Genomic DNA, 117,568 nt, shown 5'->3' on the forward strand with positions numbered 1-117,568 from the left:
CTCGATAGAGATATAAGCTACTCAATAGCATTACAGGCTGGCTCAGGCTGGGCCATTCACCAGACTGGAAAAATCCATGTTACCTACCATCAACATTCAGCATTCAATGTGTCCGGCACAATGTGCAGATAAAGCCAAAAGTCTGGCACAGCGTCCAGCATAGCTCTGTGCACTGCCAAAATAAATTTTGGTGCAAATAAACCGTTTAGGGAATTTCAGAAGACCTCACCCCTAGCTAACTATGCTTGCTACCTACACTACATTTAAATCATAATTCAGGGTCGACGAGCACAAAATGTTCATCCAAGCCCTGTGGTTTGACATTTGTGACAGCCCTCAGAGTTGGGATGATTGTAACTAAGGTTTAAACTGAACTGGTTGACCATGGGGCCCCTAACCGCTGAAGCTGTGTCTGGAGTGGACCGGTACCCAAGTGAGGCGACAGGCTGCCTTTCAGTGGGTCTGTCTCTTGAACTGTCTTTGAAGTGTGCTAGGCTTAGTGCATGCCCTGTAATGTAGCATGCAATTTATGTTTGAGAGGCAGGTTGTCCTCTGAGGTGTCTGAAGAGGAACATTGAAGTTTTGCATGCAGTGCAGCCCGGCTCATAAACCATCTAGCCGCTAGGACCACACCGGACCCGGCGGGCTTGCCGTCTGCTGGGGCCCGCCGACGAGGCGATGCGCGCCGTGACCCGCACGATGCTGCATGTAAATACTTGCGGGTGTTGTTTCTATACCTAACGCTTGTGAACAAGATACCTACAATCTACATGCCAAATATTGGTTTCGCTGCATGTTGATTCGCGGTGATATCATTCGCCGACATCTTTTGAACCTGCATAAAAGCATAAAAACTCCCAATATTCTGTCTAAAATAAGATAAGCAGTTTTTTACCAGTTTTGTTTCGCCGGACTGAAACGGCACTGATTATAGGCTGGCAAACGGCACTGATTATAGGCTGGCAAACGGCACTGATTATAGGCTGGCGGGCCCTCAAACACTTGAACTTAACAGCTTTTGTTATTTCAGGCTTCAAGCTGAAAGCTTCATCCAACTTCAAGATGGGCGAGGAAAATTTGGAGGGTCGTGTTTCTGCACTTGAGGACAAGATCTTTGGAGATCTAGATAAAAATGAGCAATATACGAAGGTAAGTGAAATTGTAACATGAATCTGCCTCTAGCCTCAAAGTAATGCCATGCCATCATTGGTTTGTTATGCTCTGCAAGTGACTTGTAATTGAATCTGGTGCATCACCCGGTTCTCATTTCTAAGAATCCCATCAATGAATTTTTCCACTGCAATATCAGTACCCCAGAATCCAGATGCGACATTGTTGCAGACATCTTCTAAAGCATGAAGCTGGTGAAGTTCATCAGGTGACGGGCATTGTTTTTATCGGTTGCATTGCTCGTTGTCCCTTATCTCAGAAAGTATCATTGCAATCGCCAATCATTTTATCTCAGAAGCATTCAAGTATCATCACATTTGAGTGATTCTCTCTTTTTTTAAGGCGACCGATGTTATCCTGGGCTTCAATAGTCGGATGGGCAACGTTCTCGGAGACTACGAACGCGCCGTGATGATAATGAAGAGACGTAAGTGTCATGGTGTAACAGTGGTGTAACGAATTAGAGCTGCAGTGCTCTGACATAATGAGAGCTATATTGCTGTGATGCAACGCGTGAGACAGTGTCGTCACTCATCCTGTAGTTGATGTCAGCTTTCCAATATCACTAAACAGAGGGAGTACATGCTCATATTCATGCATTTGCTAATCCCGCGATTGGCTCGGAACTTCTCAAGTGTCTGGAGTAAGTCACTGTTGGACGCACTTTGAATGCCATATGTGGTGGCTGGTGACACCTACTCACTCCACACTGCTGTGTGGTGTGCCCGTGTCTCACCGCCGCTCTCTGTTCAGTGGAGGAGCTGGAGTCGTACCTGGACCCGCTGTACGGTGAGCAGCTGACCGCCACTCCCGCCGCGCTGGCCTCCGAGCTGCTGGCCACCGAGGGGCAGCTGGCCCAGGTTTCCCAGCAGCTGGACAAAGTCCGCCAGCTGGCACCGCTGCTCGACAGCGAACACATCAAAGGTACGCGGCTACCGGTCCCAGGGGCACGCTAGGGTCTCTTTTGTGATCTAAGAAGCACATATATGAAGGCCATAGAAGCGTACACCGTGAATAACACTAGATTATGTTTCATAAATGCCTGTGTAACGTGTATGTATATTTGACCTGCTTGTGAGTTGACCGTTGCGCTTTGTGCAGGCGCTGGGGAGCTGCGCGGCCGTCTGGAGGCGGTCAGCGAGCGCCACCTGTCGCAGGCGCAGCGGCTCACCGAACTGCAGGCGGCCGGCCAGCGGCTGGCTCACGCCTACGCACAGGCGGTGGCCACACTCGGCGAGAGTTTGCTGCAGCTGGAGGAGCGTGTGGCGCGCGTGGAGGCCGCGAACTGAGCGCCCGGAGTCGGGACCACATGGAGGACTGGTGGGCTGATCGGACCGGGTTGGGTGCTGTATCGCGGGAGGACGCAGACAGCCTGAGGAAGGACAGCTGACAGACAGATGAAGTCTGGTGTGACCGAGTCGACTGTGACGGGTCGAGGGGCGTTACGGGCGCGCCCGGACCGGGGTGCGGGGGGATGGGGGGGAGGGGTCCGGTGGGTGAGGTGGAGCCGGGTTTGGATCCGTCAGTAGCGGTGTGGCCGGGTTCCCGTGTACCGTTTGGTGCCGCCTAAGAGCTGAGGAAGCTGTCGACCATACTGCGGAGGGGATGTGTTTGGTGTGTACTGTGTATCAAGCATTGCGAAGTTTGCTGCTTTTCTTGAGCTGGGTGAGAGTGATAGCACCAAAGTTAATTATTGCAGAATAATTTATTTTTGTCGTCCTTGATATATGCACATGGGGTTCTTTAATGCGTGAGCATTGTACGTTCCTGTTTCACCGTCTGCGTGGAGGCTAACTCGCTGGTTTTTTATCAGTAGGATGTTATCGGATAGATGGTAGTCGACACTAGATTATTACTCTCTAGTCTGCATAGCAAAAAGTTGAGCCAACTTTCGCAACAGTTGACATCGCGCGTATTTGACTTAGGTTTCATATATCAATGGCTCAAGTGCTTTCCGCTGCTTCAAAATGCGTATTTCAGTTATTATTTTTGTGCAAGGTTTGGTGGCGATCTAAGGAGGTGAATAAAACTTAAGTTTTTTTTTCTGTTTTTCTGAACCTTAACAGTGGATTATTTACCCAACCAGCAATTTGGTTTGGCTCTAGTCTAGTACGTTTTGCCACGGCAACTCCGACATGCCAGATTTGGGCGAGTGTAAACTGAACGCCGTCGGAACATGGGGTTTGGGTCGATAAGACTCTATTCCGGTTAGCCAGTCATTTCCGCAGCGCTCCGGAGTTGGTATGGTTTCCGGTTTCGGACCGCCAAGTGGGGCTCAAGACCGGCTCTGCCACGGCATGTTACGGCCAGGTCCGGCTGCCTCGTAGCTGCTCTGGCTTACTGTGGCTGAAGTGCGGTTGAGGTATGGCACGGCCGATCGGTTCAAGTCCGGCTGTGGTGCGGACGAGCTCCGGGATCGTGTGCCAGCTCCAGTAGAGCTCCAGAGCCCAGTCCTTGCCCGTACTTCGGCCGGAGTAGTTGCCGGAGCTAGCCGGAGGAAAACCATATACGGCCCAGGCCAATTTTGCTGGCTGTGGTTGATGGTGCATAGTTAAACCACAGCAACCTAGTCGGGAGACTAATCCTTGCCCAACATTGTCTGTCAGTCCGAGACCCGATTCCTGTCCTTTTTCTTACGTCGCAGCCGTCCCGAGAGGGGAGTGGGGGTGACTGTGGCTGGTTGGTTCAAGTCCTTCAGTGCGATGGGCATCTACCTATAGCACCAGAAACACCGAATTTACCAGGTAAGTAGTTAGTAGACCAACGGGAAATTTTGTTACTAGGCGAGTGTAAAAGAGTTGTCAGGTGTATGAATGAAAAAGTGCCAGATGTCTGTGCTCCAATGGATTTTAACCCTCGCCCGCACATGGGGGGGGGGGTTGCCACCCCCCCCCCAGGTAGTCTTTCTGCTCTGCACTCAACATTTTTAGAGCTAGGACGCTGATTTTTCGTATAGCTGCTCCTCTATCCTTTCTTGATGTCCACTGAAAATTTCAAGTTTCTGTGGTTTTTGGTTTCGGAGATATGACCTTGTTTTTGCAGGTCATGTCATGACCCAAATGGCCAATTCTCAACATTTTGCGTTGGCTATGGGCCTTGTGAGCTTTTGACACCCTGATTTCGGCCTTTTTTGCCAGTCTTACCTCCCACCTATCATGGAACATGTTGTTCGACGATGTACAGATGTCAAGGTCAGGGTCAAGGTCAACCTAGGTCATCTAAGATAATTGTGTTTTAGGCAAGCTGAATTTACTTTTTGTTAAGTTTTTTGACTGCATTTTTGGTAAAAGCTTCTCAGATCATGATTTCATGTAATATGGACACATAAACAACCGCTGCACACATCAGTATACACACACACACACACAGACATACAAACACATATCATTGACCTTGACCTAACTTGACCTGAAATGACCTCAGCAGCAAAAACCTGGTCGGGTAGTGTGACAAAGAGGCTCTAGCTGGCTTGGCACCAGAAAACGGCATCGTTATCGGTATATGATAAGCAGCGCAATTGATATCCAACGGTGACCCAAAACAGCAATACCTATTTTTTAGTTTGACCTGACCTGGAGGGTCAATGACTGACCTGAGAAGGTAAAACTGGGTACCATTGGATTCGTCTCTTCCCAAAGAATCTTTTTGGTCTTTACCGCTAAGCTCTATCTCCAACAGGAACGAAATGGCGCGGGGGGTGGCAACCACCCCCCCCCCCCCATGTGCGTTCTAGGATGGGAAAATGGCATGTGCGGGCGAGGGTTAATGCAGCTCCGGTAGGATTTATTTACTACGACTGCCGCTGGATGGCAGTAGAAGTTGGCGCCTGTGGGTGGACTGTGCCGCCGAGCACCAGTGAAAGCTGCTTACCACGGCTGTCGCTAGATGGCAGTAAAAGCTGACGCCTGCTGGTAGACTGTGCCGCCGAGCACTAGCGGAATGTGTTTGCTACAGCTGTCGCTAGATGGCAGTAGGAGTAGGCGCCTGTTGGACTGCGCCGCCCAGCACCAGCGAAAGTAGGTTACCACGGCTGTCCCTAGTTGGCAGTAGAAGTAGACACCCGTGGGTATAAATGCGAGAGACCAGGCTATACCTATCCCGCGCCCTACTGGGGTGTTTGGACATTCCCATGCGGTTTTTCGCGAATATCTCAAAACCGGTGGCGCACACCTCATCATACATCTTTTCCGCACATGCTGTGAAAATTTAAGACCAAGGTCACTCAAGGTCAGGTCACCAGGTCACGTCAAGTGACCTCACCTCCTAAAAAGTTTCAATGCCAGCCTTAGCTACGAGTGACCGATCGCTTTGAAAGTTTGAGCAATGAATGAGAGCAACAATATGTACACAATGTATATCTCGGAATTTCGATATGGGTGACCTAAGGTCAGGTCATTTTTTGCGACTGCTCCGTTATAAGTCAGGGAGAAATTGAAAAGCGCCCTTTTTGGACGAACGTCGTTCTAAACACTTTCAAACACCGAATTACAAGTCAATATGACACACTGAACCGGAAAATGCCACCCGTTACCCTTTGTTACATCCCCGAGGTCATCTGAGATATTGAATGGTATCTAACAGTTTTCATTTATAACCTCTAATAGAGGCGTGCTAGTGCGATTAAAGCGGTCGCAGCTCCTCGATTTTGGCATCATCGTGTTTGATTCGCTCAGGCAATTCTCGAGAAGTACCTAACGAGAAGTATACCTACGGCTACCACCCCCGCACCCTCAGCCGGCGAGGGCTAAAGCATGTGTGGACTGTCGCACATAGGTATCCTATTCTATAGCTCGTCTTTGGTAACCTGACCTGACATTGATCTTGATCTTTGCATGATTCTGTGACATGTGTGCAATGCATCATGTCTTGGTAGCAGAAGAACGCGTTTTGGGCAATCAATTTCAGTCCAAATTCTTCGCAACCTGCGCTCCAAAGCTGATAATGTAGAAACTTGTATTTTTTAACTATTGACCTGCCTTTCACCTGGCTTTTGCATTTTTTTACCCTTGACCTGGCCTTGACCTGACTTTTGACGTACTTAAAAAATGTTTCAAGGGTCCGTCTTGTTGGGAGCTTTCGATTGCCATTTTCTCCGTCTTTTTACGACAATCGTCGCAGAATCTGCCCCTCGCCCGGAGACAGAGCTGTTTAATTATCCTATGTCCTTTCCCATTTTAGAAACGAAATACCTAATGTGCATGCGTACGCACCTTTTCTAAAATATTTATTTCAGTTGAAAATAGCATCTGAACATAAGAGAGCGGCTAATAGTAGAATTATAACAGTTGATAAATCACTGCTCAATATCTTGGCTACATCATTCACATAGCAAAGGCACTTCAATTAATAAGAGTAGCGCATGTAGACCCCACCCAAGTTGCCCCAATCTCAGGCAAGAATGCAAAATACCCCAAATCTGATTGAATTCCCATAGAAAAACACAATTCTAACGAATAGTGTTTAGGGACAAATCTGAAGCATTGACACACATTCGATATTTCACTATTAACACGCGCAGTGGAAGGGGGGGGGGGGGGGGCGGATTTCGCCCACCCCTCCTGTTTTTCGCCAATAACTCGCGCCGCAAGCATAATATCAATGTGAAATTTCGGCTACCTGTCCAGAATTGAACTGCTGATCTTCTCGTGCAAGAAGTAAGAAAATCGGTTCACAACTTTTCTAGTAATAGCACTGGCGGTCGCAGGGGGGGGCCACGGGGGCCATGGCCCCCCTTCGGTGCTGAAAGGTGGGGCCATACTATCTTTTGGCCCCACCTTTCAGATCGAACAAAAGTCCTAGAAAAGCTTTTCGTATGTTTCATATTCTTTCTTGCGCCATCAAAGGACGTAAATTTCACTCATGAGTGGGCTCAGTTTCGCATTCTGTCAATTTGGCGGTCAGCGTCGCTGGCACCGGTTCACGAGTATGGCCGGATCTTATATGGAATATCAGCGTGGGTTTACTTGAGGCTCTCGTAGGCCCAGCATTCAGCAATGGCTGGCATGAGACCCTCTTCGGCAGTGGCGGGTGGGCCCTGCTAAAGGAGATTGGCTCCAAGACACTAAAGTAAGACCTCATGGGTTGGTGCTGTGCACCTCAGAAGCCCGGTGGTGACGCCGTATGCCGGCTTGGTTTCTTAAGGATTAGCGTGGGACCTCCGGGGCCTGCAGAGAGTTTGCATGAGCTAGTATGTAATCTCAGAGGCATGTGTGTAATGTGTACACAGTGGCGGTCGCGGGGGGCCGGGGGGGGGGCATCAGGGCCATGCCCCCAAAGGTCAATAAAGGGGGCCATCATATCATTTGTCCCCCCCCCCCTCAAACAACCAATGGGCCCCCATATAGGTGTATGGGGCCCTGGCAATTATTCGATCGTCACGAGGCTAAAAAAAACCACGCCCAGCTATTAATATAGCTCCCACACCGGTCTTTGAACGTCCTACACTGACCTATGAGGGAATTTCAGTGGCGGTCAAGCGCCCACGTTGACCGCTAAGAGCCTACATCAACCTCTGAGGCCCCACATCTGGCCTATGAGGGCCCCTAACCGGCCTCAGGGGTCCCAACCGGCGTCTGAGGGTCTCACACCGGACTCTGGTGGCCTTATTTCTGTCTCTGGTGTCCCAAGATGAACCTTTAGGTGCCAATAAGGGCCCCGCACTGGCTGCTGAAGACCCGATGCCGGCCTCTAAGGGTCTGCATTGGCCTCTGAGGAGGGCCCATCTTGGCCTTTGAGGGTCCTCTGCTGGCCTCTGGGGTCCAACGACGGCTCATGCCGGTCTTTTAGGGCCCCACGCTGACCTCTGAGGGCCCATGCTGGCCTGTAATGAGTAAGGACCCACATTAGCCTCTGAGAGCCCAACTCGGTCTCTGATGGTCTCAAACTACTGGCCTTTGTAGTTTGCAGGCCCTGTACTGGTTCTCTGAGGGCCCTAAACTAGTCTCTACATGAAAACATACATGGGTGGGTTTCCGAAGATCAGAGGGCTCACGCAGTCTCCGGCACAGCCTTACGTTGGTCCTGATCGAGATTGCTTTACGTCCTGATGGTCCCGCGCTGATTCCCTCATATTTCGAGGTCGGGACCCCATGAGCCGGTGTGGGTCCTGGGGCTGGCAGAGACTGATGAAGTCCTTAGGGCTCAGGGCCAGTCTTTTTAGCAGTAGGACTAGGCAGGTTGAGTGAGCCCCAACAGAGCCGTTGCGAAGCCCCGCACGAGTCGCGCGCGGCCCTCAGATGCCAATTCTGAAAGCTCGGAACCTGTGGGGGTCTCCAGAGGCCGGTGTACCTACTCTCTCCCGCCGCCACACAACTAGGTACCTATATGGGTAAATGTCATAGTCTAAAAATGCTCTCTGGGTTTCACATGCTTGTTCAAAGCAAGAGGTATCTGTACTTTTTAGCAAGATGTATCTGTACTTTTCCGAATTGTTTCATAGTGGTAAGGTCATGAATCCGCGTGCCTGACCTTCCAGTATACCTATGCTACACCGATCCGTCGTCATGGACGGTGCAGCGGCCCGACCGGTGGGCACACCGTGAGACGGTAAATGGAACTGGTGATTTTGCCTTAAATTGAGCTCAAAGATTTCACGCAAGAATGAGATGGATGAAGCATAAGTAATGCCAACTGTGCGGCGCCTCGTGGACGTAAAAAATTAGCCGATCACCCCCCCCCCTCCCGGTGATGGGTAAATGTTATGTCCCGCGAGTGTGACTTTGGCCCCCCCTTTTGCTAGCGGCTGCGACCGCCAGTGAGTAATAGCGGTGTAAAGTCAAACATCCTGCCGCCGCGGCGGCGCGGCGGCGCGGCGGCCGGCGCTAGCCGTTACGCACCGCCTGAATTGTAGACTGTGCCGGGGCGGGACGGTTCCGTCTTTACATCGCGCTCCTTACCGCTGATTATATTCGATTTGCGTCAAATTCGGTGAGAAGACTGAGAAATGTACAGGCAATCATATGGTCAAAGAATTTTGAAAATCGGCCGGTAACAACTTGAGTTATGAGTGTGTAAACACAAAATTGTGATTGCCGCGTTTCCCGCGTCGGCCGATGCCGCTTCAGCCGGCGACATCTTACCCTTCGCAGGCTTCTAACTGCCATATTTATTGTTGGATTATCTAGACATTCACCATACATACTCACAAATGTTCGCCCTTTCGTATAGTGAAAGATTTTAAAAAATCGGCCGGTAACTTTTTGAGTTATCGGCGTGTAAACGCAAAAAAGTCGCTAATATGGCAGATTTGACCACATTTGACCTCATTTGACCTTGAAGATATTAACCTAGGGTCATGAAATTCACACACAACAGAGTTCCCCATGGCCCCCACCTACCCTCCAAATTTCGTCTTTCTAGCTCCAGTGGGAGCTGAGATCTTAGGGGGGGCGACATCCGCCCCCCCCCCTTCCACTGGGCGTAGTACTCGCAACCCTTCCACTGCGCGTGTTAAAAGAGTATTATAATATGATGCAGGTATTCATATCAGGCCGTCAGCAAACTGCAAAAGCTGACTGCTAAAATAGATCAAACGGAAAGCTGAACACCAACAACAAAAAATCACATCCAGCTCAAAGAGATAGCGATTTCAGGGTCAGCCCAGCACCGAGTCACGGTTGCGACGGCAGCCGGTTTCCAAAGACGGCCAGCTCGGCGAAGTCGAGGAGCGGCATTGCACGGATCAGCCGGACGTAGCGGCCGGTCAGCGGAACGGTGCACCGGAACAGGCGGGCGTAGCCTTTGGCCACGAACGGCTGCTCCAGCCACACGCAGCGCGCCGAGTGAGTGCTGTTGAATGCCGTCGGGTGGCTGCCGACGCGAACCTCCGTTAGACGGTTGCGGTTCTTCGCCAGGGTTGAGCCGCAGCAGTCGACGCGGCCGGCGTACACAATGCTGGTGACCTGCACCGTCTGGCTAAGGTCGACCGTCCACGCCGCTGTGGGCACGTGTACGCCCTCGGTCGTGTGGGCGAATGTACGCTCATCGCCGTCGTTGCCGTGCCGTGCCGGGTATTTTTTGTCTTGCATGGTCAGCCAGCTTGTTCGGTTCAGTGCCAGGTTCTCGCCAACGTATTGACAAAGTGCATTGAACTGGTGCTTGAGGCAATGGCCGTCGTGGATAACCATGTTGCGGTTGATGATACCACAGTCATCTGGATCATGAGCGTTGGGCTGCCCCTGGTCCCAGGCGATGTCAGTCGCCTCCTTGCCGTCGCTGGTGACGTAGCGTCCCTCCTCCAACATGTCCTCCATGCCGATCCAGATGTACGTACTCGTACTCTGTCCCTCGATGTAGCTGCGGAGCGGCTCCAGGCCTTTGCGCGTCACCTCTGGTAGCAGTATGGCGCCGTCACGGAGACAGATGTTAGCCGCCCGTAGTCCATTACCGGCTGGGAGCATACGAAGCCATTTGTCACCCACCTCCTGGTAGGAGGCCGGCGGGGTGCCATCTGCTCGGGAAAAGCTCCACACAAACGACTTCACGTTCTCAGTGGAGTTGACTTCGTTGGTGATGCCTTCGGCGTACATCCGGCAGCGACTCTGCTTGGCGGAGAAATCGAACGCCACACAGCTCATCAGAGCGGCACAGGCCGACTCGCAGGCGGTGAGAGAGCCCACGCTCGTTTCGGAGATGAGGCCAGACGCCAGTTGGCGGCCGCTGACGTCGGTGAAGTTGCCCGCCTTCCGACAGCCGCCGGTGCCGTCCTCCCGGACTGTGCCGTGACAGCCGCAGACGCCGCCCGCACACGTGGCGCCGGCCACCAGCAGCGAGCAGTCGTCGTCGACGGCGCACCGCTCGCCGAGCCGGCGCACTCCGTGGCGCGCGTGCCAGAGCCAGTCACCGGAGCTGGCCTGCGTGCTGCCTGGAGCGGGCAGCAGCTCGGTGAGCCGGCAGGTGGCCGTGCCGGCGCTGCTGCCGTAGCCGCGACAGGTGTGGTTGGCGAGACACAGCCGGCGGCAGTCGCAGGCGCTCACCGGGCTCAGCGTCTGCCCGCCGTCATCGCTCGACGAGACATCGCCCCCCGGCGGCAGGTCCTCGAAGGAGAAGGCGCGCAGGTGAGTGCGCACCCGGGACTGGAGGTCGACCTCCGCGCCGGCGGTGTGCCGCCAGCCGGAGGCGGCCAGCAGCGAACACAGCAGAGGCCACATGGTGACGCGTCCGACGGCGAGCGACCGTCGCAGCCGACTGCCGGCTGAACTGAAGAGCTCGTCGATCCTGCGCTGCGCGACCGTGGGGCGCTCAACAACCAAAGTGCACCGCGAGTTAGAGGGCTGCTCTTTTATTTCTATTGGTGGAGAATGGTAAAGACCTCCGACCATTTTTTAATGTTATCAGAGAAAAGTCAAATCTAGAATTTTGGGGTATATCAATGAGATGGTCACTTTCAATCACTCTTACTGGCATTTGCTCCCGTCCAGTCGCGTGGGCGGGGATGAGCTCATCTCTTGGACTTAGACTGAGATGTGATACATATATTATATCATACGACATCAATACCGATTAGCATGCCAGCAGCTGTAGTCGACTGATATCAAAATAGGCCTTCCTTATGTAAGTTCAGCTTATTCCTTTCATTGTGTATTTAATTGCGTAATCAATTAATTGTGTAACCAAATTTGAAACGCAATTAAAATTACTAACACAATTAGTTGTTCGAATTCACAGGTAATAATTCGATTACATAATTTTTGATTCAATTACACAATCCATTAATTAATCAGGCAACCAACTGAGGATCTAAATAATTAATTGCGTAATCAGTAATTGTGTATCCAAATTTGAGCGCAATCGGCACCGCCGTTCTTCAGATCTGAAAGCGACCCCCGTACACACGTGCGCACGTGCAGCAGCACCCTAACCAAAAAACATTTGAATGTTTTGCCAGGTATTCAATGTAATCAATAATAAACTACTCCTAATGGAGTAAATTTCATTAGCAAAGGAGGCAAGCCCCCTTTCAGCTGTATTTTTTTTTTCTTCAAAAAGCAGGGATGGTCAAACTCCGGCTCGCGCGATCAAAACGAATTCGGGGTGCTGTTCGGTCCCCGTTTTTATCAGCAGACTGCCAGCCTGCAGGCGTTCCTAGGATTCGCATTGGTCAAATCCAAGTGATCTGCGAGGCTGCTCAATGATAGGCCAAGAACCGCCAGCAATGAAGCGCTAGATATATTGGAAAACCGAGAGCATATTGCCACTTATGATTTTTTTTTTGTCCGAATATCTAAATTACATAGGCTGGAGCGTGATCGATGAGAGGTTATCACCCGCTGCACAGAGAATAAATGTCTTATACTAGGGTCTAGGTCTACAATACGCAGAGTCCCTTTCCCCCGAAATGTCCAATGAAGTATGAAAACACAACTCACGTTATTGATCGCGCAATGATAACATCGAACGCAATTATCAGCCGTTAGCCGGCTTCACCAAGCTCGGTATGCATTAGCGATAAGACCCAGACAGAACTACATATCTTGTATCTTTCGTTCGTAGTGCAGGCCATATATATTGTATGCACATCAATTGTTTACTTACATATGCATTGCAGCAAAGTTAACACATGCTTCAAAACATAGTGCAGTCCGGAATGGGCTACAACTGACGATGTTTCGTCAGAAACGGTGTTTGACCTATGCATGACCATGGGGCACATTACATAACGAGAGTGACGGGGGGGGGGGGGCTAGCTCTACAGAGCCCCCATTGTCAACATTCAAACGGCGTTAAAAAAACAATGGGAACATTGCTTAGCAAAAGCTCATTTCACTGAACCCGAAATCACCGATCGCGTCACAGGTCAGGTCAAAATGAAAAGCATCAATATTAAGGCATGATCACACTTTGGGCTCTAGCCGCCATCATATGTCACATCAAGCTCGTTTTTAAAGCTCAGGGGCATTGAGAATGTACTCGGTACGTTTCAGGTCAAAGTTGGGTCAGTCTATAGACTGGTCACAAATGTTCAAGCCAATTCGGAGGCTCGTATAGGTCATGTGACATGTTTTATGATCCATTTCGGACACAAAATTCGAAAATGTTTGTGCCATCTGAAACCTCTTTAGCTGGATATAGCGAACAAAGGTCACGGTCAGCTAAAATGGGTTAAATTTCGATTTTTTTGACGAAATAGTCGACTTTCCGGTGTAGTGTGACCTCAGGAGCACGACGGTGTTATGTTTATGTATGTCAACTATGTCCAAAACGTGCTGAAAATTACACTTGAATTATTGATAATAGTGAATAATTGACAGTACCGTAAAATGGTGAAGCGAATAACATGGCCATTTTAAAGGATAGGTATGTGGCTTAAACTGTCTTAAGTAGGGGGGAGCGGGACACTTTCGTGCATGGAGCACATTCGTTTTCAGCAGTTTATGGGAACACGAGTAACTGCCCAAGTTCAAGGTAAATTATGAAAATATTTCCATCATTGCCGCCACTCGTTCACTGTAGAAAGCAACATTGTACGTTCCTGTTATCATGCTTGATAAAAACGCAAAGTTGTATTATTTGTGCGCTTTCCAAACTTTTCATTGTATCCATTTTCGTGATCCTGACTCTGAAATATGGTTCAGCTTTTCAAAATTCACGGCGAAGAAGCTCACTCTATGCTGCACGGAACCATCTGCAAACTTGTGTGTTGAAAAAGTTTTGAAATATATTGCAAATACACTGTGGGGCAGGCTCGTGTACCCACTGCCTAGGGGCACATTCGTGCCATTTTTTGTTTGTTTTTGAGATTTATGACTTGATCTGTACGGCATTAAGTCCTGTAGATACCTAATCTATGGTCGTGGGTGAAGAGCAGTGAGCAGTCAACTTTTCGGCCCTCTCCATCCCCTTCAGACGATGACATTCAGATCTGAACTCTGAAGGCTCAATCAAATGCAGGGCTAGTGCAAATTCCTACTGGGAGTAATTTCAATAAGGAGTGAAATAGATCAAGGAGTGATAAGGTCCAGACTCCGGGCGTGTGCCGGTTAAAGTTACCAGTGTATTTTTGCTCAATTTTCTTAAGTTTGCCATATAGGTAATAAAAATTGTCTCTTATAGAATCAATCATTTCAAATGTTAAGTTTAGTATATGGCCTATGACCTTTCCTCGAAAAAATAGCAATTGAACAAAAAGTACTAGTTGATAATACACTTTGCTTATATCAGTATATATTTGCATTAGTATTCATATCAATACAATTATATACTCAACACTATTTGTATTTGTATCAATACTAACATCAATATAATTATATACCTATTTTTTTTCGAGTAAGTCATATACAGGGTGTCCGGAAAAAGTTTACCCAAAAATTTTTAAATACAATTTGCAATTTACATTCAACTCATCTGAAATTTATACGATGCTTTCACAATGCAATGAGAAGTAAGTGGGCAAAGTTTCATGCGAATCGGTTGTGTTTAGCAGGAATAGTGGCACGTCAAAAATCGTATGATTTTAGCGCCAGGGAGCATCCCGAAAAAAATCCGCACATAAATTTCCATGCCACTTTTACCTCAGGATCAATCCATTTCATTTTCACACAGTGTTATTACAGACCATTAGAAGTATATAACGTAATTTAGAGCGTATTTGGCTCATAGGTGCACTTTAAAGAAATGACCATCTAAAACTGCGATTTTGCGCATGGAAGAATAATTCATGGAACACAACCAATAATTTTCCGTAGATAAACCTGCACCTTATGCATCAGTGCAACAGCGAAAGAAAAGGAAAAACGGTGCATCAGTAGTCATTTGCAGCAGTGCTTCACTGTTTTTCAGTACAGGGGGTACTTTAAATTCTGTCACACTTGTCCATGCGGTCGTCGATGCATTATTAGCACGTTTTGGCCAAAGGTTTCCAATCCATACAGTTTTCGTTCATTCAAAATGGGCATTGTTATTGACAAGCCTACATAACTGAAAATTCGATCTTCAATCATCATTGTAGTATTTGTGGTGCCTATTTTGCTTCCATATGCTTTTTATGCAGCCTACGAGTCGCCAAATGGGGCAAGTACATATAGACGCTGGCCACGGCGTGCTGAAAATCATTTGATTTGCCGCTAAAATCGTATGATTTTTTTTTTTTTTGACGTGCCACCACCAGTAGCGGCGGAACACCTTCAATTAAGGGGGGGGGGGGGCATTGCCGACTTTTGGTCCCATTCTTTCCATGAAACGCCCATAGGGCTAATGTTAAAATGCCAAAATCAAAGGGGGGCACGGTGCCCCGGTGCCCTCCCCGTTCCGCCGCCTATGTATGGCCACCACTCCTGCTAACAACAATCGATTCGCATCAAACTTTGCCCACTTACTTCTCATTGCTTTGTTAAAACATCGTATAAATTTCAGATGAGTTGAATAAAAATTGCAAATTTTATTAATGATTCATTGGGTAAGCTTTTTTCCGGAACCCTGTAGCTAATACTAAACTGCTTATACCTATGTTCCTCGCACCAGCGCTCAACAACATTAAACATCTAAGATCTTCATGTTAGGCCGTGGTCCAACTAAAATTGGCATCGAGTCGGGGCACGTGACACTGTGCGAGCCGTCGCGCCCATCGAGCCGCGGCTGGCAGCGGGCCCGCCTGCGGCCGGCTGCCAGCCGCGGCCCGGCGCGGCAGCGCCACCTCCCGCCGCCGGTCTCGGCGCAGCGCGGCCGTCGGTGCCGACGCCGGGCCGGCTGACACGCGCCGTCATTAATTTCGATCGACGGGTTCAGCTGGGCGGCTGGGCAGCGCCGCGCGCACGCGCCGCTCCGGCGGCGGCCTAGTTCGGTTTTCGGTCGCCAGGCGGCGGTGGGCCGAGCGGCGCCGCTGGCGACGATGTGTGGTGGTTGCTGGCCAAATGGCGGCCGCCGGCGGCGCGTTTAGTGCAGTGCGACACCCATGTTGGACGCCGCAGGCGACATGACCTAGCCGGCAGCAGCGGCGGGCCGAGCGGCAGTGCACCTGTGGGCCGCTGTGCCAGCCGGAAATATGGCGGCCGTGCCCAGCCCCGAGAGCCAGGGCCACTTCTTCGTGAAAAAGACCTTCCACCGGCCGACCTACTGCCACCACTGCACCGACCTTCTCTGGGGCTTCATCGGCCAGGGATACATCTGTGAAGGTGAGAGCCGAGTCTGCCCCGGCGCGGCCAGTATCGCCGGCAGACCATCGCGACCGTCTCACGCCCGCTGCTCGACCTGTTACGCATGCAAGCGGGGCCGCGGCGATCGATCGCAGCGTCCTGCATGCCCCGCACCGACTCTGACCTTGTACAATAGCGAAAAGCGACAAATGGCCAGTTTGGTGGCATCCGACGCAAATGGCAGAGCATCAGGCAGTTGGGTTTTAGCGTTCATCTACACAACGTCAAACAAAACCTTTTCTCAGTGGCCGTCTAGCTTTGGGTTTTCAAGGTCACCCACAGAAATACGATAACAATGGCATTCTGTTGTGATGCGCTGCGCATTATTTAGCAATAAAATCAATGACCGTTTTTTTCTAAGCTTCTATAATTAAAACGTGCTGCACTGTCTTTTCTAATTGTCCGTTTCTTTTCTCTCAGCCGTTAAGACGAAACTACTTCCAAGAGAGAGCGCTGAAGCGTCGGTTCCGCTTCTAGGGAGACTGGTAACGCGTCACCCTCAATTGGATTTCATTTGGAGGCTATAAGTTGCCCAAGCAAAATAGACTTAATGCGCTGATTGTCTCCGGACTCCCCACTGCCCATTCTGTATCTCTTCAGCTGTGTAAGTAAAAGTAATGCACTAAAACAAAAGATGGACTGTTATATAAATCGGCAGTGAAAGCAAATCGATAACCCTTTTCAACATTTTATTATAAGTTAACTCCAATAACATCGCTTTCATTCGCTTTCATTTGAGTTTATGTGTTTTATGTATGGTAATCGCAGCCGGTAATGAGAAAGAAAAAAAAAACGTTTGCTTTAGAATCAGGTCATGTATGTACAAAGCAAAGTAAGGAAGTAACAAAGTCAACACAAAATGTATTCCATGATTGCTGTGGATTTTTTTTTCAAAATAGAAATAAACATTTGTAACTGAAATAAAGTAGTATTAAGTCTATGACGTGTAAAATGCCTGAGCGGTATGAAACTCAAGATTCCCGAAGAACGGTGTTAGATCGGTAGACACTAAGTAACGGTCTCGCCAGAAAAAAATAACTTTACCGGATTATTAGGTAGGTACCTACTTATGCTCAGCTTTTAGCCCGAGGAGACAATTTTCCGTAATCACAGTAAGGGTGAATGCATTTTGCTACTTATATTGTTGCAGAAATAGCATTGATGGTTTAACAAGTATGTATGATGAATATAAAACATACAAACTACAACCTACCATTTACACCCCATTTTGATTTTGGAAATCCTGCTTGTTGTAAATTCTTATCAATTTTCCTTCTTTACTTTCTTAGTTATTGCTACGTAGCGACACGCGATAGGTGTCGTTAGTGACCGGCAAAAATCATGTCGACGATTACTGTAGTCATTTTTAGGTCAGGTCAAAGATTTGGTCACCAGAGGTCAGCAAAGGTCGCCTATTTTGATAATATTCGACAAACCGGTGCATACCTCGGGAACAAATAAAGCTCCAGCACCACGGAAAAGACCATTGGATAGTCTTTTTAACGTCCTTTCTGAGCGATGCTCTCAGATTTGACCAAGGTCAACGATGTCAGAGACAATAACAATCCAGCACACGTGCAGGGGGAGTAGAAAGGTACAAAGGCCGCCCTTCCTTGCTATAGATGCTCAGGCACGTTAAATGATATGCTTTTTGTTTGTGTGAGCTCAACTTTAGGTGTTGACCTTAGGTCACGGTTAGAGGTCACAAAGCTGGCTGAAGGAGGTCATATTGCATATCATTTGATGCAACAAGTCTTCCCGCGTTTATTGGTGACTTTCCCGACTCGCTAGCTCAATGCGATCAGGAGGTATTGACGAAAAACTACTATGCCCTTAGTAATGTCATAAATGACGTCACGCATGGTCAACGATGCAGAAGTGAAGCATTGGAACTTGCAATCAGTGTATGAAATCACGAGCCTATGTGCTTGAGCAAGTTTTAGATCTTTCCCGGTGTCAATGTAACAATTTCTATAGTTTCCCCGTTGACTTATAATGGCAAGGTCACGTGACTGACTTGACCTCAGGAGACTTTTTGGGGAAAAGTGAGCTATCAAGTTGTTATATCTCTGATGAAATACTAGATTCCGTAAGTTTCATATCCCTGTGAAAGCTCCTCTGTCAATGAGGGCGTTGCGAAGTTGCAACATTTCAGGACAGTGCAGATGTTCACTTATGACGTCACAGATCAGTGACCTAACCCGGCAGTACCTGGAGAATTCCGCCACCCGCCGTTTGCTGGTGGCGGTGGCGGGGGGGGGGGAGGGGGCGTTAAACGCCCCTCCCCCATTCAGCCGAGAAACGTTCAGCCGATATTTGAAAACCAATAGGTGCAGCGAAACGCACGAGGCGGCAAACGAAAGAATGCAGCAAGGCGCTTCAGATGAGCATTTGAACTTTAAATTTTGAGGTCGTAGGTCGGGTCAAGATCAGGTCAAACACCTGAAATTGGGCTTTCAGTAGCATGATAGTTTTAGAACCTCGCACTGGGCGTCTCTCGTCATAAACGCTGTCAAAACTGAGCGCAATCCTTCAGAGAAGTGCTATACAAATGTTAGAATTATGTAGGGGTCAGTCAAGCATAGGTCAGGGTCAAGGTCAGGTCAATCAGGTAAGCATATACCACCGAAAAGCAAAACTAGTATTCGCAGCACGTAACAAATGTTTTATGGGTAATTTTGGGCGTAGAATACGACAGCATTACTCATTTTATCATACGAGTACGTGTTGTGTCGAGAAAGATAAAAAATAGGTGCATCATGGTCGTGAAGTTGTCGCGAGAAATTGCCAAGATTCAGTTCAAGATTTTGGAAAATGGAGAACGTCAATGAAAAAATCGAAGAGAAGCATTTGATTGTTCATGGTATTGGCAGTATAATGGCGTTTACGGCATGTCACCACGTCTGTTCTGTGATTGTGTATGATTTTTCGCACACATCCCATTTTTGTCGAAAACTCAGAAATCATGACGTCACCAAAACTTCGATAGCTAAAAAAAAATCAAACCATTTTTTCAATTGGTCACAATAAACTTCAATCAATTCCATAAAGGTGCGCAAATATTGGCGCGCCCATTTTTTAGCTATAGCGTGACAAAAATGTGGGGGCTTTAACGTTCCCCTCTAAACAACTCGTGGACTTAAACGCAGTTGATGTCATAGGATACGGCTTGAATGAAAGGTCAGGCTGACAAATTTCAGCTCTCTACCTATTTTCAGCGTGTTCTACGCTGATGTGAAAACCAACCGCAAGGGAAAGCACCCCGACCCGCACACCCTACCGCCCCCCCCCCCCCCCCGGCTGGCGACGATTAACTTTGAATTGTACCTAAATGATGCATTGCAATTCATGTTTTACATTTTTCTGGATAAAACGCATCTCAGCTTTTTGAACGGTTTTACGCCTCACAGGCACACGTTGGGAAACAATTGTAATCGGATCATTGAAAGTAATTAAAACGGATCATTGTCGTGGGAATGATGCAGGAAAGTTGTGAACGTCCCGTCTCCGTATAGTGGAGAGCATCGGCAGAGCACGTGCTCCAGCGACAGCTCACACTTGTGCCGTCTATTCCACCGACAGGTGTGCACTTGTGCCGGATCCGACGGAGATGCCCGCTTTCTTCTGCTACCTTTAGGTCAAAATAGGATATCCCGCTGATATAGCTTCAGGATCTGTGATGTGGAATTCGGAGCACCTATAATTGGGATATCGATTCAAGCTGGTGCCGAATGATATTGCGCAAAATAAATACAACACAAAATCGTACTTCATCAGGGCCATGGATTAAAATTTTTAGCTACTTACAAACTAAACTGTCACTAAAGGACTGAGGATTCCCAAAGGTGGCTAAATACAGTGTAAAATACTGAGCTAGCGATGAGAGCAACGATACGAATTTATTCAAACTACCGATTCTGTACATCTACATATATGGAACTAATGAATAGATGGAGTGGCTCCAGCTGTACTGTCCGTCTGTCCGGCCGCCTGCTCGTGTTTCCGGGAGAGCGGACGGTGGTCACGGATCTCTAACCGGACGCGGCCACCGCGCCGGAACTACATGACTGGCCACCGGAACCTGTCGTATCACCGGGGATGGGTGACTCACGACACGACTGGACCCTGCCTCCCCCCCCCCCCCGATCACCCTCACTAGCGAGGATGTATGTACCAGGGTTGTATACGACTCAGAGTTGAATCATGAATCGACTCAAGAATCAGTCGATTTTCTTCGAGTCATGAGTTGAATCGAATCAAAAGCTTTGAAATCAGAATGAGTCGTGAGTCGATTCGATTCACATATCCATAAGCCGTTTGAGTCAAAGGTTGAATCGACTCAATGAAACTTGAGTCATATGTTGAATCAATTCGCTTTGCCACTGAGGCTTGAATCAGTCATGAGTCGAAGTGATTTACATGTGATTAATAAACTTTAGATAAATATTAAATCAACTTGAGGAAACTCAAGGCATATAAAGATCAACTATGTACATCCAACATTTGCAAGCAATCATTGTCTCAGCCTGTATTGCCAGTATTTAAATTATCACTACCTATACTTTAACTTCTAATAAATGATCACAATCACTGTCACGACAGCTTACACTGTTTATCAACATGATTTGAACAGATTAACAGGATATATGTCTGGAAAGCAAATATGATTGGAAAATAGGCAAAAATTCCTAGTAAATTGTAAGTATCAACTCACTGCGACAAATATAAGTCCAGAATCCCAGTTTTGACTACATATACATTACAACAAAGGTTACATATGCCATATTTAGTACATAGTACTTTAATAAATTTAGCGTAATCAATATTGAAAATAACAGTAACTAGTCTCGTCTCAATCCGAGCACTTCAACTTCAACCCCACTTTCAACTTCAACTTTCACTTCAACCTCCTTTACAAATAACAATGACAAATTTTAGGTCTTAACAGACATTTTGTAACAATGATTTTATTTATTACGTCATTAATATTTGACCGATGATGACCCTCAATTCGACTCTAGCATTGTTCACCTGCAATATGTATTTTGGGCTAGTGACGTAAGATGTTTTTGCTTTTGATAAAATAATTGACAACCTTTGAAAGTCTTGACTGGTTTACTAGTAGGTATCCCGACACATTTTCGTATGGCATTTCTTCGTCCACAAAACTTCGTCCGCGCATTTCTTCGTATCCTCTTTTCTTGGTGTTCGCATTGTTTCGTCGGTGCATTTCATCGTAATCTTGCGGACGAAGATTTACGGAGAGGGGGAGAACACAATGCGTGACGAAGTTTTTCGGAGGAAGAAATACGGACGAATAATCGCGCGACGAAGAAATGCCATACGAAGATTTGTCATGGAATCCCAATCCTTGGAAATTGTAGTCACGTTTACAGTCTGTGTTGAGTTTATGTTGCAGTGACAGTGAGTGAGTGCGTACTGTACGAAATAATCACAGAAACACATTCTATCTCTCACTTCCACATGTTTTATTATGTTTTGTTTTTAGATCTGGTCAGTGGTCAATAGTCATTACTGGGTAGGCATCATGGTTTTCTCATGTGGATTGTGATGTACCTACCTAACTACTAACTGGTGATATTGTAAAAGTTATTTTTAGTGCACGTTCATTTGTTGTAACTTCATCACAATTCACAATGCCCTATTTCTAGTGTTGACATGTTATATATTCACGTCAACAGTCAACACTCAATTTATATTTGCAAAGAAGTCCCTGCTTCTTATACCTACGTCTTGCCACATTTTGAACAGTTGGTATTGAATATTTCACTGCAATATTTACATAAGTTTATTGATTAATGCATTCACATTATTGCATTCCCATAATGCAAGTATGGGTTTTTTGCTTACAAATTCTTTTGAAAAATTTGCATAATATGTGATATTTTGATAGTGATAGCATGCATAATAACCATGCTTTGGTATATCTTTTTATACCAGTAAAGAAGTACAATCAGGATCTAATATAACATCCATGATCTGAGTGGATCTCTCGACAAAAGGTGGGATGTTGGATCTGTGATCTTGGTGGATCTTGTGATAAAATGTGGGGGCCGGATCTATGATCTCAGTGGAGCTCTCGACAAAATTAGGAGGGCGGATCTATGATCTCATTGAATCTCCGACAAAATCTAGGAGTCGGATCTATGATCTGAGTGGATCCCAGATCCAGATACATGGGATCAGATCTCGGATCCATTTTCCCGGATCCATGCACATGTCTGACTGAAAATATGGTTGAGTCATAATTTGAATTGAATCAACATTTGTTGTCATGTTGAGTCATGAGTCGAATCAAATGTTTTTCATGTTTGAGTCATGAGTCGAATCGAATCATATATTTTTTGTCATGCTTGAGTCATGAGTTGAATCGAATCATTTCGGTTAAGAAATTTTGAATCAGAGTCGAGTCGATTCAATTTTAGAAAAATCTCTTCTGAATCGACTCACCAAAAATTTGAGTCGTATACAACCCTGGTATGTACCAACAACGGCAACAGGTGTTCCATGCTGGGCAGAGTGGGCACGCACGCATGGATCCGTGCGACTGACGTGACCTCAGGCACTGTTCCGTTCGCACTGTGTCATGTATTTTAGTGCGGCCCGTTGCTTCAGCTCCGTTTGCAGACGTTGCTCACAGGATGTGAGCAGAATACAGCCGACTGTTGTTCATTCAACTTGCTCCCGGATACGAGGCCTCGTGTAGCAACGTCCCAAGTTGGATGCGACAGGGGTGCTATGGGTACTTTCTCACGATGACCCCTGGGGGTGGTAGGTACGTACTTCCATTGGGACTGCGCTGAACACTGAACAGTGTGCCTCACACCGGTCAGCCCAGCGGTGTTTCAACAGCACGCCGCCAGTCGCTGCCAGCATATGTGGCAATTTGGGTTTCCATGGAGACATCAACAAGCCCATTGCTCCAACACTACCATAAGTGCACGCCAGCTCGCGAAATGCGCTGGCAGCGGCTGGCAGCGTGCCGCAAAACAAGGCCCTAGAAGAGCAGTGCCGGGGAGGCCCGTAATGTATCGGCTCTATCCGATACTGTGCCGCCATACAGCGGTGCTGAGCGGCACAGTCTACCCACTCAGTGAAGGCTGAGCAGCACACGCCACGGCGCCACGAATGTAATGAGGATCTGCATGTCCTGTCCTGGTGAATGCTGTAACAACAAAAAGGTCCGAAATTTGTATTACTGGCACCAGTGCCCTTACCTGACTCACAATAAAAAATAATTGTTTTTCTGCTTGTCAACAACTGACGTGCGTGTCTGTCGTTTGTTTCAGTTTGTAACTTCGTCATCCATGACCGATGTCGGACCAACGTCGTATCACCTTGCTTTACTATCGCGGCAGCTTTTATAAAGGTAAGATATGTGTGGATGCGTAGTGTGATCCTTGGCGCAAGGAATGGAACTCAAAAGAGGAAGTCAAGTTAAATGCTTGAATATGCAGTAACTAAAATATAAAATTCGCTCATATTCATCACCGACCCACCGACCTCATTCGTTGTACGTTTGTAGATAGCTAAATTCGTGCACGGCATTCTTGAAATACCTACAAGCATTAACAGAACTGATTGTTGAAGCCTGTTTTCAAAGATCTGCTGAGCAAGGTAACAATTTATATGTATTGTTAAATGAATACAAAGGAAACACATTTGTTACTTACGCCCGTATGCGTACAAATAATAGATTCTCTGAAGACCAAATGCAAACCTAAGCTCTTAGCCTGCCCTTGAATGGCCAATGGTCATCCCGCCGAAATGCAGGGCTGCACCTGACCAGTGCTCCTCCGTCGGCAGAACCCTGTGGCCCACTGCTGGGTGGAGCCTGGACACTACAAGCGGCGCTTCTGCAACATTTGCAGGAAACGGCTGGACGATACCTGGGCTCTGCGGTGTGAAGGTAACCAGCCGCTCACGCGAAACGCAGCGAGAAAGTGCTGCCAATGGGGAGCTGTTAATTCCGATTTGGGGGAGGTCAATAGTTTCCGCCTGTGTGAACGCCTGGGATTTGTTTAACCCTCGCGTGTGTGCGGCGTTTGCCAGCTTCTAATGTGTAGGGGGGGGGGGGGTCGGTTGGACCCCCCCCCCTTGCCGTTTGGCCCCTGATCGAGCTAGAGCTTCGCGGAAAAAACGAGCGTGTTGCCCGTGACGAGAGGAAGCCGATGATACCCAATTTTAAGGTCCTAGGTCATTGGTTGACCTTCCAGGTCAGGTCAATGACCCAAAGTCGGGAAAATCGGGACCTGTTAGAAAGTCGTAAAGTGTGGCTGCTAAGGGGTTTTTCGGGGTGCTGATCACGAATATCGTGTTAGTTTTGATCACAGATGATGTCTTGAAGCATTTAGACCAGGTCGGGTCAGGTCAGGTCAGGTCAACCAGTAGGCGTCGTGACGGGTATTCGTAGTACGTGTCAACCGCCTCTGACAGCTTCGTAACATGTTACGAAGTCACCAAAACTACTTCGTAAATGTTCAAATGGTTGCTAAATTCGAATTCAGCTCCAAAAACTAGCCTAGAAACATGTAAAACTCGAAAAAGTGACCCGAGGTCACCCGAGGTCACCAAAGGTCAATAACCTGACCTGACCTTCAGGTAACCTTGACACACACGGGAGTAACATCAAATCACATGTTTGAACGTTTGAAACCACGAAAAGCTTGCAAACACGCGGCTAGTGCGAGCCGACATACGCGAAATCGCGATTCCGGCCAAACATGGTCTCGGAAAAGAGGTCACAGGTCAAAGGTCATTTGGGTCAGGGTCATGAAACTTTCAGGGTAGGTGTCAAATTGATCAATGCGAGGGTACTGAAAGTTTCGTCGCGATCGGCCGCTTTTTACGCGAGTTATTCGCGAAAAACCATGGGGGGGGTCCATCCGACCCCCCCCCCTACACATGCGAGGGTTAAAATGCTCGAGCATAAGAGCTCCAATCTTATCCGTCAGCCAGGCTGACGTTTTATGTGTCACATACCTACAATATATAGTAACATATGCAATTTCAGAGTTTTGTATTTTAATGATGAATGATAAATAGAAATAAGTGAATTAATGAACCTCACTTTTACACCAGTTTTTGGTTAATACAATGCGCGTATTATGTCTAGCGTGAACATATATGTATCACATTGTTCGCAAAATCCTGTATGAAAAACATGCCTCCCTGAAACAGCGCATACCCTGTCGTTACAAAGTCCTGCTTTAGTAACCCCACATAATGTCTGTTCTGACGCCGCTCTGCCCTGTCCCTCGGGCGGCGCAGTGTGCGAGTATTACGTGCACGTGGACTGCCAGGAGTTCGCCGTGCCCAACTGCAAGACCAGCTCCGAGTTCATCCCAGGTCAGAAGGTGTCCGAGGTGCAGCACGCGCACCTCTGGCGCGAGGGCAACCTGCCCAGCAACAGCAAGTGCGCCGTCTGCCGCAAGACCTGCTGGTCCTCAGAGTGTCTGACGGGGATGCGCTGCGAGTGGTGTGTGACCACGGTGAGGGCCAACTCCCTCCCCTCCCCTCCCCTCCCCTCCCCTCCCCTATCGGCATGATTCGTTTGCCCTCCAACACAGTGCAACTTGGAGTACAGTTTGCAATGTAATTGTTCGATACTTCCGTACCTTTGTAAGTTAGCCTAAGCAAATGTTATTTGCAGGTGCCTTTAAAAGATAAGGTATTGATTTGGCATATTGCTCAAACCACTTTTGTCAAAAACATACTAAACCACCTTTTCCGGTGTCCCTTCTCATCGTAATTAACATTGTTATGCGTTAATATTATGTCAACAATATGCAGGCGCTCTTTTGAATACTATTGTATCAAAGTATGTTTTAACCAAGGGCATAAATATTGTCCCTATGTGTTCATTATACGTCATCGCGGTTCATTTGGCAGGTACACGCGCCATGTATGAAATACATTCCACCTCAGTGCAAATACGGTGCAATGGAGCCGCTGGTTCTTCCTCCCAGTGCAGGTGAGGATATAAACGCACCCTCGGCAGAGTGTACGTACGAGTATGTCCGACAGATATGGCCACAGCCTCGGCAGAGTGTATCCAGCTGGACGGCAGATGGTGTATTCCTGCTCAATCGCTGTTAAAATCACTCAATCACTCAATGATGCGTTCTTATGTCCGTTTGTGCATTTGAACGTTTATTTTTACCTTTGGAATCCACAAGTGGATAAAATGAAAAACGGTTATCATACAACTATCTAACGTATACGTGCTAGATTATTGTAAACATTTTGCACCATGAAAGAAAGCATGCTAGACGGATTGCCATAACCATTTGAGGGTCAATAAAAATATCGTTTTATACCCCTTCCATCCACTAACAACCAAACCGCTGAACTCATCCAAATAGCTGGAAAGGACCAGCCTCGCTTACCGACTTCCGTCTGATGTGTAGACCATTGCACTGTCTCATGCAACAAACCATACCTACTTGGTAACCAGCAAGCTAAAGCGGAATGGGCTCAAACAGAGCTCCCAGACCTTATTGGCTATAAATACCGAGTGTGATGATGACGGAAGTATTTGAGTTACTCTATGTATTTTTTATCATTGCATTTGCAACGCCTCACTTGGTATAGGTATGTACTCAATGCATAAAGCCAAGAGTTTCAACCCTGTTCAATGGCTTTGTCAGTCATTCAATACCTACTCTTAAACGATATGGCGTTCGACAGTTTGGCATTTGACTAAGTAATACTCTAAGTAAATTACGTACAAGTTTAATAAATTACGAAATAAACTGAAAAAGACATGCCCGTAGAGTAGCGGAATACTGAAAATATCATTATTGTTTTCAAAATGCAGCTTCGGTGTTTGTTATGGACGAGTTGCGTGGGAAGTCCGTCATTACCCTCACATCCCGCGGTTCCTTATTATGGGACTTTTCCCCTCGGTTAGCAATCTCACACCGTGACACATTACCTTTTCTCGTGTTCACTAATCATTTCGGACGTTTGCCTGCAGTGAGTTTTCCACGCACGGAGGTGCCCAGGGATATCCTTCTTGGTATGATCAGCAAACGAAAAGAAGCCATTCCGAAGGATTTTTCTGCGCGTAAGTAGACTAACCTTCGCCCCAGCGGGGGGGGGGGCATATGTTACCACCCTGTCGCGTTTTTTTTTCGTATAAATAAAAAACCGCGGCGCGTAGCGCCGCGCCGCTTGAGGTAGCTTGAGGTACATCAATTTTGGACAATGTGTGAAATTTTTGACCCCAGGTCATGTCAGGTCAGGTCACCAGGTCAAGTTAACTGACCAAGCCTAAGAAAGTTTGCAACCATGTCCAGCCTGCAGTGTTTGTCAGAGAGGTTTTAAACTTGGTGGATCACATGATGTTATGGGTGCCTACAATTTGTTTATCTCGGATTTTTTATATGCGTGACCTAAGGTCAGGTCAGTGGCGTGACCTTTCCATTATAAGTCAATGGAGAAAAACGAAAATGCCTCGAGATTCGTGTGTACGCATAGGAACAGTCCAAATATTTCAGGATAACAATGAATTGGACCACCCGTGACGACCAAGGTGTCTTTTTTTTTGCTGATAGCCTCTTGAAAGGTCATCCGAGGTCATTTGAGGCTACAAACAGTTTTTTTGCCAATAACTCTCGATTTGAAAAAGATAGAACAATGGGGTTGGCCTCATTGTGTTTGTCTTGCCGAGACGCATCGACGGATATGCAACATGACCTTTTCCGGTCAGGTCATGACCTTGACCTGAGGTCAAATTTTGAAGTTGACCTTTCAAGGTCAAATTATAGTTCATTCGACGCGTCTCGGCGAGAAGAACACGATTCTGGCATTAGAAATGACCTAGCTTGTTTTAGTTAAAAGTTATTGTCGAAAAACACTTTTCTTAAAAACAGCTATTTTTGAAGTTTTTGCCCTCCGGAGGCTAAACCGTTGACCTGAGGTCATTTTTGATGATGACCTTATCAAAAGAAGAGCTCAAAAGCTATCGATTGCTTTTCCCAGCGTTTTTCTAGCTATCATTGTTCCTGAGATAATGGCATGTTTTCTGAAAAATATAATGACAATTCGCAAATTTTGACCGTTGTTGACCTCTGGTGACCCTAATATTGCTCTAAGCTGAAAAATGACAGAAATACTTTCAAACGTACGCATTGAGAGGTATCGACTGCTTTTTACCGTGCCTTTCTAGCCCTCTTAGTTTTTGAGTTAGAGGTGGGTGGTAACATATGCCCCCCCCCCCCCACTAGGGCGAAGTTGGCTGAGACCGCCACTGGGGCGCGGGCTAAAAAAGGAAACATTTGCATTACTTCAATCCACCAAGCTTCTAGATTTGATATTTTGTCAATGCTGCAAAAAATGTTGGACGAACAAATATATATTTTGGCACGTTTATGAGCACAAACTGTAAAAAGGTTTAATTTTGGAAACGGGTAAGTAAGGATATTCGCTGACGCGCTATGCATGTTGCCCTCTTTCAGCTCGAAGCATATCGGAAGAGTTCAGTAGCGGTGAAGTGAAAAGTCACGAAGACGGGCTGGAACAAAAGAACAGTCGAGAGTCCAGCAAGAAGAAACAAAACGATGAGCAGGATGATGGTAACCACACCCTCGGCGAACGTGTGCTGTGAAAAACGTATTACCATGGAAGAGATAATAGTGTTATCTCATCCATGGTATAACTTAGATGGACGGGAAATTCGCATTGGCACAGTCCCCGATAATGCACACCACTTCCATAGTTGCCTGTCACAATATTTACTTTCACTCCTCAGCGCTGCCTGGTGATTGTTACGGAGCTGGTCTGCCCCTTTGCCACTGTGTGCAGTTCGTAATGTTTGGACTATCTTCCTGTCTCTCCTATAAGCCCTTTTCATTCAGCCAGCTGACCCGCCCCTTTGCCGCCGAGCTGTGTTGTCCGATTTACCACGGCGCAGTGCTGACCTGGCTAACGGAATCCCCGCTCTGCTGTCATGCAGTATTGATCAAGGTGTTTGACGGCAACTGTTCGCTGCGGAGACGAATGTTCCGGACAATAGCGGTCAGCAGGTCGGCAGCCACCGACGCCATCTTGTCCACGGCGCTGGCAGCCTTCCATATCGGCTCCAAGTCAGGTCAGTCTCGGCAGTCGTACTCTATGATAACAGAGCTGCAGAATTCCTCCATATCGGCTCCTCCAAGTCAGGTCAGTCTCGGCAGTCTTACTCTATGATAACAGAGCTGCAGAATTCCTTCATATCGGCTCCAAGTCAGGTCAGTCTCGGCAGTCTTACTCTATGATAACAGAGCTAGTACAGACTTCCTCCATATCGGCTCCAAGTCAGGTCAGTCTCGGCAGTCTTATTCTATGATAACAGAGCTGCAGTGGGACTTCTTCCACATCAGCTCGAAGTCAGGTGAGGATAGGCATCCTGTAAGAATGCATGTGAAGTTAAGCCTTCATAATGTACAATTATGTTTGTCTGAACATATAATGTTTACCTAATATTGGGCGTAGCTTAACTTGCATTGCTGATTTGTCTGTTGTAGCGGACAAATACCACCTGAGTGACGCCTATATAACCTACGCCTATGTTACAGCGGACAGGTACTACCTGAATGACCTCTACACAACCAATATGTTACAGTGGACAAGTACTACCTGAGTGACGTCTATGTCTCACTGCTCGTTACAGCGGACAAGTACTACCTGAGTGACGCCTACTGTGAGGAGGAGGCGGAGCTGGACGGTGGAATGCTGGTTAGGCAGCTGTGCAAGCGCGACGGTCGCCGTCCGGCGGTGTTCCTCCGGCTACGACAGGAGACAAACCACTCAGGTACCTACGCGCCAGAACGAGAAGCCACCACACTGTCTGCTCTTCAGGCACGGCTTTTGTTATATGAGACTGTAAAGTCATATTTAAACCCAGGTATATTAATGATAATAAATCGTTTAGCGGACTGACCCTGGGTGTAAAGAAATTATTAAAATAACTTAACTTAAAATAACTTCTTTACACCCAGAGTCAGTCCGCTGAACGATTTATTATCACGGCTTTTGTGTTTGTTTTGTTGGGTTAGGCTCTTTCGGTCTAACGAGTCCATGGTAGAGTCAGAAGGATGATAGGAAATAGAGGGAGACATTGGTCTGGACGAGCACCCTGGTTGATGAATTGTCGGGGCTGAGTCCATCCAGTGGACAGGCCCCTGACACTCACCGCGCCCGACTATGGGTCTGCTCATAGGGAAGCTTCCCGCATGGGAGTTGCCCGTCCAGCCAGGAACAGGGGGTTGAGGTGTGGAGAAGAAGGATTTGAATGTCCTGAGGATGGAAACGATGGAACGGATGCTCAAAGTTATGGTCATTCGAGTGACACGATATACTGTGGAGAGACCGACCCAGCACGAACCATTCAGCCCCAGGGACCCAGAGGGCAGACGACTAAAAGTTTGGAGCTGCAGACATTCTGCTACAGATATGAATCAACCAACAGTGTCTGCTTTGTAGCACTTTCTTTATTGGAGGAATTGCAGTTGGTCAGGTAGCTGACTTGCAGTCTTGTATCAACTAGAATGTGCTAGTAGCGCCACCTGCAGAATGTCGATTCCGGATAACCTAGCACACACCAGCGCGGCGGGGTATCACTGCCATGTCAATTAGAACGGATGTCGTCACTGATCTAAGGCTCCCACAAGATAACGTTCGAAGTATACCGTAGGCTCTGTGGTCCCCATTGTGCCCTCTGCACTACATACTCGTGTCCTTGAATGGGTATATTTATGTGAATACCTACACATGGCCAAGCCTGTGCCTTGTACATATCTGTTAGATCTTTTCACCTGTGTCCTGTCATACCCTGTGACCGAACAACCTGTCAGATATTTGCCATTTTCTGCCTGTAAACCTTGCTGTGACCGCCCCTGTGACCGCCCCTGTGACCGCCCCTGTGACCGCTCCTGTGACCGCCCCTGTGACCGCCCCTGTGACCGCCCCTGTGACCGCCCGTGTGACCGCCCCTGTGACCGCTCCTGCTCCTCCGTCTCTGATCACGCCGTGTGCTCTGTTGCCAGGCTACATCCGCGTGCACCCGCAGCAGCTGCGCGTGCAGGAGGAGCAGCTGGACGTGCCCGTGTCGGACGCGACCACGTGCCGGCAGGTGATCGAGTACTGTCTCCGCCAGCTGGGCCTGACCGGGCCGGACGACTACACGCTCAGTGAGGTGCTCATCGACCGCAACGGTGAGCGCCAATAGACCCACACTGGTGGATAGAGTTTAGGTTTACCTGCATTTACAGTTTACATGTGTTATACATATATTTCTACCAAGGTTTAACTAGGTGGATGTTAATGTTTGTTATCTTCACTAGAGCTTGACAGTTGTCGAATGCTCATGACAATATCGAGGCATGAATGTCTAAAGGCAGATTGCCACCTCGCACGCGAAATTGATGCGAAAACTGATTAGCTAACCTCATTTGGTTAATCTTCTCGAAGATATAGTATCCATATTTCAAAAGAGCGTTCTTCAATATTATTGCAAAATACGTCTATATTTATAACGTTTTTGGCAAGGTCAACAGTGAGGTCACCATTAGTGGTCGACTGAAAATTCCTGAGTCGTACTTTTTTAGCATAGTCGTCACGTATCCGAGCTATGCGGACAATAAATCGTGAGGTACAGGTCTCGCGGGTTTTAGGGGCAGGTTTTGCACCCATGAAATTAAGTATACTTCAGGCTATATCTTCGTCGTCTTAAAGGCTGAAACAGACTCTTTCAGAGTTCAGGAAATCACATGCGAGAGCCTATTATTATTATTATTATTATTATTATATTCAAATACATTATAATTCTTCCCGCATCAATCGCTTGCGGGAGGTGTGTGCGATTGATGCGAACGTGCTTCCATGTACTTGAATAGGCTCTCGCATGCGATTTCCTGACTGCGGAAAGAGCATAGACAGGGGCGGAACTTCCTATTCAGTTGGTGGGGCGGCTGCCCCACCAACTTCCCATTTTGCCCCACCAACAAGCGTTTTGCCCCACCAACTTTAGCTGACTTTTAGGAACTTGTTGCTTAGCTAACCAATCTTCTTCGCATTGCAATGCGAAGAAGCCCAATGCATGCATGCAAGCCCATGCATTGGGGAGATTTGAAATGCCTGTCTGATGCCAAACATTAGCTCTGTATTAAAAAGAATTGTTTCAGTATTGCACTTTATCTAACTCAACAATTGGACGTTGTAGGTTTGACGACTTTTTGCCCCACCAACTTCCCTGGAAAAGCTCCACCCATGAGCATAGATATACAGACCATCAATATTTTTTGAGGAGGGTGCGTCTGTCCGTTACCGAGGTCCCGACTTGGTGGTGCTTTGCGTGGACTACAGGCCAGACCGTTGCACCTAGCCCGGTGAAATGTGCACAACTTATAGATCAAGGATGCGCGACGTGCCTTTGAGGGGTCTGGGCTCGATCGGATTGATAGAGAGCCCGTGGCGCGTGCCCAAAAAGTGCAAAATCGCGTCATAGACTTTACATGTATAAATTGGCGCGCGAAATCGGGCGAAAACGGCCAAATTTGCCCGACACGGGTCCGGTCCCCGTGCAATATCTTGGTGACCAGAGGTCCGACCGACACGGGGAAAACAGCATCGCGTAGATCATTGAGCGGGCTGTGGAATGATGTACGATGTAGAGGATGGCACGTGCCACGTGCACCCGTGAAGGCACTTTTGTTGAAAAAAATGCGGTTTTTGACGGATTTTGGAATTGATTTTATTTTTAGGTGACCGTTAGGGGAAGCCGGGGGAAGCCCGGGCGCGGGGGAAGCCCGGCCACCCCGTTTCCGGCTAAATTATTCACAATAAAATGCTCAACTGTTTGTCCTTTCAGCGTGGCAGCTAAGGTAACGCCAGCAAAAAAGTTAAGGCTGACAAAAATTGCATATTGTTAAAGTTATAGCGCAAAAATGATATTTTAGGGGGTTTTAGCAAAAAAGTGAGATATGTTGCACTGTTAATGTTATACCATACAGTACTAATATTTATACGAATGTTATGTAAGGACCGTTTAAGTGTTTGTAGTGAGGGGTGACGAGGCAGGCTGGCTCAAGTAAGACATTTTTTTTTTCGAATATCGCTGTTCTAAAATAAAAATTAGCACATTGGGGTAACCCCGGGCGAGTGTCCAAGCTTACCCCCAACCGAGAGCAATGCCACTAAACCACTGTTTTCCATGAGATAATAGGTACTGAGCAGATTTGGTTTACACCTAGATCAAAGATAAATTTCGAAAATAAACATGTTATCATAGACAAAGCCAGTCATGTCACTTAAGGTCAAGTAGGGTCAAACTACGTTTTTGCAGATAACGCGACAGACAATGAAGCTAGAGCTTCAAAAATGGTGTCGTTGTGTTCTTCTTCATCAGCCGAGTCGAATGATATGCAATATGATGCATTAAGGTAAAAATAAAAATAAATTTTAAGGAATTTTGAAACACACATTTTTTGTCAATTTTGCATCACGATTTTCATCGACCTGTACTGTATATGTAGTAGACGGTAGCTAAAATACCAGTAGTGACATAAACTCTAAGATGTCCAGAGCTAATCAGTACCTTAATATTTCACTTTCCGTTAATATTTGGAAAACACATAATGGTTTCATCAACTCGTTGTAAAGCGCTGGGGAGGTGGCCGGCGTTACCCCTATGCCGGGCTTACCCCAGAAAAATCAACACTTTTTTAAAACTCGATTTTCTCAACCTTATACTTATTCCACGAAACCGAATTTTTGGGAAAACACGGCCAATGAACTTAGCTAGCTAGCAGGATATCAACATTTTATACAGCACGTATGGTATGTAATAAAAATGAAAAAGAGCTTACTATGCCGGGCTTCCCCCGGCTTCCCCTAAAGGGAGATAATGAGCTTTCTTTTTTCTTAAATAAAAATTACTCGACATCTATACTATTTCTACTGTAATTTCTATAAAATATGAAAATTTCCTAGCACATTTTCGTATGTGAAAAAGGTTTTTATTTTTGCAAAAAAGAAGCAGTACTTGCAGTACTTGTAACACCCACCGAAATGCGTTGTCCTTCTCTATAAAAAGTCGCAGTATATGGCGCTTTTGTTTCAAACAGCGACGCTTGGGTTTTTGTTTGTTATCGCCTTGTCGTTGCTTGGTTGTAAGGATTCTAATTTGAATTAGAGTTAATTCGGTTTAGAATTAATTAGATTCTAATTCGGGGGTACATAGTGCCTACTCTTCTTTGTTTCCAAGTATGATTTTGCGCCACAAATGAACGGCATGCGCCAGAAACGCAGCCAAATCTTGCGATTGCGACTACGAAATTCATTATTTTGGCGTCAGAGCCTGAAGCGAAAAATACAAGCATATTTATTTCAAAAAGACTTCAGGTTTGTCGAACGGTGTTATGAGAATTTTAATAACACTACTGCATAAGTTTTTCAGTGATGCCGCAAAAGTGTTGTATCTATCTTCTTTTATTGTGCAGTCGGCGGGACCGATTCAAAATTGAGTCGTTGCTACTAAAATAGCAGCATATGGCGTCAGATGATGAAGAGGAAAAATAGTTGCGTAAATTTAGACATAAACCACCCCCAAACCATGAATATCTTTTGAAGGCACTATAGACGACCATTAACTAACTAGATGTGATGAAGATCAAATGTAAGGAATACGCTCATTTTACAAAATTACATGCAAGTACCAAAAAGTGATGTAAGTACTTATTCAACGGTCATTTTCAGCGCTCCCCGCTAACGTGACTTCAAGTTGAGATATTTGCGGCAAGGTACCGAATTGAGCAAAATGGTTTTAATTTACATTATAACTTGTTGTGTTTCGATAGGCGTTATCACAAGTGTATTCGCGGCCATTGGGGCGACGTAAGAAAAGAAGAAAACAAGTGGCTCCAAGAACTTTAAATTATCAATTAGCATGCATCTTTTCCTTGATCTGTAGAGAATTTACCAATAATTGCTAGAGAAAATTGCATTTAAAATCTTCCATTTATGCTTTTTTCAGCGTTTGCACAATATGCTCTTTTACTAAGCTAGAAACACTAATTAAAAATAGTTCCCGAATATCGTCAAGAACAATAGGAAAGGCTTGAAGTGAATACAATGATCTAAACGGTTTTGTAATCTATGTGAAGACACTTCTAAAATTACCTGTAGAAATATTGAAGGCAAAAGTTCAACTTTTTTTCACAAGACTGATGTCTATAAACCTATTCAACGTGTGACATCTCAGCCGGTATTTCGTCGCCTACAGCCCAGCTTTCCCTAGTGACCGATAGAGGCGCTGCTATCGATGTCCGCCCGTGCCGCCTAACGTTGTCAGAAAATGGTCCTAACTCAGATTTTGTGGAAAAAGGTCATTATCTCCCTTTAAACAGAGCGAGTTGAAACAACGCCTGTTGGCAAGAGAAATGTACCGCCTTTCATGGGAAAATTGTGAATAGCTAATTGATCGACGCCAAGGTGGTACAAATCACGGGAGAAAATGGTGTTTGTCGATGATGTGCCACTTTATCATTCACACGGGTTTTGTTGTATAACCTGATACGTTTGGCAGTTGAAAATGGTACCGTTGGAAAGAGCATTGAATTCTGTCCAAGGCTCTATCTGCAATTTTACATTATAAGCAACAGTATTCTTAAAAATGTAAATGTTCAAAAACATTACATTGTCATTTTTAGCGAAATTCATCGATGGCCCTCAAAAGGCTTCACGCCAGTTTTCGAATCATTCTTGTAGAACGCATGATAATACGACACGGGCACCTCGATGCGCTGTATCTTTTTTGTTTTATTACAAAATGCTTGGCCGTCAAAAAGCAATCGAACGAAACGGATACCAACCAAATCGACACAGACCAATCCAATACCCACGGGTCAAAAATAACCCTTCGCGTTGCGGAGCACGCGGGTAACCCTAGTAGAGTCTGTTTCAGGCATTATATTATTTCAGACGACGAAGAGCCTAAAAAATAATGAAGGAAATACTGCGGTTATTTTTAGGTCAGGTCAACGGTCAGGTCGCCACAGGCACTCAAAGGTCAAATGTTGTCCGTTTCAACATTATTCAAAACACCGACGCATAACTCGGGAAAAAATAGAGCTACAACACTGTGGAAAAGTACATTTGATAGCTCCCGCCTCCTTCAAAGGCCTTTCTGAATATTGTTCTCAGATTTGAGCTGAGGTTAACGATTTAGCCTCCAGAGGGCATAAACTCTAAAAATAGCCGTTTTACTATTTTTCCTTAAAGGAAAAGTGCCACCTTCGTGAAATATGAAGATATCGTTGCTTTTCATTTTGACATTATTATTTTTCATGTTCTTTTTAAATCTGGTGCCAGAAGTGCATAAATCGCAAAAAAGTATGTCAAACTATTTAACATATTGGTACTATGTTTGTACTCTCTACCGCACCTTCTGTATGATGTCATAGCGATGACATCACACTCAAGCCAATCAGCCTTCAGAAGACAGTCTCGTCGGCTTGTGTCAGATTAGCTAATTGGTTAAAGCTGAGCTGATTGGAGCTGATTGGTTAAAAACCAAAGCCTCGCCGCGGGTGGCTGTATTACAGGATAAGAACGCATTCGTGGGATAAGGACGCATTCCTGGCATATTTTCTTTTAAAATTGCCGATACCTACAAATGGAGGCCGAAATCGGCCGTAAGGTGGGACACTCTCGGGGTTTTCGGACACGGGCTACAAGATGGCCATCTCAGTTTCAAACCCCATGTTAAAGGTGACCCTTTTCCTTTAACCCGCGCCCTGCTGGGGGGTGTTTGAACACCCCCCCTTGTGGTTTTTTGCGAATATCTCAAAAACGGCGGCGCGGAGCGCCGCCGTTTTTGGTACACCTTATCATACATCAATTCTACACATGTTGTGAAAATTTCAGACCAAGGTCATTCAAGGTCAGGTCACCAGGTCACTTGAAGTGACCTCACCTCATAAAATGTTTCAATGTCTGTCGTAGCTACACCGAGTGACCGATCGCTTTGAAACTTTCAGCGATTGCTAAGAGCAATAGCATGTACAAAATGTTTATCTCAGAATTTTGATATCGATGACCTAAGGTCAGGTCAATTTTGCGACCTCCCCATTATAAGTCAATGGGAGAAAATTGAAATGCGCCTCTTTTGGACGAAAGACATTATAAACACTCCCAAACACCGAATTACAAGTAGTTTAGACACACAGAACGTGAAAATGGTGTCCGTGACCCTTGTTTATGCCCTGAGGTCATCTTAGGTCACGAATGGTATCTAACAGTTTTTCGCAAATAACTTTTGATAGAGGCATGCTAGAGCGATGAAAATGCCTTATATGTGTTCAGCTCGACGATACGGATCGACTGATATACAACATGACCCTTTCCGGTCAGGTCATGACCTTGACCTGAGGTCAAATTTTCAAGTTGACCTTTCAAGGTCAAGTTATAGTTCATTCGATGCGTCTTGACGAGAGGAACACGATGCCGGTGAAAGTAAGCTCGTACAAGGCTTGGATCAAAAGTTATTGCAGAAAAACTGTTTCCGAAAAAATCGGCTATTTTTGCAGTTTTTGCCCCCTGCAGGCAAAACCGTTGACGTTAGGTCAAATCTGAGAGAATTACTCAGAAAGGGCGTTAAAAGGGCTATCGAATGCACTTTTCCGTGGCGCTGTAGCTCTATTGGTTCCCGAGTTATGCGTTGGCTTCTTGGAAATTTTCGACATTCGACCTGGAAATCGGCGAAATTTTGCCTTCAATGACCTCTGGTGACCTGACCTTTGACCTGACCAAAAAATTGACCGAAGTGATTTCGTCATTATTTTTGAAGCTCTTTCGAACGCCGCCTTCCGCGTATCGCTACGTGGCCCAGGAGCCGAGTTACAAGGGGGGGTGTTCAAACACCCCCCCCAGCAGGGCGTGGAAATCCAGGACCCCCAGCAGGGCGCGGGTTAACCCTCGCCCTGGCAGGGCATTTTTCATAACACGGCCTGGCAGGGGAGCGGGTCGATACGAACCCCCCTCGCGATTGGCTCCTATGGCACCTAGAAACACCAAATTTGGTAGGTAGGCGGGCCCCCTGGAGTTCTCGCCTTTGTGCAAATTTGGTTGCTCTAGGTCAATATTTAGGGGGGTTTTGGGGGTATAAATTTAAAAATCTCGCTTGAAATAGGTCAAAAGTTTTTCGCTTATAGCTTTTGATCTAATTAAGATAGAACAAACAGAAAAGCACCAGTGAACTCTTAAACTACGAGGATAAGGTCAGTAACCTAAGTGCTAATTTGGTATCAGTTTACTCAAGCTATTAGTATGATATCGGTAGATATCGGCAACATATCTATATTATTGGATCGGTTGACAGCCTCATTGATGTAACACTTCAGTGGCAAGGACATGTAAAAAATACTTCTCTGGGAAAACATGGTGGAAGAAAATCATCGTATGATCCTAAGAATCTTAAAAAATTAACCAGATCATGTTATGCGTTGGTTGTTGGGAGCTCCATTGGCGCGCAACGGAGAATCGATGAGTTCTCGACTGCTCGGCCGGCAGTCGGCTGCGACGGTCGCTCGCCGTCGGACGCGTCACCATGTGGCCTCTGCTGTGTTCGCTGCTGGCCGCCTCCGGCTGGCGGCACACCGCCGGCGCGGAGGTCGACCTCCAGTCCCGGGTGCGCACTCACCTGCGCGCCTTCTCCTTCGAGGACCTGCCGCCGGGGGCGATGTCTCGTCGAGCGATGACGGCGGGCAGACGCTGAGCCCGGTGAACGCCTGCGACTGCCGCCGGCTGTGTCTCGCCAACCACACCTGTCGCGGCTACGGCAGCAGCGCCGGCACGGCCACCTGCCGGCTCACCGAGCTGCTGCCCGCTCCAGGCAGCACGCAGGCCAGCTCCGGTGACTGGCTCTGGCACGCGCGCCACGGAATGCGCCGGCTCGGCGAGCGGTGCGCCGTCGACGACGACTGCTCGCTGCTGGTGGCCGGCGCCACGTGTGCGGGCGGCGTCTGCGGCTGTCACGGCACAGTCCGGGAGGACGGCACCGGCGGCTGTCGGAAGGCGGGCAACTTCACCGACGTCAGCGGCCGCCAACTGGCGTCTGGCCTCATCTCCGAGACGAGCGTGGGCTCTATCACCGCCTGCGAGTCGGCCTGTGCCGCTCTGATGAGCTGTGTGGCGTTCGATTTCTCCGCCAAGCAGAGTCGCTGCCGAATGTACGCCGAAGGCATCACCAACGAAGTCAACTCCACTGACAACGTGAAGTCGTTTGTGTGGAGCTTCTCCCGAGCAGATGGCACCCCGCCGGCCTCCTACCAGGAGGTGGGTGACAAGTGGCTTCGCATGCTCCCATCCGGTGATAGACTGCGGGCGGCTGACATCTGTCTCCGCGACGGCGCCATACTGCTACCAGAGGTGACGCGCAAAGGCCTGGAGCCGCTCCGCAGCTACATCGAGGGACAGAGTACGAGTACGTACATCTGGATCGGCATGGAGGACATGTTGGAGGAGGGACGCTACGTCACCAGCGACGGCAAGGAGGCGACTGACATCGCCTGGGACCAGGGGCAGCCCAACGCTCATGATCCAGATGACTGTGCTGTCATCAACCGCAACATGGTTATCCACGACGCCAATTGCCTCAACCACCAGTTCAATGCACTTTGTCAATACGTTGGCGAGAACCTGGCACTGAACCGAACAAGCTGGCTGACCATGCAAGACAGAAGATACCCGGCACGGCACGGCAACGACGGCGATGAGCGTACCTTCACCCACACGACCGAGGGCGTAAGCGTGCCCACAGCGGCGTGGACAGTCGACCTTAGCCAGACGGTGCAGGTCACCAGCATTCTGTACGCCGGCCGCGTCGACTGCTGCGGCTCAACCCTGGCGGAGAACCGCAACCGTCTGATGGAGGTTCGCGTCGGCAGCCACCCGACGGCATTCAACAGCACTCACTCGGCGCGCTGCGTGTGGCTGGAGCAGCCGTTCGTGGCCAAAGGCTACGCCCGCCTGTTTCGGTGCACCGTTCCGCTGACCGGCCGCTACGTCCGGCTGACCCGCGCAAAGCCGCTCCTCGACTTCGCCGAGCTGGCCGTCTTTGGAAACCGGCTGCCGTCGCAGCCGTGACCCGGTGCTGGACTGACCCTGAAATCGCTATCTCGTTGAGCTGGATGTGATTTTTTTTTTGCTGGCGTTTAGGTTTCGCTTGACATTTTATCAGCCAGCGTTTTTAGTAGTCACTGCGGTAATGTTGGGCACCTATGTACAGCCCACCGCTAAAGTAATGTAGGGTTTTACCAATTTCAACGGTTGGCTTTGACTGGCGATTGTTTGATGCGGAGTGATCGAAAAGAAGATGTCAATAGCTAAAGTTGCAGCTGCAAGGGTGACGATACATATAAGCTACATTCAAAGTTTCCTTGTAGTCTGGCTAATCGTTCGTAAGCTTCAGAAGCAGAACATACCCATGACTGAAACCCCACATTACTTCTGCTGTGGACTGTACATACATCTTGGTACTACAACACTCCTGTAATGGTGAAACACCGAACAGAGGATGTGGGAGGTGTACATTGTCCCTTTCCATGCCCTACTCTAATTAACCCGGTAGTTGCTGGGGTATTTCATCGCACACCACTTGGTTGGGGGGGGGGGGGGGGGAGCGTGAGGGGCTTAAACACCCCCAGCCGAAAAAAAAACGAGAACCAATATGCATACTGCGCAGCGAAACGGACGAGGCGGTAAGCGAAAGAATGCGACAAGACGCATTCTTTGCGTCTTGCGTCATTCATTCTTCTTTGCGTCATTCATTCTTTGTCCTCAGAAATTACAACAACACACTCAACTAACGGAATATCCGTCAAACAAATCTTATTTACGACGACACGAGCCAATGCTAACAACGCTTGCCAGTTGGAGTGGAGACGTCAGAGAAAAAAGTCTTTAGATTTCTCCCATTTCCCCACGTAACGTTGAACGGCCGTTGCGGCCTTATCTGGTATGCGACGGCCTTATCTGGCAGACAAAATATCTCTAGAAGTCTCTAGCTATATAGTGTTAAAGCCTATGGACTTATAGGGGAATGTATCCGAGTACTTGGTACTGCCTCCTCCAGGTACTTGCTGGCAGACGGATCAACTTTGGAGGCCCACCATTTGGAAATTAGGCAATTTTGAGACGAATGACTTCGGATTGGGGCCTCAGCCACCTTCTTCTACACGTTTCACTGAGTAACTCTGGAAGTTCGGAAAAAAACCCTGATAATACCTTTAATAAGTACTTTGAACTTGAATTTCGAGGTCATGGGTCGGGTCAACGTCAGGCCAAACATCTGATATTGGACTTAAGGTAGTATGGGCTTTACAGCCTCGTACTGAGCGTCTCTCGTAATAAACTTTGCCAGCATTGTGCACAATCTTTCATGTGCTACACGATTGTCAGATTCATGCAGAGGTCAGTTAAGCATATATATGCCACGGTCAAGATCAGGTCAATCAGAAAAGAACATATCCCCGAAAATGAAAGCTGCATTCGCGGCATATGACTCAGCGCCCCGTGGGGCTATCGGCGGACCCTATACCACCCGTAGAGAGGGGCGTTTCCTCCCCCCCCCCCCGCTAAGATCTCGGGAAATTACCGGCCGAATTTCAAAATTCAAAAGACGCTGGATAGGCCCACCGATGAACTACCTTGTGATCCAATTTCACTGACCTCGGTCCAAGATGACGGCACAGGTCAGGTCAAAGGTCGAATTTTCATCGTTTACAGGCATTTCAAGAAATGTGTTGTGAAATCGAGCAAGGAGCATGCTATTGAAAATCATGGACGGAGAATTGTCTGCCAAACACATATTTTGCTATTTGAGGTCACTGATACCAGGTCAGGTCACAGAGGTCAGGTCACTGAGGGTCATAATCTGAAAGTGTCGTGAGATACATGTTTTATGATTCATTTTACATACATGAAAAATGCGAATATGTGGGTCAGGCAACCTTTAGGGCAAGTTTAGGATATGTTCTGGTGAAGGTAAGGTAAAGGTCAGGTCAAATGAGGTCAAATTTCAAACTTGACATTTTTGCATGAAGTGAGTATCGATTCGATGCAGCTCGTCACGGGGAGTCTAATGGTGTTCTTTGTTTTGCGCTACGTGGTTTAGAATTGCTAGAAATCGAGTTGAAAAATTTGATGTAATCAATTTTGAAGATTTCGCTACAACTTGGCAAAAAATGAAGGTATCGATAAAAAATTTGGTATGTATATAGAAGAGAGTAGAGACTAGCATATATTCACCGGTTCTTGGAAATTCAAAACATTTTTGGGATTTTTTTTTTATTTTATCAGAAAAAAAAAATTGTTTTGGGGGTCAAATTCACAAAACTTTGAAAATCCGAGATATCGGTTTTGTTTGTAGCACCATCTTGTCTCTAAACGACCACATAAAGAACTTTGAAATTGCTTGTTAACTGTACCTTTGGAGAGCGTTTCAAGATTTCATGTTTTTCGCTCATTTTGGCTCGAACATGACCTCGGGCTCAGTTTGACCTCAATAACTCCTGACCTATGGTGAGCTATGACTTTAAATTTTGTGTGAATGTGTCAAATTGATGTCTTAAAAGGTACAAAAAATTTGGCGGCGCGCAGCGCCGCCGTTGGTTTGCTATTCAAGAAAGCCACAGAGGTGAGGGGGCTAATTAATGCCCCCCATCAGGGCACGGGTTAACTGAACGTGACTTAACTGATTAAGTTTAAAGGAAACAGTCCACTTTCCTGAAATCAGTATTTTGCTATTGATTTATGATTTTTTATGCTAAAAATAATCATGAAATAAAATAAAACTTTTTTGTAAAAACAATTATTTTCTATATTTTAATATAGGACGAACTATATTCTATGTAAAATAATGTTTGACGCGGAAGCTTATTACGCATTGACCAATCATATTGCGTAGCTCAAACCTACGCATACTGCATTGGCTGTAAGCAGCACGCTGATTGGCTGACGATGACGTGGCTGCATTCCTGTGCAAGGCACGCATTCCTCTACAAGGCACTCTTTTCGGAACGAGAAATGGAATATCTTCGTCTAGGGTGATCGTTGAGCCGTAAAAGCTCCTGATTTGTGCTAGTCTCAGCTCAAGCTACGAAACTGCTATTCCACCTCAAAACCCCATGTTAAAAGTGAACTATTTCCTTTAAGTTACCCAAATCGTATCATATCGCATATCATTCGCTTCGGCTGATCACAAGGAACACAATGACACTATTTTATAAGTTCTACCCTCATTGTGTCCGAAGTTATCAACAAAAATGTAGTTTGACCTCATTTAACCTCAGATATCCTGATGTTAGTGTTCTTCATGAACCCGCGCCGGGCCGGGAGTTGTTTGAACACCCCCCCCCCTCCCTGCGATTTTTCGCAGATATCGCTCCGCGCCGCCGTTTTTGGCACATTTATTTATGCATATTTTCCACATACGTTGTGAAAATTTCAGACCCAGGGCTGTCAAGGTCAGGTCACCAGGTCAGGTCAAGTGACCTCGCCTCAGAAAAAGTTTCAAACCTCGTCATAGCTACACCGACTGAACGATCGCCTTGAAACTTTCAGCGATTGATAAGAGTAACAGTATGTACAAAATGTAGGCATATTTCTGAATTTTGATATCGATGACCTAAGGTCAGGTCAATTTTGCGACCTCTCCATAATTATAAGTCAATGGGAGAAAATTGAAATGCGCCTGTTTTGGACGAAAGACATTATAAACACTCCCAAACACCGAATTACAAGTGGTTTAGACACACAGAACATAAAAATGGTGTCCGTGACCCTTGTTTATGCCCTGAGGTCATCTTAGGTCACGAATGGTATCTAACAGTTTTTCGCAAATAACTTTTGATAGAGCCATGCTAGAGCGATGAAAACGCCTTAGATGTGTTCAGCTCGACGATACGGATCGACTGATATGCAACATGGCCCTTTCCGGTCAGGTCATGACCTTGACCTGAGGTCAAATTTTCAATTTGACCTTTCAAGGTCAAGTTATAGTTCATTCGATGCGTCTCGACGAGAGGAACACGATGCTGCCAAGAGTAATGTCGTGATTCTCTTGAGTCAAAAGTTATTGACGAAAAACCATTTTCATGAAAACTGCTATTTCTACAGTTTTTGTTTAACAATTGGAGCTATTCAGACAAATTTTCTTAAAAACTTGAAAAACCTGGATGTAGGTTATAACTTATACAGCTCGGTGATCTTAGCATATTCTCCCAGCTTGAATCATATCGATGAACAACTCTAGATTTCATTGACATAACAGCGTATTTTCATTGCCATATTTAACCTTCGCCCCTGTGTGGGGGGGGGGCATATGTTACCACCCTGTCGCGTTTTTTGCGTGTGAATAAAAAACTGCGGCGCGTAGCGCCGCGCCGCTTGGAGTAGCTTTTTGTACATCAATTTTGGACAATGTGTGAAGTTTTTTACCATAGGTCATGTCAGGTCAGGTCACCAGGTCAAGTTAACTGACCAAGCCTAAAAATAGTTTGCAATCATGTCCACCCTGCAGTGTTTGTCAGAAAGGTTTAAAACTTGGTGGATTGCATGATGTTATGGGCTCCTACAATTTGTTTATCTCGGATTTTTTATATCCCTGACCTAAGGTCAGGTCAGTGGCGTGACCTTTTATGGAGAAAAATGAAAATGCCTCTAGATTCGTGTGTACGCATAGGAACAGTCCAAATATTTCAGAATCACAATGATTTGGACCACCCGTGACGATCAAGGTGTCTTTTTTGCTGATAGCCTCTACAAGAGTAGAAAGAAACTGTTGATCATCCTAGGTCATTTGAGGCTACAAACAGATGTTTGCCAATAACTCTCGATTGGAAAGAGATAGGACGCTGGGGTTGGTCTCATTGTGTTTGTCTTGTTGAGATGCATCGAATGATATGCAACATGACCTTTTCCGGTCAAGTCATGACCTTGACCTGAGGTCAAATTTTCAAGTTGACCTTTCAAGGTCAAATTATAGTTCATTCGACGCGTCTCGGCGAGAGGAACACGATTCTGGCAATAGAAATGTTGTGGCTTTTTTTAGTCAAAAGTTATTGCCGAAAAACACATTTCGTAAAAACAGCTATTTTTGGAGTTTTTGCCCTCTGGAGGCTAATCCGTTGACCTAAGGTCAATTTCGATTATGATCTTATCAAAAGAAGAGTCCAAAACCTATCGATTGCTTTTCCGTGCGTTTTTCTAGCTATCATAGTTCCTGAGATAAATGCATGTTTCCTGAGAACTATAATGGCATTTGGCAAATTTGGACCTTTGATGACCTCCAGTGACCCCAATATTGCTCTAAGATGAAAAATGACTGAAATACTTTCAAACGTACGCATTGAAAGCTATCGACTGCTTTTTACCGCGTTTTTCTAGCCCTCTTAGTCGCTGCCGTTTTCTTGCTATTCAGGAAAAACCACGGGGGGGGGGGGCAAATTGGCCCCCCAGCGGGGCGAGGGTTAATAGAAAATTAAGCTTAGTCCATCACCATCCCCGGTTGTTGCCGTTCTGCCCACAGTGAACGTACGCGAGCTGGCGCCCGACGAGCGACCCTGGGAGCTGATGAAGTCCATCAGCCGTGACTCAGTGCTGCAGATGACTCTGGCCCGGTTCCACCTGGCCGAGCGGAGGGACCCTCACGGGCCCAGCGTGCCCCTGTTCGTGGGAAACCTGCCGCTCAACCTCAACCAGCGCCAGTACGAGAAGATCCTGCTGGCCATCCTCGGCAGAGGTCAGCGAGGGGTCACCGGGGGACGGGTTCACGGCCGCCGGGGAACGGGGTCCACGGCCGAACGGGGTCCGCACCGGGGAGCGGGGTCCACGGCCACCGGGGAACAGGGTCCACGGCCGGGGAACGGGTCCACGGCCGCCGGGGAACGGGGTCCACACCGGGGAACAGGGTCCACGGCCATCGGGGAACAGGGTCCTTGGCCACTGGGGAACAGCGTCCACACCGGGGATCGGGGTCCACACCGGGGAACAGGGTCCACGGCCTCTCCGTTCTTGGTTGGTGTCGCTGGAGAAGAACTATTGGACCTATGGGGTGTCACGCCCTGGCAAGTTGTATCGGTGGTAAATGGATGAGATCACATGTTTCCTTTGCGGGAGGTAACAAGATATGAGGTTGTGCGTTGACAGGAGTGAGTGCGGTTGGCTAGATTCGTGAAGAGCATCTCCTAACTCCAGTAGTTATTTTGCGTTAGCTTCCGGGTTTGTTTAGAAATAAATAAAACAACCCAAAAAAATGTGCTAAGATGTTCTCAGAAATCCTGAGGGAAATAAATTACTGCTTCCATTATGTATAATCCTTAGATATACAATTGCTGAATATATCTATTAATTAGATTATGTTCTTCTCTCACATTCAGCAAACAAATTTTCATCGATCGGGCCCATCTACTACGAGTACGGCTCGCTGGTGATCGTGTACAATAACGCCGAGGATGGCACCCGCGCCTACTACGCCCTTCAGGAGGCCTCGTACGAGGACAAACATCTGCTGGGTACGTATGTGATGAGAATAAACAACTGCTTGGTAGCATGCGGCGGGGACAAACTACCACCCGACACATAGGCGGCGCGGCGGCTGCAGCGGTCCGGCGGCAGCTGCCGAGCTAGTAGCTCAGGATCGACAAACACCGACTTACCTCACATAAGCTCCGGTCGGTATATAAACACAAATGTGGTAATAAGGACCGCGCAATGTGCTATGTGTCATGGACGAATGCCGGTAATTATGGACCTTTCATGTTCGTCGGTCTATTCAACATCTGTGTTTGGGCACATTTGCGAAAGTGCAATTAGCTACATTGCCAGCCATTGCTGAGGTGATCATTGCTGTAAGCATTAAGACATGCGGTGTATGTAAGCTTGAGTATAAACAATCACTATTCCTGGGGTGGCGATTTGATGCCACCTAAGGAACGCCAGCTACACGCAATTGCATGAGCACCGTTTGTTAGCTAGCTAACTATCGGACAGAAGATATATGGCTTCAGTGACAAAGTAAAGTATCAACCTCTTTTTGCAAGAAACTCGAATATTTCTGGCTGTAACCGAAGGTTTGTTGTCAATAGTTAACCCGCGCCCTGCTGGGGGGGTGTTTGAACACCCCCCCTGTGGTTTTTCGCGAATATCTCAAAAACGGCGGCGCTCCGCGCCGCCGTTTTTGGTACACCTTATCATACATCAGTTCTACAAATGTTGTGAAAATTTCAGACCAAGGTCATTCAAGGTCAGGTCACCAGGTCACTTGAAGTGACCTCACCTCATAAAAAGTTTCAATGTCTGTCATAGCTACACCGAGTGACCGATCGCTTTGAAACTTTCAGCGATTGCTAAGAGCAATAGCATGTACAAAATGTATATCTCAGAATTTTGATATCGATGACCTAAGGTCAGGTCAATTTTGCGACCTCCCCATTATAAGTCAATGGGAGAAAATTGAAATGCGCCTCTTTTGGACGAAAGACATTATAAACACTCCCAAACACCGAATTACAAGTGGTTTAGACACACTGAACATGAAAATGGTGTCCGTGACCCTTGTTTATGCCCTGAGGTCATCTTAGGTCACGAATGGTATCTAACAGTTTTTCGCAAATAACTTTTGATAGAGGCATGCTAGAGCGATAAAAACGCCTTAGATGTGTTCAGCTAGACGATACGGTTCGACTGATATGCAACATGACCCTTTCCGGTCAGGTCATGACCTTGACCTGAGGTCAAATTTTCAAGTTGACCTTTCCAGGTCAAGTTATAGCTCATTCGATGCGTCTTGACGAGAGGAACACGATGCTGGTAAAAGTAAGCTCGTACAAGGCTTGGGTCAAAAGTTATTGCAGAAAAACTGTTTCCGAAAAAAATCCGCTATTTTTGCAGTTTTTGCCCCCTGCAGGCAAAACCGTTGACGGTAGGTCAAATCTGAGAGAATTATTCAGAAAGGGCGTTAATAGGGCTATCGAATGCACTTTTTTGCGGCACTGTAGCTCTATTGGTTCCCGAGTTATGCGTTGGCTTCTTGGAAATTTTCGACATTCGACCTGGAAATCGGCGAAATTTTGCCTTCAATGACCTCTGGTGACCTGACCTTTGACCTGACCAAAAAATTGACCGAAGTGATTTCGTCATTATTTTTGACGCTCTTTCGAACGCCGCCTTCCGCGTATCGCTACGTGGCCCAGGAGCCGAGTTACAAGGGGGGGGGGGTGTTCAAACACCCCCCCCCCAGCAGGGCGTGGAAATCCAGGACCCCCAGCCGGGCGCGGGTTAAAACACTATTCTTTAGAATTGTGTTTTTCTATTGAAAAGCAAATCTGAGTTCCCTGACATAACCGAAACCAGGCACGAAGCCGCCATTGAATGGCCGGTTGTCATAGCGAACCCAAAAGAGCCGATAGCAACCCCGGTGACTGTTGCGCTGGGCAGCATGAGGGTGCCGTCAAATCGCCTGCAATCACGCGTGTATGGAGCTGCCACTGCTCGGTTGGTGATTTCAGCTTGGACTAAAACTAAATGTCTGCTTGACGGAAAAGCTCATTATCTGTGGGTCTCAGCATATTTTGCAATTCCTTCTACGTAAATTTGTCTTGCAAACTGACCCTAATTATAGTGGCAGGCTGCTGGATACAAAAGGTAAAAAAACCAGAGACTAAGGCAGTTACCAATTTGGGGTGTCAAGGGTTACAGGTGCGACAAAATACATCAAGCATGGGGTATTTGAATCGGATGACCATTACAGCTTTTGGTTTAAAGCGTTATGTTGGTGAAATATTGAGCGCTATAATTGACCTATGTAGCTGATCTGGATCTGACTGTGCCCATGGAAATGGTGTTTATCAGCACCCGAGCCTAACCATACGAGTAGCGACCGGTGCCATCAGGTAGATCGCCTGCGGGAGCCTATACCCTGATTTTTTTTTATGAACCTGACAAGTACCGTTTAGGCCCCAATCAAGTTGCCCCAAGCTCAGGCAAGTATGGAAAACACCTCCCGACCGAGAACTGCTCCGGTTGTTTTTCAATAGAAAAAAAAACATTCTAACGAATAGTGTTTGTCTATAACTATTAGCTCACACCACACATTTCCCATATTCCACTGTTTTCAAGGTCGTTCGTTGCTTGTTTCAAGGTCGTTACAATGGTGACGGTTATATCGCCGTCTCGTCGGGCGGCCGATGCTCAGAGTCAGTATGTTTGTGACCCCTCCCCGTGTTGCAGTGATGATACTGCCGTCGCTGTCACCGGAGCTGATACCACCCGGAGTGCGGCCCGTGCTGTTCTTCGTCAACGTCAAGTCGGGCGGCTGCCAGGGCCTCGAGCTCATCACCAGCTTCAGGAGGATGGTCAACCCCAGCCAGGTTTTCGACCTCGACAACGGCGGCCCGCTGCCCGGGTCAGTAGATAGAACAGTTGTGCTACAGGGCGCATGTAATCCTTAACGGGTGATTGTTTACAGTGCTCAATTGTTATGCTATATAGTCGAGCCTTTTTACCATAACACTGTACGTAACGATTCAAGAATCAATATTTCCGAGAAAAAAAAAAACGATCGCATGGGAGGAGAGATGCCGGTTTTTCAAAGCATTCACATCGCACTCGCTTGTTTTTATACGTTAATATTTCTTATCCGTGATAGTGACTACTATCGATGCGGTTCGTATTGCGTCTGTTCGGCTCAGCAATGTTCGCAGCATGTCTCAATAGGCATCGACATGGACCGTGTGCAGAGATTTGGTCTGAGTCCATGCTCCGATAGCTGTTTACACTGACCAAGGAAGTCATTATTAGACACTCGGACGATTCAGCTGTGCTGCTTTTTTTTGTAAATAGTTATATCCCCAAATCCTTGTCAGCATTTTGTCGGAATGTTCATAGGGTCAACTACTCTGGGTGGGTGGGAGTCAAGGTCACGTGAAGGTTAGGTCAAGGTTATTGACCTTTGATGACCTTCTTGGCTCACTTTTTCGAGTTTTACATGTTCCTAGGGTAGTTTTTGGAGCTGATTTTGACAACTGCCATTGCCCAAGTTCATCTAGTGCGATAGTTGCTTTGAACAATAAAATGTCCAAAACAACAAAACGCTATATAGAGGCTGTAAATGTATATTGGGCAAAATGCCTCTTGAATATGACAATTTTCAAAAGACAACCCACACACAAATGCACACGAAGACAAATAACAAGTATTTGTCTGCCCCATGTTCCTTTGTGTCCACCTTTCCGTGACCGGACACTCTGTGAGTCTGACAGTGCCTTCACACCTGTGTGTCTGTCTGCCGGCAGGCTGTACGTGTTCCGAAAGGTGCCCGACTACCGGATACTGGTGTGCGGCGGAGACGGCACCATCGGCTGGGTGCTCCAGTGTCTGGACAATGTTGGCCAGGACAGCGAGTGCTCCTCCCCACCGTGCGCCATCGTACCACTCGGCACTGGTAAGCACACGGTGGACTCCAATGGGGAACACCAGTGGGGAAAGTGTACTGAATGCCGGCCAGTTAGGTCATGATGTGCTCTCAGAGCACCAGTGTGGTGGGGAGAATGAACTCAGAAATGTTGTCCAGTAAAACTGCCTACGTTGTACCTAACTACTCTGGGCAGCGGTGATATATGTAGTTTGTGCCGTATAACGCATTTTACTCGGTCAGCAGTAACGGTTTTCATGGTGATTACGAGAAGAAAAAAAAAACGTTTGTTTCTGGACCATGGGCTCCTGTGAAAGAACATAAAGGAAGCTTGCCTCGCACAATGCACAGCTTTTGACTCCCACTGACAAAGAGAGGTCAGACCGCATCAAGTCTATAGTGGCGTCCCAGGGAGGTTGCACGCTGCGCAACGCAGCGAATACCGTGTGATGTTAATGTGCCGTGTACTGACGTAAATCCTTCGTGTACACGCTCACTCTGAAGTCCCACTAGGCGAGCTCTTTTTCGGTCTATGACTCATAATTACCACTAACGCACTATGGAAACGGCTCGAAATTAGATCTGGATGCGTGCTGCAGCGTTTACTACTCGGCACCATTCGAGGTTTGACTGCGGGAGCGAGGTTAACGAGTATCGCAGCCTAAAATAGTCGAGTCTGACTGTCCAGTCCGCTAACCACTGAAATATATGGCGCAATTACGCATGCACATTTGGTTCAGTCATTGGTTGATAGTATAAAGTAGCTTTGTTCATGTAAAATGCTATTTGGGCGCCTCGAAACCCTAGCTGCTGCTCGTGAAACTGTAAATATGCCAGCCTGTCGGTGGCGGCGCAACGACGCCTTTTAATTGTCTTCCAGAAATGGGTTGGGTAGTCATGCTGACACGAGCTAAATCGTGATATTAGCCAAGATTCTTGATATTAGCCACAACTATTGGCCATATGCAGCCAGCACTTACTGCCTACTTAATGCCCACTTCTGTGGGGAAAGCCTTTTGAATTGCTCCGCAGTCTTCACTAAGTACTAGCAGTGGCTAAATGACCATGGAGTGGCTCAGTTCACTGGTAAGTCTAGCAGTGAACTGCGGAACTCACTGCGAAATTGCGCATTGGTGCAAATATTCCGCCTTACATACACTAATTCACTTAAAAATGTCAAAAATTGGGTCATACTGTTATGTGAAGCGGCAACCGACGAAAAAAAGAACTGTTCATAAAAACTTCGTTAAATATATATTTGCAAATTATGTGGATGTGATTGTCATACGAATGCCATTTAGGTCAGGTTCCTCCAGAGCTCACTGTCATGCAAAAATGCATTCAAATACCTATTGACCGTGAAACCAGCTTTTCCGCTGCTTTCGAAGGTCGAACTAGCCCGTAACACACATCACTCACTTCATTACAATGAAATGTTGTAGATATAAATCCGAGCAAAACTATAGCATACAGCAAAACTGTAGCATTTGAGCTGGCCAACAAAGAAAGCCACCAACTGAGCCTCCCCATGCCCGCCGCCACAGGGAACGACCTGGCGCGAGTGCTGCGCTGGGGTCCCGGCTATTCGGGCGGAGAGGATCCCAACACGCTGCTGCGAGACGTCATCGATGCCGAGGAGGTCCGCCTGGACCGTTGGACGGTGGTGTTTCACCCGGACGACAAGGGCTCAGAGGTGGACTTCACCAAGTCAGCGCTGCCCAACTCGCAGTGTGAGACACAGGGAGAGCGCAATGACAGTCATCAACACTAGAGATGTCAATCGGATACCGACTTTTTGGTATACCGATACCAAACCGATACCAACTTGGTATTTGGTATTTCAATCGTAATGTATTTGGTATTTTGTTGGTTTCATGAACCTCCACTAATGTTTAAGAGGCTAAGAAATCGGTAAAAAGTTGGTATTTCCCTCATGTTCCCAAGTTGGTTTGGTTTCGGTATTTCTCCACGGTTTTGGTTGGTATTTGGTTTGGTATCGGTATTCTGATTTTCCATAACTGACATCACTAATCAACACCTTCATCTTTCTCATCATCATGGTCATTGATTGCTCTCTATCCACTCAACAGACAGCATGGGACTCAAGGTCTATGCAGAGTCATTTTGGCATAACCCTATTGACTGGCAACAATGGTCGATGGAAAGGAAATCATTCATCACTAATCCCCATTTGATAGTGTGCGATTGGTTGCACGGTAAAAAAGCGGGTGATGCCATCGTTCAAATAGCTTAGTTAAGGGCCGGCAATTACGTGTCTACACGCTACAACAGCCACTTCCGCTGGGAGAATATGAGGGAAGTTATATCTCATGCGTGTACTCTGTTCATAGCAAGCGCTTGCTGCTAGCCGCTTTGCTATAAAGCCCTACTTACTGCAGTCGTTGACCTTCACAGCATGTCTCGCTAATTGTTTTTTGAATAATATATCACCCATCGTACATGCGAATATCATTGCCAGCATTAAAGGTAGTGTGCCAGCTTTCTTGGACCATATGGAGTTAATGACCCGGATAAGGAGAACCGGATTTTTAGAACTTATCCATACCTTCAAAACTCATGGAAACGTCTTAAATTCTTCAAATTTTGAGTACCCCAGTGCGAAATTCGCCCCGACGGGTTGTCGGTCGTACCCCAACCACATTTCACACCACTATGAACAATAAATGCACACACTAAAATCGCTATTACCGATAGGCTCATCCAATCAAGTTTCGATAAACCCGTTCATCATCATCTCCTGCGGTTTCGAACACGCCTGTTAGGTGGCTTCTGATGCTCGACGAGGTCGGAATTTCCAAATACGCGTGGTGCGTCGGGCCGCGCACTCTGACTTCGGCCAGGAAAAATGCGTCAGCTGATCATTGTCATTTCTGCCACTTGCGTGTGGTGAAATGGGGTCATAACTTATGAGACGGCTTTTTCATATCAATTATTTTACATAAAATCATATTTCAAACCATAAATAATGTTCGACAGCCAAATAAAAGAAACAATACCAATACAGGCTTACAGTTTAAGGCTCGACATTGTGTTGTCTACGATTAGACAGCTGATAACTCATTCCCGTACGTCGTATGGTCGTAACCAAGGCCCTAAATACAAGGTTGCACGGAGTAATTTCTACTAAACCTACCAGAATATAGTTTCACGGTTGGATATTTTAATAAATATTCAATCAAAACTTCTTTATTATTTTCTCGTTATCATTTATAAGCAATTTTATAAATTGACTTTCAATTTGCTTGCCTTTTACTGGCAAAATAACTTTCTAGTATTGGGTCAACATAGTTGTGTAGCAGTAGGAACCATATCTGGCAAAACCCTAATGCCTACATACAGCAGAAAAGCAGCCACCAGGTGTCGCCACAGTCGCCACACAGATGTCGCGCGCGTCGCCAATCGCCACACTACCGATTTCCATAAGGACGCATATGTACGGATATGTATAGGAAAGTCGCCCTTAAGGATTACGCTTACATCCTTTGCTTATGAGGTCGGTGGTTGGAAATTGGGAGGGGCTCAGCTATTTTCGACCACGGACATGGCTTTATCACATGATGAGGAACATGCTGATAAGCATTTTATGTGTCATAACAGCACAAAAGTATTTTTTATCATTTTTCAAAAATAGCCGTTCTGCCGTATCTTTCAGTGCAAGGTGCCGTCGGTCATCCCCGACGTTACGTCACGCCGGGGATTGCCAGATTTTCCTACTAGACTTCGACGCCCCCTGGTCGTAACACTATAATGACCTTTGCTTATTGTCACATGTGCGCCGCATTCGCGATTGTTGCCGACACTTGGCCGACGCCTGTTTGCAGGTGAGCCCACTACAGTTGTTATAGGTACATATCGAAAAACCGATAAACTTTTAGGCGAAAAAGGCACTATTCCAGGCCCATTTTTGATTTTTTTTGCGATATTAGGTAAAAACAGAAGCTTCTTATCCTAGGAAAAATAAAATGGGAAATCTTTCAAAGGTGGCACACTACCTTTAAAGGATTCCTAGGAACTGATTCTGCCCAACGACGAGCATTTTCAGCTTAGCCGTTTGTCCAATGTTTGGGTAAATTACTAACCCATAAACACTTCAAACGCTTCAAATATCCTAAAGAAGCTTTGATTCTATCCTGCCCTCTCGTACTTATTACGATCAGATCACTTTACTATGGGTTATCGCTGTTGCAGGTTCCACCAGCGAAGACAACACACAGATTTTCGTCATGAACAACTACTTCGGCATTGGGATCGACGCTGACCTGTGCCTGGACTTCCACAACGCACGCGAGGAGAACCCGGACAAGTTCAACAGCCGACTGCACAACAAGGGCGTCTACGTGAAGATGGGCCTGCGGAAAATGATGAGTCGGAAGATGTGCAAGGACCTCCACCGGCACATGAAGGTGGAGGTGGACGGAAAGCCCCTGGAGCTGCCGCCTGTCGAGGGCATCATCATCTTGAACATCCTCAGGTGGGAAACGGTCTAAATGGTTAGAGCCTTTATGCTATTGCATATTAATGGTATGCACATGCATGATTATTGACTGCCAACTGCAAGTACCGTGAAGTTTGTACCGATATATGAGCATTGCAGTTCTATTTATGTTGCCATGAGTCCCACCCGACACCCGCGCGACCTCTGCCGGCCGCCGCTGACCCTGTCGCACCGCGCGCGCAGCTGGGGCAGCGGCGCCAACCCGTGGGGACCGGAGAAGGACGACCAGTTCGGCACGCCCAACCACTGGGACGGAATGCTGGAGATCGTGGGCGTGACGGGCGTGGTGCACCTGGGCCAGATCCAGTCGGGCCTGCGCTCGTCGATCCGCGTGGCGCAGGGCGGCCACATCCGGATCCACCTGCACACAGACATGCCTGTACAGGTGGACGGCGAGCCGTGGGTGCAGCCCGCCGGAGAGGTGGTCGTCCTCAAGTCGGCACTCAAGGTGAGCGGCAGCAGAGCGAGGAGGGATCACATGGAGATCGGGTGACAATCAAAGGGGCAAAAACGACGTACGGTGTTGGGGGAGAGCGAAAAATAATTTATTGAGTAGCGAAAAACATACAAGCCCTTTTAAAAGTCAAAAAGTGGTTTATTCCCCATTGACTTGACGCTTTAAATAGTTGTATTAAGATGCTCGGATGATATTTAACGAAATAAAACATAAGCCATAAGGTTTAGCGGGAATTGATCATCAATTTAATTGGGGCATTTGGCCTTTGTGACCTGACCTTTCGTATCAAAACCGTCTATTCGTCGGTGCTTATTTTCAATGGCTTGTCTGTGCTTTGCTGTGAAACATGCTCATGGTATTTCATTCATGAATGATATTGTGTTTATTTGATTTACTAATGCTCGTAAAATTTGAGCTTTGGCTGAAGTCATATTAATTTGAATAATTATTAGGAAGCGTCATATCCGCCGATTCCCCAGGGTCATGCCCAGAAACTGTCAGCATTATTCCTCGGTTCTTGTTTGTGTGATCTGTGTTTTAATGGTAACTTTTCTGTTCCGTTGACATTATTTGAAATTTTGTTTTAGGCGACAATGCTAAAGAAAATCAAAATGCGCCGCCGCAATACAGAGTCCTCGCTGGTATCCACGGAAGGCGAGTCGACCCGCGACTGAGAGTCCGCACCAGCGCCGCCCCTGCCCTCCCTCCCCGTCCGCCCTGCCCCGGCCCCTCGCTGTCGCGCGCGCGCCGGCCGCCAGGGCGGCACAGAGGGAGCATGCGACCACCTCTGGTGCCGCCGCGGCGCGCCGCAGTCTGTGACCCTGCCCCTCCCCCTCTCTTCTTTCTCGCTCTCTGTCTGTGTCCACCCGTGCGCGCGCGGCGCCTGGCGCGTGCAGGCCACCATGCTGAAGAAGCTGAAGTCGACCAAGCTGCGCCGCAGAAGCACGGAGCCGAGCCTGGGCGGCGGCGCTCAGCTGGTGCCCACGGCCTCCTCCCCGGCCGGCGAGCGGGTGTGACCGGGCCGCCGGCGCCCTAGGAGCTAGTGGTCGGCGCCGCCGCCGCCCCAGTGGGTGTTAGTTGATGTGTGCACAACCCCGCACGCCCAGTAGCGGGCAGCGCACACCGGACTCGCGCCGAGCTTAGGTGTGTCAGTATGTGGTGGGCGCAGTGCCGTTTTTGAGGTATGTATTTATTTGTTACGGCCATCGGCGACGCTTGCTGCAGACGCTGCCTTGTTGTTACCATAGTCTTAAATATCACTTTGTACGCGAGTTTACCTAGATATTCCGTAGAGCTTGTCAGATTATTTTTATATGTCCTTGTTGCGGGCGAACTGGCCCGCTCACAATCGGTTTGCGCAACAGTGGGACGGCCCGACAATCGTATACGCGGCGACATTCCAGACGTGCGGGGCGGCACCGCGAGCCGCCCCGGGGCACATGTCGCAGGTCACAGCGCCGGCTGGCGGCGTGTCGTCGCCGCCGCTGCGCTCGTGTAGCATTGTCTCCGAACGGTATATGTTGTTCCGGTTGATTTCGAGACAAGCTCCGAGTATGGGATATTTTCTCACACCCCTCACCTAGTCCGTGTCGGCGGGTCGCGCCGCCCCAGAGTAGCCGGCCGTCGGCGCGACGGCGCCCCGACAGTGCCAATCTTACTGCTTGTCTCGTGCTCACTGTTCTGATGTACCGTGCATGTATAGGTGTTAGAGTAGCGCTCGACCGCATGCCTCCCGCGACCGGTGGCGCCCTGCCAACATCGAATCGGCCGCCCCGGGCCGCTACCCTCCTGTCCCCGCCGCGCCGCGCCACTCCACAGGGTCTGCCCCCCTCTCTCTATCTCTGCCCGGCTCGCGCTGTCCTCGGCGGCACACGCCGCCTGTGTGTGCGTCCGTGTGGGTGGGTGTGCGAGCGAGAGCGTCAGCGAGACGAGCTGGCCGGGCGGCGCTGCCGGTCGACGACAGCGCCGCTCGGCGGTCGTGGTTGGAACCAACCACACCATCGGGCAGTGCCGGCCTGGGGCTCAGTTGTTGTGTGGCAACCCATCCGTTCCACTCAACAATACGCCGGCAAGGCCCGATGGCGCGAACCGAGACAATCTCATGTTTTCTATGTGTTGTACGTAGGGTTGCAGTTTCTGATCGTCGTGATTCGCTGGCGTTGGGTTTTAGTGTGGCGTGGCGCTGTTGGGCCCGGCCGCCGGTGTGTCCGTACTCGACTCGGCTCCGCCGGCCGGCCTGGCCCGACCAGCGCCCTTTCGGTTGGTTTTTTATTGTTATGTCTGCAATAAATATACCAGCTGTACCCGGTCGTGTCGGGCCAGAGATCAGACTGGGCCGGGATGGTGGCCAGAGCAGGCTGAATGCCAGCTGTGCGGAAGAGCCATGCGATGCAGGGTGTCTGCGCAGAAAACCTAGGTGAACAAGAAGTAAGTACACTCCTTGCTGCTCAATGAACACCTGACACTGTCTATTTTCCACAATTTGCACTGGCCAACACATTACATGGTTTTTAACTACACATACATGCAATAACGATAGCAAACACTCTACGAAAATAACACCCTTTTAGTTTGCAACTCAATGTTTCCAAGTCTTTCATCGTGTGATGAAATCGGAATAGAAATATTGTACGCCCGAGCGTAAGAGGAGAGGCAAGACACTCGAGAATAATTGCCGCCTTTGCCGCTATAATGCGGTAGATATGAGCGCCTGAAGTTATGCTGTGCCGCCCGGCACCAGCGGAAGGTGCCTACTAAGACTGCCGCTAGATGGCGGGGACGCAGGCGCCTGTGGGTATACTGTGCCGCCTAGCACGAGTGGGAGTGGTTTAGCCGTATTCTCGCTAGATGGCAGTGGATGTAGGCGCCATCTGTTTACCACAATTGACGCTAGATGGCAGTAGAAGTAGGTGCCTGAAAGTATACTGTGCCCGAACACCGAGTTTATCATTGCTGTCACCAGATGGCAGTGTAAGAAAGCGCCTGCTGGTATACTGTGCCGCCTAGCACAAGTGAGAGTTGTTTAGCCGCACTCTCGCTCAGGCAGTGGATGTAGGCGCCTGTGGGTATACTGTGCCGCCTGGCGCCATCTGTTCACCACAGTTGACGCTAGATGGCAGTAGAAGTAGATGCCTGAGAGTATACTGTGCCGCCGAGCACCAACGAGCTTATCACTGCTGTCACCAGATGGCAGTGTAAGTAAGCGCCTGCTGGTATACTGTGCCGCCTAGCATCAGAGAACGTTGCCCGCATACTCTGCGCTGTGCATTTGAGTCGGCCGTCGAATAGGACGTCGCGAAACGCGAAAGACGCCGAACAGAATGTAACGGAAGATCCGTGCAGCGTGCTGCCAGAAACGGGGTGAACATTTCGAAAATCTGCTCTTAGTGCCGGGTGATAAAAATGACATTCTTTGTCTGTACCTACCTATAATGACCACCGTTTGCACTTTAAAAACGAAGTAGGTACCGCCTTGTGAATGCCAATGTTAACAAATAATAGTTATACTACCTTGCCTTTTATTGTTCACTCATCATTTATGGTCAGCCGATAACTAATGACTGATCGGGCGGCATCACGAGACTCGTCTGAATGGATAGACATTAGTGATAAGTGTTTGTAAAATCGCATAAGCGTAAGAGTTATTTCATAACGATCAACTGATTCCAAAGGTCCCAAGGTGAAAGGCATCATCGCCTCCCTCAACTCACTAGCAATTGACCATTTCAATTCGTCATTATATTGCCGTAACGCGTAACGCGCATTACCTATTAACCCTAGAACGCCTAGGGGGGGGGGTTGTATCAACCCCCCCCCCCTGAGGTTTTTTTCGAAGTGCACGCTAAACGGCTTGTCGTAGCGGGCTGAAATTTTCAATACCCTCTGGGGCAACCTTTGCGCATCTTTTGCCGAAAAAAAATTGATCGGGTCATGTCAGGTCACGGAGTTATGACGTCATAAGAGGCTACAGCCTCCGGCCGACAGTTACCAAACGTGTGCGCCGAATCCCTAGGTTTTCTGCCGGTGATACCCACATTGTTTGATGGATCATGATGAAACTTCCCATGCATGTTGGGGCAAGCATTGGCTATCGTGTGGTGCAAGAAAATTGACCGGGTCAGGTCAGGTCACGGAGCTATGACGTCACAAGAGGAACAGCGTCCGGTACTATTTTTGAAAAGCGCCCGAACCACTATTTTGCTAATTCTTGTCACCTCAATGGGAATATGCAGCAATATTAGCTTCTATAGGGAGCAAATGGACCTCCCAAATCCAAAAATACAATCAGATTTCAAAAATTTAAATTTTGATTTTTCGAATTTCTGCCGCCGACTGTGACCTTGCCGACTTCCGGCGCTCCCAACGCGCCATTTTTAGAGCTAGGGAAACGAAATACATACCAAACGATAGAAAATTGATCAAGGAACACGATAGTGAAGGTTTCAAGTCGATATCTCCCACCGTTTTGCCGCAATCGCCGCGGATAGTTGAAAAAGTTTGATTTTTTCGGAAAATTTGACCTTTGACCGGTCATAAGTAGGTCAAATGTTGACCTAGGACCAAAAAATATACCACCAATCGCGAGATCTCGTTGAGAGCAATCCGTTGTTTTTTTCCGCTAAGCTCTACGACCTTCCGTTTCGAAACGCCAGGGGGGTCGTAACAACCCCCCCCCCTGGTCGTTCGTGTTATGAGAAATGGCCTGGTCGTGCGAGGGTTAACACGTTGACGTAAAGTGTCAGGATCAGATAGAAATTGATATAATTTACATTTACGGCCCTGCTATAGACAAGGTGATGATATGCACCATTTGTCTTGAGAAGGAAAAATCTGAGGTTGCTGCTCCCAACACGGGAGGAGACCAGACCAACGGAATCCATTTTAAAGGTCAAGGGTCAATTGATGACCTTATGTACATACACGTTAGACTCATAGCTAAATATGGGCTTTTCGTTTTCGACGAAGCACCCGGCACCCCCCCCCCCAAAAAAAAAACGATCGCAACGCAATTTACCACTCAACATCCGACTGATGACACAAGCATATTATAAACATAAATATATTTCCATTAAAAAGTGTTATAATCACATCATAAATCGACGCTAAACAGCTTGAACTTCTTGAAGTACTTTTGCACCTCGACTTTCGGTGCCGGCTTGGCGGCCAGGCAGGTGGGCACATCCTCTGGTTGTTCCACCCACAGCTTGTGGTCGACGGCCGCCTCGCGGAGAGCTTCATGCAGCCGGGTGAGCGCGTCAGCGTCCGGCGCCGCCAGCACCACCTTGTGCATGTTGTCCACATCTGACAGGTAGGTCTGCACGTGCGGGTCATCTTTGAAGAGGTGCATCACCGCCGTTGTTGCGTGGCAGGCCTGGAAGAGTTCGGTCATTTCAGGAGAAGCGGATGCTCGCCAACGAATATTGTGGAACGGGAAAATTGTACGCCCTGGGCGGTTTCTCTACCAGGTAAAAACAACTAGAAGCTGAGGTTCAGAAGCTGACCAAAACTCAAAATAATGAGAACTGATTCACTGTCTTTTCAGACGATTCAAAAGTGAAATCAGATGGGACAATAATAAGGACAGAAAAAAAAAACTAAAAAATTAAGAACATATACAAACTTGTGTAACAGATTACTTGGTATCCTGCAAATACACCTTAGAAGAAACATCGTAGCTTGTACTAAAGCTGGCAAAGAGCAATGTTTCTACATAACACAAGCTCTCAGTTCCCCTGGCATCCACATCTTAACATGAGACTGAGCCAGACAGCAAAGAGTTTGACAATTTTGACAATGTCTTGTCAGTGCAGGCTCAATCAGCCAGTGCATATTTCCATGTGGTGGTACAAATCGTGTATGTTCAAATCATGTGTATCCAAGTCCTGTCCAAATCATGTGTGATGCAGTGCAGATATTAGACTGAGAGTTGAGACAGTATGCATGAGGTACCCACAGCCATAGTGGCATGCTCAACTGCAACAGCTTGTAGTTTGTACCCAGGTAGTGCCACAGGTGTGGCACACATGACATAAGTCTGTCACAGGTGGGAGGCCACCATCCCAGGCTTGGCACAACTACCTACCACAGACAGTACCAAAAACTCTGCAAGGAACACCAGAGAGCCAGTTGTTCTTTTCTCTCAATCTCAACTTGATTAAATAATTATATTCTTGATTCTGCAGCACAATATGTATGCCCTCTTTGTTGCTGGCTCAGGCAGATTTCAGCCTAGTCAGTGTGGTCTCATGCATATTTTTTTTCTTGCCAGGTGCTTCTGCTATCCTGTGTTGATGTGCAATGCTTAGCTAGAATGCTGTTACCTTGAACATGTGAAAACAGGATGTCATTGAAGTGAATAGGGATAGGTAGGTACCTAGATAGAGGGGATTTGGTTAATGTGAAGATGAAGTCCAAGTAGATAAAAAAAAACATAATCTAACCTGACCTAACCTTACCTACAAGCCTACTTATGTTCAACCTACCAGCCTACAATTTATGGCATTAGTAGAGCAGACACCACACAAAGGCTGGATTTCCAAATTCCAACCAAGAGTAGACGCTGTAGGTTTGTAGGCTGTAGGTTTTAGGTTTGTAGGTTAGGTTGTAGGTAGTACTCAGACTTCATCTAAATCTTCACATAACAATAATGGGAAGTCTTACCTGAGCGATGACAGCTCCAAGAGGCCATTTCAATGTAGTTATTAAATCTGACCGAACTACAACATATTGGACAATTGAAGATGCCATTGCTGGACCCTTGTCTGTTTCCAAAATAGGTACCCAATGTCAATAGGTATTAATATGGTATAGAACCGGTAAATTTACGCCACCAGCCACGATATTATCGGCCTCTCCAGTGATAAATTAATCAGCACACAATACCATAAGTAAAAAACAAGCACACCTTAAGACCACATCAACAATGGATGTTTAAATAAATGGTCAAATCAAATACAGAGTCCTTATCATTATGGCCTACAAAAACAAAAAATGGACACGTACTACCAGGGTATATAGAACAACACGTACTACTGTAAGATGTGTACAATTATCGGGGTTACATGAGCACAGTAAATACGTATTTAGCCGCTAATTCGAATTAGGAACGCATTACCGACTCATGTAGCCACCTGCTAGTACGAATCGGCGATCCGATCCGCGGTTACATGAGCAAAGCAAATACGTATCACGATCGGATTCACCGCTAATGCGAATCAGGAGCGTACTACCGACTCATGTATCCACCTGCTAATACGAATCGGCGGTCCGAACAAAATCCGCTGAGAAAGAGGCTTAGAAGCGAATAGGACCAAGATACGTATTACAGGAACTATTTCTTCGCAAAAAGAAACATTAAAATGCAAAATAATAGGTATTTTTTCATTTTCTTCTTTTGAAATAATATTTAAAAAATATGTCGGTATTTTGTCAAGTTTTCAACAATAAATAAAGTGAAAACCAAATAGTAAATATCCACATAATTTCAGTTGAAATATTTTTCTGACAGCACTACAGACGAATCAAGAGAGGCAATTGCCCAATGAGTCAAAACAAGACAATTTTATGTTCAACTTTTTTTTGTTAAGTTAATTGAGAATGTTTTTAGCATATTAAATGTAAAAAAGACATAAGATAATAAATTTTTAATTTAGTCACCTCTATTGCTACGGAAGTGCGCCACATTTGTATGCTATTCCGTTTGTAATGCGCATCGGGCCGAGAGCCAAACTAGATCCGTTTGACGTCACTGATACGAATTTGCTCATGTAGTCGGTGCACTGAATGCGTTCTTGGGGAGCTGATACGAATTAGCGTAGTGCGTATTTGGAACGGATCGCTCATGTAACCGAAACGTCCGAGGCACACGATTCGGGCCGTATTTCACAAGAACTATTCTTTGCTGACTGGAAGCGTCAAAATGCAAAATACTAAGCATTTTTTTATTGGCTGCCTCGTAGAAAATAGCAAAAAAATGTTGGTATTTTGGTTTAGTCTTTGCATGTGAAATAAAATGAATGAAATATTTTGATAGATAATTTTTTCTGACCACCCTGCTGTCGCTGCATGGCGAATCAGTGCCCACTGACTTAAAACAAGAAAACTTTGTTTTCATTTTTTGATTTCATGTTAATTCTAAATGTTTTTGAGCCTATCAAATGATATAAGCATTTAAAATTTAGCTCAGTCGTCCCGGTAAATGCCGCAACTGCGCCATGACTGTACGCTAATCCTATTCCGTTTGTGATGCGAATTACCGGCCGTCGAGGAGTCAGCCCGGGTGAGCCAAACAAGATCCGTTTGACGTAGATAAAACGAATTAGTCTCATGTAACCGGTGCCGTAGATCCGTTTGTGGGGAGCTGATGCGCATTAGCGTAGTGCGTATTTGGAACGGATCGCTCATGTAACCCCGGTAAATAAGACACGTACTACTGTAAGATTGTATGTAACGGAAGTTAGCCCACATTCAGCCCACATTCGGCCCAGCCCAGATTGGGGCTGCCAAATCTAGGGAAAAATCTAGAAATCTAGGGAAAAATCTAAAAACCGTTTTACGCCTAAACGGCTGGACGAAGCTGAAAAATAAGACCACCATTTGAAAGATCTCTTCACCCCGGACCCAATGATATGGTTAAATACCGGATCAATTTAACCAAAAGCATGATTTAACCAGGATGAAAATTTTCGGTCAATGGGGCGGCCCCTACGATTTTCTTCAAAATCGGCATGGTGATACTACAGGCCCAGATGACCAATCTGGCTGAAGAAACCCCTATGGGCATTGAAAGCTATGGGGTAAAAACGCCCTTGGAAAGATTTACCCACGCATTTCTGGCAAGACTATCGCACGCATCCCCCCAACATGGGTATCATATGAAAGCCCATGAAAACCCAAACAAAATGGTGGGAAAAAATTTACCCATTACCCCATCCAGGGTCAAGTTTACCCAAGATGAAAATATTCGGTCAATAGGGCGGCCCCTACGATTTTCTTCAAAATCGGCATGGTGATACTACAGGCCCAGATGACCAATCTGGCTGAAGAAACCCCTATGGGCATTGAAATCTATGGGGAAAAAACGCCCTAGGAATGTTTTACCCACGCATTTCTGGCAAGACTATCGCACGCATCCCCCCAATATGGGTAACATATGAAAGCCCATGAAAACCCAAACAAAATGGTGGGGTAAAATTTACCCATTACCCCATCCAGGGTAAAGTTTACCAAAGATGAAAATTTTCGGTCAATGGGGCGGCCCCTACGATTTTCTTCAAAATCGGCATGGTGATACTACAGGCCCAGATGACCAATCCTGCTGAAGACACCCCTACGGGCATTGAAATCTATGGGGTAAAAACGCCATTGGAAAGTTTTACCCACGCATTTCTGGCAAGACTATCGCACGCATCCCCCAATATGGGTATCATATGAAAGCCCATGAAAACCCAAACAAAATGGTGGGGTAAAATTTACCCATTACCCCACCCAGGGTAAAGTTTACCCAAGATGAAAATTTTCGGTCAATGGGGCGGCCCCTACGATTTTCTTCAAAATCGGCATGGTGATACTACAGGCCCAGATGACCAATCTGGCTGAAGAAACCCCTATGGGCATTGAAATCTATGGGGTAAAAACGCCCTTGGAAAGTTTTACCCACGCATTTCTGGCAAGACTATCGCACGCATCCCCCAATATGGGTATCATATGAAAGCCCATGAAAACCCAAACAAAATGGTGGGGTAAAATTTACCCATTACCCCATCCAGGGTAAAGTTTACCCAAGATGAAAATTTTCGGTCAATGGGGCGGCCCCTACGATTTTCTTCAAAATCGGCATGGTGATACTACAGGCCCAGATGACCAATCTGGCTGAAGAAACCCCTATGGGCATTGAAATATATGGGGTAAAAACGCCCTTGGAAAGTTTTACCCACGCATTTCTGGCAAGACTATCGCACGCATCCCCCAATACGGGTATCATATGAAAGCCCATGAAAACTCAAACAAAATGGTGGGGTAAAATTTACCCATTACCCCATCCAGGGTAAAGTTTACCCAAGATGAAAATTTTCGGTCAATGGGGCGGCCCCTACGATTTTCTTCAAAATCGGCATGGTGATACTACAGGCCCAGATGACCAATCTGGCTGAAGAAACCCCTATGGGCATTGAAATCTATGGGGTAAAAACGCCATTGGAAAGTTTTACCCACGCATTTCTGGCAAGACTATCGCACGCATCCCCCCAATATGGGTATCATATGAAAGCCCATGAAAACCCAAACAAAATGGTTGGGTAAAATTTACCCATTACCCCATCCAGGGTAAAGTTTACCCAAGATGAAAATTTTCGGTCAATGGGGCGGCCCCTACGATTTTCTTCAAAATCGGCATGGTGATACTACAGGCCCAGATGACCAATCTGGCTGAAGAAACCCCTATGGGCATTGACATCTATGGGGTAAAAACGCCCTTGGAAAATTTTACCCACGCATTTCTGGCAAGACTATCGCACGCATCCCCCCAATATGGGTATCATATGAAAGCTTATGAAAACCCAAACAAAATGGTTGGGTAAAATTTACCCATTACCCCATCCAGGGTAAAGTTTACCCAAGATGAAAATTTTCGGTCAATGGGGCGGCCCCTACGATTTTCTTCAAAATCGGCATGGTGATACTGCAGGCCCAAATGACCAATCTGGCTGAAGAAACCCCTATGGGCATTGAAATCTATGGGGTAAAAACGCCCTTGGAAAGTTTTACCCACGCATTTCTGGCAAGACTATCGCACGCATCCCCCCAATATGGGTATCATATGAAAGCTTATGAAAACCCAAACAAAATGGTGGGGTAAAATTTACCCATTACCCCATCCAGGGTAAAGTTTACCCAAGATGAAAATTTTCGGTCAATGGGGCGGCCCCTACGATTTTCTTCAAAATAGTATCACCATGCCTGTACATGGTGCCTGTACATGCCTGGCCTGTAGTATCACCATGCCGATTTTGAAGAAAATCGTAGGGGCCGCCCCATTGACCGAAAATTTTCATCTTGGGTAAACTTTACCCTGGATGGGGTAATGGGTAAATTTTACCCCACCATTTTGTTTGGGTTTTCATGGGCTTTCATATGATACCCATATTGGGGGGATGCGTGCGATAGTCTTGCCAGAAATGCGTGGGTAAAACTTTCCAAGGGCGTTTTTACCCCATAGATTTCAATGCCCATAGGGGTTTCTTCAGCCAGATTGGTCATCTAGGCCTGTAGTATCACCATGCCGATTTTGAAGAAAATCGTAGGGGCCGCCCCATTGACCGAAAATTTTCATCTTGGGTAAACTTTACCCTGGATGGGGTAATGGGTAAATTTTACCCCACCATTTTGTTTGGGTTTTCATGGGCTTTCATATGATACCCATATTGGGGGGATGCGTGCGATAGTCTTGCCAGAAATGCGTGGGTAAAACTTTCCAAGGGCGTTTTTACCCCATAGATTTCAATGCCCATAGGGGTTTCTTCAGCCAGATTGGTCATCTGGGCCTGTACTATCACCATGCCGATCTTGAAGAAAATCGTAGGGGCCGCCCCATTGACCGAAAATTTTCATCTTGGGTAAACTTTACCCTGGATGGGGTAATGGGTAAATTTTACCCCACCATTTTGTTTGGGTTTTCATGGGCTTTCATATGATACCCATATTGGGGGGATGCGTGCGATATTCTTGCCAGAAATGCGTGGGTAAAACTTTCCAATGGCGTTTTTACCCCATAGATTTCAATGCCCATAGGGGTTTCTTCAGCCAGATTGGTCATTTGGGCCTGTAGTATCATCATGCCGATTTTGAAGAAAATCGTAGGGGCCGCCCCATTGACCGAAAATTTTCATCTTGGGTAAACTTTACCCTGGATGGGGTAATGGGTAAATTTTACCCCACCATTTTGTTTGGGTATTCATGGGCTTTCATATGATACCCATATTGGGGGGATGCGTGCGATAGTCTTGCCAGAAATGCGTGGGTAAAACTTTCCAAGGGCGTTTTTACCCCATATATTTCAATGCCCATAGGGGTTTCTTCAGCCAGATTGGTCATTTGGGCCTGTAGTATCATCATGCCGATTTTGAAGAAAATCGTAGGGGCCGCCCCATTGACCGAAAATTTTCATCGTGGGTAAACTTTACCCTGGATGGGGTAATGGGTAAATTTCACCCCACCATTTTGTTTGGGTTTTCATGGGCTTTCATATGATACCCATATTGGTGGGATGCTTGCGATAGTCTTGCCAGAAATGCGTGGGTAAAACTTTCCAAGGGCGTTTTTACCCCATAGATTTCAATGCCCATAGGGGTTTCTTCAGCCAGATTGGTCATCTGGGCCTGTAGTATCACCATGCCGATTTTGAAGAAAATCGTATGGGCCGCCCCATTGACCGAACATTTTCATCTTGGGTAAACTTTACCCTGGATGGGGTAATGGGTAAATTTTACCCCACCATTTTGTTTGGGTTTTCATGGGCTTTCATATGATACCCATATTAGGGGGATGCGTGCGATAGTCTTGCCAGAAATGCGTGGGTAAAACTTTCCAATGGCGTTTTTACCCCATAGATTTCAATGTCCATAGGGGTTTCTTCAGCCAGATTGGTCATCTGGGCCTGTAGTATCACCATGCCGATTTTGAAGAAAATCGTAGGGGCCGCCCCATTGACGGAAAATTTTCATCTTGGGTAAACTTTACCCTGGATGGGGTAATGGGTAAATTTAACCCCACCATTTTATTTGGGTTTTCATGGGCTTTCATATGATACCCATATTAGGGGGATGCGTGCGATAGTCTTGCCAGAATTGCGTGGGTAAAACGTTCCAAGGGCGTTTTTACCCCATAGATTTCAATGCCCATAGGGGTTTCTTCAGCCAGATTGGTCATCTGGGCCTGTAGTATCACCATGCCGATTTTGAAGAAAATCGTAGGGGCCGCCCCATTGACCGAAAATTTTCATCTTGGGTAAACTTCACCCTGGATGGGGTAATGGGTAAATTTTACCCCACCATTTTGTTTGGGTTTTCATGGGCTTTCATATGATACCCATATTGGGGGGATGCGTGCGATAGTCTTGCCAGAAATGCGTGGGTAAATCTTTCCAAGGGCGTTTTTACCCCATAGATTTCAATGCCCATAGGGGTTTCTTCAGCCAGATTGGTCATCTGGGCCTGTAGTATCCCCATGCCGATTTTGAAGAAAATCGTAGGGGCCGCCCCATTGACCGAAAATTTTCATCTTGGGTAAACTTTACCCTGGATGGGGTAATGGGTAAATTTTACCCCACCATTTTGTTTGGGTTTTCATGGGCTTTCATATGATACCCATATTGGGGGGATGCGTGCGATAGTCTTGCCAGAAATGCGTGGGTAAAACTTTCCAATGGCGTTTTTACCCCATAGATTTCAATGCCCATAGGGGTTTCTTCAGCCAGATTGGTCATCTGGGCCTGTAGTATCTCCATGCCGATTTTGAAGAAAATCGTAGGGGCCGCCCCATTGACCGAAAATTTTCATCTTGGGTAAACTTTACCCTGGATGGGGTAATGGGTAATTTTTACCCCACCATTTTGTTTGGGTTTTCATGGGCTTTCATATGATACCCATATTGGGGGGATGCGTGCGATAGTCTTGCCAGAAATGCGTGGGTAAAACTTTCCAATGGCGTTTTTACCCCATAGATTTCAATGCCCATAGGGGTTTCTTCAGCCAGATTGGTCATCTGGGCCTGTAGTATCATCATGCCAATTTTGAAGAAAATCGTAGGGGCCGCCCCATTGACCGAAAATTTTCATCTTGGGTAAACTTTACCCTGGATGGGGTAATGGGTAAATTTTACCCCACCATTTTGTTTGGGTTTTCATGGGCTTTTATATGATACCCATATTGTGGGGATGCGTGCGATAGTCTTGCCAGAAATGCGTGGGTAAAACTTTCCAAGGGCGTTTTTACCCCATAGATTTCAATGCCCATAGGGGTTTCTTCAGCCAGATTGGTCATCTGGGCCTGTAGTATCACCATGCCGATTTTGAAGAAAATCGTAGGGGCCGCCCCATTGACCGAAAATTTTCATCTTGGGTAAACTTTACCCTGGATGGGGTAATGGGTAAATTTTACCCCACCATTTTGTTTGGGTTTTCATGGGCTTTCATATGATACCCATATTGGGGGGATGCGTGCGATAGTCTTGCCAGAAATGTGTGGGTCAAACTTTCCAAGGGCGTTTTTACCCCATAGATTTCAATGCCCATAGGGGTTTCTTCAGCCAGATTGGTCATCTGGGCCTGTAGTATCACCATGCCGATTTTGAAGAAAATCGTAGGGGCCGCCCCATTGACCGAAAATTTTCATCTTGGGTAAACTTTACCCTGGATGGGGTAATGGGTAAATTTTACCCCACCATTTTGTTTGGGTTTTCATGGGCTTTCATATGTTACCCATATTGGGGGGATGCGTGCGATAGTCTTGCCAGAAATGCGTGGGTAAAACTTTCCAATGGCGTTTTTACCCCATAGATTTCAATGCCCATAGGGGTTTCTTCAGCCAGATTGGTCATCTGGGCCTGTAGTATCACCATGCCGATTTTGAAGAAAATCGTAGGGGCCGCCCCATTGACCGAAAATTTTCATCCTGGTTAAATCATGCTTTTGGTTAAATTGATTCGGTATTTAACCATATCATTAGGTCTGGGGTGAAGAGATCTTTCAAATGGTGGTCTTATTTTTTAGTTTCGTCCAGCCGTTTAGGCGTAAAACGGTTTTTAGATTTTTTCCCTAGATTTCTATATTTTTCCCTAGATTTGGCAGCCCCAATCTGGGCTGGGCCGAATGTGGGCTGAATGTGGGCTAACTTCCGTTACATTAAGATTGTACACAATTAATAAACGTACTGTTTGATTATGTTCAAAAGTAAGAGTCACTAGCCTAAATGATCAGCTTTAGCGTATATCAACTAATCAAAAGTGAGGATTTTCATAACTTCTGCTTGCAAAACTACTGGCACCAAAATGAGCACTACAGGGTGTTCGCAAAAATATGTCATGATTTCGTTACGCCATTATCGCCAGCTCAAATAAGCAAGGATCAAATGTCTTGCTGAAATGTGTTGCCCGGATCTTCAAGTTTTGTTATACACATGTATCAGTGCCTCATGTCAAACCGGGCGCACCCCACACGCTGTTTTCAATATGAACCCCTTTTCGGCGGATGCACGTATCACCTAGAGATTACACATAAGGGTTCATTCGCACGCACGTGTTATAAGTGAACACGGACGGCCTTTGCAATCACTATCATCAGCCGAGAAAGATTCTTGGCTGTCTTCCTGTAGTCCTTGGACTTCAGATATCCCACAGGTAACGGCCGATGGGGCTGACACCAAGTGAATGGGTCGACCAGGGGGTAAGGGTCCTCCTGCTCAAGAAACGGGCCCTAGCATTTCGTTTAGGCACCGGAGTGCAATTTTCGAAGTGTGGACTTGAACCCATCCTACCCGTGCGCATGTCTGCAGCGTTTTGACCATTGTCTTGCCCCGAGTTGCCTCACATTTCTCGCTTAAACTTCTAGAGCACTCCCACGCAGCAGTTTTCAGCGGCAATGTTGGTGTTTCAATTTGAAGTCTTAAGAAGAAGGCCTCGCGGCACCATGAGCGTCTATCGCAAATCAAGCAATGACCTTCGGACTGTGGAGCTGGTGTTCTTACCTAGCCTTTGAGGGTGGCATATCTACCCAAACCGTTTGTTCTGGCCGTCGGCGCCTCCATGAAGGTGGATGTGTGCTTCACTGGTTGACCGGGCGTGGCCGGTGAGCGGTGCTCAGAATTGATTTGGGTTTTTATCCTCGAAGCAAAGTAAATTCTTAGCCCTTTTCTACCCTAAATAGCACCTATTGATTCCTGGCCTTGTAGGGTATGATCCCCATGTCATTATCAATAATATAATGAGACATGTTGGACCGCACCCCGCATCTTGCGCGAGCTCGCAGATGGTCAGGGAAGGCATCTCGTTGACCAAATGGGTGATCTCTTTGTAGTTTAAATGACTATAAATAATTCTTTTTCTCGGACTTTCAAGGGTTCATTCGATTTCTAACGATCACTTTGGTAGTAAGTTGCATGTGCAGTAAAAAAATCGCCTTACAAGGGGTGCAGCGGAGGCATCAAAGCATGCACCGAACTGTTGTAGCACGGAAACTACGGGCATCGAATCCAAGTGCTTTTTGGCGATATTTGTTTTTCGCTCTGTGCAAGGCAAGATTTTTAATATTATAAATTAAAATGCATATGGAAGAAAACTTGAAAATGTCCTCTGTCAAATGGGCATAAATACGTGCACGTGCGTTCAAGCAATTTTTCCTACAAAGCGATTAGAATCATGACATATTTTCGCGAACACCCTGCATGTGCGCCATTTCTGCATTTAGGAATGTGTGATAGCTTCAGTGAACTTATACACGGCCTTGGCTTCGGTGCACGGAACTTTATTTCAGTGGTAATAGCAAAGGATATAATCGTTCGTTGATAGTAATAATAGGTTAAGAGGTAGCAGGGGTTGTCTTCTTTAAATTCTGTACTTATTGTGGTCTGTGGATGAAATTTGGCTGATGAACTTCAGAGGTGGGAATTATACACATTGTCTCAATTCCCATTATTGTATGTTTTATTCCCATTGGCGCTGCTCCAGCGGCCAGCCTCCAGTCCTGCATTTTTATTAATTTTGGAGGTCAAGGCATTATTGTCTTGTCAGTTTTTTTGTCCGGACATCGTCTGCCTCCATATCAAATCACTGCGACTATGCATTTTCCGTTGTTAGATGGCTGAAAGTGTTTATTTTTTCAACTTAACACAAACATTGTTCTTCGTTCTTACTTTGCCTTACCATTTCAAGTTATGAAGGCCACACTTCATTGATTTAAAGACTTGACACAGTTGACTTGGCTTGTAGAGCTGCAAACTTTACCTCATTGGGCTCCTTTAGAGAGTGGCCCTGAAGACATGATTAACGTTTAAGCTAATAAGTATCAGGAATATATTTTCCTAGCTGCTTGATATTTGTATTGTAATGCTTGTAATATGCATTTACTCTGCTCATGTACGCATTCTCACTCAAGTTAGTGAGTCACATTTCTTAATTCTTGGACTGGGATCAGGGATGTGACAGCAGATAGGAGACATCATCCCAGTGGCAGTCAGGGTCAAGTCTGGACTGGTACCTATTGGTTGACTTACTTGGTTTGGATAATATGGGGTAGGTGGGTGGGAAGCACGTTCCAGTTCTTAATGGCAATGGCTTCAACTGATAAATAACAGATTTATCTTGCTCCTGTGATGGTTGGCTGATAAACAGTTTCCTCTTGCTCCTAATGATGTTTGGGGATTCTGCAGCATATCCTTATATCTCTCTGTGCAATATATATGAAGTGGAGTGGAGCATAATGTTCAAGCTTAACTTGAAGTTAATTGGGCCAAGGCCTTAGCTTGGCTTGATGTAGGTGGTCTGTCTAGTATTCCTTTTATGGCCTTCCTGCTTCTCAGGAAAAGTCAGAGGAATAAAGGTTGGAACACAACTTTCAAGCTTGCAAATTACATCCCAGCACCTCCCATTGGAATACATGACATATAACTCCTCCAACACACAGCTTGATGTGCTGTGAGTTGGGAGCAAAAATTATGTTGTGGTCCGAAAAGAGGTGCTAAGACCCAATATGCATGCTTCAAAGGTGTGTTCTTCTTCTTCTTCTCCTGCATCCCGCCGCCAACCCGCTCAGGGGGGCGGCGGCGCAGGCGGGTCGAGCGGCGGCTCGGTCCGCCCGACACCCTCGATGAAGTCGACGACCCTCGCCGCCGGGCCGCCGAGGACGTCGACCAGGCGAGGGTCGACACCCCAGCGGCGGCGGCGGGCCGCCTCATAGGCCGGACAATCGGTCAGCAGGTGCGTCACGCTGTCGGGCTCCCCGCACGCGGGGCATTCGTCGTCGGCTGCCAGGCCAATCTTGTAGAGCGTGTCGCGGGTCAGCGGTGATGTGCCGGTCCTCAGCTGGGACAGCGTCACCGACCCCCAGCGCGCCAGGGAGTCGTGGTGGCCAGGCGTGGGGTCCGGGTGCGGGTGGGCAGCGGTTGCCCTCCGTCGCGACAGCTCCCGGACATGGCGCGTGACGGCGGCCCGCGCACTCGACAGGTCGATTGGTGCGCTATCTTGGTCGCCCGCCGTGGCCTCGCCAGCCAGGCAGTCGGCGGTCTCGTTGCCGTCCAGCCCGGCATGGCCTGGCACCCACTGGAGCACCGTCTCGGTGCCGTTCTCGGCGAGGGTGTTCAGCAGCCTCCAGACCTCGGCGGCCAGGGCCATGGTCTGGTTAGCTGGGCCGCGACCGAGTAGTTGTAGCCCAGACCTCGAGTCGGTGAGGAGGCGGACCGACTTGGTCGATGCCAGCTCCCCGTCTTCCAGGCCGGCCACAGCCGCGAGCGCCTCGCGCATGGCGGTCAGTTCTGCTCTCAGGCTGGAGCAGACCGCCCCTGCAGGAGCGCGCACGGTTTCTTCTCTGTTGAGGTGGTGGAACTGGATCAGCGCGCCTGCGCCGCCCTGTTCCGTCCCGCCGCGAGCCGAGCCGTCCGACCAGATAGTGACGTCCGGTTGCAGTCCGCAGGGCAGCTTCCCTGCGGACTGCAGGCGGGTCCGACCGGCGGGTGGCCACGGGCAGGTCTACCCTGAAGGTGGTGCCGCCGCGGTGGCCCAGCCATGGCGGGTCGCAGTTGTAGAATGCCATGGGCTCCACCGGGAGCTCCTCGATTCCTGCCTCCTCGGCGAGCCACTTGCCGACCCTCCTGAGGCACGGTCGGTGAGGGAGTGCTGCAGTCTCGTCTGGTGGCTTGGGCGGCGGTCTTCCCGCGGCGGTGGCGTCGTCGCATGTTCTTTGCCATGCCTTGTAGGCTCGGTGTTGGAGAAGCGACTGTACCTCCTTCCGGAAGAGGGACTTGCCCGGGTCGCTCGGGGGCAGGCGGATTACACGCTGGTACTCCGCGCCTGCCAGCTGTAGGGCCCGGAGCGAGAGTGTCGGGAGACCAGCCTCGGCCAGGACTCAGGAGGGCGTCCTTCCGGGTCGCACGTAGGCAGCCGGTGATGACGCGGGCGCACTTGTTTTGCTCGGCTTCGAGGCGTCCTCTTACCGACGGGGCGGCGTATGTCCCGAAGACGGCGGCGCCGTAGTCGAATAGGGCCCGGATATAGCCGATGTAGGCCGCTCTGATGGTTCGGCGGTGGCTTCCCCAGGTCTTTCCGGCCAGTGCCTGCAGGCATCGCCTCCGTCGGGACATCTTGGCTTTCAGGTCGTCGATGTGGTCCGCGAAGGTGAGCTGGGGGTCAAACTTGATGCCCAGGAAGGTCGGGTTGCGGGAGTAGGGCAGCTCCTCCGCGCAGCGTCAGGTGCGGCTTGACCTTCCCTCCGCTCTCTCTTGGGTCGAGAGTGAACAGGGTGGCGGTGCACTTCGTCACGCTGGGCGTGGCTTTCCAGCGTCGCAGCCACGTGTCCACCGCGTCCAGGCAGGGCTGGAGGAGGGCGTCGCACTCTCTAGCAGTGGGGGCGCATGCCAGCAGTGCCACGTCGTCCGCGAACAGAGACCGCGAGACGTGCTCCGGCATTGCTACGTCGATGTCATTAACGTAGACCAGCCATAGGAGCGGCGCCAGTACGCTGCCCTGGGGGAGGCCCTCCTGGAAGACCCTGAGGTCTGAGCGGGCAGCGCCCCTGCGGACGCGGGCGCGCCTGTCCGACAGGAAGGCCCTCAGCCACTTGATGAAACAGCCGGGGACTCCCAGCCGAGCCATCTTGCAGAGCAGCGCGGCCCTCCAAACTCGGTCATAGGCTCTCGCGAAGTCAAGCAGGACCATGACCGCTCGGTGGGGTTTTTTCTCCTCGAACGCGTCGAATATCTGTTGGGATATTCGGCCGAGCTGGTCCATGGTGTGTCAAAGGTGTGTTCCAGAGGGCTGTTCACGGGCACCGCACACGTGTGTTCGGTGCGTCCAGCAGGCGTGGGGGTAGGGGATGGGTAGGCAGCTCTGACGTCACGGCTGCATGCGGTGGACGGTCCGCTGTGGCCAGTCCCGACCGGCCACAGCGATCGCTGTGTGCGGTGACGGAAGGCTGACGTAGGGACGCAGTGGGCGGAGCTTCGAGGCTGTGTGCGGTCCGACCGCACACAGGGCCTGTGAACAGCCCTCAGGCTTAATGAGAAGCTCAGATGAGTGCTGCCTTGAGTGCTGCTGGAAGACTGCCACAGGAACCTCTATTTTAGGAGATCAGTTGCTGATAAACTGAACAAGTACTGGAGCGAAGTGGTAATGCAATTATCCATGTTTACAACCATTCACAGTTCTGGGGCAGGAAGGAGCTGCATCATTGTTGTTATGCAGCTTTCCACGAATCCATCTGTGCCCATATTTATATGAAATACTCCAGGAGAGTAAGGTGTCTCAGCGGCCTCACTGGGGATTGCTATGGGTTCATCCCGGCTGTCCGTCCCTTTCTTGGTTAGGTGGATCTTGGCAGCTTCCTGGCCTGACCCTGGGAGGGGGATGGAGTCGGAGAGCAGTACCGCTGTGGCCAAGCGATCGTACACGGGTGCTTCCTCTGTGTGGCCGGCTTTGGAAGGCTTCTCCTCTCCGGTCGCCACCAGTTCATAGTTGATGTCATCGGCGGGGTCCTCCTACTTTGCAACCACTCTCAGCTCAGCATGTCGTCACTCGACAGCGATTTTGCCGGTCAGAACATTCTGGCAGCTGGGGACTCGCGCCTGACTTGGGCGATCGCTAGGCTAGTCTCTACCATGAGCGGTACTATCGTTGATTTTCTGCGGCCGATTGCCAAACGGTGATGCGTTTCACTGAGCCCAGATCGCGGTTCAGCTGCTCACCGTGCCCGGGGGGCGTGGTGGGTAGCCACGCCAACGCTTCACACTCGAGTATTTTGATCTATTCATTGGCCATCGTCCCTAGCTGCTCTTCTTAGAAACCTTTCGACCCGTTTGTCCTAGGCCATCCGAGCTTCGACTTGCCCGTTATGCTGTCGCAGTGGTCGCCGAGATAGGACAGCCTGGTTAAGTGCCCATCACGGTCTAGAGGTGGCTCAGAGGAATGCCCCAGCTTGAACTACGGCCCCGTCGACTCCGAGGTTGAAATTAATTGCGTTTTAACTCTGGGGAGAAGGAGTGTTGAGTGCTTGGGTCTCCTTTGTTTTCCGCGATGTTGATCTTCCAGTGGTGCGCCCACCTGGCTCTTGTGTCAATCGGCTGTTGTTTTGCTCTGGCTCTTTTGGGGTTAACATTGCTCCGACGATTCATGTTGGTGCGTCGTCCCATATGGTTCCCATAGGTGAAGACGTACGTTATTGGTGTTTGACGGAGCTCCTCAGTCGATCGGCAAATCATGTATAAAGAGCAAGGGAAGAGAGTCGGTGAATGAAGCCTGGGCCGAATCTTGGGGCAGGCCCGCTAGGGAGTGGCGCTCAAAGCTGCGTGCAATGTTCACCTCCCACGTATGGGCGGCTCGGCAGTCGGCAGTCCCTCTGGAATTTGAACACCCGCGCGGTCATATAATGCAGGAGGTGTCAGAGTCGCTAGAAGTAGAGCTCCGGTGGTCCACTGTTCACTAGGCGCGGCTAAAAAAAGCGGCCAAGACCCGTAGGACGAACTTGCCCTTCGGAAACCAACGTATTTTAACGGTAGCAGATGCTTTCGTTGCGGCACACGGCAGCATCGCAGCGTCCTCCTCTCAGCTAGCTTCGCCAGGTGACTAGTGATGCAGATCGGACCGTAGCAGCTGTTCACTGTGCCCGAGTTCCTGTCCTGAGCTCCTGAGTTCCTGAAAAGGAGTAAGGACATTCATCAGCCTTGGAGATAAGGATCATGAATGTCCTTACTCCTTTTCCGGGGAGGTGGGCTAGTTAGGGTTAGAAAGAGACTGAAGATGCGACGGGAACAGAGTCAGAGACTTGGACGTTATAGAAACCGTGCAAGCCCTCATTAGGCAGGCGGGAATAACTTGACCTCGCAGTGGTTTTGTCTGAGTCAATTTTTTTTTTCAACAGTGTTTCAAGTGGGCACTGATGTGCTTAGTGCATATACAACCTTAGCGGTAACTGGTTTTGTTAATATGCTCTACAATATACATCTTAAAACAAGTGTTGACAACTCCTGTATTATCTTTACAGAGTATTTAGATGGGTGCTGGAGAATCTACAATGGCGTCCCCCGCGATCAAACAGTCTGTTGATCAGCTGATAAAGGCTAATAAAGTTATGATTTTCTCAAAATCATACTGTCCATACTGCACTATGGCAAAGAAGGTATGTGCATCGCTGACTTCAGGCTTACTGATGTGCCTATTTGAGTGCAGTTGTGCTTTCGAAGTGTTTCACGAGGCTGTAGCTAAGCTAGGTAGCTCGGCAGCTATGAGCTAAGGTCATTCGATGTGCTGCCTTGGATATACCTTACTGCTAAGTCATTTTATTATATATGTAAGTGCTTACCTTCCTTTTTCTGGGTAGTTTTGTCGACATTTAGCGAAGTTATAGTTAGATTTGAGCATTGACTTTTTGTTTGCTGTTTTAGGCCAAATGCAAGTCGAATGGAAAAACACGGAACAAATAGTGCATGGACGCGTTTCGATTATTAAATCTTCATTAGCATGACATAATCACAGAGAAAACAAGATATGATATCAACAAGATATCTTGTTTTCTCTGTGATTATGTCATGCTGATGAAGATTTAATAATCGAAACGCGTCCATGCACTATTTGTTCCGTGTTTTTCTACTTGTCTCTATCAATATACGCAAGTCGAATGTTTTACTTTAGACAACTATTTGTATGTCATGTTACCATCACTTAAGAGTTGATTAAATAATACTTTATTTTTCAGGTGTTCAAAGAAATGGGACAAGAATATGGTCTGATAGAACTTGATGAAACGCAAGATGGCAGCAGTATGCAGCAGTACTTAGCGCAGATAACAGGCGCTAGCTCGGTAAGAGAGTTCAGTAATGATAAGGTATTGTTGTACATACTTAGTTGTCATTCATATTGTTACATTGTGCTCATTGCCACAATTTGTTAGCCGTTATTAGTTCATTTATTCTGCGTTCGTAGTCTGGGCTGCCATTGACGACCGCCAATGAACGGTTCGGGATTGTTCTCGCTTGCCTGCAGGTAGATTCCGGTGCAATAACTATGCAATATGTGCAGACTATCCCAGACTATCCATTCTCTCGGCGTGCAAGCCAAAGAACTATTTCACACGAGTCACGACAAGCGGGAACTTACGTCGTAGTTACCTGCGCCTTACAGAGTGTCCCGAAACCACCCAATCAAATGGCGTGCAGTAACACAATATCAATGGAAAACCGGATAATGGTTTATTTGCTGAATAAGTGACCCACCACGCTTTTCCAAACAGGCCCTCCTTTGTTCTGTTATCGCACACATCAAATTGTTGTCAAGCATCTGTACAGTCTGCTGCGATGCTGCGCCATGCTGAATGGGCATTTCCGATGAGATTGGCTTCTGGCGTCGGTGGGTCCGTCTTGTCCTTCTTATCCAGGGACCAGGATGATAGCTTAGAGATTATGTCAGCTAGGCGACAGGTCTGGGTGTTTGCCCGGCCCGACGCCCCTCACCCCAAGAGGTAGGAAAGAGTCTGGGTCTTGGTGGCTGTGTGTGGCTGTGGCTGTGTTCCAGCGACTCCGTCCGACTGGAAAATATGTTGCAACATGACTCTCAGAAGTTTGACCACTGCTGGTGGCTGTTGTCCATCTAGCGCCTGATGAACGATACCGTCGTGTTTCAGCTCCCTGATTCTGGGGATTTGTACGGTCTTAGTGCTCGCATTTTGCCAGAGGCGTGTGCGAGCCGTGATATGTGAGATCGGAGACCGGCCGCAGTGATAGGCGGCTGAACGTGGGGGGCACCGGGGCACCGTGCCCCCCTTTGATTTTGGCATTTTAACATTAACCCTATGTGCGTTGCATGGAAAGAATGGGACCAAAAGTCGGCAGTGTCCCCCCCCCCCTTAATTAACCCACGAGCCGCTGGGGGGGGGCATAAAGTTGCCCCCCTTTACGTTTTGTGAAATATCTCCGAAACCTGATGAGCTACGAACGTGAAACTTGGCATAGCTTCAAATGAATACCTAGGCAATGTATGAGGAAAGTTTAGTGGTTGTAGCACCTAAGATGACGTCACAGTGACGTCATAAAGTTTTGTCGTTTTCCGATATGGACCGTTTCTGATGACGCTGAGCATGAAACTCAACTGTAAATGAACTAGACAGTAGGGTGTGTCACTAGAAACAGATCAAGCGCTTCCGCTGATTTTCCTGGTCCCTGTGTCTATGGAAGCCCATTGGTGCAGTTCTTTTTCCCATGCATCGAAAATTCGATCGGCGCCGGCTGAAAGAAGTTCGGGATTTATCGTGGCGCCCGGCGTTGCAGTCTCCATGTTTGGCGTAATACGTTTGATGACACTAACACCAGCCGCGCGCGTCTTCGCCTGTTAGCGTCGACAGACGCTGGCAATACGGATGAAAGCAATGCAAACGAGGCAGTATCCTCCATTTAGACAACGGTTACACAGAAAAGATGCATCTTTGCCATTCAATAGCAAACTGAATTCAACTCAATTAGCATTTGCCTACCTTGCATGGTTCAGGGGACCGATTTTCTTGCAGGCCTCCTTTGCGGAGATTTTGCCCGTCCGCATGACGGTTCTGGTGAGCTGATACAGCAGGAGTTTGCCGCTGCTGAGGTCGGCGATGATGTTGTCCGGCAGATCCAGCTCTGGGCCGCTCACCTGTCGGAACTTCACGGGAAAAAGACGGTGCACGGAGGCGCCGGCTGCCTTGCCCAACGGCCCCGTGAATGATCCGGGTCCACTGGTTTTGCCGTCCAAGTTCTGGAAAACTTCCCTCAGTACAAGCTCATTCGAGTGCAGCTGGCAGCTTGTCTCATCCGGCATCTTTCTCTCCATACTTTTTCGGGTCGACCAGCAATTCTGTTTTGCCGCTCGCTACGCGACCGACATCCATCTAAAAACCATTGATGACGGCCCCTACAGCAGGGTTGGATAAACCATACCTGTTCAATCAGCTGCCAGTGCAGTGTTTGTCATATCATCATCGTTCGAGTCTTTGATGCATTCCTTCATCTCAAATTCACTTGTGACGTCTTCATTACTGTCGTTGGTGTCGGTCGTTGCCGACGAGTCTACCTGGCCTGTCTCGTCGATATTGACGCCGTTGGAATAGGTACGGAGGTGGGAAGGACCAGCTTGACCCACGTCGCCCCTCCCCTCGTTCCGCTCCCGTCTCATTCTAAGGCTCGCGGTCTTACGTGGTTTCCTCGTCTCCTCGTAGTCCACACCAACCAGTCTCATCTTCCGAACTCCTCTCTGGTCTCGAAGGAATGCTATTTCCGCTGGCGGTACCCGGTTTGAAAGCGGACAGGTAGGTACAGCTTCGCCGATCTTTACAGCGGCAGCGGGCGATGTCAAAAAGCTTACGAAACAGACTCGCTTCAGAAACACTTTGTTTCGTTTGTCCCTCCCACATTCTTTCGGACACCTTGTTCGATCGGCGAAATCTTTCGCAGACTTGCTTTACCTTCCGAACCACATTGTGCATTTGTATCGTTGGTATGCCCTCACTCGACCACACTGCAACCACCGCTTCCGCTGCTTCACGTAAACATGCAGTGACTGTCCGCTCACTTTTTCTATCCTCTGCCATGAGTCTCACATAGTTCACTACATCTCTGTTGGTAGGCAGCTGATTTACCCGCAGCACATTGGGAGACCCGATAACAAAATGTTTCGCCTTGTTTCACCACGGCATCACTGCGGCACGGATAGTCCGATTCGATTGCACCACACGCACTTCTGCTCACGCCGCAGCTGAAACCAGACTGACTCACGTTCTTTGCAAGCTCGTATGTCTCGGGGAGACAGCACATGACTCGAAAGCCGACACATTGTGTTGCCGACGGAGGGGTGATACCCGAGACCCCAGTCACGTTGCCCTCTGTCCATCCGTGCTCTCATTCTCCCTGCCCCACTCGTGATAGTCTTGCCAAGGCTGTAGCGTGATCCTATTAAATACAGTAGCGGCGGAACACCTTCAATTAAGGGGGGGGGGCACTGCCGACTTTTGGTCCCATTCTTTCCATGCAACGCCCATAGGGCTAATGTTAAAATACCAAAATCAAAGGGGGGCACGGTGCCCTGGTGCCCTCCCCGTTCCGCCGCCTATGTCCTATTATATGGATCATCTGTGGGTCCCTGAATGGCCTCAACACATGAAGATAGCAGTATGTTTCGTCCGACGTCCATTTAAACAAGAAATAGCAATCGAATTTTAACTGTCAAACGGTGTTGGCCGCTACAGGCCGACGGCGAGTCATATGGCTGGTGTTAGCGCTACGGTACGCATTGTGTTCAGTATGGAGACTTCAACGCCGGGCGCCACAGGAAATGTCGAAATTGATTGGGCCCGCGCCGCCTGAATTTTCGGTGCAGCGAAAAAAGAACAGTGCCAATGGGCTTCAATGAACCCAGGGACAAGGAATATTCGCGGAAGCGCTTGATCTGAGACAAAAATATTTGATATGACACACCCTACTAGACAGCACCTGCTGTCATCGTAAAACTTCTAACTACACTTTTATCTAGTTTCTGACCAATAATTGACCCTTTATATTCGGTCCCATATATCTGATGTATCGTGAGGAATATGAGAGTCGCAAATCTATAATTTCACTTATGACGTCACTGTGACGTCATTTCAAATGGGATCGACACCAAATTTGGACACAACCTCGGCTAGGTATTCAGGAAGATGTGTGCAAAGTTTCGCTTATCTATCTCTTCGCGTTGCGACGATATCGTCGCAGAAGTAAAGGGGGGGGCAACTATATACCCCCCCCCCCCAGCGGCCGGCGGGTGGCGCGGAGGCCCAGCGGCCGCCGGGTTAAAGGTGTTCCGCCGCCACTGGCCGCAGTGAGCCGTTTTGCCAGCTTATGGTCGGCTGGCGCCGCTTTGTCACAGAAACCACCCATTAGGCGACAGGGGTACAGAGGATTTTCTGCTGTTGCTCTTCTTAGGTCCTCTTTCGTTTTCGCCTTGATAAACTAAACCTTAAACTGTGTAAGACTGACGCCGAGACATTTGAAGATTGTGCAATCCGTTCCCAACCAGCGAAACCATGCTTTCCCTCGGCGCTCCAAAATATGTTTTGCCAATTTTGGTCTTGCGCAGCGTAAGGCGTCTGCAGCGTTGCTCGGGGTCTGGACGTGTTGTTGCCCGTATTGTCGCCGACGGTTGGGCTACGTATGGTGGGTAAGGCAATACCCAATTTGCGACTAACAGCTAACGACAACGCCCAATAGCCCAGTGCCAGCTCCCGCCAATACAAAGTCGCCAGTAACGGGGCGAAATTGCAAGAAAATCTCATTTCGCGTGGTTCCTTTGTACCCAATGACTCGTATGACTCGCTGATTTCCGAATCCTCTCGCCAGGTTCCCCGGGTGTTTGTCAGTGGCAACTGCATCGGAGGCGGCACCGAGACCAGGAGCCTCTACCAGAGCGGACAGCTCAAGTCAATGCTCGCCTGATGCTCATCACACACCTAGTCTCCATGCATGTCACCGAATCGGCGCCCTGACGCGAGACATGAGAAGACGGGTCTCTGATTGCACAAACCTGGTCCTCGGGGCTGGACTGGGATATCCTGGCCCATCTCAGGTGCCTTTGTGACATGTGTTATTGTATTTGAGTTATCAGAATATATCGACGGCGATGGTGATGATGTCCTAATCACGGTTTTCACTATATCTGTTCGGCCGTACCGCTTACAGCGTGAAATGACTTGCCTATTCATCAACCCCATCGCGAGTTCCCAAGTTTCCCAGTTGCTGCGGATCCATGTATCGTCGCCGTTCATGGTTATCTCCGTTGGAAATTTAAGTAAAGTTGAGTTCCTGTATAGGCATTGCATTAGGTACAAGACCTTACACATGATATTTTATCGTATTTGAAACTGTTACTGTAGTACGCCTAGAATAAATACATATTGTCTCTGCTCTGTTGACTTTAGGCAGCGCTGAGCTGCGGTGTAAACATGGAAGCTCTCAAACGCAGGAAGGCTTCCACCAAGTCCGCCGCGGCTGTTGCGGAAGAATCTGCTTGCCAGACTGACGGTGGCGTCGGCACAGGACTGTCCCACCAGCGTGGCAGTCGGCCGGTCTGAACGGCGACGAGCGTGATGGAGCGGAATAAGAGCCACTGATGTAAGCATCTTTGATGGCGTATTTTGTGAAGTTAGGTGATAAACAATTTGGCATACCGTTGTGATGCAAGAAGTGCCAACAAAGCAGGCAAATATCTCTGAACTAGGGTGGTACTCGGGCTAGCCCGAGCAGAGCGATGCCAACCATGGATTGTTCTTGGAGCCTGGCCTGGACTGGACTGGACTTTGAATTGAAATCTAATATGGAACCCTTGGCCTAATATGACCCCAGGAGTTCAAGTCCCCCCGGGCCCCCGGACTCCTGTGTGGGGCCCCAAAAAAGCTTGTGTTAGACTCCATGCCTCAAATCCGGCTTGTCCGTCTTGGTCTCCGCTATTTCGGCGCCGATCTATGCATGTGCTCTCCAGGGCGCTTCGGTGCCCCGAAATCCAATCGAGAGGCACGGACCCCTGTTCCATCCTCTTGTTGTACCAGTGTGATTTATTACTCATTGAGCTGAAGGGTGAGTATTTTCATGTAAAAATGTTGTGAACGTCGAAGTTACAAATGAAGTTATGCCTTGCTTATGATATTGAGAACTCACAATTTTCGCCATAAAGTTATCCCCCCACCTAGATGAAGTTTTCTCCCTTGTCCTTTCTGCGTCGATTTCGTCGTGAATGGCTACCATATGTATGTAATTGTTCATTAACTGCAAAAATCCGCCAATGAAGCATAAGTATTGTGTTGGTGACCAATGAGAAGCCGCTATTCAACGAAGTAACCGTAAAATAAAAAAACTGAACACGTTTTGCACCCTTCTGCTAGACTTTCTTGTGTGTGTTGTAGCGAGTATTTGTTGCATTGTAACAACTAACAAGTGTAGGTATTGCCATGGATTACCTCTTCATCCATGGTATTGCTGAGCGTATAGGAAGGCCTTAAATTAATTATTGTTCATTTGTTTTAAACTAAGACTAAAGCTAATGTTTAAAAATTGAGGTTTTTTGCCCGACGTTTCGCGTTTATTGCTTATTCATGGGCTAATGCTAAAACATAATTTCGTCGACATACATATCAAAAATTCAAATAACATCATTGACAGCATTGATTAATTTAAGGCCTTCCCAGGGGGGTACGCTCCGGCTGTTAAGCATTATGAAAAATGGTGACAGACGTTTGTGGAGGATTGTCGACGAACTCTTGTTCCGTGAGCAGTACTTACACGCTAGCGGAAAATTCACCAATCAGCGCTCGGCGGTACTCGACGCTGATTGGTCCGACGCTCGTGACGAAATTGCGGGAGTTATTCTCTATGGACCCGAATAGGCTTTTGGATTTCGGAGGGGTTTCTTTAAAATCATATGCTGTTTCGAGCTGTTTTCGAGTTGAAATATATTTCTTATGACTGTTACCTATATAATGGCACCATAATATCATGATTTTGATAAATATTACCGATGAAATATCGGCCGAAAAGACATGCTGTCATGGTACGGACTGCCCTGCGGCTGATGTGGGGTCCCTAATGCCAGCGTATGGTAATAATGGGGTGACGAAGGGTTATTGGAGACTCTTAGAGCCCCATCAGCATTCAGCATAGGGTCATCAGAGGCCGGGAACGTCCATCAGGGGTCTGAGTAGGCCTGTCATAGGGGCATACATGACACATCATGGCCCATGGGTCAATGTAGATCCATGGGGCCGTTGAAGGGCCAGCATTGTTCAGCGTGGGCTCGCAATTACCTCTGATGGGCATATGCCGTGCCCCGATGGACTAACGCTGGCCCCTGATGAACCATCACCAGCCCCTGATAGGTCTACAAAGCCCACTGCTGGGTCTAAATTGGTCACTGATATGCCCAAATGGGCCACTGAGAAACCCGTACAACATCCCCTGACTGCACCTGCTGGACCAGTGCCGTCCTCTCATGGGCCCACCACAGCTCTTGAATGACCTTTTCAAGTCCCTTGAAGTGCCTTTATTGGCCTAAATGGCCCCTGATTGGCTTATGTGGTCCCTATTGGTCCTATATGGCCCCCATGAGCCCTCAACGTCCCTAGACGGCCTTACATTATACGTCACTGGGCCCTGTTGGGTCAGCACCGGCCCCTGATAGGCTTGCACTGAACCCACCGGGCCTATACCGACCCATGAAGGGCCTATGTCGAGCCCTCATGGGCCTCCGATGACCACACGCCGGCATGTGTGGCCCCATCAGCAGTGGTCCGTCTATCCCATGTACTTACGGTCTTTTTGGTCGATGTGACACCGGTAGTATATAGAAATGTTATGATTAAATGTCGTTATTACACAGTCAAAAGTCACAGACAGAATATCCAAGCTCAAAAATGGCCTCAAACCCAACAAAAACTGGTACAAATCCCCTTCAAAAGCCGTAAGTCTATTAAACGCCATAGGGGAATAGCTGCAGTCCCCCGCAATTTCGTCACGAGCATCGGGCCAATCAGCGTTGAGTATTGCCGAACGCCGATTGGTCGATTTCCGCTAGCCTGTAAATGCTGCTTGCGGATATAGTTTTGAACAAAAGAGGGTCGCGGCTACTAATTATCGCTTGTCACCACTTTTTCGTCGGGAGCGTTCTACCTGGTTTATATAGCCTTGGTTCCGCCTACTGATATAGGAAGGCCCAAGGCTATATAAACCAGGTAGAACGCTCCCGACGAAAAAGTGGTGACAAGCGATAATTAGTAGCCGCGACCCTCTTTTGTTCAAAACTATATCCGCAAGCAGCATTTACAGGCTAGCGGAAATCGACCAATCGGCGTTCGGCAATACTCAACGCTGATTGGCCCGATGCTCGTGACGAAATTGCGGGGGACTGCAGCTATTCCCCTATGGCGTTTAATAGACTTACGGCTTTTGAAGGGGATTTGTACCAGTTTTTGTTGGGTTTGAGGCCATTTTTGAGCTTGGATATTCTGTCTGTGACTTTTGACTGTGTAATAACGACATTTAATCATAACATTTCTATATACTACCGGTGTCACATCGACCAAAAAGACCGTAAGTACATGGGATAGACGGACCACTGCTGATGGGGCCACACATGCCGGCGTGTGGTCATCGGAGGCCCATGAGGGCTCGACATAGGCCCTTCATGGGTCGGTATAGGCCCGGTGGGTTCAGTGCAAGCCTATCAGGGGCCGGTGCTGACCCAACAGGGCCCAGTGACGTATAATGTAAGGCCGTCTAGGGACGTTGAGGGCTCATGGGGGCCATATAGGACCAATAGGGACCACATAAGCCAATCAGGGGCCATTTAGGCCAATAAAGGCACTTCAAGGGACTTGAAAAGGTCATTCAAGAGCTGTGGTGGGCCCATGAGAGGACGGCACTGGTCCAGCAGGTGCAGTCAGGGGATGTTGTACGGGTTTCTCAGTGGCCCATTTGGGCATATCAGTGACCAATTTAGACCCAGCAGTGGGCTTTGTAGACCTATCAGGGGCTGGTGATGGTTCATCAGGGGCCAGCGTTAGTCCATCGGGGCACGGCATATGCCCATCAGAGGTAATTGCGAGCCCACGCTGAACAATGCTGGCCCTTCAACGGCCCCATGGATCTACATTGACCCATGGGCCATGATGTGTCATGTATGCCCCCCCTATGACAGGCCTACTCAGACCCCTGATGGACGTTCCCGGCCTCTGATGACCCTATGCTGAATGCTGATGGGGCTCTAAGAGTCTCCAATAACCCTTCGTCACCCCATTATTACCATACGCTGGCATTAGGGACCCCACATCAGCCGCAGGGCAGTCCGTACCATGACAGCATGTCTTTTCGGCCGATATTTCATCGGTAATATTTATCAAAATCATGATATTATGGTGCCATTATATAGGTAACAGTCATAAGAAATATATTTCAACTCGAAAACAGCTCGAAACAGCATATGATTTTAAAGAAACCCCTCCGAAATCCAAAAGCCTATTCGGGTCCATAGAGAATAACTGCGGTCCCCCGCAATTTCGTCACGAGCGTCGGACCAATCAGCGTCGAGTACCGCCGAGCGCTGATTGGTGAATTTTCCGCTAGCGTGTAAGTACTGCTCACGGAACAAGAGTTCGTCGACAATCCTCCACAAACGTCTGTCACCATTTTTCATAATGCTTAACAGCCGGAGCGTACCCCCCTGGGCGGAACCAAGGCGGAACTATATCACGTCCAACGCCGCAAATTATTGTTAACGCAACAATCATCAGATGACCTATCCGGCAAGACCGCCGCATGTTTCGCCGGGTCTTCTGCGCTCGTATTCCCGTCGATCCCGCAGGGAGCACGCCCCCCTCTGCAGGATTACGTAATTCACAACGCTCGGCGATGCTCAACAAGGTCTTCCATACCTATATCCACAGTCCGCGCCGAGGGTGGAGACATGTCAAGCTCCTGTCTGTTTATCACCGATAGTTGACGAGCACAAGGAAGTATCCAAAAATGGGAACGCTGAATATGTTACACCCTCAAAACACCTAGTCCCAATGAAAATCTAGTTTTTTTCTTTCTTAATGAGTGTAAGTGGCAAAAGGCCTGGTAGGATGGACACGAGGAATGATCGAAGTCAGCATAAAAATGATAAATAAGCCACACAGAGCGACCTATATAAGAGAAATTCCCCAAAAACGATCATGCTTAGAAACACGGAAGACAAAACCACGCTCATGACGCTCCTTATAAAACAACGCTAAACAGCTAGCATCCAAATAAAATATGTCTTTCCGGACTGATAAAATGCAGCTGAATAATTTTAAACCACTGAAACTGAGTTTACAACAGTAGTTCGGTAAATTCACTCACGTTCCACGCGGTTGTGCGCCCCGACACCAAAAGTCAACAATATTACCTCGGGACCGACCTCGTGTTTGCTTGCGTATGTCAGCATCTGGTGTCGCTAGAATGAAACTTCATAACCAGGCGAAAATTATTATACTTGACCTCAAAATGTAAAAAACACCTCATTTTCCTTAAAATTGCATGTTAAATGTAGTATAAGCCATGTTTTCACCATTCCGTCATTTCAAAAAATCATTAAAAATATCATTCGACGGTCAATTTCCTTGTTCAACGGTCAGATTAAAGATAATTTTATAGAGACTTAGTAGATACTTGAATTAGCGTGCACTTTTTTGAGACGTGATGCACTAATGAGTTTTAGTGGGCGAACGGCCGAAAAATTACCTTCCGTTCTCATAAATGGGAACGCCCGTTCCCATATTTGGGAACTCCGTTCCCAAAAATGGGAACGTTCCTATATTTGGGTACTCATGACCATAGTTCCACCTACTGATATGCTCAGCAACACTTGTCAATTTATATACTTAAGTGTAGGTATTGTATGTCAATAATTTCAAATAATTTGGTGTGTTTCTCGTAATATATTTTGCACTCTTCACTCTGGAACCACTAACCATTAGAGCAACAGCAGTCAGTACTGCAGATAAGCTTTTTGATAGCCTATTTTTCTGTAGGTAATAATTATTGACTCAATAAGTCAATAGTCAAAAATCCATTATATTTATTTTGCCTGCATCACATTTCTCTTGTCTAAACATGTCCAATGAACAATAATTTGATCATAGTCTAAAAGCTTGAATTTATATACAAGTGTGGTAGATTGTAGGATGAAAAAGAACATCTCAGTTGGGCAAACTAGACTTTTGGAATCAAATTATGGAGGCATCAATAATTTGATTCTGGTGGGAGGAGCCATGACCAAATATGGGCATGGAATCAATTTTTTGATTCATTTGGGTACGCTTTTGACTTCAAATGAATCGTTACGGTTGAAAAAAGGCCCATGACGGTGAGATTTTTCTTTTAAAAGGTAGAAAAATGTGGTAGGTTTGCAAAAAATGTTACCTCAAAGCTAAGAAATTGTCCCTTTGGCCTTGTGAATGGGAAAAAGACAGAGCCACTGTCCATCACGTAAAAGCTGTTTTGAGGAAATCACACTGTATGTTATTTTTGTATCATGAATCACATACTAACCAATCAGTATTTGTGTAAAATGGCAAAATGAAATTTTTAAATCCCTAATTATCATTGTTGTAGTGCTTTTATATTATTTACATGGTTTTTACCTGTTGCTTCAGTTTTTGTATTCTTGACATTTATAAATTGTGAATTGTTATCAAATGTAGTGAAGGTAAAGTACAAAAATGCTATAGGTATCAGTTGTGGTGCTGAGGATACCACTAAATGAGAATAATAGCAAGATAAATGCTGTATTCTTGCAAGTCATTGTTGCCTATCTGTTAACATTACCTGTGAATCAAAATAATGATTAGCCAGCTGATGGGGAATCAATATTATGATTATCTGTTTAAAGTGAATCAATTCCTTGATTGCCTTTCACTACCTATATAATTCAAATTGTTATGATAGGAGCAATATTATTTTGCTTAGGAGATAGTTCAAGCATTTCTGTTCAAGATCAGGCATGCTCCTTCTTGAAACACTCTCTTATTTTTATGTGATTGGTAAGTTAGAAATGGTCTACATTTATGCCCAAAAGGAATCAATCTTTTGATGCCTCCATATTTTGATTCCAAAGGTCTAGTTTGCCCAACTGATCTTTGTAATTTGTAAATGCTTTGTCTTTGTAAAGTCAGGGTTGAAAAATGCTCGTATAAAGTGGAGGTGAGGGTGGAGGTTTATTTTCATTTGGATGTCTTTTTCCACCCAAATCAGCCAAGTTTGGGATGCTATGGTGAGTGTTCGTCTGCGGAGGTCGACGACTGATAGGTCTCAGAGATGAGGGCCCTGGCGGACCGGTCGGCGTGGCCCGGTGCATCGCATAGCGCACTAGCTCCTGATCCTCGTAGGGGACCGGTAGTTCCGGAGATGTGCCTGGGGCGTGCATGAAGGGGTTGCCAGTGGGCAGTGTCTTATGAGGTGCGGTGATCAGAGATGGGGGCTCAGCGTAGAAGCAGGCAGAGGCGTGGCACCAGGTGGAGGGCGATGCAGGGGTTGTATGTGCCACAAGTACTACCGGTTGTGCAAGGTGATGCAGCGGGACCTGTGCACCTTGACGAGATATTGGTCATGCGGCATTGTCTCCACCACCACGCTGGTGCGGTCCCATCGTTTGCCGTGTGGGCCAGACTGGTTCTGGAGACTCACCGTGGCGCCGGAGACCAGGGGTGGCAGCTGGCGAGTATGTGGACTGTGGAGTCAGTATGTCCCCTTGCTTGGCGAACCGGAGCCGTAGGACCTCCGCCTGATGTGCCCACCCATGCCTCGCGCCATGTAGGATGCACAGAAGCGCCGGTGAAAACTTGAGTCTGTGGCGCAACAGGCAGCAGGTCACGAGATTGCGGCCGAATATGATATGTGCGGGTGACAGGCCAGGCTCCATGTCAGGTGTGTTGCGTTAGGTCAGGAGACCTGCTGTGACAACTTCTGTGTCAAGGTCACCATCGGCAGTCGTGTGCGAAGTCAAGAGGCGTTTCATGGTCTTAAATGCGACCTCCGCTCCACCGTTAGACCTCGGATGATATGCGGATGATTGACGGTGGTGCACGCCCCAACCGTCAATCGATACAGGAGGGCTGCGGTTGCCTTGGCAGTAAACTCGGGCCCACCGTCGGTGCTCAACTCCTCAGGAATGCCATATGTGGCGAAGTAATTGATCAGTGCACTTCCGAGGCCGGCCGCTCCGGAACCCGATCGAGTTGTCCAATGTGTGGCCAGTTGCTGAATCGGTCGACAACCACAAGGGAACTCGTGCCCCGTGCTTCGCAGTAGTCAGCGGCGATGGCCTGGAACGGGCGTGATGGGACACACGGTGGCGCAGGTGGCATGGGCAGCTGGGACGGCGTCATGCGATAACAGTCTAGGCATTTGGTGCGGGTGGCCTCGATATCTTTTGAGATACCTGGCCAGAATACAGCACCTTGTGCCCGGCTCACCATCTTCGACGTACCCTGGTGTGCAGCGTGTAGGGCGCGTAATACTTCCGGCGTGGCTTCAACGTTGGTGGCACCGCCACCCGGGTGTCCATCATCACGACGTCGTCGACAGTGGACAACCGATCGCGAAACTGCCAGAATGACTCTAGAGCCTCGGGTACGGGGACCTGCAGGCCGCAGTTGCTACTGTACAGCGACCCTGAGTAAGTTGTCCCAGCACCCTTACAGGGAACAACGATAAGCTGTCAGAGAGCACGCACAGAAAACCTCAGCTGCTCTTGTACAGGGACCGGCAGTCGATATCAATGCTATCGGTTGTTACTGGACAGGACAGACGGCTAGAGTTTGGGTTCGTGTACAGTAGCAACTACGGGTCCCCGTAAGTCGTCACGTGATGCCGGAAAGCCAGAATGAATCATGGCTATTAGGTCCTGTAGATCATGGTCACGACGTGTCTCGGTTCGGACGTGCTCCCATGTGGTGGCGCCGAGCACGTTGGCTGACGTCTGGGCGGCGGCGATGACAGCGGGCTTTAGCTTGTCCTCAGTGCCGGCACGCACACGGACGGCAGCGAGGACGTCTTGGTCGGTTTCTGGTCATGTTGTAGCCGAGGGGTGCCGGGATGCGGCGGCTGCTGCTGGAATGGTACCTTTGGGAACATGGACGATGCGGTAGCGCCACATCAGGGTTCGCTGTTTAAAGCAGAACAGACGTGGATTTTGTATGCCAGCAAGTTCCCTATCACCGAGTAGCTTTGTTAGCGGTTTGTGATCGGTGGCGATCACAATGTAGCGGCAGCCCATGGTGAAGAACTGGCTATCCTCAAGGGCCCAGGCCACCGCTATCGCTATCTCTATTGCAGGACAGTATCAGAGTACCATGTGCATCACCCTACCACTTTGACTTTGCAGCTCAAAGTGAAAGTTACATTAACTATCTGAAATAACTAACCTGTAAGATAACTGTCTAATGCCTACTTATAAAGGTTTGAAATGTAATGTTTTGAGGCTTTACACTTGTTTTTTTTTTCAGATGAGGGCCTGAACTTGTCTGCTAACAACAGTCAAGTGTTTGCTAAGGACAGACCCCGACAATGGGGCTGCCGTCCTCTGAAGCTAGTCTGCTTGGCAACTCTAGCTTGTTGCTGCCTACTAATGCCACTGACATTGGTAAGGCCTACCTCTGACATTGGTAATGTCTAGGCCCCAACCCCATGGTCTCTGAGGCTTAAGTACTCAGGAATCTGTCACCATGCCAATTTCACTCTGTTGTTTTTCACTCAGCCATGGTTATGAAGCTTTCATGATTGCACCATCAGCACTAATCACTATGCTTGGTAATAATGGTGTGCAGTGTACTCCCATTCACAGCAATCATTGAGGGTTTCTTTATTAATAACTTGGTGAGTTTCACAGTCTCAACTGTCAGTGCAAAATAGGACAGTCAGCTCACGATAATGACATATGTCATCAGGCGCGGATACAAGGGGGGGCCATGGGGGCCATGGCCCCCCCCTTGGCCGATTTTTTTCAAAAATAAAATAAAAAGTTAAAAAGTTAAAAAGCTGAAAAGGGGGCCTCCTGAAAATAAAGTGGCCGAAATCCGATGAGTTTTTTTTTTTAACCTACCCACTTAGTTATTTCTTAGAAGACTAGCTGAGAAGACTTGTTTGTTAGAAGATTGGTAAAGCTTTTCATAACTTGGAGGTCTCTTATACTCACAGAGATGACCACTTTTACAGGGCCTCCTAACCTGCACAGAGGGCCTCCAAGCCTGCACAGATGTTGAGATGTTGCCTGAACAGCTAGATAAGCTCAATAGACGCAGTTTTTTTTTGGGGGGGGGGCCCAACAAGTGGGAAGATGGGGCCTCCAACAGGTGGGATTATGGGGGGGGGCCTCCTGGTTTCTAATGGCCCCTCCCTTGGAGATTTTCTGGATCCGCCCCTGTATGTCATTACAATTAAAACATGCTTTTTTCTTCAAGTCCGTCCCTGGCAGGTAGGTTTGAGCAGGATCTGCCTAAGTCAAGGCTCATGTTTGTATGGCCTGACCCAGTGGGCACCTTGGTATAACTTGAGTGAATGTTAGAACTTAGAATGCCTTCACTTTTCACTCTCAGCCAAATAATAATCTACTTGAAGCCTCACTTTGCTCAGTGGACTCAGTGGGGCTTTCACATAGTTTGCACTTTCTAACTTACCATTTTTTTTTAAGGCTCAGGCTCAGGCTCAGGCTTCAAAATGCATTTGTCTCATGCACCCCCTACTGGCGCACCTGGCTTTCCATGCCTTGGGGCGGGATGTTTGAACACTGCTTCCTAACTCGGCTCCTTGGCTACGTCATGGATGAAGTATTCCTGGATAGGACACTCCCTATTCCCCAACACTAGCGCCGGCGACCAAGCGGCCGCTCTGGTGGCGGAGCTCCGAAACATCGGCGGCGAGTGCGCCGGCGGCCGCCGCACCGGCTTGCGTGCTAAAAACGCGGTAATGGAGGGCGAAATTAGCGAACTTAAGCTCATAAGACACAATTTCAGACACTTTAAACATAACTTTTAGTCCTTTCTTATAATTATTATGGCTCCATTTAGTCACTATCACATACGGAATCATTACCTGATGCCCATAAACTGAGCCGGTATTCTTGACTTGCCGATGCAATTTATCATCAAATATCATCGTTCCTCGGCAGTCAAACAAGTTCCTATTGATGATTTAATACAAATATCAACTTATTTTTATGTTATCGCATACAATTTAACTTTATTCTAACATTGGCTCTTCGGCTGTAATCACGAACCCTCACTTGTCAGCAGAATTTAAGCAACTTCTTAAATCAAAACTGGGAAAAGAATATTTCCATGACATTCCTCAATTCCTGTTCTACCAGGTTCACAAAAATTTTCATCAAAATCGGTTATAGGTAAGTAATAAACGACAAAAGTATACCAAAAGACACGCTCCGCCCATAGCCCGTAATGCTAAAATGGCGCCAGCGCCCTCGCCGTCGGGAAATCCGCCGCCGCCGCCGGGTGGTCGGAAAATCGGCGGAGTGTCCCATCCAGGAATACCTAATCCATGGCTACGTAGCAACAAGCGCTAGGCGACGTTCGAAAGAGTGTAAAAACGAAATTATTAAGTCATTTGTGGGTCAGACGTCATTTGTGGGTCGGACCATCAGAGGTCATCAGATCAGATTTCGCCCATTTCGACAATTGTCGACAAAGCGGCGCTAGAAAAAAAAAAATAGTTGGAAAAAGTAAGGCTACAGAGCCACGGGAAAGTACATTGGATGACCATTTTAACAATTTTTCTGAGCAGTACACTCGTGTTTGATATAAGGTCAACGGTTCAGCCTGCAAAAAGCAAAAACTGACGAAATTTACGTTTTTGTGGACACTTTATGCATTAAATTTTGACTCAAAACTTGCACGAAACTGCTTATACTGGCATCGTGTTCCCATCGTCGAAACACGTCGAAATATCTATAAGTGAACCTTTGACCGAAAAGAGTCAACTTGAAAATTGGAACCGTAGGTCAAGGTCATGACCTGGCCGGAAAGGTCGTCCTGCATATCAGTCTATTTGTTTCGCTGAACTGAATGCATGTAAGGTGTTTTCATCGCTCTAGCACGTGTCTCACACTTAGGCCGCCTTAGCGTTGGAGGTCATTTTAGCGTCATTACGAGCGAGCGAAGCGATGTCTTTTCATTTTTTTTTTTTCAATATGACGGAAAAATCTCAGTATGGGCGGCCCGACCCTGCCCGGCCTTTATTTAACGCTTTTGAGAAGCTTATATCTCAGCAACCGCTGGGCCGATTTACTTAGGTACGTTAATTTTGGTAGGGTAGCTTCATTCCTTCTTCCAAGTATTGGACTATTTTTGATAGATGTCGATGACCCCTTATGCACGTGCCACGTGCAAAACGAAGAGGTGTCAGTTTTGTAACAATTTCAATATCTCGGTAACTACTGGACCCGGGACCGATTGCGCTGAAAGTTGACAATTGGCATGTATAGGTAGGCACTCACTAGGCAATGCATTTCCATGTGCCACAGTTGGGGTGCAGCTGCACGTGCGCACGTGCAGAGGTCGATACATACGGCCTTGGTCGATACAGATCTCGAGAACGACTGGACCGATTGCGCTCAAATTTGGTGCACGGGTAGGGACCGGTTAGTAAGGTGCCGTGCAAAAGTCAGTTTGGACCCAGTTTGCCAGTTTGTACGTGTGCACGTGCAGGCTGCCGCTTCCAGATATCGAGAATGGCTGGGCCGATTGTGCTCAAATTTGGCACATCGCTTGAGACCGGTTAGTAGGGTACCGTGCACGAGTCAATTGGAAGTACCCCTTCGCAATTCCGCACGTGCAAGGGTCACCCTCTCGCTCTCTCGTCTGTCGCCCCCAAAAGGCGTTTTACTGGTTTTATTCATTTACATATGATTTACATAGCTTTACCTTCTACTATTATATTTTTAAGGACCTTTACCGATGACTTTTATTTCACATTCTAAGCTTCCCAGTAGATTTTCTGAAGTACCTACTTACCTAACACTCATTTTTTTACATTTTAGCTAGCAAGTAGCAAGTATAAATTTCCATCGTAATTAGTCGCTGTAATGTCTACTCATAATTTCATTTGGTTCGACCTTTGAAGGAATGTCGTCAGATATAGGTACCAGTAACAACATAATCACAAAAATAAGAAATAGACGGTAAATGTTTTTGCCTTTAAGGCGACTGATAATGCCCTTGATCTTGACTTCGAATTCTGCCATCCACTGCGGGTAATTGATACGGTCACTATGCTACAACCCGTGAACCAAGGTCCGCGGCCCCTGACCCTCATATTGTCGTCATGTCACTCGCGCCGGTGATTCATTAGCGTCCGGGACTGGTCACTATCACTGCTGCGTGTCTCATTATTGGCTGGGGTGCGTGCACCGGCGACCCGACACGACACGACGCTCCGCTCGCCGGTGCGTCCGCGGACCCCGGGGTCTCCGGCGGCCCGGGGGGCAGGTGCTAGCTCAGAGGCCAGTTGTACGAAAAGAAAAGTCCTGTTTTGCCTACCTAAAGATATCGTCGAATATCGCCAGCCACGCTAAAAATAATCGCTGATGTGAAATGTCAAATCAAATTAAGTTATGATGTGAAATCAGCGAGCCCAATTGCTATGTTCTCATATTATCGGTCATTGTTATCGTCTGGTTGGTATAAGTTGTTGGGGACCTGAAAGAATAAAATACCGCCATTCGGTGATTTTGCTTTTTGTAAAACTAACTGAAAGCACGATATACAGGCGTGAGATACACCTTACGGATGTTATGAAGAAGAAGAACCTCAAAATTTAATATGCTGTCATGATTGACGATTTCTCCATGTTTGATTGTATGCTGGTTTCCAGTAGACTTTCTTCCAATAGCTGTGTTTTTGACGTGCCACCGGGCTATTCCGACTTTCGATTTGAAACGGTTGGTGTGGAGCTCGCCAGGCTGTTATTCCTCTCTCAAACTGTAATTCTGTTGAAGTCATCACGTCTTGTACCCGGTCCAGTCACTGTATGTACCTGGTCCAAGCTTTGTGTACCTGTTCCGACCTCTGTGTGTTTACCCGCTCCGGAAGACGGTGACGACGCCGGCGGCTGCGGGATGGCCTGGGCCGAGCCGCAGCACCTGCTATTCCAGCTGGCCAACGGCTGTTTCCTGGTATCGTACCTGGCGCCCAACTCACAGCGGGGACTGCTGGCACTGCACGCCGTGCTCATACTGGGTACGTGACTGGTGGAGAGCGAGCTAATGGCAATGGAAGGATCTGTGTTGGTGAAGTGAGGATGGTATGACCTCGCTGATGACGCGACCCAAATAGGGGATCGGTACTCTAGCGACATAGATATCGTTCTAAAAATCTTGTCTCAGTGTTTTTTGTTAGTGCTTATTGATCATCAACAGCTTATAAATGACTTCGACTGTAACTGATACCGGATTGTCACCCTCTGCTCCGCCGGCGGCAGGATTTTTCCTGTACTCGATGTGGGGCTGGAACGTGATCTGCGCGCCGGGCATCTTCACCTGGAACTTCCTGTTCGTGCTGCTGAACATGGGCCAAGTGCTGCACATCATCTACCAGATGCGGCCGGTCAAGTTCAACCACGAGCTGGAGGAGCTCTACAGCACGCTTTTCGAGCCGCTCAGGGTAAGGGCTGTGCGGGAGGAATCGGGCGAATGGGACAGATATTGCGATATACGGACAAACAACAACGGGATGCAGTAAGGATACTAAAATCTAGAAAGATAAGGAAGTTAATGTTTTATGCGTGATTTTTTTTTAGTTTGTCAAGTCGCATGCCATTTTATTATGGCGAATTTGAAGCAAATTATTGATTGTAGTGGACTTTGGCCTGGAGTGTCAGCCACTGTTTTCCCATGTGTGTCATTGTCGGCGCGCTCTTCACGTGACCTCCGTTCCGTGCGCCCCCCCCCCCCGCAGGTGCCGCGGATGCTGTTCCGGAAGCTGGTCAGCTCCGAGTATGCCCAGCTGGTGACACTGCACGCCGGCGAGGCGTACGCCCTGCAGAACCTAACGCGCACCGACCGACTGGGCATCCTGCTGGCCGGACGGTGTAACGTGCTCTCCGACAACAACTTCCTGCACAGTATCGGGCCGAATCAGTTCCTGGACAGCCCAGAGTTTGAGTCCACCAAGGCCACCGCCGAGGAGAAGTTCAAGGTGCGCGGAGAAAGGAAAGAGGGATGAGGCATGTGGGAGGGAGGCTGAGTGCGTGCGAGGGTGGGATGCATGTTTATTTTGATCGAGAGTTCGTACTTTGTTCGGTCCTGATGGTGGTTTGTGTGATTCAGTGATGTATTTTGAAATGCCTCGTGCACCGTTTGCTCAGCTTTGCTCTATCGCGTGCTCATGCCTTGTCTGGCCAGTTTTGCAGTGTGATCAATATCCACTCTTAATGGTCAGCCGATTTATCTTTTCATCTGACACATGCTCCTGCTTGATTTTCATACAGTGCCCTGTTTCCACATCTAACCCGCCCCGTCCCCGCCTGCGTCGGTAGGTGGGCATCATCGCGGCCAACCAGTGTCGATACATCTTCTGGCACCGGTCCGCCATCGAGTACCTGTTCGTAAAGGAGCCCTACCTGGCCACCGTCATGTCCACCATGATCGCCCGCGACATCACCAACAAGCTCTACTGCATGAACCACAAGGTGCGTGAAACGATACTGTATACGATTCCCAGTGTGTATGAACTTTTGCGGCATGAGCCATTGGGCGAATGAAACTAATCTCAGAGACCAAAGGACGAAGAACCTGTGGCGCTTGCTGTATCTATCGGTAACAGACCAGCCAATGCCTTAGGTCATGCAGATGAAAGAGCGTCACAACGTGGTTGGTGTATAGCCGTAAAGCTAGTCAGTACGAAGTACATTTTATTATAATTTAATATGTATTTATTTATTATTTATTATTATATTATTTATTATTATTTATTATTTATTCATTCTGTCTTGCTTTGTGGGTAACACATGTTTTGCACGTGACTGGCATACCTCTGTGCCATCGCCCAACCTTACCCGTGACCGGATCGATGACAGACAGTGGCATGTAGCCACTGCGACATAGTCCGGTCCGCCGACCCGGCCGTGGTGCGGGGGCTGACCAAAACCACCGACTACCTAACTCTTGTAATGCGTGTATGTGGTCGTACCATAGTCTATATTATCCACGCTCCCAGGAGGACACTTCAGTTGCTTTTTGGTAAATCTTGAAACAGGAAAAATTAAGGAAATTTTGTCAGATATGTAATGGTTTATCAGACTGACATTCCGATCCCGATCGGCTTAATTTCGTTTCAAAACAAATACGAGGTGGGTTATTTATAGCGATTATCGTTGCTCTTCGGCCTACCTGAGTTTGTTTTAGACACACAGACATAAGGGTGCGGTGAGAGGGTGTGGGCGTAGTTCACACCCCGCTGCGTGCTCCGCGTTATTTTTACAGCGGCCGCTGCCACCGAGCAGTGGTATTGCCGCGGTTGGGGGTTCACCTTGGTGTGAAGTGCGATACGACCGTTCTTTGTGCTGGCGGTGACCGACGTGGTCGTGCGTGCTTCGCGGAGTTAAACTTGAAGCCGGTACAGCACAGCGGTGCCAAAAATACGGGAGTGACACGGCACACGTGACGGCTGGCGCGGTGTGTGCTAGGTGCCCCCCCCCCCCCGTACGGACTGGCGTGGTGGCTGACGACCGCGTCCTGTAGACATGGGCCGCAGTGCCCGGCTAGTGATCGGCTAATGATCAGTCTAGCCCCGCCGGTCAGACTACACAGCGATCATGACCACCGTGGGACCTCATCGGCGTCCTACGAACCCGATGCCATGTTAATGGTTTATGTACAGCGGCCCGCCCCGTTCAGACTGTGTGCACTGGCGGCTGGTGCACCCGGGGTAGCTGCGTCCGTCCACCAGTAAATATACACACAGTGGACGGTCCGCCCCTTCCCGAGGGGGCTGTGCTAGAGCTGACCTCGGCCCGACCATTGGAGGTGTAATTGGACGCAGACGTTTAGCTTGTCAACAACTCACAAAGTGGCTGCAACCAAACGGGAAATCAATGCATGGTATTGATCAAATAATTGAATATAAACGGTCGCTACCAAGTGTACCCAATGGGTGATCGTATTTCTCGTAACTGGCGTACTGCGTAAGTCAGATAATTGGATATAATAGCCGAGGAGTTGGGGCATAACTCTTGTCAGCTGTCACCTGGCTGCTGCTGATTTTGACGGCGATCGTCAGTGGGCTTTGTGACTGCGATCTTAGTCGCAATAAACTATATCAGGGCAAGGCTGGACTATGGATGTCACCATGGCGATTGTTCGTTGCTGATGACCGGGTGACCGTGACAGAGTTTGTCCCCGTGAACGGAGAAATGGCTTTAAAGGTAGTGTGCCAGCTTTCTTGGACCGTATGGAGTTAATGGCCCAGATAAGGAGAACCGGATTTTTAGAACTTATCCATACCTTCAAAACTCATGGAAACGTCTTAAATTCTTCAAATTTTGAGTACCCCAGTGCGAAATTCGCCCCGACGGGTTGTCGGTCGTACCCCAACCACATTTCACACCACTATGAACAATAAATGCACACACTGAAATCGCTATTACCGATATGCTCATCCAATCAAGTTTCGATAAACCCGTTCATCATCAGCTCCTGCGGTTTCGAACACGCCTGTTAGTTGGCTTCTGATGCTCGTCGAGGTCGGAATTTCCAAATACGCGTGGTGCGTCGGGCCGCGCGCTCTGACTTCGGCCAAGAAAAATGCGTCAGCTGATCATTGTCATTTCTGCCACTTACGTGTGGTGAAATGGGGTCATAACTTATAAGACGGCTTTTTCATATCCATTATTTTACATAAAATCATATTTCAAACCATAAATAATGTTCGACAGCCAAATAAAAGAAACAATACCAATACGGGCTTACAGTTTAAGGCTCGACATTGTGTTGTCTACGATTAGACAGCTGATAACTCATTCCCGTACGTCGTATGGTCGTAACACTATAATGACCTTTGCTTATTGTCACAAGTGCGCCGCATTCGCGATTGTTGCCCGACGCCTGTTTGCAGGTGAGCCCACTACAGTTGTTATACATATCTAAAAACCGATAAACTTTTAGGCGAAAAAGGCACTATTCCAGGCCCATTTTTGATTTTTTTTTGCGATATTAGGTAAAAACAGAAGCTTCTTATCCTAGGAAAAATAAAATGGGAAATCTTTCAAAGGTGGCACACTACCTTTAAGTACCGCCTAGCGGTCACTGTCTACCCATGCCTGTCTATAGGACTGACAGACGATTACGTAGAACTTCCCAGCAGTGACTGACTGAGATGATGTATATGTTTATGTCAGCTAGGACTGCCAGGTGACGACTGAGTTCCTCCGCGGTGGTGATTGTGACTGAGTTTGGTAATCTCTCCCAGGTGATGACTGAGCTCCTCCGCGGCGGTGATTGTGACTGAGTTTGGTAATCTCTCCCAGGTGATGACTGGGCGCGGCTCAGCGGTGGATATCCGCCTGCCCAGCATCACATCATCACTGAGTTCGTGTGAGGTCCGCTCTCCACGCGCCGTGCCGCGCCGCGAGCTGAGGAGCGAGTCCTCGCCGGCCGGGAACGGGGAGCTAGTGCGCCCCTCCGGACTGGGACTGGCATCACCGGAGCCTGACAGACTGCGTGAGTAGTGGTACATATACCCGCCGTCTGCTGTGTTCATTAGGCGTGTGCTCGACTTAGGGTTGTGTGCTTGGACAATGCTGTGGTCACAAGGACGCCATGGCGTTGTTGGGGAGCTTGCAATGGCTCCAAGTGATCGATTAGAGCCAACTGATGTCGATTTCCTGATCAAATGTTGTCGCGAGTGATGCCTATACAAATGTACAGCGATAATTCTGTTTTTACGCTGTACAATGACGCTGTGTATTGGACTTTAGCTACATTATCTATCCTCGACCCGGTGTGAGATATGACGCTCATATTCCCCGCCAGGTGCGTACGAGCCGGGCCGCCGGAACGGATCACTGCCCAACACGCGCATGGAGCCGCTGCCGGAGCTGCCCTCCGTCGACGACCTGGTCCAGAGCACGCGAGAGGTGAGACAGAGAGGAGGGGTGGTGTTGGGCATGTGGAGTCGTGTGTTATCTTCCTAGCTGAACTTGAACTGTGCTCAGCAGGGATACCTTATAAATCAAATTGATGATTGCGAGACATCATAGTCTGTTGGAGGATATGCTGTGGTGTATGTTGATTTAAATAAGACATGGATCACTACAGATCACTGTTTTTTTTTCGCAAAGCCTCGCTTGTTTTGGAGACAGCTGTGTGCGCGCCCAGGTGGCAAAAAAGGCACACGACCACTAATTGGCGCTCGTACCGCTGCGACCGTGGGTAAATGAGCCACCGGACTACGTCCTATCAGTGCTATCAGACACCGACAACGTTTGCTGTCACATCGTAATGAGTGCGGTCGAGAATATTGAACGAACACCACTGGACGCACACATTCCCGGCTGTCCTGGCGGCACTTTGACGGGTGTATTGAGTTTTGGGCTTTATTTAGGCATGGATTTCATTTTCATTTCATTTTCAGGTGAATTGTATTTGTGGTGTGAACAGGGAAATTTTCGGTGAGATATTGCTGTTCCAGGACCCCGTTTTTCCTCGATTTCTGGCTACTACAAAACTATTCTGATATTGACTCAAGCCTACCTTTATGCTTTTGCTGTTTTCAGATCCAAAAAAGATAAAAGGTAGTTCCTTTAGATAATAGGAAAACATTTGAAGTTTCTGGTGCAGCCGGTTATCTATTTATTATAAGCTATCAAACTATCATGACATTTATGATAAGACGAAATCAAACGACCATTTGTCTCTGTTTCAAGCATGCCACAATAATGCCTAATAACATAATGACCTCGCGGCAGTCGACGCGCCGTTGAACCCCAACAAACAGCAAGCCCATTTCTTGTCTATTGGGGTGTTGCTCTGACCAGCGTCGCGCTTTACGTTTACAGGTCTCAGCCAGCGTCCCCTCGGGTGTGTAGCGTTCGCCCCCCCCCCCCTAAAACCGCTGGGGTCGGCTGTGGTACGCCGCTTTTATTGTGGACGGCTTTATATTGACCGATGACAGCAAGCTTCCAAGCTACAAGCGGGATGATTTAGAGTTCAGCTTGTTTTCTTCAGCATCTATGTCCGGCTAGTTTCAATGCTTTAATAATAGCTGCTTTCATAAACTCCAGCTTTTACTAATATGATAGTTTTAATAATAGCTTAAGCGTGCGGGCCTTTACTGTATGATTTACGTTTGCTTGGATTCTTATTGCCTTATCACTGGGCGTCATACCGCTAGGCTGCATTCTTTATACGTCACATGGACCATTGATGTACAATCGATAGGCGCTGCAACACCACTTACGCCACTTAAGTATTGAACGGAGGGGACTCAGCTGTTACGTTGTTAACCGAGTAGGTGTCTGTACTTCAGTTGGGGGAGGTTTGGTCAATGGTTGTCATTTTTAGCACATGCCATTTTTGGCAACCATGTGCTAAAAATGACAACGCTATCAGCTATTTTTAGCAACGATGAAGCCGATTTCACTCCTCAGCGAGGAAATCACGATTTTGGAAATACAAGCACTGATTTTGGAAAAGAAGTGCTGCCACCTGGTGCAAGAAGAAGAAACCAGCTTTAATATGGCCGTTGTTTGTATGGTAGTCCAACGTTGAAGTATACCCTTTTTTGTGGCCCGAAGTTGGAACTTTAAATTGAAGCATCCGAAAATGATCGATATTGATCGAAATCATGATGTTGATGAAAAAAATAATATGTTAAGTTGAGAGAGGAGGCCATTTTATCCAGATGCGGTGGTTTACTTCTTGAAATTATTTTTGCTTACGACGACTGCCATGTAATGAGGGATAATTAGCAGCCGTCATTAGCAAAAATAATTTCAAGAAGTAAACTACTGCATCTGGATAAAATGGCCTCCTCTCTCAACTTAAAATATTATTTTTTTCATCAACATCATGTTTTCGATCAATATCGATCATTTTCGGATGCTTCAATTTTAAGTTCCAACTTCAGGCCACAAAACAAACTACCATACAAATAACAGGCATATTAAAGCTGGATTCTTCGTCTTGCACCAGGTGGCAGCACTTCTTTTCCAAATCAGTGTTTATCTTTCCAAAATCTTCATTTCCTCGCTGAGGAGTGAAATCGGCCTCATCGTTGTCAAAAATAGCAGAATCGTTGTCATTTTTAGCACGTGTGACAAAAATAGCACGTGCTAAAAATGACAACGATTGACCAAACCTCCCCCGACTGACTTTGTGTCTATTGTGTGCATCACAGTAAATAAAATTATACTGTGTGCGTGAATGTAAGTAAGTACAGTTGGTTAGCATCAATTAACGTAATGCCTGGAACAGTGTCAGTGGGGATATGGGATGATTAGCTGTTCGACCGTTTCATTTCCTGTGCTTGATATAGTAATCCCTCCTAGATACCTGCCTCCCGTTGCCGTCTCTGGCTACTCTACCTTTCCGTTCTCGCACTGTCCTATCCTCCCTGACGGCGCTGTGCGCCCGCTGCCGCCGTCCGCAGGTGGCCAACTGGCTGGAGCAGAACGTCAGACTGAGGGAGACCCCGGAGCTGAGCGGCTCGGTGGCCAGGAGGGTGGGCGAGCCGCGGCCCCGCCTGCACTCGGCCAGCACCTGAGCTGAGCCGGCTGGAGCTGAGCTGAGTGGAAGCTAGGAGCTGAGGAGGAGATGGAGAAAGAACTGAGCTGGACGGAAATTAAGGCGACCTGAGCTATGCTGAGAGCAAACGAGCCGAGTAGAAGATAAAGCTGAGCAGATCAGCTACGCAGCACTGCAGTGCTGGATACGGTCCCTCGCCCCGGCCTTTACCGTTCAGTAACTGAGACTCTAGTCAGTGACCAGCGATTGTCCCCGGCTGATATCAAATCGTCACGTATGTGCTTTATGTGCTGCTTCGCCGTGTAGGCTGTATTTTATTCGTCACGATGTCCAACGGTGCATAGATGGGCGCTTGTTCGTTGGAATCTATGTAAGCAGCTAGTCGGCCATCTCCCCTCGCACCGGACGGCTGTCTTTCCGCGTTTGTCTCTTGCCAATGGCACAAATCGCGCTGTGTAATGTGTATGTGATAGGCGACTGCAGCACTTCTGGTCTTGGTATCTAGTCACTGGTCACGCTGCGGTCGACTGGCCCGTGGGTGAACCATCACCTCTAGTCAGCTGGCGGGTCTGTGCCGTTTTCGCCGCGCTGCGCCGCCGTTTGTCGTCACATCTAGTCGGCTCGCTGTGATGACACCGCCCGTCCGACGTCCTTTGTGAGCCAGCCGCCGCTCCTTTCTGACCGTGTTAAATCGTTCCCGGCGCTAATGTGTCGTTCGCTGGGCGGGACCGCTTTGGCAGGTCGCTGTAGCTAGGGAAGGGAAGGGTGCAGGCGCAGATATCTGTATAGGCAGCCGCGGCGGGTTACGGACGGCTCGACAGCTTTTTGAACATATCATAGTGCAGTTGAAGTATTGTATATTGTTGCGCCTAATGTCGCGATTAATATCTCGACACGTAAGGGCGGCTTTTTGAGCAGCAGCCATGCATGGATAATGGGATTTGTATTGCATGCTGCTGTCTGGCATGCAGAGCGCACAGCTTTAAGCGATGTATTGTAGACGTTGGGAATGTTCATTTCTGCTGGTGCTGATTTAAAGGCTTTTATATGTGTGTCCCCTGGCATTGCATACAGCGGATGGTGCTTGTATGCCTTCTGGCGCGGCAACGGAAGAACTAAAAATACACCCGAAAGTGTGGCTCGTTTTTGGAATACGATGCATCTTCACACTATCCGCGGCCTGGAAATAGTCCAGTCTAGTCCATCTTCTCAGTGTCGTCCTATTCCGCTGCACCAATGGCACCCGCGGCCGCGCTGCGCGGCCCGCTCCAAAAACCACCATCCGTCGCCGGCGGGCGCCGCGGCGCCGTCCAGTATTCATGGCGAATGGATACGTCACAGCCTCCGCAGAGCTGACGTTGACGTCAGGGACGGCGGGGGAAATACCGGCGCTGACGGCAGCTATCGTGGGTGCATTTTAGATTGGTGTATTATCACAAGGATGCACGAAGACGCTGTGAAAAGAAGGGCTAACGATAGCATATACAATGACATAGAGCTACTCGTAGTTATCATGATATATACTTTACTTGGATATGTCGACATTGTCGCTGTTCTCACATACTTTTAGGCAGTAATCTAGACGTTTTAAATGTTTTTTTTTTTTGTTGGTCCGTCTCTAACTACAACACCAATTCCGTCTCTACGTCTCCGGTAAACTTTTTGTATAAAATTGGTTACCGATCCAACTAGCACAAACACGGTACTCGACACGGGTGCAGCCACGTTGTTTTAACGAGTCTTTGACCTCACATCAGGTGCTCTTCGTTCTCTGGGCACAGAACGCATTCAGCAGTGAGCAGATGATGCGCCCTCAGTCCCCAAAACAGGCGGAACCAAACTCTGGGTCTCGTTTTTCTCCCACAAGCTAGCCATTGTGATCAGGGAGTCGGTATGCTGCCACCATGTTGGTGATTTTTCCCAGAACAAGGAATAGTGAGCGCATAGGTCATTTTTCTGGTGAATAAGTGAACAAACTGAACGCCATTCAATACACGCCAAAAAAGCATCCAACGTTCCAAGGGCTTACCACTGGAGGCCCCGGTAAGAGCAGGCTGACCGGTCGACCCAGCCCGTCGACCGGCGGCCGGTGCCGCTGTCGGTGTCGCCGCCCGTCGGTCGGTGTCGGTGACGGCGCCGGGTCAGTGTGCGACCGTCGAGCCGTCAGCGACAGACTGTGGGACGCTCCGCACCGGCGCGGCGGCCGGCGCCGGGGCCATGTGAGCTGACGGCGGATAGACGCGGGGTGTGAGACTGGCGAGAGAGACGTGGCCTGGTCAGGGGTGAGACTACATTGAGACTGGCCACCGAAGAAACTCGTGAAGAATGTGATCATATTTTGGGATAAGTGTGAACTGGCAATGAAAGAGAGTTGATCGTTACGGAGACGCGGATCTTGTTACGAGACGTTGAGTCTGCAGAGAGACTAGAAACTGGAACAAGGCATGGACGTCTCGTGATTTTGGCATGAATGCTGGTGACGTGAGAGATAGCCGGCCACACAAGCTCAATTGATAATACTGATGTGGCTAGTCTAAATCGAATATATTCGCTCTAAGAAGCACTGGACACAAGTAAATTCAAATATCCAAGCCATCCCTGCCATTTGCTGCCACGCCACAACCATCTTCCTCGATCTACAACGACTTGCAAGCGGTGAGCTTGGCTTGAAAGGTGCTCATTCCAGCTCACTTAGCCAGGTATAGGACGTTATGTGTTGCCCATGTGTGCGATTAATGCATTGACTTTGTGGATATCCGTCCTTAGGGTTAGAAATCTCTCCCAAGCTTAGGATGACCACCATCAGGTTTGGCTTCATAGACGGTTCACTCAAAGGTTAGGCTGCCGGTGCAGCCTACCCGTCAGGCGTAGGACGCTAGCGACATCTAGCGGTGGAAGCGTGACGTAAGGCGAGCTTTGCGGAACAGACTACCACTCCAGGCGCTTCATGGTAGTGACATCTAGCGCTCATATTTTGTTTCGGTACCGAGTAAACGCTGCGGGCGTTTGCTTGACTTGGCATTATTTTGCAGTGATAAATTCAAGCAGGCTCCGCGATCACTTGGCAGGTGAGCGAGCATGCTTACTAGATAGTAGATAATTGGACTTGCAGCACAGTTTGCTGGCTATTTCACTCCAATGAAATGACAGATTACATCTGACAGCATCGGTGCCGGTCAATGATTTTACTCCCATATGTTTTAACCCGGCAGTTGCTGGGGTATTTCGCCACCCACCGTTTGCTGGGGTGGGTGGGGGGCGTTAAACGCCCCCAGCCGATAACTCGAGAACCAATAGGCGCAGCGAAACGCACGAGGCGGCAAACGAAAGAGCGCGACGAGACGCTTCAGATGAGTACTTTAAAGTTGAATTTTGAGGTCACAGGTCGGGTCAAGGTCAGGTCAAACACCTGAAATCGGGCTTTCAGTAGCATGGACTTCAGGACTTCGCAATGGGCGCCTCTCGCCATAAACTCTGTCAAAACGGTGCATAATCCATCTTATAAGGCCTACGAGAGTGTCAGCTTCATGTAGGGGTCAGTCAAGCATAGGTCAGGGTCAAGGTCAGGTCAACCGGGTAGGCACATATCCCCGAAAATCAAAACTGATATTCGCAGCCTGTGACACATGTTTTATAGGTAATTTGGGGCGTAGAACACGATGGTGACATTCATTTTATCATATGTGTACGTGTTTGGCTCAAAAAGTTCAATTTAAGAAATTCATGTATCATGGTCGTGAAGGAGTCACGAAAAATTGTCAAGATTCAGTTCAAGATTATGGAAAATGCGGAACGATAATCAATAATCGAAGATAGCCATTTGATTGATCATGGTATTGGCAGTCTAATGGCGTTTACGGCATGTCTGTATGTCTATTCTGTGATTTTATATGATTTTTTGAACATATGCCGTTTTTGGTCGAAAACTCAGAAATCATGACGTCACTAAAACCTCGATATCTCAAAAATTTTCCAACCGATTTTTTTTGAAACTTTGTCACAATAAAACTTCAATCAATTCCCTGCAGGTACCCAAAATTTGGCGCGCCTGCGGCGCGCCGTTTTTATGCTATGGCCCGGCGAAAAAAGTGGGGGCGTTTAACGCCCCCCCAGCAACTCGCGGGTTAATCAATCAATTGGAATGTCACAATGATCAAAGATTAGATAAATAATATCGATAAATGTCTCAAGTGCCATACGCCTTGCAGGTAGCCTGTGCTGGTAGCCTACAAGAAGAAATATAAAACTTACAGGCAGTATTGCAATTTATCAGTTACTGCACTAGTCAATAACTCATGCTCGTCCCACGACAAACTGTGATGCTCGTCGGCCGAATCGAGGACGATGCGCTGTTACTAACAGTGCTCACCTGATTCCCTCACGTACTGCGCCCCCAGCGAGACGAGTCGCTGCCCCCTGAGTGGCTCATTAGGGGAATGTCGGAGACCGGTGCTGGACACGGGCCGTGCTGCGCACACGAACTGGCCCGCCCAGCAACAGAGGCGCCCGAGTCCGATACTGGCGCCAGTGGCCTGTAGTCCTACAGCGGCGTCACTATTCCTCAATCACCAGACCAGAGCTAGCATTAACCCGCGCCCTGGTGTGGGTCTGAGCCACCTTCGCCCTGGTGGGGGGGGGGGGCCAAAATGACCCCCCCGTCTAACTCGAAAACGAAGAGGGCTAGGAAGACGCAGAAAAAAGCAAACGAAAGCCCATAACAAGTACGTTCGAAAGTATTTCGGTCATTTTTTCGCTAAGGTCAATATTGAGGTCGCTAGAGGTCATCATAGGTCAAATTTCAGTGTTTTCGGTGTTGCCGGACATATTCCGCTGTAGCTCGGAAACTAGAAGAGCTAGAGAGCCGCGGAAAAAAGCAATCGATAGCTCTTTTCAAGCTCTTTCGCCAAGGTTCGTCAGATTTGACCTCAGCTCAACGGTTTGGCCTACAGAGGTCATGCAAGGTCAACTTGGCAAATTTCGTTGAAAATGTTTTTAACTATAGCATGCATTCACGAGAAAATAGAGAAACGATTCATGCACCATCGTGCTTGGCTCGTCGAGACGCGTCGAATGATATATAGTTTGACCTCGAAAGGTCATTTTGAAAATTTGACCTCAGGTCAAGGTCATGACCTTACCGAAATAGGTCATGCTGCATATCATTCGATCCGCATTGACGAGACAAACACGATAAACGTCGAACGGAGTCTCTATCTCTATTCAATAACAAGTAAGTGCAGAAAAACCGCTGGTGACCTCTGGTGACCAGGGAGATGACCTAGCGTGACCTCAGCGAGGTCACAAGCAAATGGTTTCACATGGGCTGTGATTTGCTGACCCAAGACACTTCAATAACGAAATATAGGAACAATCACGCCCGATTTAGCTGAAAAACAACTACTTTTCGATTCTCCCATTGACTTATAATGGGGAGCAGCGATGACCTGACCTGACCTTAGGTCACATTTATAAAAAATCCGAGATAGCCATTTTGTAGAGCTGGGTGACATCTTCAAGTACTGTAAATTTTACATCGATCGGATAAAAGCTGTGCCTTTGAGAGAGCTTTGAACTTTTTTAGAGGTGGTGTCAGTTTTGGTGACCTTGTGACCTGACCTGACCTGACCCGAACCCCCCCAAAAAGGACATGATGTAAAAATGTTGAATAAACAGCTATACAAAGTTTCAGGGCGCTAACTCAAGTGGTTTCTGAGTTATCGCTGAAAAACCACAGGGGGGGGGGGCAAAATGGCCCCCCCCACCAGGGCGAAGGTTATATATGTTGGAAGATGTATAAAAGAAAAAGAAATGCGTAGCTTATGGTCATCCTTATATCTCATTATAGCAGCCCGGTTTTCCTCCGTTAAAAGTAGTGGATAAAACGTCCATCGTCGGTAACTCGGGCCAGTGAGGGGGCCACGCTAGACCCGGGAGAACCATGCCGCCATCTCAATGCGGTACGTTAAACTATCGATTAGAAAATTATCACGTGTGATCCCGCCGCGGCCAAGGCCGATTGTTGGGTCCGTGGTGTCATTCGCATCAAGACTACTTAGCGAGGCACTCGGACCCACAGCCTGCCTGCAAAATTATTATTATTGTTATTTTTTATTGTTGTCCATCTATATTTGATTGTCTAGACGTCCCGTATGATGAATAAATGAAAGGTTTCCTCATTGCAACTTTCATCACTCACAATGCCAGTATATCGGGAATACACGCACGGAATCGCTCAGGAACTTTGCTATGGTGTTTCTCATACTTTAATGACTTTCGAATTGTAGTATGTGCATGCCTAATACGTTATTATTAGCCGCAGCATGTATGTTTTATTTGCATGCTTCCAGTAAGGGCTTCCCGTATCGATTATATGCCAGTTGCGATGGTTCTGTGTGTCCATGAAGGCCTTGACGAGGGGAAATCTCCGACACTATCATAATTGAACGAAAAAATAAACAAAGAATAAGATCGATCACCGACATGCAAATGCAATGGATAGACTGGAGCTGCACTTTTTACATAGATGCTACGTGTTGTACCTATGATTAGTTGTTTAATACTAGGAAAAAATCATTTGATGTGTCCAATGTGTTCAAAAGAGACATTGGCATTCCTTTACTTTCGCATAATAACTAGTATCGTTCATTCTTTTCGTGAAAGTTGAATTGATTTGACAATGTTCTATTGATGTACGACATATTTATATTTTCCAAGCCCTACTCTTTATCACTCACCAGTCACCGGTAAGCTGTATCTATCTGATTCTAGAATGTGTTGCACATACTCGTATGCGATACGACATTCTCGAGCAAGGTTTATTCTGCGGGTGTACTTGTGATGCCGTATGATGCCGTATGATGCCATATGATGAACGACCTTAATGTGGTCGTGTTCGGTCATAGTGTCACCAGTGAGCTCCCCTCTCACCATTCCACCGTCCATGACACGTACCCTGTCCTGTTCCGTTTCCCGTATGAGCGTGAGCTGCCTCTGCTCGGTCGCCTCTGTCAAACGACCAACAGTCGGGCCGTTACCACTTTCACGCTGCAGCGGTCGATATTACCCGTACATACATTCACGAGCTGGGCGATGTGACCCCGGCATGGCCCGGTCATAGCCCGGCAATGTTACGGCTGCACGGCGCCGGCCGCTCCGCCACGGCGGCCGGTCGAGTTGTCACGGAAGTCACGTGTACGGTGCACGACCCCCGCTCCGCGCGGCTGCCGGGTCACGGTGCAGCGCCACCGTGGCTGATGAACCCCACAGGGTCTGTGCCGAGGAACTGGTCGCCTCTGACAGATATCGCCATACCGCTAATGAAGTGTAGTTCGAGCCCAGGCTTGTGACGTTTATGGAGATGGACAATTTGTGGTGTGCAGAGAGCAGCCCGGGAATAAAATAGGAGTAAAGCTAGGCATACGAGCAATGCTGTGACGGATATCGGTATCCATCAGCAGCCATAACCTGCATTCGACATTTCGCATTTCCTTTTCAATTCACAAATTTTGTGCATTTTTTATTGAGTTTCCTATCTTGCATAGCAACCAAACAGCTGTTTCGGCCTGCGCCAGCTCCAGCTCCATCGCATTTTTTTTTTTCATACAAGTGTTGCAAGTCTTCGCAGCCCGTGCTCAATGCTCATGCATCCATGCAGTCGGCTCATCAACCACGAAAGCGAGCAGGCTGTATTACCCTAAATCACAAAGTTCCCACCTTAGATCAGCACTTTGCCAAATGATAAGCTGAAACATTGTTCACAAAACAGGCTACAAATCCTGCCGGTCTTCTTGCGACGTTAAAGGAAATAGTTCACTTTTTAACATGGGTTTTGAACTGGAATAGCAGTTCCGTAGCTTGGGCTGAGACGAGCATAAATCAGGAGCTTTTACAGCCCAACGATCACCCTAGGCAAAGATATTCTATTTCTCGTCCCGAAAAAGGTGTCTTGCGTTGAGGATGTGTGCCTTGCATATATTTCCATCCAGTATGAAAAGAGCATGGGTCCCGAAAATTCAGAAACTAGAGAAATTATCTACGAGAACTCTAGAGAAATTCTCGTACTGATCAATTAGGACATTCAGGGGAACATTATCAGATCGAGCAGATCGCCCAAATGCCGGTGGCTGCGATAATTTCTCTGTTTCTGAAGAATTTTCGGGACCCATGCTCTTTTCATACTGAATCGCGTGTGCCTTACAGAAACTGAAAAGTTCTTCCTATATCAAAATATAGAAAAAAAATATTTTGTTATAAAAAGGTTTTATTTTCTTTGCTGATTATTTTGAACATAAAAAATCATAAATCGTTGCAAAAGAAAATAATTTCGTGAAAGTGAACTATTTCCTTTAAATATCATGACAGCGCGATAGGGCATATGTATTATTCACATATTGCCAAGCATTGCTTACATTTTATTCTTCTTTCCTCTTTCTGGAACTAGAAGAGGGGATGATAAAAAAACGCTCAATGTCCCGGTAGTCCTAATCATTCTGTGCAGCACCCATCTGCAATGCGGCCATTTTAATGCGCTGTATAATGCTGCATTTTATGACGATTCACATGAAATCTTAATTGAATACGTCTATTGAGGGCCAAAATACGCTTAGAATCCTGCCACTAAAACACTTCTTGGAAACGGCCGGCACTGAAGGAAACTGTAGAGTACGGGAAATGAGCGTGTGACTTTAAAATATTGTAGTCTTCTACCTGACAATCAGAATGCAAAGGCAGCGTTTCACTCAGGCATCGTCCTGTAGTCCAGCCCCAACGTCACCTTGCCCTCTGCGCCAGGCGCCGTGGCGTCGAGCAGTGCCAGGTGAGCCCAGCCCACTGATGTCTCAATAAATCAGGAACTTCTCGCCAAAACGGCACGTGATCGGCCACCGTTTAGCTCTTCGAAATGAAAGAATGTGACACAAGTTGTCGCCAAAATGGACCGACCTCGGTTGGGTGGCTCGGACGCCGGTTTATTGTTGGCCCATCAGGGAGGGGCCTCCGCTGCCGCGGCAGGCACAGCCATGGGCGATCGATTTGGACGAAATCGCTGGCGACTTACATGCCAGCCAATCGTTTGTAGAGCAGCCGTGTCAGGCGTGACCACCCACACTGGACCAACCCAAAATGTGCGGAGATCACAAGCATGACTGTACGGTTCAGTTTGCAAGGCAAAAACATATAGTCATCAGCAATCTCTTTTTACTGCAGGAAAATCGTCAATTGAATGAAGTGCTTCGTATATGAAAAAGAACATGCAATACAAAAATGACAAGAGCATATTTAGTATGTGCTAGGTAGGTAAATGATAAATGTTGTATCGGCTTCCAAATGTCCCGTGAAACTTGTTTTAACAAGTAGTCTCTTCCCGTCGGATCCCTGATGTGTGTCGCAGTGGAAGCGCTTGTTTGACCGAGCAATTATAGGACCAACAGTTTCTAAAAGGCGCTTATGGCAGCCACGCGGATATAAAACCTGATCGATGAGATTGAAACGGCCGAAAATTTGCCGATCGCATGCGGCTTTAGTGTTTTCCACAAGGTCAGGCAGGGTATAAATATGGCCCGCGCGGGGCAAAGGGGCAGTGTGAGTTTCAGAAAATAGCGCCGGTGGGCCGGCGGGACTATCGGCGCTCTGGCACGGCGTGACAGCGGCGCTAATCTGGACAGCGGTGAGCATCTCCCAACGGCCGATAGGCATGCAAAGGTCGGCCAGGCGGTGCGTGGCCGCCGCCCACGGGCCGCCGGCGGCGCCGATTGACGCCGGCCGTCCGGATCGGCCGCCCAATGGCGACAGCCGGCGCCAATTAAATGCGTATTTCGGGACACATCTATCTATCGCGGGAGGTATAAATTTCATGGAAGTGGGAAATTATTCGAACAGTTGAGTGCCATCACCTGATTTTATGCAGCGTGATTTCGGGCTTATTGGTGGCGTTTGTCAGTCAGTGCACGCTTAGGTTCAGGCGAGGTGCAATTCAATTTATCGATCCGCTAAGTGTGAAACAAGTAAGTTCTCTTCGCCGCTATCCACGGGAAATCTCGGGTTATCGAGGTAAACGAGGTTATTCATTAGTTGAAAATGTGTCATGAATATGTTCCAAAACAATACCCCACCTAACATTTTTATTTAGCAGTTCCAAAGTGAGTTATAGAGATGGGCATATACAGCAATACCAAAAGCCCAACTTGAATTTCAAACTTCTCTAAAAGACGGATATATTTCATAAACTGTATGTCCTCACTCCTATCACTTCTTTTTTCTTTCGAAGGGGAGCAGTTTTCGAAAAGAAACCCTTCAACTTAATGAGCTTGAAGGATGGATGGAAATTGACCTTCAACTCATCACTGCATGCTGCGACCGCTGCAAAGTCGGCGCTAAGCGACACAAGTTAGGCCGTTTACGGCTCGGGTCGCGTCAGCGCCTGTCTGGAATAGTCACGGAGCTGTCCATTCATTAGCTTTCATCTCACGGACTGGAGACACTCAGCTGTCGTGAAGAGGGACACTATTGACAACGCTGCAGACCACTAGCAACACAACGGCCACCCACAAATTATCCGCGCCACAATAACTGTTGTTATTAGCCGACCGTTCGAATCGTGAGGGCAATATTGTGCGGAACATATCCGATATTAAAAGACCTGTCTAATCTTGCATCCGCTGAATCTTTTAATAATAACCAATTTGCTAAGACGAAGAGCGACGTGGTGACGTGATGTCCCAGTGTAGCCTGGTTCATTATATTGATGCATGTTCATGGTTGATCACATGATAGCAAAACAACCGTTATATGTATATTTTGTCTCCTGCCCGACATCCGATATTTAATACCATGGGAATGTTTCTAATTGCTTTGCCAGGCCACGTCAGTCCTGACTCGCCCCATTCCACCAGTGACGCTCCGTTCTCTCGGCAGGTCTGGAGCCCGGCTGTGACCTCTCTCCATGTATACCCCTCTGAACGGCTCAGCGGCCGGTGCCGAGCCGCCGTCACCGGTCGGCTGCCGCGGCTGGCCGGCCGTCCACCACCGGCTCTTCCAGCTGGCGCACCTGTTCTTTCTGGCGGCGTTCGTGGTGCCGCACACGTTCCGTCTGAGCGCGGCTGCGCTGCGCGCGCTCCTCTGCGCCGGCCTGACGCTGGTCGCTGTCTGGGCCGGAGCTGTAGTCTGCGCGCCGGACGCGCTTGCCTGGAGCGTGGCACTGGCGGTTGTGAACGCGGCGTACGCGGCGCGCCAAGTGTCGTGTTCGCGACCGGAGCGGGCGCCGGCGCAGCTGCGGCCGCTGCACCGGCGCCTGTTTGCGCCGCTGCGCGTGCCGGCCGCCGAGTTCGCGCGACTGGTGCGCGGCGCCGAGCTGCGCCGCCTGGCGCGTGGCGAGCTGTTCGCGGCAGAGGGTGTGACCCGGACCGGAGGTCGACTGGCCATCCTGCTAACCGGAGAGTGAGTGTGACCACAACCGGATCTGGCAGAGCCAGGTTGGAGAGTTTGGTTGGGAGGGCTTGCTGCTACGTCGTTATCTCGCATGTACGCAAATTATGCTACAAATGTTCCCCCTAATCTAGCACTCATGTCCGGACTAAAGACGATGTGTAACATAATACCGAACTCCTTTTTGGTTTCTGTGCCAGATGGGAACGTTCTCTCCATTGAGTAGTGCTCTCCCAGTGCGCCCTACCATCACTTGTGTAACCACTTCCGGTTTCTGCTCCGGCTCTTTTAGATTGGTGGTGTCGTGTGAAGGGTGTCCGCTGCATCGAATCACGCCGCACCAGTTCATCAACTCACCCGAGTGGGAGGCCGACGAGGCGGCCGAGAGGGGCTCCAAGGAGATGGGCGCAGAACAGAACTGCAAGCCGCCCGACCCGAACCCCATCTACCAGGTACGGGCTCGGCGAACGGGGTAGGAGGGTGAGAGTGGTGCGAGCAAAGCTACCGTGCAAAGCTACTTTGGACGCAACCCTTTGTGTCTGGGGAACCTGGGGATTGAGTCATAGATGAAGCGGCATCGTATACGGCCGAGAAGTTGTCGTTTGTCAGAGTGTTGTGCGAGAACATGACCACTGACCAGCTCCCTGGCCATGTTCTGCTGCTCTTCTGTTATAGTTGCAGCTCCCCGTTCATGGGTTCATGTGGTGCCCCTTGTTTGAAGTAGCAGCTTTCCTATCACATTCTGATCCTTGCCTACCAGTATAGCCGTTCCCCGTCTCTCCACTGCTCGCCCCGACAAGCAGCGCCCTGAGGAGTTCACGCGCTGCCCCGCCCCGGCATGCGCTGCTCACGGTTTCACAGTAGGCACGTCCGTCAGGTATCGATTTCGGCCA

At 47.9% G+C, this 117,568-nt stretch overlaps 5 protein-coding genes across 33 annotated transcripts; 4 read left to right on the forward strand and 1 right to left on the reverse strand.

Annotated features, from left to right (window-relative positions):
- Positions 1–357: 357 nt before the first annotated feature.
- On the forward strand, positions 358–3,211 carry LOC122366458. Of its 3 annotated transcripts, none has more exons than XM_043338746.1 (5): positions 358–433; positions 1,031–1,149; positions 1,513–1,597; positions 1,924–2,094; positions 2,272–3,211. In XM_043338746.1, the coding sequence occupies exons 1-5, from the start codon at positions 385–387 to the stop codon at positions 2,457–2,459; spliced, it is 612 nt and encodes a 203-aa protein (XP_043194681.1). In that variant the 5' UTR covers positions 358–384; the 3' UTR covers positions 2,460–3,211. The 3 variants fall into 3 exon arrangements, with proteins under 3 accessions (XP_043194681.1, XP_043194682.1, XP_043194683.1); XM_043338747.1 differs by having other exon boundaries at positions 1,924–1,957; positions 2,302–3,211; XM_043338748.1 differs by lacking the exon at positions 358–433 and adding an exon at positions 541–708.
- A 12,743-nt stretch (positions 3,212–15,954) lies between these two features.
- Positions 15,955–58,048, forward strand: LOC122366454 (diacylglycerol kinase theta-like). 10 transcript variants are annotated; one of them, XM_043338734.1, is made up of 18 exons: positions 15,955–16,277; positions 23,609–23,688; positions 24,126–24,228; positions 25,590–25,810; positions 26,211–26,292; positions 27,298–27,387; positions 28,781–28,897; positions 29,278–29,412; positions 29,974–30,114; positions 31,349–31,516; positions 45,889–46,101; positions 46,739–46,873; positions 49,590–49,764; positions 50,654–50,802; positions 52,317–52,502; positions 54,982–55,264; positions 55,472–55,736; positions 56,333–58,048. In XM_043338734.1, exons 1-18 carry the CDS (start codon positions 16,148–16,150, stop codon positions 56,417–56,419), a joined length of 2,760 nt encoding a protein of 919 aa, XP_043194669.1. In that variant the 5' UTR covers positions 15,955–16,147; the 3' UTR covers positions 56,420–58,048. The 10 variants fall into 10 exon arrangements, with proteins under 10 accessions (XP_043194669.1, XP_043194668.1, XP_043194674.1 ...); XM_043338733.1 differs by having other exon boundaries at positions 56,642–58,048; XM_043338739.1 differs by lacking the exon at positions 15,955–16,277 and adding an exon at positions 21,427–21,726.
- A 2,742-nt stretch (positions 58,049–60,790) lies between these two features.
- Positions 60,791–70,765, reverse strand: LOC122366451 (putative peptidyl-tRNA hydrolase PTRHD1). Of its 9 annotated transcripts, none has more exons than XM_043338712.1 (3): positions 70,671–70,765; positions 62,406–62,506; positions 60,791–61,116 (listed from the first exon to the last, which is right to left on the reverse strand). In XM_043338712.1, exons 2-3 carry the CDS (start codon positions 62,490–62,492, stop codon positions 60,835–60,837), a joined length of 369 nt encoding a protein of 122 aa, XP_043194647.1. In that variant the 5' UTR covers positions 62,493–62,506; positions 70,671–70,765; the 3' UTR covers positions 60,791–60,834. The 9 variants fall into 9 exon arrangements, with proteins under 9 accessions (XP_043194647.1, XP_043194653.1, XP_043194655.1 ...); XM_043338718.1 differs by having other exon boundaries at positions 70,705–70,745; XM_043338720.1 differs by lacking the exon at positions 70,671–70,765 and adding an exon at positions 64,175–64,181.
- LOC122366452 (glutaredoxin-C4-like) lies at positions 63,954–83,901 on the forward strand. Of its 8 annotated transcripts, none has more exons than XM_043338726.1 (4): positions 63,954–64,023; positions 77,983–78,117; positions 78,694–78,798; positions 83,336–83,901. In XM_043338726.1, exons 2-4 carry the CDS (start codon positions 77,992–77,994, stop codon positions 83,429–83,431), a joined length of 327 nt encoding a protein of 108 aa, XP_043194661.1. In that variant the 5' UTR covers positions 63,954–64,023; positions 77,983–77,991; the 3' UTR covers positions 83,432–83,901. The 8 variants fall into 8 exon arrangements, with proteins under 8 accessions (XP_043194661.1, XP_043194657.1, XP_043194663.1 ...); XM_043338722.1 differs by lacking the exon at positions 63,954–64,023 and adding an exon at positions 70,643–70,742; XM_043338728.1 differs by lacking the exon at positions 63,954–64,023 and adding an exon at positions 70,659–70,689.
- A 989-nt stretch (positions 83,902–84,890) lies between these two features.
- On the forward strand, positions 84,891–106,392 carry LOC122366453 (popeye domain-containing protein 3-like). Of its 3 annotated transcripts, none has more exons than XM_043338731.1 (9): positions 84,891–84,927; positions 93,010–93,146; positions 97,606–97,752; positions 97,994–98,175; positions 98,470–98,709; positions 99,050–99,202; positions 102,038–102,230; positions 102,543–102,646; positions 105,160–106,392. In XM_043338731.1, exons 2-9 carry the CDS (start codon positions 93,071–93,073, stop codon positions 105,271–105,273), a joined length of 1,209 nt encoding a protein of 402 aa, XP_043194666.1. In that variant the 5' UTR covers positions 84,891–84,927; positions 93,010–93,070; the 3' UTR covers positions 105,274–106,392. The 3 variants fall into 3 exon arrangements, with proteins under 3 accessions (XP_043194666.1, XP_043194667.1, XP_043194665.1); XM_043338732.1 differs by lacking the exon at positions 84,891–84,927 and adding an exon at positions 88,200–88,252; XM_043338730.1 differs by lacking the exon at positions 84,891–84,927 and adding an exon at positions 90,668–90,776.
- Positions 106,393–117,568: the final 11,176 nt, after the last annotated feature.

The sequence above is a fragment of the Amphibalanus amphitrite genome, unplaced genomic scaffold (assembly GCF_019059575.1).
Source record: "Amphibalanus amphitrite isolate SeventyFive unplaced genomic scaffold, NRLGWU_Aamphi_draft 000807F_arrow, whole genome shotgun sequence".
Lineage (NCBI taxonomy): Eukaryota > Metazoa > Arthropoda > Thecostraca > Balanomorpha > Balanidae > Amphibalanus > Amphibalanus amphitrite.

Bases quoted from the DNA above. Each gene is read 5' to 3' on its own strand.
- LOC122366452 (XM_043338726.1), top strand. From the start codon at position 77,992: ATGGGTGCTGGAGAATCTACAATGGCGTCCCCCGCGATCAAACAGTCT. The intron at 78,118-78,693 runs GTATGTGCATCG...TTTATTTTTCAG, and splicing joins ACTGCACTATGGCAAAGAAG to GTGTTCAAAGAAATGGGACA. The intron at 78,799-83,335 runs GTAAGAGAGTTC...TCCTCTCGCCAG, and splicing joins AGATAACAGGCGCTAGCTCG to GTTCCCCGGGTGTTTGTCAG.
- LOC122366458 (XM_043338746.1), top strand. From the start codon at position 385: ATGGGGCCCCTAACCGCTGAAGCTGTGTCTGGAGTGGACCGGTACCCA. The intron at 434-1,030 runs GTGAGGCGACAG...TTGTTATTTCAG, and splicing joins TGGAGTGGACCGGTACCCAA to GCTTCAAGCTGAAAGCTTCA. The intron at 1,598-1,923 runs GTAAGTGTCATG...CTCTCTGTTCAG, and splicing joins CGTGATGATAATGAAGAGAC to TGGAGGAGCTGGAGTCGTAC.
- LOC122366454 (XM_043338733.1), top strand. From the start codon at position 16,148: ATGGCGGCCGTGCCCAGCCCCGAGAGCCAGGGCCACTTCTTCGTGAAA. The intron at 16,278-23,608 runs GTGAGAGCCGAG...CGTTTGTTTCAG, and splicing joins CCAGGGATACATCTGTGAAG to TTTGTAACTTCGTCATCCAT. The intron at 28,898-29,277 runs GTAACCACACCC...GCTGTCATGCAG, and splicing joins AAACGATGAGCAGGATGATG to TATTGATCAAGGTGTTTGAC.
- LOC122366451 (XM_043338712.1), bottom strand. From the start codon at position 62,492: ATGGCATCTTCAATTGTCCAATATGTTGTAGTTCGGTCAGATTTAATA. The intron at 61,117-62,405 runs GTAAGACTTCCC...GAACTCTTCCAG, and splicing joins TTGGAGCTGTCATCGCTCAG to GCCTGCCACGCAACAACGGC.
- LOC122366453 (XM_043338731.1), top strand. From the start codon at position 93,071: ATGGGGCTGCCGTCCTCTGAAGCTAGTCTGCTTGGCAACTCTAGCTTG. The intron at 97,753-97,993 runs GTACGTGACTGG...CGCCGGCGGCAG, and splicing joins GCACGCCGTGCTCATACTGG to GATTTTTCCTGTACTCGATG. The intron at 98,710-99,049 runs GTGCGCGGAGAA...CTGCGTCGGTAG, and splicing joins CCGCCGAGGAGAAGTTCAAG to GTGGGCATCATCGCGGCCAA.